The sequence below is a fragment of the Hyperolius riggenbachi genome, chromosome 3 (assembly GCF_040937935.1).
Source record: "Hyperolius riggenbachi isolate aHypRig1 chromosome 3, aHypRig1.pri, whole genome shotgun sequence".
NCBI classification, from domain to species: Eukaryota; Metazoa; Chordata; class Amphibia; order Anura; family Hyperoliidae; genus Hyperolius; species Hyperolius riggenbachi.
This window is the reverse complement of record NC_090648.1, coordinates 139,679,181-139,823,359: the sequence shown is the minus strand read 5'-3', so window position 1 is coordinate 139,823,359 and position 144,179 is coordinate 139,679,181. Positions and strand designations below refer to the sequence as shown.

At 43.9% G+C, this 144,179-nt stretch overlaps 3 protein-coding genes across 4 annotated transcripts; all 3 read right to left on the bottom strand.

Annotated features, from left to right (window-relative positions):
- Positions 1 to 4,491: 4,491 nt before the first annotated feature.
- Positions 4,492 to 6,652, bottom strand: KBTBD13 (kelch repeat and BTB domain containing 13). The gene has a single exon (XM_068272427.1). The coding sequence runs from the start codon at positions 6,595 to 6,597 to the stop codon at positions 5,194 to 5,196; it is 1,404 nt and encodes a 467-aa protein (XP_068128528.1). The 5' UTR covers positions 6,598 to 6,652; the 3' UTR covers positions 4,492 to 5,193.
- A 51,158-nt stretch (positions 6,653 to 57,810) lies between these two features.
- Positions 57,811 to 112,735, bottom strand: UBAP1L (ubiquitin associated protein 1 like). Of its 2 annotated transcripts, XM_068274987.1 has the most exons (6): positions 112,580 to 112,735; positions 101,151 to 101,311; positions 99,708 to 100,421; positions 97,003 to 97,185; positions 89,864 to 89,965; positions 57,811 to 58,219 (listed from the first exon to the last, which is right to left on the bottom strand). In XM_068274987.1, exons 2-6 carry the CDS (start codon positions 101,280 to 101,282, stop codon positions 58,085 to 58,087), a joined length of 1,266 nt encoding a protein of 421 aa, XP_068131088.1. In that variant the 5' UTR covers positions 101,283 to 101,311; positions 112,580 to 112,735; the 3' UTR covers positions 57,811 to 58,084. The 2 variants fall into 2 exon arrangements, with proteins under 2 accessions (XP_068131088.1, XP_068131089.1); XM_068274988.1 differs by lacking the exons at positions 57,811 to 58,219; positions 89,864 to 89,965 and adding an exon at positions 91,139 to 91,429.
- Positions 112,736 to 116,303: 3,568 nt separating this feature from the next.
- Positions 116,304 to 135,582, bottom strand: PDCD7 (programmed cell death 7). The gene is made up of 5 exons (XM_068274986.1): positions 132,921 to 135,582; positions 129,561 to 129,699; positions 123,271 to 123,507; positions 119,500 to 119,587; positions 116,304 to 118,055 (listed from the first exon to the last, which is right to left on the bottom strand). The coding sequence occupies exons 1-5, from the start codon at positions 135,579 to 135,581 to the stop codon at positions 117,929 to 117,931; spliced, it is 3,252 nt and encodes a 1,083-aa protein (XP_068131087.1). The 5' UTR covers position 135,582; the 3' UTR covers positions 116,304 to 117,928.
- Positions 135,583 to 144,179: the final 8,597 nt, after the last annotated feature.

The window sequence follows — 144,179 nt, the reverse complement described above, 5'->3', positions numbered from 1 at the left end:
AGATGCAGCATGCAGGAGATGATGTGGACCTGCCAGTGGGTTGCCATCATTGCGGACAGCCAGCGGGGACACCAAGGACCACCGAGCTGCGGCGAGGGACTGAGGCAGCTGCTCAGGGCTGGAAAAAGCCCCAGGTGAGTACAAAATACATTTTTAAGTTCAACTCGGTGTCGGAAGTCCTTTAAACAAAGCAGAGCTAATGAACTTTCCTGCAGTAGAACCGTATCTCAAGCTGTCTCTGTTTCTTGGCTATTTAAGGTCTTCAGAGAACATGACTGAGTTTGATGAGCTTGACCACATTAAAAGAAGCTCTTTTGCATAGATAACAAATCAAGTTTTTTTTAACTCTTCCTGTAGTGGGAAACAATGTGAAACTCTTTTCTTTGCTACTAATGTTCTATTTATTATCTGTACTACACATACAAATCATTATCTCATAAGTTTTACTTTAAAGGACTGCTGTAGGGGGGTAGGGGGAAAGTTGAACTTACCCAGGCCTTTTAATGGTCCCCCGCAGACATCCTGTGCCCGCGCAGCCACTCACCGATGCTCCGGTCCCCGCCTCCGGTTCACTTTCTGGATTTATGACTTGAAAGTTGGAAACCACTGCACATGTGCAGCCGTGTCCTCGCTCCAACTGACGTCACCAGGAGTGTATTGCGCAGGCCCAGTAAGGCGCAGTGGTTTTATGACTTTAAAGTCGTAAATTCCAGAAGTGAACCGGAGGCGGGGACCCGAGCATCGGCAAGTGGCTGCGCGGGACCATTAGAAACCCCGGGTAAGTTCAACTCCGGGTAAGTTCTACCCCCCTACAGTAGTCCTTTAAGCTCTTTACACTTTCCTAGTGGTTCTGGGTGACCATGAGCAATCTGAATATTCCTTTTCTCCCCAGAGAGGACAATACCAGGGAGCTAACGTCAAACCACTCTTCTAAAGTCTTATAGGAAAAATAAAAGTATTTACGCACTTGAAAGTAACTGTTTAGAATGTCTCCTCACTTAGGAATTTATCAGTATGTTCTCATGTCTCAAGTGACACACTGGTAAACTAAAATCTCATTTAACACATTTGACTTCATTCAGCTGGGTCCTATTCTGTAAGTGGGATAAGCACAATGGTGATTTCCAAAGATTTCCAAAGATGCAGAAAAGACCTTAAACTCATTACTTGTGAAATGTTGGCGCCGGAGGCAACAATCATTACTACAAGTCCTCTACTTAATGGTGATATATCTTGTTAGTCTGACAATACATCACTCTTGATGGGTGCAATTTACTTGCTTGTCCCTCTAAATTTTCCTGCTTCCTGTTAGAGGAAAACATTTAGCTGGTCAGTGACTTGAAGGAAACAATTAAGATATGAGTGAAGGCCTCTGGGATACACCACGGGCATCTTTCACACAACTACGTGTAAGAGAAGGCAGGAATTTAATATAGTTTTTGAACAGTCATTTAACTTTTACAGTGTCTTTTGTACTGTCACTTTCTCCTCATTCTGCATCAATGTTGCTCCTCTGCTCATTGTGATTTAGTCGCCCCGGTGCAAGCATTAGCTTCATTTTTTGACATCCATTTGGGGCCTTAGATACTGCATATAAAATATGCATTCCTCATTTCTCACCCTCAGCAACTCAGAGACCACAGTCCATGGGGCCGAGGTAGCTGGGCAAGTGATCTGGACCCAACTAAGCAACCCTCCATTAGAATCGTCATCTGGACTTGTAAAGGACCCAGCTACTGTCATACCTCCCAACTTTTTGAGATGAGAAAAAGGGACACTTAAGCCATGCCCCTGCCACACTCCTGGTCACGCCCCCACCACGTCCCTAGTCACGCATACCATAAAGATTTCATAAGAAAAATATGTTTTATCGCAAAAGCGCTAGAAAAAGCAATTTTGCCAGCGGTTTCATGGGCGTTGTTTTCTCAGTCAATTTAAATGTGAAGAAGTGTTTCTAAGATTTTTAGGTCCTTTTCCCCTTAAAAAATAAGGCCTAGGACACTTAGAAATCACAAAACGCCCAAAAAAGCGCTTACGAAACGTACCAAAAAACGCCCAACGCACAGAAATCGCCAGAGATCGGAAAAAAAAGTGTCAAAAAACGGCCAACGCGAACGCTAACGCGATTGGAATGCAATGTGACCAAGGCCTTAGAGAAGAGCATTTGTGGGCCTGATCCAAAATCTATCCAATACTTTGCAGCCAGGCAAGTATCTGGATATCTGGCAAATTGCCTAATGAGAAGCTTCATTCAACCACATCTCCAGCCAGAGGTCGGCATTTATCAACTGACAGTTTAGTAGTACGGTTCATAAAATATGTTACCTTTTTTCCATGTGTAATGAAGCTTCTGCAACCAAACATCACGGATTCAAGTTTGGCCACCAGACCTGAATCAGCTGAACTGAAGGACATAAATGGCAATTCCAGGTAATGTGTAGAAAGACGTTTCTATTAAAGATGAAAAATTAACTTTGTTTCTTTTAATTTCAAATTTTACACTGGATATTTAAATGACAGCAGCCACTGAGCATATTTCAAAAACACACTTCGCACTGACAGGGAGGGTTAGGTTCTAGGGTAACTCACTGGTTCGCCTCCTCTGTTCCTCAAAGTAACATATAATATACAGAGGGTTGGCGCTCTCAGTATTGGCTTTCCACTGTGATAGTGGTAAAAGTGCTTCACCACCCCTAAAGGTATCTTATACACCCCGGCCACCCCACAATGGGCTGGTTTAGTATGTGAAGTAATCCACTCAAACATATGTCACACTTCAAAACAATTATGCGATTCACGCAGGGATTACATGTGAATAAAACACTATCTAACATCAATTCATTAACACTCATAGAACAATTTTGTGGTACTCAGTTCATTAAGGTTTCTTGAACCCCCAATCAAAGACAAGTCCAAGGAAGAAATGAGCCAGGCAGTTTATAAATTAGCTCCAGTATACAGTCCCCACATATCTTAATACTCCTCAACTCCTGGCCCAGATGCCAGACTCTATGGACAGAATAAAAGCCTTCACCACACCCCAGTGAGATACACTCACTGTGTGCTAAGACCTGCTGATAGGTCAGATGGAGCCTTGGGACTGTTGCCGGGTCGTCCTCCACCACTCTGGCAATATGTCAGACCTCTTCACCTATATATAGGTATCTCCTTATACTCCAAACCTCAATAAAACAAAGGCCTCGAAATAGTGTGATACCGTTTCTTTAATTAAAAATATAAAATTCCATTGCACTTACAATTTCTGAGATGTCATCAACAGCATAGAGTTTTTTCCTTCAGGGTTCTCCCCCATTTTGTTGGCCGGTTGGCATAGGCGCCCCAATGTGCTAGCAGAGTTCTCACCACCGACCATATTGTTCCCCTCCTTACCCCACCCAAAAGAAGCCACTCCAATGTGTGCTGTGCTGTCAGGCCCCTCCCCTGTCCATAGAAACAGTACACACTGCTCAGGTACACACAAGCAATGTGTTAGTGCAGCACGTATTCCCTGCATTGCTGCAGAATTTAGGATGAGCATTACAGGTGACATTTATTGCAGCTGTGTATGCGCCATAAAGTGGGGTAATCAGTAATGGCCTCCTTACATTCATTAAATAGTCAATTTCCTCCCCCCTAAAATGTTTTTCCCCCTCTCCTATTACCATCTGGAGTAATTGGCCTCCCCCCTCATCTATCTACCGCTGTGGCTCTACTCGTTCCAAGATCACCCCTCCCACACTACTCTGTATTTATAATGCAGGAAGTTAGGAACGCTACAACCACCGTCATCCCAAAGGAGCAGGGACCACAAACCTCAAAACATGCAGCCAAAGAAAGGTGTCCCGCTACACCATGGATGGGTATAAAAAGTTTCTTCAAATTTATAAGCACATCAGAGGATACAGAAAAGGCTGACGCGTATCAGAGCTCTGAAATGCTCCTTAATCATAGCCAATATGAACAAGGTCATCACAAGTTTAAGTAGTCAAGTGCCAGCCCCTAAAGGGCATGGCCTTTCCTCTTAAAGTAACATAGACAATATACATATAAAATGGCAAAGGCCAATATACAAACATATAATAATGAAACATTAAAAAAACCAATGATGATATGGTCAAGCATCAAGATAAATACACAGATTGAGGGCATACATATTAAATAAGATAAAGTGAAGGAGGAGGAGGGGAGGGAAAGAGGGGGGGGGGGGGGGGGATGGAGGAAGAAAAATAAGGACAAAAATGGAGGGGAGGGCTAACAGACTTGTATATGTAAAAAGGTCAAACTCTCACATCATAAGTTAGACTAATATCCTGTCCTGAGCTCAGACCCCAAGCTTCATAAGGTCCTAGAGGAAGGCTGTGCCTTTTCTGCACGACGTGCCCCTACTTTGGGGACCCGTCTCTTATTATATGTTTGTATATTGGCCTTTGCCATTTTATATGTATATTGTCTATGTTACTTTAAGAGCAAAGGCCATGCCCTTTGGGGGCTGGCACTTGACTACTTAAACTTGTGATGACCTTGTTCATATTGGCTATGATTAAGGAGCCTTTCAGAGCTCCGATACGCGTCAGCCTTTTATGTATCCCGAGATGTGCTAATAAATTTGAAGAAACTTTTTATACCCATCCATGGTGTAGCGGGACACCTTTCTTTGTCTGTATTCATAATGCTGCTAATGTAATATAGGCAGAGTTTTCTGGGGGAGGGGGGAGGGGGGGATAGCTCAGATTTGCTTTAAGGATGAAAAAAAAAGGAAACAAAGATGTAAACATAACTGCTGATAGTTCTTTTGACATACTGGCCTTTATGTTTGAGGAAGAAATTACAATTATGAATTTGCATATGTAATTCATTATAAAAGATATCAAATATGTATTAGAGTACAGCCCATACAGTATCTGAAACATGAAAGCAGAGAAATCAGTTCCTTTGCTATCTTGATGTGCAATATGATAATGATACACAGTGTGGGGTTTGTCAGTGCCCTAGAAAATCCCTTATGACTCAACTTTGACTGTCCCCCCTTCCTTAAGGAATGATTGCATTCCTTCACAGTGAGCATACTTACTGTACTGTGCGCATCAGTCAAGAGTGATCATAGTATTACTCACTGTCAGCAACTGCTTTGGAAATGGGCAGATTGCAATGTTGCTTACATGATTTCAAACATCCTACAAAGGGACTCAGTGGCTATAAGAAACTCTGGTGGGGGTTCTTGTATAGATTCCTGGCCATGAGCTTTGTCTTTGTAGGTATTCTAAGGAAAAAGGTGTGCAAAGATCCACCTTTATTGAATCCACTCTTTTCCTTTGTGGGCTTCCAGTTATGAGTATCATCTACATTGTAGAGCAAAGTCATAACTCTGTTCAAGGTGAAGACAGTGTCTCCCCGGATAACAGCTGTGAAAAGGGCTCCTTTGCTGTTCACATATTGGCCAGACAAGGTTGTCCATTGCTGTGTGGTGATATTAAAGTTCTCAATGGTGCAGCGAAGAAAGTCATCAGATGGCCCATTCCTCATAATGTACAAATTGTCTCTGTGGCCCACCATGCAATGGCCATAGCTCTGCATCCGCCTTATTGAAGACACAGCAATCAGCTCATCTTGGCTGGTATCATATTCATAAACAATGGTTGTGTCTTGTGGCTTCCAGAGACATAGGAATACCCTACCCATGGCTTTTGTGGCAGGGGGTCCAGCGACCGGCTGGGGTAACTCTTTACCAAAAGTCCACATGCGGGAAGTAAGAGAATATTTCTCCACAGAAGCCACCGGAACTCTCTCATATTCACCACCAAAAGCATACAGATGTCCCTCATGTCCTACTAGCGTCACTTCGTATCGAAGCTGATGTGGGCTGTCGAATTCACTCCAACTATGGTTCTCTGGATCATAACAAAAACTTTTCTCCACCACTTTTTTGTTTGCCCCCCGAGCACCTCCCACAATAAAAACTTTATTGTCCAGCATTGTAACACCAGCTAAGAAAGTGCTGGCTTCATCTGGGATGCAGCCAAGGCTCAGCCACTCGTTCTTCTCCTCATCTAAAAAGCACATTGTTCTTGAGACATCTTCAAGGAATTCCAGAGTTGGAGTATGAGCACCTACTGCAACAAAGCTGCTTTGCGTGAGAGAGTCTACATACTGAATGAGGTCAGGGGGCAGGCAATGTATATCCTCTTCTAACTGCTTATAAATATCTCGGATGTAGTAGGCCGCAGCATGGAACAAGTCTAACAGCCCGTAGGTGGCAGCAGCTTGATACATCACAATGCAATTGTCCGAGTCAATCAGGCTAACCAAGTGCTTAGTAAGTAGCTCAACCTGAAGGAAAGCTGCACACTCCACAGCTTGTAAGATTTCCTCAAAAGACAAAAGAGGCCTCTCGCCTGCTAGAACCCTCAAGGTGATGAGAAAACCGAGAGAGCCCAAGTTCTGAAGCTGTATTTCATCTTGAGTACTTTCCCTCATGCCAGACTGGAAGAGCGCACGGAAGTATTCACTATTGTTCATCAGTAGGTCTTTGTCTGTCATAAACACTGTCCCTTCCACAGTGACCGAAAGCTTCTCCATTTCCGTTGTCATACGAGGCATCAGCGTGTTTTGTGCCCTTATTTCATTTCTTGCAGGCTGGACACTGTGTTTGATCTGCACACTGTAAGTTGTAGAATGAGTCTAGCTAAAGATAGCAGCATTCATGTGATGACCAGGCTTAGCAACTGCTAGATACATCTGACAAGGCAGCTGCAAGTGACACCCTTCACTACACACTAAGATACTCCTGCATTTAGCCTATTGACAGCAACAATAACAACCACCACTCTGACAGTGTTCTCCTCACATTCACAAAGCATCACATTCGGCACAATTTCTTTCTTAATCAGATTTTTCTTTCCTTCAATGCACCATAAAATGTATTTACAGAACATTGACAGTAACTAATGATACTGTTGGTTTATTTAAATATCCATTATTAAATATTTGTATTAATTAAGAAGTTAGTCTTTTTTTACTATCAGTGTTAGCAGTAGTGCCAGTGTTAGCAGTAGTGTCAGTGTTAGTAGTACTATCAGATCACTTTCACTTCTTTCTTTCACTTTCACTGCTGCGCAGTAGAGATTTTCTCTTACTGCGCCTGCGCAGAATGCTCCTGGCCACGGGAACACATATGAGTATACGCATGGTCAGGGCGCAGTGGACGTTGACTTAGAAGATGGCTTCCACTGCGTGAAGAAAAGTGATCTGCAGCGGGGGAACGGAGGATCGTTATGAAACGGCGTGGGCACAGGTCTGCTGCAGGGGCTGGCAGAAGCCCCAGGTAGGAAATCTTTTTTTTTTTAAAGATACTTCAATTCCGGTTCTAAGTTTTCAAGACTTCTCTAATGACACATATTTTGAAGTAGCTCATACATCAGTATTTCCCGTCCCTCCCTCAGGTTTCCATATACCCACAATGGGCACTGATAGGGATAACAGGATGAGAAAGAGGAAGCGAGAATATTTACTACTAGCTGATGACCCAGCGTTGCCCGGGTATGTATTTGGCAGGTGTTGGCTGCGCTCACTTTTTCTAACCCTAACACAATTACTCAATGACCAAGTTTGTGAGCTTTGCAGTCTTTAGCATCAATAATTTGCATTGAAATGAAACAAATCTGATTGGGTGTTTGTGGATTCACCCCCATTTCTGAATTTGAACCCCAGTCACGCAATGACCAACTGTACCTACCAGGTTTGAGGCTTGTGCCATTAACAGTGCAAGAATGGCAGCAATTAAATATTCCCCTTGAAAATGTTCAATAGGTGAATTTTGATTGGCTCCACACACTTTTCTGAATATTAATCTCAGTCACCTAGTGACCAACTGTGCAAAGTTTGAGAACCCTACCATTATCAGTGTAAGAATGGCCACAGTTTACATTTTCCCAGAGAAATGTGTATTTGTCTCTGTCCACTTTTTGGTTATGGGGATAAAAAGTATCCTATACTGTATGTTGTGAGGATATATGTGATGATGATGATATGTACGGTAATATGCAGAACATAGCAGCTATATTGTATCGCATGGAGGCCATATGTTTCATTTTTCTGTCTGTGTCACATGTGTATGTCTGTTAAAACCCAGTCGGGCTTTGGGGGAAGCTTGGATTGTCTGTATGTCAATGACAACTACATTTGCATCTGAAGGTGAACGATTGTGAATAGGAGCAGGAACTGCTAATTGGCTAGCTAGCCTCTGGCCAGGAAATGGCTTATTATGCCAAGAGCAGTCAAGTCCCCACCTTTGATCTGCTGTGATCTGCTGTGAAATACTGTCTCAGATGTGTCACCTAGGCTGGCTGCAGACCACACCAGCCTGAGCCAGGAATTTACATATGACAGCCTGCTGGAAGTGGTTTTGAAATCTCTGCAAACTTTAAAAGCTGAGACAGGAAAGCTTTGAAGTTGCATATCACAGAAAGGATATGACGCGCGTTATGTAGGAAACTGGAAATTGGATTATTCCTGGATATGGGCATTTGAGTGGCCCCGGGCCACACAACGGACTATATAAGTGGCCTAGGATAGTCACAACTGGTAGCTCTTTGGAGATAGCAAACGCTAGGGCTATCCTGGTCTGACCAGAAGCTGCGTTCTCCCGCAAACAACGTTTAGACCTTCAAGTTAGTAACGTTTTGATTCCCGTTTTATTTAGATGCAAATATCCTTGTGTGTATCATTGTAACTTTTATCTTTGTAACTTTTTACTTTGTTTTGTAATCTTTTGTATATATTATTTTCTGCATTGTTCCATTTTTTTCTGGAATATTAAATCGTTATTTAATAAGTTTGACTTCTGCTGTGCTAAGCCAACGCTCATAGCTTAGAAGAGACTGCAGTGTAACTTGCGTTACAAAGTTCAGTGCCTGATTGTGTCTTGCTACTGTACGATAGTACTAAGTGTGCCTGGCGTTCTCGTAATTGGCCTAAAGCACAAAGCTGACCCGAATACGAAAACGCGGATTGCGTGCAGAATACTCGACAGTAGAGTGGAAGTGTCTAGCGGCAGCTAGTGGTGGCAGTGAGAAGTGTTCTGAGGGGTCACAGCCTTGTTTTAGCTTGAATAAGGCTGCTCCCCGCTTGATCTGGTCAAACCCGCAGTCGGAAACCGTATCTGCAGGCGTGCCGCGGGGCCGGTTCCTGACATATGTTATTCCAGGTAATGTACTATGTGTGTGCCAAATTTCATTCAAATACATTCAGCCATTGTTGTGTGATTGAGTAACAAACATCCACGTTTTCACATTTATAATATTAGTGAGATAACCTTCCTGGGTGAAGTAGGCTATGCCCACTATGCCCAGGATGTTGTGCATATTGTTAGTTCTCTCAGAGGAAAGGCTTTCATTAATTCCTCACATTGACTATCTTAGCTGTCAAGTTTTGATGTTCCAGTTAATTTATTAATATTCTTCATTTCAATGTTTTAAGCTCATTGTATGTACCATCTCTGGTTTTCAGAAGCTTGATTATTGCAACTTCTCAGATGCTTTTTGTTGTAACTTTTGAAAAAAAAATGAAATAAACTTGAAATAAACAATAAAAGTATCATTGAATTCAATAAAAAGGTTGCAGCGCTGATAGGGGAATCTGCAGATAAATAAGGCTGGCTGACTCTTCATCACTGCAGCGCCTCCACCTCCATCCTTTGCTGCTAGTAACAGTCACATTGCTTCTGATTCAGCCACCAAGGTCACAGATAACTCCTGGCCGGGCTCCCTTCAGCGCAATGAAATATAATAGCGTGCAATGCATTCAGGAGGAGGCGACGGACATCAGACCTCTGCAAACATTGCACATTCATATGTTTCCTTAGACGGCGTATCACATCACTTACTGTGTGACTGTACTTCAGAGCTGGGATAGGTCACCATCTGCTTTCCATTCTAAGTCGGGGATGGACTGTGTGCCCATTAGGGGTTAATAAGAGTTAATGTCAGCGGCTCTGTGAATTTCCCAGGCTCTTTTCTCCTCATAAGAACACGCAGGAACAAACAGTGTTTATTGACAACATTTCGCCACTCCTCGTCCTACATACCCAGCTGTAGCAGTCACTGCTCCCCTGCTTCCTTTCTTTATTTAGAGTAAAAATTACAATTTATAACACATGGAGGCCACTTTGTACCTATCCATGGGGGCTGCCACTATGGGTACTCCAGTGCCTAAGCAGCTGAAAGATGTGCCTGTGGTCTGCCAAGAAACAGCTGATCAGAATCTCTGAGGGTCTTTTTACACTTGGTGTGATGCAATTTAATTTGTGTGAGACAAAATGGCAACTGCACCATACCATTATTATTATTTAGAATTCATATAGGGCCAACATGTTTTGCAGCACAGTACAGAGTATATTAGGGGCTCACAATCTAATCCCTATCATAGTCTATGTATGTATCGTGTACTATATGTATCGTAGTCTAGGACCAATTTGGGGTTAAGCCAATTAACTAATCTGTATGTTTTGGGGAAGTGGGAGGAAACTGGAGTGCCTGGAGGAAACCCATGTAAACACGGAGAGAACATACAACCTCTGTGCAGATAGTGCCCTAGCTGGGATGGAACCAGGGACCCAGCGCTGCAACGGGAGAGTGCTAACCACTACGCCAACATACTTCCCCATTACGCACATTTTAGTATATGTGGCAGACTGCGTTAGCAGTGAAATTGGAGGCAAACAGCCTTTAAAAAGTAGCACTCCACTGCTCAATCCCTGTGGGCTATGAGAAATGTTATGATACTACACTAGGCCTAAGGCCCGTTTAAAAAACGGGCGCTAGGCTGTGACCACCACCCCTGCACTGCTACCTCTGTCTCCTCTTGGTCAGCGCACGATGAGCACGCGCACAAACGCCCTCGCATGCCGCAGGCTGTGCGGTGTGCGCACACCACTCGCGCACATGCCTGCCCCCGTCCTTCCCTGCTGCGCATCATTTCCTCAGCTCTCGGCAGTGTCTCTGGGTCCCTCCCTGCACATGCGCACAACAAAAAAACACACACACAGGGACATGGGATGCAGAGACACTTGCCTATTATTAGATAGGATTACAGATACTACATTACAGATACTACATTACAGAGCTTGTTTACTGTTTGAGGACTTTGCTAATTTGATTTTGTGGCTCCTTCCGCCTAACAAATCCCTTCTGCAGCCATGCTTTACGTTGCAGTCAGAAGGTCCATTTATACTGGTAGACAGGAAGCACATAATTTTAAAATCAGTATAAGGGCATGTGCGCCACTAATGCGCCAAAATAACCAGTTGAAAGTTGCCTTTGACGTTTATTGCTTCCGGTGCCACACACAGTAGTACGCAACACTGCAATGCAGCTTTTGAGTCAGCTAAAGCACTTCTGGTGCATTGCATCACAGAAAGGATGTCTTGTTCCATTGACTTTAATGGCCATTGCGATAAGGTGCGTTAGGTGGAAGGGACGCTATGTGATAAGTGGCCTCAAAGTCACAGGAGGCCAAAAGCAGGAGATCTAAGTAAACTGCAGATTGTCAATCAAGTTCAGGTACAATTTGCACGACTCACACCCCGGGATCAGATTAATTTAAGGCCTTTTTAATTTTATATTTTTATAGTTTTTGCATTGTGAGCTCAGAATCAGTTAGTTTTGGAGCATTTAATATGAGTGTCTGCGCTTGGCCACTTGAATAGCCAGCACCAGATCTTTAGCTACAGGTGCTACATTTAAAGAGACACTGAAGTTTCTTTTTCCTTATAAAGTCCTCTTCAGCATTAAATTCTAAGCGGATTCGCCACATTCCCGGGGCAGAACAAGTGATTTATTGCCCAGAAATAGCAAAGTTCTAGGGCTCGTAGATCTTCCTTCCTGGTAGGGGCAGAGCTTTTCTATTCAATTCAATTCACTCAATTCAATTCACTTTATTGACATTGTGTAACACAACGAAATTACTTTTCATGACAACCCCACGGTGCATATAGGGAACATAATGATAGTAACAAGGAAGAGAAGAAACTATACAAGTATGCCAGGTATTACAGAGGTTTCAACAATTTGTACACAGTGTTAATTATTTCAGAGAGGATTCAGAGTTCATCAAGTTTATGGCAGATGGGAAAAAGCTGTCATTCAGTCTGTTTGTGTGTGCGGATTGATCTAAAACGTTTACCTGATGGAAGGAGCTCAAACAAGGCATTTCCAGAGTGAGTGTTGTCCTTGATAATGTTTTTGGCCCTTCTCACACTGCGAGTATTATACAAAAGTTCCAGTGATGGTAACTCAGTGCCAATAATGGCTTCCGCTGTTTTAATAACTCGCTGCAGGGCTTCTCTAGTGGCCTTGGTGCAACGGTTGTACCAGGCTGTCATGCAATTGGTCAGAACACTTTCTATAGTGCATCTGTAGAAATTAACCAGCAGCTTCTGTGGGAGGTTAGCGCTCCTTAGTTTTCTCAGAAAATAGAGACGTTGTTGTGCTTTGCCAGTTAGAGCTAAAGCATTGTTAGCCCAGGACAGGTTCTCTGCAATGGTGACTCCCAAAAATTTTAAGCTGGAAACTCTCTCCACAGCCTCTGCATTGATCATTAGCGGTAGGTGAGTGGTCTTTTTGGTGGTCCTAAAGTTCAGAATAATTTCTTTGGTCTTCTTTGTATTCAATAACAGGTTGTTATTGAATACACCTTGGAATGGACATTAGTAACATAACAGTAACCCCAGTGGTATGGTCAGACCATCACATAATACAGTTTACTATTGAACATCACCCTATCAAGCAGCTCCCTAAAGAAACAATCAAAACCCGTCCCCTGAGTAAATTAACACCGGAGAGGATAACTGCCAACCTGGATTTTACAAATCTGCTCCACAGTCAAATGGACCCAAACTCTCTAGTAACCCAGTACAACAACACGATATATGAAACACTTGACAGTATTGCCCCATGGCGCACCAAATCAGCAACCAAAAAGCAGAAAGCTAATTGGTTTGACAAAACCATCATGGATCTAAAAAAGAAAGGGCGCAGTCTAGAAAGACAGTGGCGTAAATCAGGGACTGGGGAGCACAAATCTAGCCTAGTTCAACACCTCAGACAATACCAACAAGCAATAACCAAGAAAAAATCAGACTTTATCTCGCACAAAATATCTACAGCCAACAACAGAGCTGCTCAACTCTTCCACACAGTGGAATCACTCTGCAATCCTTCCTGCCTAAAAGCCCCAACCACATACTCCAGGGAAAGGTGTGAAGAATTCTCTGCCTTCTTCACAAACAAGGTGTCTACCATCCGTGCCAGCATTACACCAACAACATCAATTGACCACTGGACGTTGCATATGCCTACTACCGTACCACCATGGCAAGTCTTTGACACTCTGAGTGTAGAAGATTTTGGAATTCTCATTCAAAGTCTCCGCCCCACTACCTGCGACCTGGATCCTGGCCCAACTGGATCCTTAATGCAGTGCCCAGCGCTGTTCAGGCCAGCACTTCACAAAATCACTCAGTGCTCCTTGCAAAGTGGACTTTTCCCAGAAGAACTAAAGAAAGCAATCATAAAACCCCTCCTGAAGAAACCATCACTAGATCCTGATTCTGTAACCAACTACAGACCTGTGGCGAACTTACCATTCCTATCAAAAGTTATCGAGAAAGCAGTCGCCAACCAGCTAGAAGCCAGGCTTACAGATAACAACATCTTTGATACTTTTCAGTCAGGATTCAGGAAAAGGCACAGCACTGAAACAGCATTAGTCCGAGTAATGAATGATCTACTTACTGCAAGGGACAAGGGTGATTGCTCAATTCTGATTCTTCTTGACTTGTCAGCAGCATTTGATACTGTGGACCATGAAATACTAATCCAGCGACTGAAGAATTACTGTGGCCTAAGGGGTACTGTTCTTAGCTGGTTTCAGACCTTCCTATCTGGCAGGACACAGCAAGTATGTCTGGGCACACACTACTCTAATCCAGTGCCACTTGCCTATGGAGTTCCACAGGGTTCTGTACTATCACCATTACTCTTTGCAGTCTACATGCTCCCACTGGGCAAAATAATCCAGAACTATGGTTTAGGATACCATTGTTATGCAGATGACACACAACTGTATCTGTCCTTCAAGCCTGGCACCCAAGACCCATCAGCATCCATAAATGCGTGTCTAGTGGATTTACAAAATTGGATGAACACCAGCTGGCTGAGGCTGAACTCTGACAAAACAGAGGTGTTGGTGGTAGGTGGTCCACACATGATGGATAAAGTTCAAAACGCTCACCACCTCAAACTAGCAATTGGGGGAGATACTGTACAGTATAAAGACTCTGTGCGAAACCTTGGGGTGATCCTGGATGGAAATCTAAAACTCAGACAGCAGGTATCAGCTGTCGTCAAGTCTTCCTTCTTCCATCTAAGAAATATAGCGAAAATAAAACACCTAATCCCAGCTGAAGACCTACCTGCCCTGGTTCACGCATTTGTATCCTCCCGCCTAGACTACTGCAACGCCCTGTTAATCGGATCTACAGATAAGGTTCTGCGCCCCTTACAGCTAGTACAGAATGCTGCAGCCAGACTCCTAGCCAATGCCCCCCGCAGCTCACACATCACCCCAGTACTGCAAACTCTTCACTGGTTGCCAGTAAAATGGAGAATCGATTTTAAGATCTGCCTGCTGACATTCAAGGCTCTACACCACATGGGACCCAAATACATAGCGGATCTATTGGAACTTTATGCCCCTCCACGCACCCTCCGCTCTGCCAACAAGATGAAGCTGGTTATTCCCAGGATACACTTAACATTTGGTGCTCGGGCCTTTTCCTATGCAGCCCCTACTCTATGGAACTCACTTCCACAATCAGTACGAGAGGCTCCTTCTCTGGACAGCTTTAAAAAAAGGCTAAAAACTCACCTCTTTTCCCTAGCCTTTGAGACTGCATAATGCAGGGTCACAGCGCTTTGAGTCCCCAGGGAGAAAAGCGCTATATAAATATTATTGTTATTGTTATTGTTGTTAATGTTGCACCATGCAGTCAGGTTCCTAACTTCTTCTCTGCATGCAGCTTCCTCATTGTCTCATATAATCCCAATGACAGTTGTATCATCTGCAAACTTAACAATTATGTTTGATGTATGGATAGGCTGGCAGTCATGGGTGAAAAGTGCATAGAGGAGAGGGCTTAATACACATCCCTGTGGCACGCCAGTTCTCAGGGTAAGGGTGGAGGATGTCTGTTTTCCTAGTCTGACAGTTTGAGGGCGATTAGTAAGGAAGTCCAATAACCAAGTACATATGGAGGGAGCAAGACCTAGTGCATGGAGTTTGTTGGTCAGCTGGCTAGGTACGATGGTGTTAAATGCTGAGCTGTAGTCAACAAAGAGCATCCTAACATAGGAGTTGGGTTTTTCTAGGTGTGAGAGGGCAGCATGGAGAGCTACACAGATGGCGTCCTCAGTAGATCTATTTGTTCGGTAAGCAAACCGGTGTTGATCTAAATTTGCGCTGTAGCTCTGCCTTCTCTCCAGTCAATCTCCACCGATCTCCGCCTCTCCACGCCCATCTCAGTCTTCTTTCACTGAAAGGGGCGGGGAGAGGCAGAGATCGACAAAGATTGACTGGATAGGAGGCAGAGATACTACGCAAAGCTCTGCCTCCCCCGAGCAGCAAATTCTGTGACCTGCAAACTCGTGGTTCTTTGCAGGGCTATTTCTGGGCACATTCTGCCACGGAAATGTGGCGAATCCGCTTAGAATTTAATGCTGAAGAGGACTTTATAAGAAAAAAGGTAAAACAAGAGACTTCAGTGTCTTTTTAAGCACTGTCATTAGGCTATACATCTGCCACAGCTTTTGCTCTCCATAAGTCAGCAGTAGGTACTTTGGCCCATGGCCTATGGCTTTGCACAGGGCAATTTCTAGGTTAAAGTGCACCCCCACCCAGTGCTCCTCATACAGACCAATTTCGCTACTCAATAGTGATTATAAAGTGTTCGCCAAACTATTATCAAATCGTATTAAAGCTATTATATTGGATATAATTCACCCGGATCAATGCGGATTCATGCCTGGGAAATCTACACCCATTAATATTCGCAAAACACTAACTCATTTAGTAATTAATCATGATACAATGGGAGATAGAGCATTGGTGTCATTAGACACTGCCAAAGCTTTTGACACTGTCGAATGGCAACTACTTTGGCAGGTTTTAGGGAAGTTTGGCTTTGGGCAAAAATTCATATCTTGGATCCAACTCTTGTATAAGACCCCACAAGCTAAACTAGTTATTAATGGCCATCAATCAGACTCACTATTTCTTAGCAGGGGGACTAGGCAAGGTTGCCCTATCTCTCCTTACCTGTTCTCTTTGGTAATAGAAGTCCTTGCTCTTAATATACGATCCAATGAGTTAATTAAAGGCCTACATATAGATGGTTTGACTGATACACTAGCGTTGTATGCTGACGATTTAATTCTATATTTACAAGACACAGCACAGTCTCTTCAGCAAGCATTTCACACTATACAGACCTTCTCTATCTATTCAGGGCTATGCATAAATTGGCAAAAATCTGTCATTTTACCTTTAGACACCAATTCTACTATGGGAACTCCTCTACAGACGCAGCTTCAGGTGCTCAAGAGCTTTAAATACTTGGGTATTTATATTGTGACCGACAAATCGGAATTCTACCATTTAAATATCGACCCCTTGTTACAGTTTGTTAAAGAAAAACTCAACGCATGGAGCTTGTATCCCATAAATGTTATTGGGCGAGTGAACCTAATCAAAATCATTATACTACCTAAACTCCTATATGTTTTAGAACATGTCCATATCGTAATCCCTAAAAAATTCTTTACAGAGCTCAATTCGCTAATAACCACTTTTGTTTGGGGGAAAACTAGACACAGGGTTAGACTCCAAGCGCTTCAAGCCCCTAAACAATCTGCTGGGTTGGCACTTCCTAATTTTTATTTGTACTATTTAGCCGGTCAACTTCGATATTTACCTACCTGGGTGCACGATACTCTAGAACGACCCATATCAGAACAATTTCTGGCCAAATCGGTTAAAGGGAACAATCTATTGTCCTTTCTAGAGAGCCCTGGAACTCAACTGCTTGGTAGAGGCACATGTATTCATAGGCTAGCTGCTAAGATATGGGCTGATGCTAAAAGTATATTTGGAATAAATGCTCCACTAGAAATCACCCCCCTGTGGACTAACCACAAATACCCACATCTGGCAGCATTCCATGGGGCCCTTGAATGGCAGAATATAGGCGTCAATGTGTTTGCTCATCTTATTACCCAAGGTGTGTTTAAAACTTTTGACCAACTTAAACAAACCTATAATCTTACTAATAAGCAGTTTTATAAATACTTGCAATTAAGGCTGGCAAACTCAGTTTGGTAACCTTCAAATGACTTTCTCTGATTTTCCATTGATTGGGGTATTATGTACGCAAGGCATGAGTGGCTTAGTCTCCATGTTGTATACCTCCCTCATTACAGTACTGGCTGACAGGGACACAGATCTGCTTAAATCTAAATGGTCATGTCTAGTAGCTGATATGGACGATGAGGAATGGGAGGAAGCTCTCAATTCGCCTTCCCAAGCATCTATCTCAGCTAATGGCAAACGGATCCAATTTTATATAATTAGGCAAGCATATTTATCTCCCCTTCGATTATCAAAAATTAAAAACAACTACCCCCCAATATGTCCCAAGTGCTTGGCTGACTCAGCCGACTTTTGGCACATGCTGTAGGAGTGCCCACAAATACTCTCCTTCTGGACACAGGTTGTCCGGTTGCTAGCTGAAATATTGGAAAAACCAGTTGTACGAGATCCCAAAATTTGCTTATTGGGAATAATCCCTGAACAGCAATACAACAAGTTTGAGCGCACCATACTACGTGAAGCCCTCTTGTATGCAAGAAGATCTATCACTTTAGGGTGGATTACATCACAAATACAGACGGTGTCCAATTGGATCACTCAAGTCAATAATGTATTACCTTACATTAATTTGGTATACCAGCATAGAAACTGTCCCGGTAAATACAATAAAGTATGGAGTAAATGGACCTTGTCACCATTGACAGTAATTTTGTAAAGGTCTTCTATTGTGCTCTAGACTCTCTGTAAACAGCTGTAAGTAATGTATCTGATAGACTCACTGTTTACGTTATGTTTATTATGTCCGGTTGACATATACCCTTTGGTTGTTTGAATAATCTGCTTGATTTGCTGATATCCCTATATGTTATCTCCTGTGCCACTCCCTGTTCTTGTAATGAGGATATTGCTATTCTGATTTGTATGTATGCAGAATCTTTCAATAAAACCATGTTTAAAAAAAAAAAAAAAAAAAAGTGCACCCAGGGCAAGGGTGTAAAAATTATACCCCCCACCCCCGTTGACTCTCGAACCCTAACTCTTTAGGGACAGTCACACAGCCACAGGTCACAAGTAGATCTGCCTACTTACAAGTGACCAGCCGCTCATCCAGGAGGAAGCAGGGACCAGGAAAACACACAGATGAAGAGAGTTCAGAAAGCTGACTCCAGTACCGCTACAGGTGTCATCACGCGTTGGTGACGTGAAGATTACTTGATGTCGGACACAGGCAGCCCAGGAGGAGTCAAGGAAGGTGATCTGTAACAAATGTTGGAGAGGCAGCCGCGGTGAATAGCGCTACCTCCACGGCTGCCGTCAGCTCCCTGTCTAGCGTTGTATCCGTGCCTCGGGCGACTAGCACGCCGAGGACGGGGCTGTCTGTTGCACATAGGGTTGCTTTGTCGCGTGCGCGCGCGCATAGACAGGACCTTTATGCGGGGAGGAGGCGCGGCAGCTGACCGGCCGGTCGGCTGACATCAGAGGAGTCGCTCGCCGCTCCTCATTGGCTGATAGGAGGGGGCGTGCCTGATGGGTCTCCTCTGCTTCAAAAGCCTAGCTGATTCACTCACAACTTGTCTGCTGTTGCGAATACTTCGTGTTAGCTCTCAGACCCTTAGATAGTTCCGGTGTGCCCGGAGGAAACCGGGGATTTCACACAAGATAGGAATTGTTTGATAGCTCTAATCATTATATTACTGTGTATTATTTGTTCATGACTCTGGTTAGTTCTGACTATTCTTCGGCTTAGCGATTCTGTACCTTTACCCATCTGATCTTGCTGCTGACTCTGCTTGTTTATACCTTTCAGTCTCTGCCTTCCGATTTTGTACGGTATATGTCCGTCTGTTTCCAAACCCGATCTGTCTGACCTCTCTACTCTCACCAGAGGGCCCTTGACTTTGGTGAGAGGCACTGTACTATTAGTACCCACCAGCTCCTCTGGTGAGGTATTGTTAAACCTATCAGTACTACTGTTGCACCAAATCACTATACATTGTTGTCACTACAGCTTCTGATATACCAGCATTATAGGTGATTCTGCAGATCACCATATAATCAGGTATACATCTGCAATATAGGTGATGCTGCAGATCACCAATAATCAGAATTCTGTTATTTGCTGACACAAATCGTTACATGATCGAGCTGGTAAACTTCTTTCTTCTTCCACTTGGGCACAGCACGCGTCACCAGCTCCCTAGCAGTTATGTCCTTCTGCCTGCACCCCCCTTCTTCTACTTGCCGGTCTGCCCCCAGGGCAGTCGCCCTGCCCGCACTGCCCAGGAAATGGCGCTGGCTTTCCACATATATAAAGCACAGGCTCTTGTGAAGCTGGTTGTGAGTACTTGGAATCTGAACTTGAGGTGAAGATAATGGAATTATGGAAGATGAGTATCAGTTAAAAATATTCATCAAGCTTATGTGAGGGCTAGATTTAGACGGATTTAGACGGATAGAGGTAAGTTAGTTTTAATGGTTATCGTCAGAAGGTTAGAAAGGAAGGATATTGTTAGGCATCAGAAAGGAATTAATGTCAGGGAGAAGGCTAGGTGTCAGGAAGTAGTTAATGCTGAGGGAAAAGTTAAGGTTGGGTTAGGGGTTAGAAGTGGGTTAATTTTAAAGCGGGATTGTCAGCCACCAAATCAAATTGCATTTACTCATTGCTCTGTGTTTATTATGTAGTCTACAGCCTGACTTTGCATTGCAAGAATTCCAATACAATCATAAATGTTTCTGCTGTAATGAATCTTATCACAGTCAGCCTGACTCCTCTCTGGTACATTGCTGAGTAGAGGGAAGCTTGTTATCTCCCCTCCCATTCCTGCTCCTCACTGATTGTCTGAAGGCAGCTGAGAAGGGAAATACACCACACCCCTCTGCAGAAGCTGCTGAAATACAATCCATGCTGTGATCACATGTGTTTACTGTGAGAGAACGCGGAAAAGCCGCTGCGTGTGCTGACAGTAAGGCGGCTGATTCCGCGTTTAGTGCGGCGGTTTGCACGCAGAAGCATGCGTCTGGTACTGTGAGAGAACGCGGAAAAGCCGCCGCGTGTGCTGATAGCAAGGCGGCTGGTTCCGCGTCCAGCGCGGCGGGTTGCACGCAGCAGCATGCGTCTGGTGTGGCTGGGTCTGTTAGTTCACATTGATTCAGGAATATGTGCGCGCGCGCTGAGAGGCAGAACTTTTATGACGGCCAAGGGGGGATCAGCTAACCAGGCTGGTCAGCTGACCTTAGAGCAAGTGACTATTGGTCCATCACTTAGGGGTGGCGCCTGAGAGCGCTGCTCTATATATAGTTACCGCTGGCCAGTCTCGGGTTGTCTGCCGTTGCGAACACTACGTGGAAGCACTCAGACCTTAGTCAGATCCAACAGTGTGTTTGAACCAGGAGGACTTGGGAATTCACACTGAACCAGATTACTACTGTGTTATTATCGTGTTATACTTCAGACTAGTTCCAGGGTGTAGAGACCACGGACCTCACACCCAAGATTAGGGAACTTGTGTTATCATTCTGTTATACTTCAGACTAGTTCCAGGGTGTAGAGACCACGGACCTCACACCCAAGACTAGGCATTGTTTGATATCTGTTATGACCTATTGCTTTCCTGACTATCCCTCTGCTCTCTGATTCGGTACCACGCACATCTGATTATCTGTTGCCAACCCTGCCTGTCTTGGATACCGAATCAGCCTTCTGTCTTTGTACTTTGTCTGTCCGTGTGTTGCCGACCTGGCTTGCCCGACCTCGAGCTATCTCTCTCCTTTAAGAGATAGTCTCCAGACCAGCTAGTGACATCCGCCTTCAGGTGTCACTCACTCCCTGGCCCTTCCTACCTTCAGCCTGAGACTCCACCCCTTGGAAGTTCTCAGGCTGCTGGAAGTGTCTCGTGCTTCTCAAAAGAGCAGTATTGCCCATACTGCCAAGGACCACCTGCTCATCAGGTGGTTTACTCAAAGTTATTACTGTTGCACCAAACACTCACTATATATACAGGTGTCCAGAGGTTAGTAATATATCTGTATTATTGGTGATTCTGCAGATCATCCATAATCAGGTATATATCTGTATTTTTGGTGATACTGCAGATCACCAATAATCAGATTCTCTCTGTGTGCTGAGACCGATCGTTACATTTACAAAGCAATCTAGATATGATAGTGCAGTTGCTAGGAGAAAAAAAAGAGTAAGGGAGGAAATTACATCAGGATTGGCTTCAGTCAGAAGTAGTAAAGATTGAAAATGTCAAGAACAGTTTTCTCCATATTTACTATATAACAATGACTGAAATCAAAACATGGACAGTACAATGGACAGTGGGGGGGGGGGGGGGGGTGTTAGAGATACTATCTTCACACCACATGTTAGTAGAAGTAGAAGTATTTATCTACTTATATATGTGTTTTTCATTCCTGGATTAGTATGGCTGTCCCTGCTGCTTTAAAGGGAACCATAGCTGTATAGCCAGCCTTTTATATGAGCGACCGGAGCGGTCACTCGGGGAGCCGGCTTCCAAGGTGGCGCCTATAGCAGGTTACCTATACTGAGGGCACCTACATCTGATTTCTTATACTGGGGGCACCTATAGCTGGCTACCTTTACTGAAAGCACCAACACCTGGCTACCTATACTGGTGGCACCTACGCCTGGCTATCTATGGGGGGGGGGGGGGAATGGAGACCTTCAACTGACTTCCTGTACTGGGGGCACCTATGTTTGGCAACCTATATTGAAGGCACCTGCACATGAGATCCTATACTATGGCTACCTACCTATACTGAGTCTGAGGGCATTTATTTTTTTTGGGGGGGGACACTGCGGCTATAACGTGTGGTGCAAAATGTCTTTCTTTGTCATTTTAAATGGTGGGGGGGAGGTGGGGCTAACTGTCCCACTGATTGTTTTTATTAATATTCCTGAAAGGTTCTAGCCTTCATTTTTAAGTATATTCAGGATAATGCACTCTTTCCATCTATTTGTGGTTATTAATAGTATTCTTTCTATTATACATATGTGACGTGTCACGGAGATCTGAGCATTTGACGTGATGTGTCACAACGTCAAAAAAGGAATTGCATATGGGCCTCTGTGTGTGTGTGTGTGTGTGTGTGTGAGTGCGTGTGTGTGAGTGCGTGTGTGTGCACGCATGCGCAAAGAGGATGAAGGGGGGCACAAAAATCAGATTTCGCTCAAGCGCTGTGAAACCTAAGGCCGGCCCTGCTTAACTGAGAGGCATATGGATGTTTTCTTTTAAACAATACCAGCTGCTTGGCAGTCCTGCTGATCTCTTTGACTGCAGTATTGGCTGAATCAGTCAGAGCACCTGATCTGTATGCTTGTTGAGGGGCTGTGGCTAAAAGTAGTAGAGACACCGGATCAGCAGGATAGTCCGGCAACTGGTATTATTTTGAAAGGAAAAATCCATATCCCTCTCGGTTTAGGTTCCCTTTAAGACAGGAGTTTAGAATTAGGCATTAGGAAGGGGAATTATTTGAGGAGGATTGGTAATTGGCAACTGACAGAACGATCAATTTCCGTCCAAAAATCAATCGTTCCCGTCGAGCTGTCCGTGCAGAAGATTTTGCTCGATCGCTGGCGCGTTGGGAGTGTGCGTCAATAGCGGCGTTCGAATGCCCGACGACAGACACTAGCGGCAATACATTACCTGCTCCGCCGGCGCGAGTCCCCTGGTCTCTGCTGTCTTCTTCTCCGCTGGGCTCCGGCTGGCTTCACTTCCTGTCCCAGCAGGAAGTTTAAACAGTAGAGCGCCCTCTACTGTTTAAAGTTCCCCTGGCAGGAAGTTCAGTGAAGCTGGAGCCGAGTGCAGAGAAGAAGACAGTGGAGACCGGGGGACTCGCGCCGGCCGGATCAGGTAATGTATGTGGGGGGCGGCGGCAGCTCCACAGATGGTGAGTCAATTCCATGCTGATATCGATTCACAATCTGTTTGCAGTAAAGGCAGCCATACGATCCCTGTCTGATCAGATTCGATCAGAGAGGGATCTATCTGTTGGTCGATCTGATGGCAAATCGACCAGTGTATGGCCACCTTTACCCTACTTCCAAGGCCTTTCCTACTGCCCTACCCCAGAAGTTTCAGGCAGATAAAGACTGCTGTAATTATTTTATTACACACATTAACAGAGAGCAAATAAAAGCTTTCCTCAGCGGGGTGGGGGGGGGGGGGGGGGTTAGAGATACTATCTTCACACCTTCCCCTGGATAAATAATTGGCAGCTAGAGGGGGAGGGGGGACATGGCAGCTTTTATAGCTATTGAAAAAACAAGTGGTGCTTGGTTCCCTTTAATGTTGAGTCAGTGGTAAAGATCTTCCAGGATGGCTGCCACGTTCCTGTTTTTCCGGTACCTGGTATTATGGGCAGGTATTGGGAGCGGGGGTGATTTTCACTGACAGAGCTGTTACCCTCTTTCCTTTGCCATGACAGCAGGTGCAGACAGCCAGCAAAGAGCTGGGACAATTACTGAACATTCACTGTGGCACTGGAACAGAAAAAGAGGTCAGAGGGAAAATAAGTTGAGCCACAGGCCAACAGTGGACCTACTTGCAGAGTATGACTTTTTCTAGTTTTTTTTTTTTTTATTTTTGTCTATAGATCCACTTTAACACCAAAGCATACAAATAGTATGGAAGCTGAAGGTATCTGAATGTACAAAGTGAATATACAGTCATCTAGCAATATATGTGTTATTTACTGCAGCAAAACACTAAACTCCTGTGTTTATTATAGGAAATTGGTTAACCAAGATCTGAGATGTACAAGCTTGTTATTCCAGAGGAAGTTCCTGATGACCGACAGCAGGAGAGAGGTCATGGGAATTATCATTCAGTTGCCATCATACTGCATGTTTGTTTAGCTTTAACAAGTCTGTAAGTATATTAAAATCATACTGAGATCTGGGTGAGTTGTGGGGCCTAAAAAAGGACAGAGACTGCACCTTCCTGGGCCCCAGCCCTGCAGCATCTAAGCAGTGTTCTACACAGCGATAGAAGAGTGCCAGTCCTGCCTTGTGGTGTGACAAGGAAGGTATTATCGTCTCCTAAAGTGATCTGTTAGACTAGAAACATGAGAGCTGCCCTACCTAAGGCTAGGTTCACACTTGCGGATTTCCTAGCAAAAATTACAGAATTAGTGGCTGGCAAACAAGATATTACCTCATCATGTCCACCTGTTTAAAGGGATACTCCAACTGAAATTGCATTTACACACTAGCTGCCAACAAAAGAACAGGGCCAGAGCAGAGTGCTGTCACATCAAAATGGCACAAGCTTAACATATGAGAGCTGAATGTAGTAAAACAATACAAAAGATAAATGTAAAAATCCCTACAGACAGTATTCCGAAAATATCCAGATCCAGAAAGTATCTAGATCCCGTCTCATTTTAGGCTACTGGGTCAGCTGAATAGTGTACTGTAAGGCTGTTGCCTTTGCTGTGGGATTTGAGCCTTTGACTAGGGTTTGAATCCTGGCTCAAGCCAGTATGTGAGGGCAAGGTTTCCTAATGATCCTGGTTGCCTGTGGAGAACGCCCTAAGTGGCAGCAGCTCTGGCGCTTTGCGTTCACCAGAAACTTGTTTAAACTTGTTAAAAGTCTTAGTTAAGGCTTTTGGTTTTCTCAAATGAGGGTCAGTTAGTGACAAGACAAGACACAGAACATGTATATGGCAGTTTCTTCTGGCAGCCGCAAAATATTATAATTAATATTACCCTAGGCCTGCTTTCATCAACCACCCTTCCTAAATCTAAGGGTGTACACACAAACTGTAACTGTCTCACGTAGGGATCAGAATACAATTCCTAGGGTGATAGTTCTGGCCACAAACTCATACAAATACATCCCTCGGCTACAGCTAAATGACAAGTACTTTACTTTTTATGATTTGTGGGTGGAGCTGCTGCAGCTGCTGGGTTTGCATCATCTTGCTGTACAAAGGGAAGACAAAGACTGAATCTCTCTGGGAAGATTGCGGCTTGACGCACTGACAGTTAGTGAGGCAGGAAATGGTTAGGATATTGACTTTTGAGCAGTTTTTTTTTTTAAAGTAATTTATTTGGTAAAAATTAAATCTTTCACTGGGTCCCTATACATATCTAAGAATACATTTGTGCAAGTAGGGGAAGACTTCTTTGTATTAGATATGCAGGCTAGGTGATTTTTCAACATGCCTTTGGTGTTCAAAGAGAATAAACACTACCAGTAAGGCTCTGTCCCCAGGGTCAGTTTAATACAAAATGTGCACATTTGTATATATTGTACCTTTAATCCATGGGTTTTTTTTCTGGCATATGGTTTGAAGGTAAAGTATATGTTCTATAATAGAAAGCACAGTTTTTCATGAGGATTGGTAAACCGTATGTCAGTTTCAGACATATATACTAGCAATGACGCCGCATGCCACGAATGTGCTGCTTTGATTTCCTGTGTATGTAATCTCTCTCAGTCTCTGTATACATAAATCAGGGATCTAAAGTGTACTTAGATTAGCCGAGCAGCGTAAGGGGGATAAGGGCCAGATTTCTGGGATTTCCTGATACGATTTAACAGGAAGGCCCTGTCATTCAGATCTTCTGTAAGTATGTTCGGTGTGCTTTTATCTTGCTTGTTTAATGTCCAGATACTTCGATTTTTTTATTATTATTATTCTTATTAACCATCCCACCCAAATATGCAGGTATAGGATTGTCAGGTTTCACGTAATGTGGCAGAAAATTCCCAGTAAATGTCAGTCTGTAGCACCATTCCCAACTGTCCCTTTTTATAGAAAACTCGATGTGGGGGAAAAGGTTCAGATCTACCGGTATGTAAATGTGCCTTTTTCAGCCCCTCTACAGTCTATACGTTCATTCTGAGTCCTTCCATTCCCTCTAGGCTAGGGTGCCGCTGTGTATACGAAATTCCATCTAACCTTCCTACTTATTTGAATACTATTTTGACAGTTGAACTGAGCTACTGCTGTTCAAAGGTAAAGAAAACCTTGAGAATTTGTCATGAGTAGATGGATTAGTCTAAAACCTGTCAGATCTGTCAGTTTACAACCTATTGTAAATGACAATGTCATAGGGAAAAAAATAATTTATAGTGCATTTTACTCTGGAAGAAATGTACATTTTAAACATACGGATACACATGCATTTTACGTTTTTACATTTTTTTTAAAATAGTGGTCCTTTAAGCATTTTAAAGAGACTCTGAAGCGAGTCTAAATTCACTTTTAACATGCAGTAATGTGTTAAGAACTATAACCCCTGCTAAACTGCGCTATCCCACAGCAAAACAAGGGGTTTATACCCCCCAAATCCCCTCTCCTAACTCGGGGGAGCACTTCCTGATGAGGCAGAGCTTATGGCTGTAGCTCTGCCTCTTAGCGCGTCAATCCCGGCTGATCGCCGCCTCTCCCTGCCCCTCTCAATATCCCTTCACAGAGAGGGGCGGGGGAGAGGCGGAGATCCACGCGGCGATGGACACGCATGGAGGCAGAGCTGCAGCTCATAGCTCTGCCTCCATGAGCAGCAAAATCCACGACCAAGAAAGTCGTGGATTTTGCAGGGGGGATTTGGGGGGTATAAACCCCTCATGTTGCCACAGGATAGCGGCGGTTTAGCAGGGGTTATAGTTCTTAACATAACTGCATGTTAAAAAAGTGGATTTAGATTCGCTTCAGAGTCTCTTTAAATTATTTATAGACTTGTAGTGGTAGTTGATGATACAGTCTAGATCTGACTATTGTAAGTTTTTTGTGCTAGGAAGCACGCTTGGATTGTATTTGCAGCAGCAGGGGATGGAGAAGGAACCATCCTATCTCTAGCCAAAACAATTAAAACTAGTCAGGAATTTTCCCTCCCTAAAGGTGCATACACACGCACTACCAGATGCAGCGACGGGTCCTCCGAACCCTCCCGCTGGGCGGTCTTTAGCCGACAGTATGCGCGTGTGTAGGCGCTGTCGGCGGATTGATAAGCCTTATAAAGGAAAGGAATTTTTAAAGGAATTATCAGGCAAAAAAAAATAAATTGTTTCACTTACCTGGGGCTTCTACCAGCCCCATGCAGACATCCTGTGCCCTTGTGGACACTCACTGCTGCTCCAGTCCCCCGCCGCCAGCTAGTTTCATTTTTGTCGACCTCGGGGTCGGCAGGAAGAATTGCTTACATTTTTTGGCATTCCCGCTGGTGCAGGAACATTAACGCATACATTTTTTAGCGGTAGTGATGCAACGCTAACAAATTTTCGCGTTGCAACGCTAATGCCAAAATTTGTTAGCATTACACCGCTAACGAAAAAAAAAATGTAAGCATTAATGTTCCTGCACCAGTGAAAATGCTAAAAAAATGTAAGCAATGCGGCCTGCCGACCCCGAGGTCGGCAAAAATGAAACTAGCTGGCGGCGGGGGACTGGAGCAGCAGTGAGTGTCCACAAGGGCACAGGATGGCTGCATGGGGCTGGTAGAAGCCCCAGGTAAGTGAAACAAATTTTTTTTTTGCCTAACAATTCCTTTAAAGAGGAGCTGTTAGGTATAGGGTCTCGGAGAAAATAAACACATATATCAGTAGCTAAAGATTGGCTGTACTTACATTACATATGCATTTCACTGTCCACGTTTGGATTTCACAGAATTTGTATATAGTATATGCAGAGAATGATGCTCCTGACAGCTCATGGCAGGTTCCATGTTTGTGAAGCCAAATGTGTCGTCATGTCCTGCCTGCTTCTGATCACAGAACAGCTCATACTGAATAACACTAGTTTGCAGTGAATATTAATGAGCCATGTGGCTAGGAACAATAGCGGACTCCTGCAGTGTACGCTGCCCCCAGATTTATCTGTGCTGTGGCTGGACTGAGTTTTAGAAGCTGCTGAAACTTGATCCCGTCTTCTTCTTAGCAGCCGAGGGGAGGGCCCCAGAATGCTTTGCAGTATGTTATGCGGCTTGCGTCCAGCTTAGCTCTAAGCTTTGCTGATAAGCATACATCAAAGGTAAGAGAGATCTTTATCTTCAGTAATGTCTTTTTGGCTTCCTTCTAAACTGTTTAACACAGGAGACTAGAGGTTTAAATTAGCTTCTGCAGCCTGACAGTTACTCTTTAAGGGGAGACAACAAAGGCTTGATAGACACATTATGGAGAAACTGTATTACAGTATTACAAAAGCAACCAGAGCTCTGACTGTCTGATGTCTGTTCATAGCTTTCAACCTAAATTATAATTTTTTGAGGATGGTCAAGACTGAAAGAGACAGTGTGGGCTTGGGAAAGAGGATGGCCACAGGATTTTTTGTATAGTGGGAACCTGCACATACACGGGGTGAAGGCGGTAATACTACCTGTGTGGAAGGGAGGGGCCACAAAGCAGCTAATTTGGGGGAGGGGGGGACCTGACAAGTTTTGGACTAGTCCATTCTTCTCAGGCATTCTTTTAAATTCAAAGGAAATTACTTAACACCATTTGCTCAGTCAAACTGCCAAAATATTGTGCATCTAAGTAGGGAGGCTGGCCCATATCATTTGTATAGATCCTTTCCAGGGTTCTTTTCTGTAGAATAGAGGAAGTACTGAGACTCTTCCACGAAGAGATGGACTACTCCAAAACTGTTAAGTATGTAGTGATAGCTACACAGTGGCGTAGCGAAGGAGCTGTGATCCCCGATGCAAGTTTTACAATGGGGCCCCCAAGCACTCTATACATAACAATTGATACAGTGCACCAAAACCTGCCAATGGCAACTACAGTGTCAGAGGTGCAAGAAAGGGATGGGGAACAATGTGTTAATGATTACCACTATTCAAAGTATCTATAGAAGTGATTAATTTGAGCACAGGACCAATATAGAGTTAAAACTGTAGTTGAGGGAGGACCTTTTGGGTCCCCCCTGGCCCAAGGGCCCCGATGCGGTTGCAACCTTTGCAACCCCTATTGCTACGCCCCTGTAGCTACATAGAAAAACAATGTACTGCAATCTGGGAGGAATCTGCGTCTGTATTTACATTTACCAGTTGTGAGGGAGAGTGGCTTGTTAACTGTTACTTCATAAACAGTAAAGACAATAACTGGTGCACATCTTCTTGGCTGCAATCTGTGGAGTATTATAGTGACTTTGTACAGAACAAGTCCTCTGGCCAGATATCAGGAAGACAAGCACAGGACATGTGTGACCCTCTGCTGTCTGCTGCTGGGGACTGTGGGACTTGGCTTCCCCCAGATCCTGGGAAATGTTACTTTAAAGGGTACATATTTCCCACTTCACAGAGGCTTACTTCTCTCCCAGCTATACAGATCCTGCTTACCATGACTAAAGCTATAAATAGTCCTTTCCCATACAGATCTTTGGACGCTATGCAACAAATTACATGAAAACATTGTTCAAAACTGATGTAATCATAATTTTTTTTTAAATACATGTATTAATACATGAATCTATCAGAATTCACCAGCATTCAGACCAAGGTACCTTCCTCCCCCCCCCCCCCCCCCCTATCGAGTCGCCACCCCCTCCCTTGTGTACCCTACCTGATTGTACATCCTGCTCACAGAATCATTTCAACTTGAATTACTTGGACCTCTTCTCCAGTGCATGATCTGGCATTGTACAGTATGTCTTACTGCTTATTCCCTGTATTGTGTTGTCTGTAACCCCTATTATCAATGTCTGTAACCTAATTTATTGTACATCGCTGCATAATATGTTGGCACTATATAAATCCAATAAACAACAACAATAACCAAGTTTACAAAAGTGAATTAAATCAACAACGACAAGGCGACAGGGACGGCTCAATGGGATACAGAGCCTTCCTCTCCATAGGTAAGTATGAGTATATTTTTTTGCTTCAGTTATTGAGGGCAGTTGCGCAAAAGAAGACTAAACTGCATTGCAGAGAGCTCATACATAAAGTAATACAGATGCATACATTTGGCAAAGAGCAGAAACAATATTCATGTCTCCTGGATTCCCCGGTACTTGTTGATTCCCCCAGGAAAAGAAGCTGCATAATATAATCCAAACAGCGCCTAGCAAAGGTCATCTGTGAATCTGTGCACTGCTAGAGGGTGACATTTAATTCCCGTACCATTTTATGCTACACATACTCCTGACTTCCTGAGTCAGTAAGAAATTCACTTCATTAGAATGATGTTGCCGTTGTGCTGTGATGTTGCCAGATTTGTTGGTTTTAACACAAGATCAGAGGAGGAGGGGGCATTTGAGGTGAACACTAAACATAGCAGGACATGGGGATTATTGTGGGTATATCACGGTAAGTCAATGCTAGTGACTGTACAGAGGCTGCTTTCATTGCACTGCTGAAGAGACACATAGAGCAGTACTGGGAATGCAGCCTCTATATTTAGCTGAGAGACTGGCCTGTGCAGAGTGGATGGAGCACAGCACCACTGATATTTCCCCAGCTCTCTTAACCCTCTCATTGACACATGCATGTTTGACCATATCGATGGTGCCAGATGGGCATACACATTTTATTTTAGAGCAGATCTATGCAGAGATGTGATCACATCTTTCTCTCCCCGTTGCAGCCAATTAGCGTTGGACTGTCCACTGCAGTACAAAGCTATGGAGCCTCTTTTGTCTGGTCTGCCAGTGGTCTCCCCATGCTCCAGACACTTTGGTCTGATAAAAAATGGCCTGTACCAGTCAGAGGGGTTGATTTACAAAGGTTATTTATTTTTCACCTTAACTGTAAGGAGTGCTAAAGCTTGAGATAAACAAATAAGGAGAGATAATTAATGAGATAAATAGATAAGGAGAGCTAAACCAAGAGTAATGTCAAATAAGGAGAGCTAAACCATAAGTTATGCCAAATAAGGAGAGCTAAACCATGAGTTAAGTTAGATAAGGAGAGATAAAAAATGAGTTAAGTCATTTAAGGAGAGATAAATTGTGAGTTAATAACTAAGATGAGATAATTTAACAGAAAAGCTTTGTGAATCAGGCCCAGAGGCCCTTATCCAACTCACTTTTTCTTAAAATCTAAATTATTCTGAGTATGTTCTTGCTTGCTGGTGGCTTGAAAGGCATTTTCTTGATAAGGTGTCAAAATATCACCCAGTAGAAATTTTAGAAGAGAAGGTTAATTAAACAAGGGCCAATGTTCGATTAACAAAACTATCTTCTGCTTCTAGTAGATTTTCATTGGATTTAAAGAGACTCTGAAGTCTCATAAAAATCATTTTTTTATATTAAAGCTCTCTTTAACATGATAGCCCTAACTAAAACGCTGCATCCCCGCGGCTGCACTCTAACGTCTAAGAGAACTCATGGAGAATGTGATCAGTTTGGTCAGGTGATAGACATGTAAGTCTCTGATTTGCTAGTCATGATCATGTGCTAAAGCAGGACGTGATCACAGCAAATCAGAGCTTTGCAAATCTATCAGCTGATCAAACAAATCACATGATTCTCCTGGACATGACCATCCCTAGTTGAAAACATCTTATAAAGCATGCTTAGCAACCCCCCCCCCCCCCCCCCGAAACTTTTTACTACTTGAATATTGAGTAGAAACAGCCATTATTTCAAAGATCATGCAGACGAGAACTCAGGAGGAGGTTGGCATGGACAGGTGTGGCATAATCGCAAGGCTCCCTAACATACTTGTACTGCAGCAGGTGCTACAATGCTAGCAACTGTGATGTAGAGAGGAATATTAACTTAGATCTTTTCATCCACTGTAGGCAGCAGGATTCACCAACCCCGGTCTGATGAACACTACAGAAAGTAGGGCATAATAGCCAACGATTTTCGTATGGTCCAGCATCATTACTGTCATTCTCATTTTAAACGTACAAGAAGTTATTTTTTTTCCTTCTCTTCTTTTGCTTCCCCATCACCCACACTGAAGGTGAGCAGACCCCTCACTCACTTTACACGTAGCTCTTTCACACTTAAAGAGACACTGAAGCGAAAAAAAATATATGATATAATGAATTGGTTGTGTACTATGAATAATTACTAGAAGATTAGCAGCAAAGAAAATATTCTCATATTTTTATTTTCAGGTATATAGTGTTTTTTCTAACATTGCATCATTCTCTAATATGTGCAGATTACACAACACTCAGCATTCAAAATGATTCTTTCAGAGCAGTCTGTGAACTAATGACCTCTCCTCTGGCAGAGAAAAAGTAAAAAATTAATTAACAGTTGAGATAATAAAAGTCAGAAAATAGCCCTCTCCACGACTTTGAAAGTCGTAGAGCTTAATGGCTTTTTTGTATAGAGATAACAACTGGAGTTTCTTAAATCTTCTTGTACTGGAAACAATTAGACTGATGTATCTGATCTTAATATTTTATTTCTTAGCTGTACTACACATTCAAATCATAATATCATAATTTTTTTTTCGCTTCAGTGTCTCTTTAAGTGAGAGCAAATGGTCATTCCATTAGTAGCCAGAGATTGTCCTCAAAGGCAGTTAAAACTTCCCTCTGAAATTTGAATATAGACAATAGAAGACTTCCTTTATTAAAGGGACTCCGAGCTCATCTAAAAAATAAAAGTTGTACTCACCCGGAGCTTTTTCCAGCCCATTGCTGGTCGGGAGGTACCACGACGGCGTCCTGGCTCCTCTCCTAGTCCCCGCTCCGGAATGGCTGACCGGCCGCAGCCCGGGCGACACTCGGCCGAGTGTCGTGCTGCTCCTTCCGCGTATGACGCGGCTGACGTCACACGCCAGCCGCCTCGCGTCATCACGGCGACCGGCGTGGTAGTACCACGCATGCGCGCTTTAATCGCGCATGCGCAGTACTTTCACGCCGGTCGCCGTGATGACGCGAGGCGGCCGGCGTGTGACGTCAGCCGCGTCATACGCGGAAGGAGCAGCCCGACACTCAGCCAAGTGTCGCCCGGGCTGCGGCCTGTCAGCCATTCCGGAGCGGGGTGTAGGAGAGGAGCCAGGACGCCGTCGTGGGACCTCCCGACCAGCACTGGGCTGGAAAAAGCCCCGGGTGAGTACAACTTTTATTTTTTAGATGAGCTCGGAGTCCCTTTAATAATCTAAGATGTGTTTATCGCAGACAAAAGGCAAATATATTTTCCGGTTCCTAAAAATCAGCCTAATAGCTGCTCCAATTTATAGCAGTCTGGCAGCTATGGAAACAGAGTTATTCAACGTTCGCGGAGCACACGTTACTTTACTGCTATTTGGTCTCATTTGATCAAACATCAAGTTAAAAATCTGCCCTCAGATTTGCTGTGTGTCAATATGGACAGAAATGGCGCAGGTTATTTGTAAATTGTGTCATTCTATGCTTGTACAAAAACACTGCCTATCATGCTCTGCAGGAGGTAAACACACCTACTTTTCAGGTAAGCCAGCCCCAAAACTCAGATGGTATAAAAGTTTGGGAAGTACTGACCCCTCCCAGTTCTCCAAATTCCACCGACCAAGAGCTTTCTCGATGCATGCGTTCCTAGAAGGACCGGGCGCATGCCATATAAGGACTTGTGATATCAATGCCTGCATTTGAACTGGACTTCATTTGTTTCTATTCCACACAGACTGCATTCAGTTAAGTAAACTTTTCACTGTTACCCCCTTTAAGCTTTGTGTTTATATGTTAGTTAGTGTATATAAATGTGTGTAATGCATTTTTTTTATTAAAATGTTTAAGAAATCGTTTTAGCGGTTATGACCTGTTCCCGACCATACACAATCGTACTTAGTCCTCCGAAAGTGTTACCTGCTCTATAGTATTTTGTATCTACAACCCGTATGCTTGAATCGGGCACAGATAGACAGATCTGGCGCCAATCCCTGCATACTGCTAAGGGTTAAGTTACAGTGTTCTCAGTTTGTTAAAATAGTTACAGTCGTGCGCTGACTCCCACGTGGTGGCAAGCATTTAAATTGTATGCATGTGGTTGTGAAGGATTGCGGAGAAGCTGCCGCGTGTGCTGACAGTGAGGCGGCGGTTTCCACGCACAGAGCAGCGGTTTCCTCACAGCAACATGCGTCTGGGTTATCTGGACCTAGTAGTGCACACAGATGGAGAGCTACGCGCGCGCGCCGCAAGACAGGCTCTTTATGCCAATAGGAGAAGGGTCAGCTGATCGGGACGGTCAGCTGACCCCAGCTCAGCAGATGATTGGTTGATGGGAGCTGGGCGGCGCTGAGGAGCGCTTCACTATATATATCTCTTGCTGTTCAGTTGCTGGTTGTCTGGCGTTGCGAATACCTATGTGTTAGCACTCAGACCTTAGTCAGATCCTTCAGTGTGGTGGAACCAGGTGGACCTGGGAATCCACACTTAGCCAGTTGTCTGTGTATCATCTGTGTTATTCCTTAGACCAGTTCCAGGGTGTAGAGACCACGGACCTCACACCCCAGACTAGGAATACTGTGAATCATCTGTGTTATTCCTTAGACCAGTTCCAGGGTGTAGAGACCACGGACCTCACACCCCAGACTAGGAATACTGTGTATCATCTGTGTTATTCCTTAGACCAGTTCCAGGGTGTAGAGACCACGGACCTCACACCCAGACTAGGGAACTTGTGTTATCATTCTGTTATACATCAGACTAGTTCCAGGGTATAGAGACCACGGACCTCACACCCAGACTAGGGAACTTGTGTTATCATTCTGTTATACATCAGACTTGTTCCAGGGTGTAGAGACCACGGATCTCACACCCAGACTAGGGAACTTGTGTCATCATTCTGTTATACATTAGACTAGTTCCAGGGTGTAGAGACCACGGACCTCACACCCAGACTAGGGAACTTGTGTTATCATTCTGTTATACATCAGACTAGTTGCAGGGTGTAGAGACCACGGACCTCACACCCAGACTAGGCATTGTTTGATATCTGTTATGACTTTGCTTTCCTGACTACTCCTCTGATTTCTGATTCGGTACCTTGCACTTCTGATATTCCGTTGCCAAACCCTGCTTGCCTTGGATACCGAATCAGCCTTCTGTCTTTGTACTTTATCTGTCTGTGTGTTGCCGACCCGGCCTGCCCGACCTGTCTGACTGTTACCCACCTCTTGGGTGCTCAGTCCTCCTGCAGGGGTCCCCTGCTTCTCAGAGGGGGCACTGCTGCAAACCAGTCAAGGTCTGCTCCCTCCTGGAGCCCTTGACTGCAGTAGAGTCTGTTTCTACTTATTGGACCACCTGCTACCCCGGTGGTCCGATCCATACTGTTACACCAAACACTTACACGCTTCAGGTGCCCAGAGGTTAGCGATATATCTGTATTATTGGTGATTCTGCAGATCATCAATAATCAGGTATATATCTGTATTCTTGGTGATACTGCAGATCGCCAATAATCAGATTCTCTCTGCGTGCTGACACCCATCGTTACAGTGGTGAATCCTTTGGAGTCAGGACGCTCCTCTCGGCTAGTCAGTTCATAGATTGGGAATCCACATATGGGCATCTATGCGCAAAGTGACAGCGAGACCGAGTTTCTGAATCTGAGTGAATGACCCAATCAAGGATCGGCCCTTGTGGTTTTTGACCCCTGGGACCATAGATTATTTATAATTGCTTTTCTTTTAGTGGGGCATACCACATATAGCTCAGGAAGGGCACCTCAATGGGGGCAGTGTGTGCTCCAGCTTATGCCAGTCTCCATCTGGGCCTTTGGGAGCACCAGCAAGTATATGGAGTCTAGGGGCACTGGTATATGCCACCCTCTGGATAGGTTATATTGATGACGGGCTCCTGGCCTGGACTGGATGTAGACACAATTTGGACAAATTTCTTTTGAGATTAAATGTCAACAGAAGAAACATAAAACTGAAATACATGCTGGTGTATGTTATATTAGAACACAGTCATTAACATGTGACATGTGTTGTTTCTGGCATGTGCAACTTATACTCCACGTAGATTTGATTTTAAACTTGCCTTTTAGTATCAACAAAGTATCCACATTCCTGCAGAAAAAACCTTAGTGTATTATCTCCCTTCTACCTAACAGACATCAGCCTTTAAACTTCTATTTAATTTTTAGGAATCCAGACTGAATTTGACAAGCTGTTGACAAGCTCTTCTGCATAGATAACAACTGAAGTTTTGTAACTCCTCTTGTACTGAAAAACTGAAAGGGACTTCAGATAATTTCTTAGTAGGGCTAGTACTATATTTGTATACGTTTATCTCCTCATGTCACATATCATTTCAGGTACACTTTAATAAAGTTTTGAATCTTATCTAAAGTAAACTGATGCAGTAGAAAAGATAAGAAAAAATAGTGTGTGATTTCCTCAGGATCTTAGAATCAATCAATATAATGATCAATGTCTTATTTGATTGTATGTCAGTTGTTATGATCGATTCATTGAATCACTTCACAATCAAGAAAGAAAAAAAACAACTTTTCCATGCAATGCTCTATCAGAATGTTGCCTTGATATCAATTTAAAGGTGCCCATTAATGGTACAATTTTTACATCAGATGCAATCTTTTGATGCAATTTTTACTATCGCATTACAATGAAAACCGCGCAGTGTGTGGCAAAAATCGATGTAAAACAATTCTATGGTCTATTGGATGACAAAATATAATTGATCCAAATGTTTGCTATCAAATTATATGAGAGAAAATGCCCTAATCGACCTGTTTATAGGAACAATCTATAATTACTTTGCAGTTACTTGATTGTAAAAACTGCATTGAAAGATCGCATCTGATTAAAAAATTGGATAGTTAATGGGCCCCTTATCCATTGCTAAAAATCGTTCAATAAAGTTAGGTAAGTTGTAAAAAATGAAAGAGACAGGTCTCAATAAAATGAAAAGGGTTTCCCCCAGTTAAGTTTTAACCCCTACCTATCCTAGCCTATTACCGCTTGTTAAACCCTGCAGTACCTATATCTGTTAATACACTTTTATTGGCTGCCGCCTGTAGTGATCAGAAGCGATCGCTAGGGCAACAGTTTGGGGCCTCAATGCTCTTCAGATGCATTGCTCTGCTGCTGCCTAGCGATGTATCTGTACAGCACTAGGTCCCCTGAACTGTCCTAGTGTACGCTTCCAATCGCTACAGACTCACAGGATGGGGAGAATGGTCTGCCACATGCCAAGCTAGTAATAAAATATGACACACGTGGTATCATTTTAACCGAGAAGACCCAAACAATTTATGTTTACATGTTTAATAACTGTGGGACTTGTCTTGTGAAGATTAGGAAGGGTAAAATATGAAAAATATTGTATTTTCTGCATTAACTGTTCCCCACAAAATGACAATAAAGTAAAATAGTTTTGCAAAAAAATATTACTCAGAAAAAGCCTAGATTGTACTGAAAAAAAAACAAAGTATATATCACTAAGATGGTTTAAGTGATTAAAAAGTTATTGCTGTATCAAATAGCGCACAGAGAAAGTGTCAAAATGAGGGTAAATACCTTGGTTAATCAAAGAGGCTTCTTTCATTTGACTGATGTTTGACAGAATACACTATATAACTGATTTTGTCAAACTGATTGCCTAGTAGTCAATCAAATGTATTGCATAATGCAATATTAGCTTTATACTGTATGTAACTGTATCCATTAGAGAATGGATGGAAAGCATTTCACTACAAATACAGAGCACTACTAATTGCCAGTACTAGTCATGTGCCAAAAGGCACAGGAGAGAGAGAGTGAACCATACCAGATAATACTGAGCACTACCAGATAATACTGAACACTGCTACTCAAAAGAACTTGGGGAAAAAAAATCCATTTGAACACATTGTGGTTTCTATTGAACATGACTAACATTTTTGTAACTTGTCCAGTTTTCACTTTTGCTCTAAAAGAAAACCGATTGAGAATTATTGAAAATGCCCACATATGGTCTTGTTTTTCATGGATGGATTCAAAATATGACATTCATCAGAAAATCAAACAATGGCCTGAAATGTGTCTGAGTGTCATACAAAGGCTCCTTAACCAAATGACTTCAAGAAGGGGAAATCCTTTTGTTATCCTCATTGTCTCGCTCTCTGCCATCTATGCTGCATACAGGATTGTTCCATCCTAAGGCCTCTTTAAGACTAGGTGGGGTAGCGTTGTGTTCCATGTGGCCGCAGCAGATCAGAAAAGCAGCGCTGTGCGTTATCTGCATGTTGCGTCACATACAGTGCAACATACAGTCAATGAAAAGCATGCTTCACTGTACTGTTAAAGGGAATCTGAAATGAAAATAAATTCATGATATAATGATTTGTATGTGTAGCACAGCTAAGAAATAGAACATTAGTAGCCCAGATATGAGTCTCATATTGTTTCCAGTGCAGGAAACGTTAAGAAACTTCAGTTGTTATTCAATGCAAAAGAGCTTCTCCGACCTCCCCAACCCAACTTGGGTCGGCTACAGTGCTGTTTTCTGAAGCACTTATCTCAACCTGTCTCTCACTGTTTCTTGTTTGTTTAAGGTTTTTCTGCCAGGAAGTTCAAAGTTGTCATTAGCTCTGCTCTGTTTCATCATTTAAAATACAGAGTGTAATGTGTAAACTGCACTTATTAGAGAATGATGCAATGTTATAGAAAAAAAAGCTATATAACTGAAAATAAAAATATGAGACTCTTTTCTTTGTTACTAATGTTCTATGAATTATCCATACTACACATACCATTCATTATATCATAAGTTGGTTGGTTTTTTTTCTGCTTCAGTGTCACTTTAACGTGGATGTTATGCGGTAAACGCACGGCATGCAGTGTGTTGGGATACCGCACTCTGTCAGGCCCCACCGCCTAGCCGGCCATCCACACTGTCTCATGCACCAAACATGGAAGTCCGGATCCTCCTCATGGCCTGTACAGCTGGTGTTAAGTAACAGTGATTGGAGAAACGCTCACTACCAGGGGTGTAACAATAGACCCTGCAAGGAATGCAGTCACAGGGGGGCAGAAGCTGCAGGGGGCCCCATAGGAGAAAAAGTATCTTTTTCCTGTCCTGAGAGAATGACAACTACGGGCACAGAGAGAAAAAACTTTCTATTCTCTGCACAATTGTTCTAATGACTACATCTGCTCAGCCACTGATAAGGAATCATACAAAGTTTTGTAGACCCTATTTAGTGTTCAGCAGGGTCTTGTGTACAGAGCTGCTCAACCCCCAGCATCTCTGCCCCTCCCCAAATGCACTGTACTGTAGTGATGCTGGAGGAGTCAGCAGACAGTGCAGATCCAGTTCTGCTCCATCAGAGCTGGACAGAGTGAGTGTTCTGCACACCATGTGTGTCTGTATGTGTGACAACATGCACGTTCATGACAGAAGCAAATGTAATTGATAGAGAAAATGCCTACAGTGCTGCACTGCTGGCAGTTTTTATCTGCATGGGGAAAACACATTCAAGTGTGCACTAGTCAATTGAATAACATTGGTTCTCAGTTTACCTGTGCAGAAAACGAGGAGGGGGGGGGGGGGGCAAGGGGGCCCGTCCAAAGTTTTACAAGGGGGGCCCAGTGATGTCTAGTTACACACCTGCTCAATACAGACATCAAAGAGCAGGTTCAGCGTTTGTAAGCGGCCACACCTTACCAGTACGCTGTCCAGTTTGATACAGCAACCTAATATGAGAAGGGATCTGGATACTTTCTGGATACTGTCTGTAGGGAAGAGAATTTTTACTTTTTTACTTTTTTATTGTTTAACTACATGCAGTTGTAATATATTAAACATGTGTCATTTTGATATGACTGCACTCTGGCTCTGTTCTTTTGTTAGCAGCTGGTGTGTAAAGGCAATTTCATTCAGAGTTTCCCTTTAAACAGCAAGACACGATGAGGTAAAATCTTGTTTGACAGCCACTAATCTGTAGTTTTTGCTAGTAAGGGCACATCCAGAAGGCTATAGGTAACGTTACCTTGCGTTTGCATTGCAACATTCTGCTTTACAATGTGGCGTTACGACACACCGCAACACTCCACTGTCAATTCAGCCTCAAGGTGGCCACACACGATACAATAAAATGATCCAATTTTACTTCAATTCGATAAAAACAGATTTCCCGTTTTTTTGCGATTTTTTATGCCAGATATTTTTCTTCAATCTTTCTAAAGATTGTATGGTGTGTGTTAGATTGTCAATTTATTAATATACACACCCTAGCAATTTTGTCGGAGTTTCCAATCATTGTTATCATAATTGGGGAAAAATTGAACATATATGTGTGGGTACATTGGTCAGATTTTTGAAATGTTACAATCTGTCAGAAACATTGATTGCAATTCTTAAAGCGGACACAAACCAAACATTTTTTTAAATTCAAAAAATTTAGTTGCACCACTCTGACACATACAAAGATAATTAAACACTTCTTCAAGCCTATGAGCATTTCAGTGCCTGCTATTCACCCTTCTCTTTTCATGACTAGGGTTATACAGGAGGCAGCCATTAGCAATTCCTCCATTGCCGAACACCATCTACTCCACCAGTTTGCTGGATTCTGTCCCGGCAATTTGAAAGAAAGGGAGGGGTTTCTCCAATAAATGTAAAATATTTTATATTTGTCATCATGCAGCTGAAAAAAGGCTGCTATTTATTATTATAATTTAGAAAATAGATTTCATTTCTGAAATCTTGTATTTTTAATTTGGGTCCACTTTAAATTGAACAGATACTTAAAAAATTGTATGGTGTGTGGCCACCTTCAGACAGACGGCTGAACTGCACCCTTGTCAGGCAGGTCAGCCTCTTTAATAGAACAAAAACGTGCGTTTTTAGGATAAATACAATAAATAACTGCTGTCTGCAGCTGCTACAGAGGCGTGTTTCCCAATAGATACATCGGTCTCCTGTCTGTATCACTGTCGATTTGTAACACTGATGTGTTTTTTGTGTGTAGCGTGTTGACACATGTGCTACCTGTCATACGCTCATCCATTTCTCTCAGAAACACTCTGGCTGTAGCATGTTATCCAGAAAATACAGAGGCCAGCCTGACCACTGCAGACCTGCACTTCCTTTCATCTCGGTCAGAGTCCATACACTGAAGCTGTACAACACTGACCTCATCCTGGCAAGAGGAATGGAGAGACTGGACTGGCCATATAAGGATCCATTATCCAGACGCTGAGAAAAAATAACATTCTTAATATGGACTAATGGGGTGTAATATAACCATGCTAAGTACAGTCTATCATCAGCGTAATCGCCTTCAAATATTCATTCCAGCTCTGTTGACTAGAATAAGTCCCAGTGTACAATCCATCCATCAGTTTCACATTGCTGGAATCAGCCAGGTCGTGTAAATACTGGGCAATTTAGTATCCATTTCCATAGTGGGGACTGGTGTCATTGGGAGTGCCAACATTCCAGCATAAAAATAAGAAATGTGGCTGGTGAGGGATTGTCATCATCTTGCAGCAGGAAGTGAACCTCTGTTCAATTGTAATGTGAAGTGAAGCAAACTTGTGGATTTTCCACATTTGACTTTAGAGTAATTTTTGTGTGTTGTGATGCTCAAGCCTAAGTTGTAAGTTTTATCCATCCCTTCCTACTTCACTAAGCTGCTCTGATCCACTGTCACCATCTCTAGTCATGTGACTGGCTGCAGTAATGTCTGAATCACACACCTGAAACAAGCATGCCGTTAATCCAGTGACACTCACCTGATCTGCATGTTTGTTCAGGGTATATGGCTAGAGGAAGAGGGTCAGCAGGACAGCCAGGCAATGTGCATTGTTTAAAAGGAAATAAACAGCCTTGATATCCCTCTTATACCCATTTAAAGGGAACCTGAAGTGAGAAGTGTATGGAGGCTGCCATATTTATTTCCTTTTAAACAATACCAGTTGCCTGGCAGCCCTGCTGATCTTTCTCACTGCAGTAGTGTCTGAGTCACACCAGAAACAAGCATGCATCTAATCTTGTCAGATTTGACAAAAATGTCAGAAACACCTGATCTGCTGCATGCTTGTTCAGGGTCTATGGCTAAAAGTATTAGAGGCAGAAGATCAGCAGGACAGCCAGGCAACTGGTATTGCTTAAAAGAAAATAAATATGGCAGCCTCCATAACCCTCTCACTTTAGGCTCCCTTTAAAGGGAAGGTCCAAGCAAAATAAAAAAATGAGTTTCACTTACCTGGGGCTTCTACCAGCCCCCTGCAGCCATCCTGTGCCCTCGTAGTCACTCACTGCTACTCCAGTCCCCCGCTGGCAGCTTGCCGACCTCGGAGGTCGGCTGGCCACATTGCGTACACTTTTACGCATTCCCGCCAGTGCAGGAACAATAACACATACATTTTTACGCGTTACTGGTTCAATGCGTACATTTTTACGCATTGAACCCGGAACGCATAAAAATGTATGTGTTAATGTTCCTGCACTAGCGGGAATGCGTAAAAATGTAAGTAATGCGGCCCAATAAAATAAAAATAAAAAAATCATGTACTGGTGCTGTGTATGAACAGATACTGGTGCTGTACTGTATGTGTTACCCAGTATATACCAGTATACAGTCAATTGACTTGTTGCATTGGTCAACTCTCCTTAAGTAGACTGGTCAGCTCTCCTTGTCTACCTGTTTATCAGAGCGGTATGGTAGAATAGATTGCGCTCCCTCAGCAGGGAGATCTGAGAGGCGGTAACAGCCAAGATAGGTCGTATCACCCCGCATCAATGACACCCGGCGTATAAGACGACCCCCAACTTTTCAGAAGATTTTCAAGGGTTAAAAAGTAGTCTTATACGCAGGAATATATACAGTATTAATAATAACCAGGCTGTTTTTTTATTTTATTTTGCTGCCCGAAAGAGTTAATTTTCAGGCATGGAAGTGACAGCTTCTGTCTTTTTTTCATATAATTTAATTTTATAGAAGAAAAGAGGATTCCTCTACATACGACAAAATCCACAATTCCTCTCATATTCTGTGACGAATCGCCACTACTCAGATATCTGATTGTTGGTGATCTGCGGAATCACCAAGAATACAGACACTATACTCAATTATGTGTGATCCGCAGAATCACCAATAATACCAGTATAGCAAGAACAAGAGCAGAGTGTGTGGTGTTTGGTGCAACCGTAACTTTAATGATATTACTAGACCTTACCGGAGGAGTTGGTAAGGAACAAACTGAATACAAACAAGACAGACAGACAGGTAATAACAGACTTTACTGGAGTCTAGAGATACAAATAATATAATTCTCACAGACACCTGTGGAGCAGGTGATTCAGACTTTACTGCAGTCTAGAAGAACTGCTTCACCAGAGGGGCTGGTGTAGCTAACACCTCACCAGTGGCGAGAACCCACCGGCGAGTAGAATGGTCAGGCAGGCAAGATTCGGCAACAGAGAGACAGATATCAGTACAAAATCATGAAACAAGGGAATAATCGGTAGTCAGGCAGAGGTTCAGCAACGGGCAGGCAGATACGCGAAAGTACAGGAACAGAAGGCAGAATCAGAGTCAGGACAATGCTAAGAGTCATACATAAATGATAATACAGTTCCCTAATCTTGGATGCGAGGTCCGTGGTCTCAGCACCCTGGAACTAGTCTGGAGTATAACACAAATGATAATACAGTTCCCTAATCTTGGGTGCGAGGTCCGTGGTCTCAGCACCCTGGAACTAGTCTGGAGTATAACACAAATGATAATACAGTTCCCTAATCTTGGATGCGAGGTCCGTGGTCTCAGCACCCTGGAACTAGTCTGGAGTATAACACAAATGATAATAGAACTTGATCTAAGATATAACAGAACTATGACACTAGGACTGATCTAAGATATAACAGGACTATGACACTAGGACTGATCTAAGATATAACAGGACTATGACTAGTGATGGGCCGAACCTCCGATTTTAGGTTCGCGAACCGGGTTCGCGAACTTCCGCGGAAGGTTCGGTTCGCGGAAAAGTTCGCGAACCGCAATAGACTTCAATGGGGAGGCGAACTTTGAAAAATAGAAAAAATTATGCTGGCCCCAAAAGTGATGGAAAAGATGTTTCAAGGGGTCTAACACCTGGAGGGGGGCATGGCGGAGTGGAATACACGCCAAAAGTCCCGGGGAAAAATCTGCATGTGAAGCAAAGCAGCGTTTTAAGGGCAGAAATCACATTGAATGCTAAATTGCAGGCCTAATGTGCTTTAAAACATCTTGCATGTGTATACATCAATCAGGGAATGTAATTAGAGTACTGGTTCACACTGACACACCAAACTCACTGTGTAACGCACCGCAAATAGCTGTTTGTTGTGTGTTGTGACGGCCGTGCAGGACTACTGCGCAACATGGCGAGATTGCTCTTCCTCACTCAGTGATGTCAGGTAATGTGTGACTGCCTTCTCAACTTTCCATGGCATTGTTAAAAAGCTTACGTTTTGTTTTTAAATTACATTTTCTACTTGTAGCGGTACTTGTTCAGTACCGCTACAATGAGAATCCTATGGAGGCGAGCAAGTCTGGCATTGTGACCCCGGGTAATGTCCGGGGAATGAGGGATGGAATCCGGTGTGGAGCCTGAGCAGCGGCTACCACTACACATCCAAGGAGGGCAGCAGTCAGGCATGCACGCCCGCCCCGAGGTAGTGACCAAAAATAACAATACAGGAGGACTATCGAGAGCTTGCTGTATTTGAAATGAATGTACTTTAAATCCTTTAACGAGAACCAGTTATGGCGGGCAAAGATGACACCACATTCCTTTCACGAGAATCATATGGAGGCGGGCAAGTCTGACATTGTCACCACGGGTAATGGGCGGGGAATGCAGGTTGGATTCTGGCCCGAAGTGGGAGCCTGCTGAGACCCATGCTGTAGCTGCCCTTACCGTGCTTTGCAGACCAGGCATCTGTGATCAGATGGACCCTTGACCCAGCGGAAGACAAACAAAGTCGAAAGCATTTGCCAAGAATGTTTTACGGAGGGCAAGTTTTTTGCCTTTTTTTTCAATTGTTTGAAACTGTAGATGGTTGTATTTTTAAATTGTTTGAAACTGTAGATGGTTGTATTTTTAAATTGTTTGAAAATGTAGATGGTTGTATTTTTAAATTGTTTTAAAATGTAGATGGTTGTATTTTTCAATTGTTTGAAAATGTAGATGGTTGTATTTTTCAATTGTTTAAAACTGTATCCATTCAAGTGCAAGTTATGCACTGACTGCCAGGTATAATGTGCAGTCACAGATGCAGTGAAAGGTATGCAGTGACTGCAAACAGCCGTTTGTGTAGTGATGGGCATGCTGGACTGGTGCGCACCATGACGAGAGTGCAGGTGATGGTGGCTTTTCAGCCCATATGCTCGCCCGGCTGATGTAGCTGAATGACAGAACAGTGACTGTCCAGCTGATCAAATTTGGTCTGACCACAATGAAACAACAACCTTATTATCTTTGGTGTGCCACCCCCACCCGAGACACTCAAATAGCCGGCGGTCATTGCTTCATTGTGATACGCAAGCCCCTTCCCCGCGGCAAGGTAATGATCACGAAGGGGGATGGGCACATGTACATGCCTTTTGTTTTTTTGTTGCAGCCGCCTGCAGTTCAGCCACAAAAATTAGGCAGGCATGTGCACGCCCCAGAAAAATTAGTATAGCGGCCACTGCTAGCAGCGGCCTTAAAAATTCTGGAATCCGCCTGGAGTCCTGGACCCTGGTGGTGGTGGCGGAGAAGGCAGTCAAGCGGCCTGCAGGCAGAGATGCTGTGTGTGGGGACTGACTTAGTCTTCGGTCGTGCAATAGCCCTCAGGGATCCATGCCTCGTTCATTTTGATAAAGGTCAGGTACTGAACACTGTCATGACTTAGGCAACTTCTCTTCTCAGTGACAATGCCTCCAGCTGCACTGAAGGTCCTTTCTGACAGGACGCTTGCGGCAGGGCAATAGAGAAGTTGTATGGCAAATTGGGACAGCTCTGGCCACAGGTCAAGCATGCGCAACCAGTAGAGCAAGGGTTCATCGTCGCTGCTCGCAGTCGCAGTGTGTACATCCACACTTAAGGCCAGGTAGTCGTCTACCTGCCGGTCCAGGCGTTGGTGGAGGGTGGATCCCAAAGGGCTACTGCGAGGCGTTGGACTAAAGAATGTCCGCATGTCCGACATCACCCCGAGATCGCTGGAGCGTCCTGTCCTTGCCTGCGTGGACTGGTGAGGAGGAGGAGGAATACTGCCAGTGGTACCTTTATTGCGTTGTACTGTCACATCACCCTTAAATGCATTGTAAAGCATCATTGACAGCTTGTTCTGCAAGTGCTGCATCCTTTCCGCCTTGTGTTGAGTTGCTAACAGGTCTGCCACTTTGTGCCTGTACCGAGAGTCTAGTAGCGTGGCCACCCAGTACAGGTCATTCGCCTTGAGTTTTTTGATACGGGGGTCTCTCAACAGGCTGGACAACATGAAAGAGGCCATCTGCACAAAGTCGGATCCAGATGTACTCTCCATCTCCTCTTGCTCTTCCACAGTGACGTCACGCAACTCCTCTTCCTCCCCCCAGCCACGAACAATACCACGGGAACGTGGAGCAGCAGAAGCCCCCTGTGACGGCTGCTGCGGTTGTTCTTCTGCCGCTGCCGCCTCTTCCTCCTCCACAGAAACACCTTCCTCATAATCATCCGAGTCTGACTCCTCTCCTTCCCCACACGACTCCTCTTCTTCCTCCTCCTCCCCCCTCTGTGGTGCCGCAGGTGTTGAGGAAACCTGTGGTTTCGGCTGAAAATTGGTCCCACAACTCCTCCTGCCGTAGCTGTTCCTGTTTCCACTCCTCCACAGCTTCATCCACCACTCTACGCACGGCACGCTCCAGGAAGTAAGCGTAGGGGATCAAGTCGCTGATGGTGCCTTCAGCGCGACTCACCAGGTTGGTCACCTCCTCAAACGGCCGCATGGTCCTGCATGTATTTCGCATCAGTGTCCAGCTGTTGGGCCACAACATCCCCATCTTCCCAGATTGTGTCCTTCTACTGTAGTTGTACAGGTACTGGGTGACGGCTTTCTCCTGGTCTAGCAGGCGAGAGAACATGAGCAGGGTGGAATACCAGCGAGTCGGGCTATCGCATATCAAGCGTCTCACTGGCAAGTTGTTTTTCCGCTGAATGTCCGCAAAGCGTGCCATGGCCGTATAAGACCGCCTGAAATGCCCACACAACTTCCTGGTCTGCTTCAGGACGTCCTCTAAGCCTGGGTACTTTGAGAAAATCTTTGCACGACCAGATTCAGCACATGTGCCATGCAGGGTACATGTGTCAGCTTTCCCAAATTCAAAGCGGAAAGGAGATTGCTGCCGTTGTCACACACCACGTTGCCGATCTCCAGCTGGTGCGGGGTCAGCCATTGCTGTTTGTTAAGAGCAGCCAGGAGAGCTGCTTCAGTGTGACTCTCCGCTTTGAGGCAAGACATGTCTAAAATTGCGTGACACCGTCGTACCTGGCATGCAGCGTAGGCTCTGGGGAGATGGGGCTGTGTAGCTGGAGAGGAAGAGGAGATGGCAGCACCGCTAGAGTTCAACTGACACTCAGCTGAGGAGGAGGAGGTTGACAGTGAAGAGGATGTAGCTGGAGGAGAAGGAGAGGAGGTGGCAGGAGGCCTGCCTGCAAGCCGTGGAGGTGTGACAAGTCGGTCCCCTGAACAGCCACGTACTCCCTGCTTGCTGCCATCGGTCACCAGGTTGACCCAATGGGCTGTGTATGTAATGTAGTGGCCCTGCCCGTGCTTGGCAGACCAGGCATCCGTGGTCAGGTGGACCCTTGACCCAACGCTCTTCGCAATAGATGACACCACTTGCCTCTGAACTGTGCGGTACAGTTTGGGTATGGCCTTTCGTGAAAAATAAGTGCGGTCTGGTATCTTCCACTGCGGTGTCCCAATGGCCACAAATTTATGGAAAGCCTCCGACTTCACCAGCTTGTATGGTAATAGCTGGCGAGCTAATAGTTCCGCCACACCAGCTGTCAGACGCCGGGCAAGAGGGTGACTGGCCGAAATTGGCTTCTTCCGCTCAAAGACTTCCTTCATGGACACCTGGCTACTGCTGTGGGCAGAAGAGCAGGAACCGCTCAAGGGCAGAGGCGGTGTGAAGGAGGGTGGCTGTGAAGGTTCAAGGGAGAAAGCGGATGAAGACGATGCACCTGAAGGAGGAAGAGGAGAAGGAGGGTGGCTTGTCTTTTGAGGGGTGCTGCTTTTCCTCAGGTGTTCTTCCCATAGCTGTTTGTGCCTTCTCTCCAGGTGCCTTCGTAAGGCACTTGTCCCTACGTGAGAGTTGGCCTTTCCACGGCTCAATTTTTGCTGGCAGAGACAACAGATGGCTTTGCTCCGATCTGAGACACACACGTTAAAACATTTCCAAACCGTTGAGCCCCCCTGGGGTGATGGCGCTACGGTGGCATCAGCAGCTGACGTTGAAGGGCATGTTGGCTGGCTGGCCATAGCTGGCGATACATGGCGCCAGACACTGCCCCCAGCTGTTTCTGAGGACGAGCTCCCTCTGCTTCTATCATGGAGTCGTCTCCTCCTACTCCTCTCTGGCTCCCCCTCTGAACTGTCCCCCTGGTCATCCCCTCTATTGGGAACATACGTGGCATCCGTATAATCGTCATCATAATCCTCCTGCCCAGCTTCGCTTTCCTCAGACAACTCCACAACTGCACCAACTTCAGGTGGTTCATCATGCCCCTCCTCACACATTACGTCCATACTATCGACACCTAACTCAGACGTATGAGGTGGTGTACCTGCGCCTTCTTCTTGTTGTTGAAGCAGTGGCTGTGAATCAGTGATTTCACCACCGCCACCACCAAATAACTCCTGCGAAGTGTCAAATGCAGCGGATGTGGTGCTTGTACTAGCGCTGGTAGCACTGGCTGCGGGAGATGAGGTCTTCTGTGTTAAATACTCAAGCACGTCCTCACAATTTTGGGTGATGGCACGTGCCTTCTTCTGAGCACTGTACTTTGGTCCAGGTCCGCACGAAATCACAGCAACACCACCTCGCACAGACCTGCCAGTGCCAGGTGGCCTTCCTCTGGGTCTTCCTCTACCTCTTCCTCTAACTGGTTTGTCCATTTTGTCCATCTCGGGGGGAAGCTAGGTATATGCAGTGAGGTGAGTTCACTCAACAGAAAAGGTAGATATGCAGTGGGGTGAGTTCACTCAACCCAAAGGTAGCTATATATGCAGTGAGGTGAGTTCACTCAACCCAAAGGTAGTTATATATGCAGTGAGGTGAGTTCACTGAACACAACAGGTAGTTAGATGCAGTCAGCTGAGTTCACTCAACACAAACGTAGTTATATGCAGTGAGGTGAATTCACTCAACAGAAAAGGTAGATATGCAGTGAGGTGAGTTCACTCAACCCAAAGGTAGTTATATATGCAGTGAGGTGAGTTCACTGAACACAACAGGTAGTTAGATACAGTCAGCTGAGTTCACTCAACACAAACGTAGTTATATGCAGTGAGGTGAGTTCACTCAACAGAAAAGGTAGATATGCAGTGAGGTGAGTTCACTCAATCCAAGGGTAGTTATATATGCAGTGAGGTGGGTTCACTGAACACAACAGGTAGCTATATGCAGTTAGTGAGTTCACTCAACCCAAAGGTAGTTATATATGCAGTGAGGTGAGTTCACTGAACACAAAAGGTAGCTATGTGCAGTGAGGTGAGTTCACTCAACCCAAAGGTAGTTATATATGCAGTGAGGTGAGTTCACTGAACACAACAGGTAGTTAGATGCAGTCAGCTGAGTTCACTCAACACAAACGTAGTTATATGCAGTGAGGTGAGTTCACTCAACAGAAAAGGTAGATATGCAGTGAGGTGAGTTCACTGAACACAACAGGTAGTTAGATGTGGTCAGCTGAGTTCACTCAACACAAAGGTAGTTATATGCAGTGAGGTGAGTTCACTCTACATAAAAGGTAGATATGCCGTGAGGTGAGTTCACTCAACTTAAAAGGTAGTTATATGCAGTGACGCAAGTTCACTCAACACAAAAGGTAGTTATGTGCAGCGAGGTGGGTTCACTCAACACAAACGTAGGTGTATGCAGTGATGAGGTGGGTTAACTAAACACAACAGGTACTAGTAGTAGGTAAATGCAGTACTGGGTAGGTAGTACAATGTGCAGCTCCCTGTCACACACACAGCATTCAGCAGCACACTGAATGTGCTGCTGAATGCTGGTGGGCTGCTGGCAGTGGGACACACACATTATGAATTAGCAATGCTGTCTAAGCAACACAAGTGTCTCACACACACAGGTAGTAGTCACTGAATGTGCTGCTGCTGCTGGCAGTGGGACACACAGTATGAATTAGCAATGCTGTCTAAAAAACACAAGTGTCAGTTTCAAACACAAAAAAAAATATTGATCACACGAGCAGGATGAGCTCTGAAAAGAGCTGTTCTGGGGCGCTATTATAGCAATAAGATTCAGCTAGGAGCAAGCTAAGAGGGCAAGAGCCTGACTAATCTGTCCCTAGGAGAACAAGTCTGCAGCAGCTGTCCCTATTCTGTCTCTAGCAGGCACACGAGTGAGGCTAATTGCCGCCGGAGCCTGCCTTATATAAGGGGGGGTGGGGTTCCAGGGCTTAGTATAGCCAGATTGGCTACAATGCGCCTGCTGACTGTGATGCAGAGTGTCAAAGTTGACCCTCATAGAGCAAATCGAACTTCCGGGAAAGTTCGTCTTCGCCGGTGAAGGCGAACCACCCGATGTTCGCCTGGAACCGTTCGGCGACGAACCGTTCGGCCCATCTCTAACTATGACACTAGGACTGATCTAAGATACAACAGGACTATGACACAGAATCACAAGATAGGTCTAAGCGCTGGCACACAAGCGTTCATGACAACAGACAAAGACAGAGTAACAACTCCAGTTTTAAATACTGACAGCAGATTCAAGCAGCCCCACCCGAGGGGCTGAACCAACCTGCAAAGAAGATTGACAGGTGGAAGTCAGCTGACCACAAAGTCAGCTGATCTGTCTCCTCTGCCCATAAAGGTCCTTTAGCTCCATGTAAAGGTCCTTTTGCTCCATGCGCAGGCGTGTGGACCCAAGCTGCTGCAACAGAGATCCCTGTCCCAGCTGAATCGGGAAGCGACACCCGGGATGGCTTGGCCAGAGAGGTGGCATCAGGTGTGAAAGCAGCTGCGCTGCTTTCCACCACAGAGGTAACGTTTTAGATCGTTACATATTCTCATTACTTCTTCTCCTCTTCCCTCCATATTTTACCATACAAAGAAAAAATACAAAATTAAAAAACATAAACCACTCCCCTCTCCCCCTCCAAATCTGTACATCCAAATCCTCATCAGGCTAACAGGAAACAAAAAATACACCACAAGAAAAACTTCCCATTCTACAAACCACACCATACATCAAAATCCCACCTCAAGAGACTCCTCACGTACATCTCCACCATATACCCATATTCTGCTGAATCTGGATACTCCAAGCATTTTTCCCACTTATCTTTAAAAAACCCCAACTTATCCTGCTGAAGCGCAATCTGATTCTCAATATCGTTCATCACATTAACTTTACCTATCCATTCTCTAATGGTAGGAGGAACTTGACATCTGCACTTAATTGGAATCAAACCTTTAGCAGTTATCAACAGTGAGAGACTGATCGATCTTTTATAACTACCAATGGACTTCAACGTATCATGCAACAACACTTTGGAAGGATCCCAATCAATGCGCTCCTTACTTAATCTATCAATACATTCTAATACATTCTCCCAAAACTTTGAAATAATAGGACATTCCCACACCAGATGTATTAATGTGCCCTTCGCTTCACACCCTCTCCAGCATCTATTGCTTACACCAGGATATACAGTATAGAATCCAGTCTATCTGGCGTTCTATACCATCTAGACAGCAATTTAAAATTAACTTCCTTAATTTTAGAGCTTACAGAAGTAGCATGGGCCAAAACACATATTTTCCTTTTTTGAATGTCATTTACAGATACGTCAAGATCCTCCTCCCACTTACTTAGATATACCTGAAAATTCTCATTCCCATCCAAAAATGATATTAGATGCATGGGAGGAGCCTCCATCACAAAAAGTTTCTCAAATTCTGTTAAACTCATATTGCCACAAAAAATTATCTTTTTTTCCGCCACAAAATGCTCCAATTGTCTATGTCTCCAGAAGTCAAATGGAAACTGACCAAATTCTTCCTGAAATCTAGCCAACGATTTCAAGTCTCCATCAACCAAAAACCTTCTGTCTTGTTGGTACCTTGCCAGGAATATAGTAAACCTCACTGATAAGCAAATTACAGCCATCAAAGTTGTCCTGGCAGAATACAACTGAGACCAGGGGAAAGATTAAAAAAGGATCAATAGTTCATGTATTTTAACTTTTGGACAATTAATAGACTGCCATTTAGCAGAGACAATAAAACATTTAATATATTCTGTAAATGTTTAAATATAAAATAAACCTATAGGATATCTAAAAAAGGTAATTTTTAGGAATAGGAGGATAAATACTATAGTTTATTTCATCAGTTTCTTTTCACCTCGGGCTCATTTTAAGGAGAGAAGAAGACCTCTGATTGAATGTTTGAGATTGCCTTCATTTGTTGGAGATTGTCTTTATTGCACACCTTAATAATTTATTTATTGTATTTATAAAGCGGCAACATATTACGCAGCGCTGGACATTAGTTAAGGTTACAGACAATATTTAGGGGTAACACACAGCAATATGACAATACTGCACACTTGCCAAACCTTCTTCATTGAATTATCTCAAAAGAAAATATCAAGGTCCACTCACAGTGAATTCTATTTTAATAGTAATAACATTAATTTTCAATATCAAAAAACAGAGTCACTTACAATACAAACAATTCTATGAAAACATTAGCTTAGAAAACTCACCAAAATAGAAAAGATTTGAAGTAAAAATACACAAAATAAGAATTTAACCAACAGAAAAGCATCTAAGCTATACAAAACTAGCTGTCTCTAGAGGCTTGTTAGAGCTCATTCCCAGTATATTCGTTGCTGTGTGCATTTCACCAGTGTGTACAGTGTGCACTATGCAAATACAACAGGAAGTGCATAGACTGTGTTGTCTGATGTTCCCACTGATGAGTTGCACAGCAGTTAATTATCAGAACACGCTGCTGCATGCATTTTTGTCTGTCCCATTCAGTGTCAGTTAATTGGGTCTGTGCTGCAGAAGAGGGCAAAGCAGGTGCATGTTACACACCGCCACCTGCATTGCATACTAAGTAGGAGCCCTTTCCCAGGTGCTATTACAGGACTCTCTGCTCCCTGTATTGTCATTCAGTTTGTTTCTGGCACACCTGTAAATCATGGTACTCCAATGTGACATAACCTTACTGGACCCCTAAATTGGAGTAAAGTACTGAATGAATGAATGAAGCTCATAGTGTGCTTGATTATGCCCCATCTACACCATACGATTCTTTGTCCGATTCGATTCATTGATTCGATTCAATCCAACATGTCCAATTCATGATTCGATTCAATTTCCGATTCAAAACAATGGCAAATTGAATCGAATTGAATCATGAATCGGACATGTCTGATTGAATCAAATCGAATCAATGAATCAAATCGGACAAAGAATTGTATGGTGTAGATGGGGCTTTAGTCTCCTGACACTACTCATTGGCGTCAATTCACCAGAGAGGATTTACTAAGAGAAAAAAGGTAGGTAGTTTATCTCCTGAGGTATTTTACCACTCTGGAGTCAATTCACCAGTGTGAGAGGACAGAGAGAAAAGTGTTCGATAGCAGGGGATAATGGAGAGATATGCATGAGGAAAGTGTGAGAAAGCAGAGAGTTAGGTAATCGGTATTAATGATTTACATGGGATACTTTTCCTCTCTGTAAGCTTGAAAGTGAAGCATTGTGGGTAGGAGGCGGAGTTTTACCACTACCTGACCAGAGTATTCCCGCCTTTTACTGCCGGATCATATCATAAATCATATCACGAGTGAGTCTGAACTTCTTCACCACCTCTGTCTCAGTAAAATTATCAAGAACTGTTCTCTCACGAAAAATACGAGGGGCGATTAAACAGACCCTCCTCCTGCGCCTTCATCTCCTCATAATAGAAGCAAGCTCTAAGGCCTAGTGCACACCAGAGCGGTGTGGCTGCGTTTTGCGATCCGCTTGCGGCTGCGGATACGCTTGGGTAATGTATTTCAATGGGCTGGTGCACCCCAGAGCGGGAGGCGTTTTGCAGAAACGCATTCTCCCGGGCTGCTGCAGATTTTGGATTGCGGAGACGTTTCTGCCTCAATAGTTAAGTATAGGAAAAACGCAAACCGCTCTGAAAAACGGCACTTCAGAGCAGTTTGCCAGGCGGTTTTTGTTACAGTAGCTGTTCAGTAACAGCTTTACTGTAACAATACATGAAATCTACTACACCAAAAACGCTTCACAAAACCACAAAATGCTAGCTGAAACGCTACAGAAAAATAAGAAAAAGCGTTTCAAAATCTGCTAGCATTTTGCAGATCTGCTAGCAGTTTTTGGTGTGCACCAGGCCTAACAGAGTAAGCTCAAAAGGCTCCATCTTCCACAGCAGCAGCTGCTGTGTGAAAACCACGATATCTCCAGGTTCATTCAGGGGATAAAGAGATGAAAAAATAACGAATGGCCACACCCCCTTTCTTCCCTGGTGAATTGTGATTTGGAGAAAAACTAACTACTATCACTTATTTATCTCATACTTATCTCACATTTATCTCTTGCATTTCTCTCTGTCGATATTTTCCCCTATACTTCTGGAGAATTGCTATTTGGAGATATCACAGGAGGTAAATTACCTCCCAAGAGATAAATAGGTTGGTAACCTCTGGTGAATTGACGCCATTGGCGTCAATTCCCCAGAGAGGATTTACTAAGAGAAAAAAGGTAGGTAGTTTATCTCATGAGGTATTTTTACACTCTGAAGTCAATTCACCAGTGTGAGAGGACAGAGAGAAAAGTGTTCGATAGCAGGGGATAATGGAGAGATATGCATGAGGAAAGTGTGAGAAAGCAGAGAGTTAGGTAATCGGTATTAATGATTTACATGGGATACTTTTCCTCTCTGTAAGCTTGAAAGTGAAGCATTGTGGGTAGGAGGCAGAGTTTTACCACTACCTGACCAGAGTATTCCCGCCTTTTACTGCCGGATCATATCATAAATCATATCACTAGTGAGTCTGAACTTCTTCACCACCTCTGTCTCAGTAAAATCATCAAGAACTGTTCTCTCACGAAAAATACAAGGGGCGATTAAACAGACCCTCCTCCTGCGCCTTCGTCTCCTCATAATAGAAGCAAGCTCTAAGGCCTAGTGCACACCAGAGCGGTTCGGCTGCATTTTGCGATCCGCTTGCGGCTGCGGATACGCTTGGGTAATGTATTTCAATGGGCTGGTGCACACCAGAGCGGGAGGCGTTTTGCAGAAACGCATACTCCCGGCTGCTGCAGATTTTGGATTGCGGAGGAGTTTCTGCCTCAATGTTAAGTATAGGAAAAACGCAAACCTCTCTGAAAAACGGCACTTCAGAGCGGTTTGCCAGGCGGTTTTTGTTACAGTAGCTGTTCAGTAACAGCTTTACTGTAACAATACATGAAATCTACTACACCAAAAACGCTTCACAAAACCGCAAAATGCTAGCTGAAACACTACAGAAAAATAAGAAAAAGCGTTTCAAAATCTGCTAGCATTTTGCGGATCTGCTAGCGGTTTTTGGTGTGCACCAGGCCAAACAGAGTAAGCTCAAAAGGCTCCATCTTCCACAGCAGCAGCTGCTGTGTGAAAACCACGATATCTCCAGGTTCATTCAGGGGATAAAGAGATGAAAAAATAACGAATGGCCACACCCCCTTTCTTCCCTGGTGAATTGTGATTTGGAGAAAAACTAACTACTAACTATCACTTATTTATCTCATACTTATCTCACATTTATCTCTTGCATTTCTCTCTGTCGATATTTTCCCCTATACTTCTGGAGAATTGCTATTTGGAGATATCACAGGAGGTAAATTACCTCCCAAGAGATAAATAGGTTGGTAACCTCTGGTGAATTGACGCCATTGTCTTTGTGGTCCCTCCCATTGTTTCTTCCCTGCTTCCTGGAAGTTGCTCCCAGCAGTGCTGCACAATTCTGAACTGCGTATGCCATGTGTGAGTTTCGAACCGCTCATGTGCAGTCCTAGATCCCCTGGTGCTGCTCGTGGGAACTTCTGGAAGGACTGGGGAGTGGGAGGAAGCCCAAAGACAAGGAGCAGCATCAGGAGAATAAGACGGTAATCAAGACTACCATGGGCTCCATTCAATTTTTTTTACTCTGATAAAGATAAGACACAGAATACAGTATATTGCACTTTTCTCCTGGCGGACTCAAAGTGCTAAAGCTGCAACCACTAGGGTGTGCTAAGTAGGCAGTGGCAGTTATAGAGTCTTGCCCAAGGTCTCCTCACTGAAAAGGCTTACTGAGCAGGAAGAGCTCAGAGTCAAACCCCAGTCGCCTGTGTCAGAGGCAGAGTCCTTAAAGAGAACCCGATGCGGCATTTTCAAATCTTAATAGGACACAGAGGCATGTCCTGTGCACAATGACATGCCTCTGTGTCTTTGTGCAGCTTTTTTTGTTTTGTTTTAATACTCTAATTCCCTATAAACTAAACAAGCCTCGCCCACAGCTTGTTAGAGTGCCTTGGCACTGTAGCAAGGGCTTATGGGAGCTCAGTCTGGGCAGGAGGAGGAGGTTACTAGCCAGAGATTTCAGAGGCAGAGGGGAGGAGCAGAGGGGAGTGGGAGATACAGATCAGCTTGCCTGTGTGTAATGTGATAAACAGAACATGGCTGCCCTCATTGTATCACAGGAATAAATAATCATAAGCATTTGAAGCTGTTTGCAGCTAGATTTGCTGTGTAAACTATCTAAACTTTAGACAAGATATATAGACAAGTTACTTGTTATAGTTAGTTTTTCATCTCGGATCCGCTTTAATGAAACAATCTTCACCCTATTTCTAAAAGGCTGGAGCCTTTTTGAGCTAAATAAATACCAACATTGGTACCAGAGGTGTAATGAGGGGAGCAGCGCCTGCAGGGGGGCCCAGATCTGTGGGGGGCCCTAACTACTAACCTTCCCTTCTGCCAATACAGGGATCTGTACTTCAGATCGGGTGTTTTTGTGGCTACACTTGTTATGGGGGTGAAGATCATGATGGCCACACTTCTTTTATGACACTTGTGAGATTGGCCCCGAGGCCCTGAAGGGTATCAAGGGAAGGAAAGGGGGGTGAACATTTGGGGGGCCCTATCAAAATGTTTCGGGGGCTCAGCATGAATGGTAGTTACGCCACTGATTACTACAATGTATAACAATACACTCTACCCATTCCCCAAGTTCCTGCTCTGCTATGTAGGGTCACATAGAAGTATAATCACTAAACTACAGTATGTCAAGAATTATTTAATACAATTATAAATAGGTTGCCATGTTATATTTACATTAAAGGTACGAAATTACATTTTACATCTTTAACCAATTTTTACAAATGGGCCCTTTAGTGCCACATTAAACTACAAGTTCATTGTTTGTTCAGCCAGACGGGACCCTTTTAAAGTCTGGTCAATAATACTGCTTCAGTTCTTGATGAACTATAGTTAAATAACTGCTCCGCTTTGATGATTGGTATGGTGGACTGACGGGGATGCATCATGTTCTGCTTTCACTGAGCTCTCATCATGAGTTCCTCCAATGATCGATCTCTGTGATTGTCATAGACTAGGAGAACCTCCTTGATGTCCTCCTGCCGAAACCCCATGTCGTTGAACTGAAGTAGGAGGCGAAGGTATTCAGCAGCCTGTACAAAACACAAATCAAGCAGAGACTTTCGTTAGACCGCTAACATCCACGTTAAAGGTGCATTATCAGCCATTGCACTGTCCTGCTGATGCATATTTGTTTGTTAAAAGCGCAGGAGGATCGCGATCTGGCCAATGCGATGGCCTGCCATACATGCAGAAACACACACGCACTCTCCTTATTCACTTTAAAGCAGCTGTGCTGCAAGAGTACGATAGCGCACACTTTTGGTCTTCCACTGCCATTTACCATGTATAACTCTCCTCAGCTTCATTAGTTTGGGTCCATACTTTGTATAAACCAGATGCTAGTCTTAAAGGGACCCCGAATACAAAAATAAATGGAATCTGGACTTACCTGTGGCTTCCTCCAGCCCCCCGTAGTCCGCGAGGTCCCCCGACATCCGGCTCCATTAACCCGGCAGCTTTGGACAAAGCGGCGCATGCATGGCCCGTCTGCACACCTGGTGCGTCATCACGCTGGTCGCGGTTAGTCGAAGTCAGCGAGACCATGGAGGGGACCCAGAGGGGTCTTGTGGGCTACAGGGGGCTGGAGGAAGCCCCATGTAAGTCCAAATTCTGTTTATTTTTTTATTCAGGTCCCTTTAATTCAGTGGTTTACATCACTGTTCATCTGGGCGCATTTCGTGTCAGAAATAATTATTGGAGCTCTTCATCCCAATCAGTACAGACACTGTGAGTGGTTAGCAAGTGAGAAGAAATCCAAACGCTCTACCTAGCCCTAACAGTGGTTAGCAAGGTCAGAGAAGCTTGGTGGAGGTCCTGATAGGCTTCAGGTCAACCCCCATAAATTCCTTAAACCCTAAATTATTGTTTAGTCTTTATATGACGCCGACATCTTCCACAGTGCTGTACAGAATATATAGTTCTGTCATATAACTGTCCCTCAGAGGAGTTCACAGTCTAACCCTTACCATAGTCATATGTCTATATCGTGTAGTGTATGTATCATAGTCTAGGGCCAATTTTAGGGGGAAACCATTTAACGTATCTGTATGTTTTTTGGGGATGTGGGAAGACACCAGAGTGCCCTGAAGGACCCAGCGCTGCAAGGCGAGAGTGCTATGCATTACGCCACCATGCCACCCACAGCTAGAATAAAACGCTAGACTTACATTCACACATAGGGAGTGTTAGATCTTCCAGTGTCACAGAGCACTGGAAGATCACATTGGATGAAGACCTTGTACTGCTCAACCTGCTTATTATTGCTATCATAGAATAAGAAAGGTCAGAGCATTTCACTCATCTACAGACTGAAACGTTTCAAAGGAGCAGGTAGACATAGCAAACAGCATGCAGTGATGGAACCCCGCTGTCCATTTTCCTAGATATTTCCATCTTAAGGCATTAAATGCTCAAATTGAAGCCGTGCCCCATATTTGAATATAACCCAAGTTTCCCCCACCATTCCTACCCCTGCACTATTTAAGGCACTGCGCTAAAATCACAGTCTGGAAGGATTTCACTTCAAAGAGATTATCCGCTTTATTGTGTAACTTATTAAATCAAGATGAGAACTGGCTTGTTAACTCTTTACCGCACTGGTAATTACTGTGTAGCTGTACAAGATCTGAGGTTCTCTGCCGGAGATAAGTAACACCAGCACATTTCTAATAACTTCATCAGAGTACGGGAGTATTTCTGTGCAGGACTCTACAGAATGGAGTATCTGGGAATGAACATGTACTCTCTGTAGAGGAGATCACACATCACTTTAGGGCTCTTTCATATTGGCAGTTGAAGGTGGTGAATACAACACCTGTTAGCTGGTAGTGCCACCATGTGTTAAGTGCTGACATGCGTGGGCGTACAAGCGCTGCCATTTAAATGCTGGGCCAGCATTGCCCTCTCACACAAACCTAAGCACTTTACCCACAACTACCTATGCTGCATCCCACAAGGACACGCCCTCATCAAATCCAGCCTCCATGTTATAGCTATGCCCACAGGACTGAATGGGAGACCATGCTAAGAGCATGGGCGGTGCCAGGGGGTGCTGAATCACCCCCTAAAATTGTCCAGGCACCCGTAAAGCACCCACCAGCGTGAAGTGACTTTCGGCATCTAATAGACGCCGCGTCAGTTCACCGGCAGCAGCAGCCCGCAGCTCATAGTGCCGCTCCAGCAGCGACAGAACAGGGCTACGGTAAAATGGGGTCAGCAGCCCTGCTCTGGAGACTTCGAATCTGCACTGCAGGGCTTCGGGTGCCATTTTCCCATAGCCCTGCTCTCAGTGCGGGAGTTTCAGTTCAGGAAGTTGGGGACCTTGCTGGCTGACTGTAGGGGGATTGTGGGAGCTGCGTGCCGGATGGAGGCCGGGACAGGAGGTCTTCTGCAGGTGATTAGATGTTTTTTTTTTATTATTATTTATTTATTAGCAGATGTATTTTCTGGGCAAATCTGCCACAATTGAGCAAATCTGCCACATGATTGAAGGTATTTTCTGGGCAAATCTGCCATATGATTGAGCAAATCTGCCACATGATTGAACGTATTTTCTGGGCAAATCTGCCACATGATTGAGCAAATCTGCCACATGATTGAACGTATTTTCTGGGCAAATCTGCCACATGATTGAGCTAATCTGCCACATGATTGAACGTATTTTCTGGGCAAATCTGCCACATGATTGAGCTAATCTGCCACATGATTGAACATATTTTCTGGGCAAACCTGCCACATGATTGAATGTATTTTCTGGGCAAATCTGCTCACATTACGTGTATTTTCTTGAGAAAACATGCACAATGATGTGAATTTTCTGGGGAAAGGGTCACCAAAACTTGGGCCCACTGTCTTTGCGTTGCACTTTTAAATTACAGTTAGCTCCGCCCTCATCAGGTTATAGCCACACCCATTTTTTGCTGCGCCGCGGGTCATCAGCTACCCAAGAAGTTGGTCCAGCACCTGCATAGCACCCCCCAAAAAAATCCTGGGGCCGCCACTGGCTAAGAGCCTTACATAGCCACACCCCCTTTAGTCAAATTAAGGTAAATGGACGATTGTGACACATGCCCTGCTGCCCACCCAGATGTGCCACCATTGTGCTACACCTGGGGTGTAAATGGCAATCACCAAATAACATAATCACTGGATCCTTACCACTGATATAGTGAATACCATGGTTTTGGTGAATGTACAGGGAAAAGGCCTGAGGCAATGGGCATCTGTTTTAATAAATATGAATCTCAGTGTGATGCAATCGCATAACTGCAGTTGCACTATTTACTAACTCCCAGTATACCAATATGCTTTAGGGGTAAGGATTGCCAGCATTTGCCACATAACAGCAGAAAATGTATAACAATATCATGCCAGGTGTGCTGGATCGCCTATATTCTCCATTTTTCTGCAGGCTTAGTAAATCAGAATAACTGTACCTCACTGGCAGAAAGGCAAAGGCAATAAAAATCTGCACGGGCCGTTCCCCAGGGATGACATGACCAAGCTGTATCTGCTTGTTAACGAGCCTATTAAAAGCCCAACAATAACAAGATGTCAAACCATAAACTGTAACGTTTTGTCAGTGTGACACCTTGTAAACGTGTTTCCACTCACAGCTCACGCCAAAGGAGAATGCCACAAAGTGTCCTCGCACTGGAAATCATACAGCAATAACATCTGTAATGGATGCCAAGCCATTCTTGTTTATCTTTCAAAAGTTATCAACAGCAAAACCTCTGGACAATGATGCCTGGTACACACCATGCAATTTCCCATCAGATAGATGGGTCAAAAGATCATTTCTGACAGATCCGATCGGATTTCCATTTTCTGATCACTTCTATGCAAATCAATCAGAAAAACGATCGGAAATCAGATCGGACCTGTTGGAAATGATCTGTTGGACCCATCTATCTGATGGGAAATTGCATGGTGTGTACCAGGCATTAGGACTGTCTTTAGTCAGATCTGACTAATACCTGTGAATTAGTCAGTGACTTATTTAGCCCTTATGCTAGGTACACACACTGAGATTTTCTGGCAGATTTACTGTCAGATCGATTTTTTTCGACATGTCCGATCTGATTTCCGAGCGATTTTCGAGCATTTTCCAATCAATTTCCCATTGGAGTGAATGGAAAACAGTTGGAAATCTATCGGGAATCGATCAGATATCAGATCGGACATGTTAGACACAATCGATCTGACAGCAAATCTGCCAGAAAATCTCATAGTGTGTAACTAGCATAAAAGCTTTTTAATACAAAACGACTTCCCCCTGTAGCGGACGTCTATGGTAGAAAAGGATTAAGAGGAAATGGGGGCCTAGGCAAGATAGCAGTTTTTGCCCACCGCTGATGGTCACCTGGCTTTTAAGAAAGATTTAGAGGGGATAGCATCCACCAGGCCCGTAGACTCTCTCCAGGTCCTAGGCAACTGCCTAGGTTTGCCTTGTGGATGATCCGGCTCTGGTCAATAGGCATTTTTGTGTCCCCATATTCCTTTGCCACAGATGGCTAAAAGGTGTTTAGTACAAACTTTTGGTTCAATTCCAACTTTTTACTTTACTTGAAATATGCAAATAATTCTAAGTTGATGCAGAAATATGCAAATGTTATTGCAAATCTATGCAGCTTGAATATGGACCTGTGAAATGCTTTTACTGCAAGAATTGAGAAGTCCATTTTACAAATAGATTTTCATAATAATTAGTATAATTCTGTATCATAATCATTAGCATAATTCTTAATCATCTCAAATTTATTTGCACCTTAATTGCAATCCCACTGACTAATGTAGACTTTGGTACATGTAGATTTGGGCAAGACAATTTAATAAACTTAATACAAAACATAGCTGGCCTGGCACTGGCATGTAGCTTTTGTACAAAATAGCTGGCACTCTAAAGGTGCGTACACACATGCGACTATAGTCGTTTGAAACGATCGTTCCCCGATCATTTCAAACAACGATCGTTTGAAAAAAAGCAGCCAACGACCATGAAGTCTAACGACGGACGAGCTAGATTGTTCAAAACGAATGATCTAGCTTGGCGGATTTTTCCCAACGACGATCGTTTGCAAAAGTAGTACATCGTTGGAAACGATCATTCGTACTAGGCTTGACATGCACATTTCACTATTTCTCCATGGAACTTTTCATTTTTATGCGCAAGTGCAATCGTTGCTTTATTTGTTGTAACGTTCGTTTTAACGATCAGATCGTTACACATCTTTTACAACTAACTTTACTTAGGTCGTTCTTTCTTCAATTAAAAGTTTGTTCGTCGTTCATAATGAACGATCGTTGTCGCATGTGTGTACGTAGCATAAGGGTTAGATAAAAAGCTAGATGGACAAGTTCACTTTGAGAAGCCATAGACTCTGCTTGGTAGAACTTGCTTATGTGTGATCCATCTAGATCAGGGGTGTCAACCTCAAATACAAAGTGGGCCGAAATTGTGCACTGGGACCAAGTCACGGGCCAACCTCAATGTCTACTGGCCGCTTTCCTCCCTTATAAAGTTCCCAGGGGTCTAATGGCCCCCCTTCAGCTCCTATACAGTTCCCTGGTGTCTAGTGGTCTTCCCTCCCTTACACAGTTCCCAGGTGTCTAGAGGCCCCCACCCTCCCCTATTCAGTTCCCTAGAGGTCAATGCTTCCCTCCTACCTCCCCATATGGCTTCCCTGGTGTTCTAGAGCTTCACCTCCAATATAGCTTCCCTGTTGGTCTAGAGTGGGCCACGCATAATGCAAAGTGGGGAAATCACTTGAGGGCCAAATTTAATGACTCTGACAGCCAGATTTGGCTTGCGGGCCGGAGTTTGAATGTATGATTTAGATGCACATGTAATATGTTATGAAAGTTATATATAACAGGTGCACAAGTAACATAGGGCATTGGCAATATTAAGCACATTACATAAAATCTGCTTGTCATATGGGGCTCACGTGTAAAATGGGTGACATGTCACCAGGGCCGGATTTCTGGGAAGGACACCAAGGCCCGGCCTTGGGCGGCAGCTAGTCAAGGGGCTGCTGGACCTGAAATTGGGATTGCTGTATATGGAAGAAGAGGCTGCAAATGGGAGCAAAGCATAGAAGAGGGCAGCTGCTACACAAGAAAATTGTATATAACTGAAGGGGGCTTCAGTACATGAATGTTAGTCATTACAGCAGATTAGGAGGAGCACCACTCAAAGCATAAAGGTGGTGTGCCACGTTCTCTGTGTCCCCAGAGACTTCCAATGCACTCTCTTCCAAAGGACCGACACCACACTTGAAACGTAATAATGCTCTTTTATTGCATCAAACGTGACAGCAAGACAGACGCTGTTTCGGGCAAAGCCCTTCTTCCAATTGCACAAGCGTGGATGGATGCAATAAAAGAGCCTTATTACATTTCAAGTGTGGTGCCGGTCCTTTGGAAGAGAATGAATGTTAGTCATGGAAGAGGGGGCTGCACAGGGTCCTGTACAAGAAAGTTGGTCTAGGGTCAGAAAAAGTATAAATCTAGCCTTGCAAGTCACAGAGGTACACACATATTATGGCACACATGTAACAGCGAGCACATGATAGCTGCACATTATATGATGCATGCATAAGTGGGGAGTCACATATACTTGCATAGCTCCCAACTGTCCCTCTTTTGGAGGAACAGTCCCTCTTTGGGAGCCCTGTCCCTCTGTCCTTATTTCCTAACCATTTGTCCCTCTTTCAGGACTTTGTCCCTCTTTCTATGTAAACATATATATGTATCTAATAAAAAACATGTTATTCCCATTCTTTAAAGTGATATATTACTCATTTAAAAATGTTAATATGAAGGAAAATAAACCAGGATAGAAAGGACCAGTGTGGTTTGAATTATAAAACAACATTTTTCTCATGAAATCTTTATGGTATGCGTGACTAGGGGTGTGGCGGGGGCATGATCAGGGGTGTGACGGGTGTGGCTTAAAGGTCCCTCTTTCATCTCAAAAAGTTGGGAGGTATGTACTTGGTGCACAAATAACATGTGCCATATCATGGTTGATTGTTATATGGAGATTATGTAAGTGGGCAGGACAGTGAGAGGTTACAGGAAATGGCTGGACTTTTTAAATAGGTGGTCACATGTAATATCTAGACAAGGCATAGTTCTCAACTGTCCCTTTTTCAGAGGGACAATCCCTCTTTATGAACCAAAGCCCTTTGCCCCTCTTTCTTCGTCATTTGTCCCTATATCGGGACTGATGTGGAGGTTTATGTAAATATATGTATTTTTTCCACTGGAAAAAAATATGTTTAGTTACTCTGAACTGTATTCTCATCCTTTACATTTATATATTTCTTATTGTCATACGGCAACACAAAGCAAAATGAACGCGGATGGAAAGGATCAGTGTGGTTTAAATTATTAAGCTATGTCTTTTGCTTATGAATTCTTTGTAGTATGCATGATTAGGGGCGTGGCAGAGGCGTGATTAGAGGACTGGCAGAGGTGTGTCTTAAATCTCTTTCTTATCTCAAAACATTTTGAAGAATATACAAGCAGAGCAAAAAAAAAAAAACGCTCCGTCTGCTGCAGAAAGACTGTACTTGGGAACAGCAGACACAGGCAAGCCCAGTGTCTGGTCCATAGAGCTTTAGAAATATGTCCACAATCTTCTTTATTGATCCAAACATCAGAAAAAAAAAGTCAAACATGTTTAGAGCTCACATGCCCTTACTCATAGCCTCATAAGTTTACACTCACAGCCCACTAATGCCTTGGAATCTAGAAAAAATTACACAAATTTCACCACTGTAATAGACAGCAATAAAGAGCTTACTGGAGATTTACTCCTTCCCCAATCTATCTAAAAGGCAAAAGAAAAAATTATTTTAGGGAGAATTCCATTCTAAATGCCAAAATAATAGCATTAATTTTAAGTAAGTATTTCATTTTTCATGGATTTAATTACTATAGTATTGTATTTCTTTATTAAATTAATATGATTTCAAACTGGGAACACTTCCACTGAAAAACATTTCCAGGAACACGGCTCCAAAACTTGGATGGGCCTCTGGCAGCCCAGAGCACTTGGCAGATATACGGCAGCATATTGCCGCCTTGCAGCTTACTCCGATCTCATGAAGGCACACAGAGCCGTCACTACTTCCTGCCATATACCAGGAATATCTCCAGCTTGTACTGAAAGTAATGACTCTTTACCATTATCTCTGAAATGATGAACCCAGTTGTGGTGCTTTCACATGTCGGATCTCATTTCTGTATCTCCAGGTGTGAACCCATGGATATGATGCAGAACTAGTCAATCTGCAAGGCCTATTTATCAAGAAGTGGCAATCTGCTAACACACTATCACTTTTATAGTTTGACTGTTTTAAAATGAAATGGCCCCTTTAAGATCACCATATTCATTACCATTCTAGTCAGTGCTTTATTCGCCTACCATCAAGGCCCATACACACGTCGGATTTTAGCGAACGACCCGTCGTTTGAACGTTCCGTCGTTCGGACGTTTCCGTGTCAAATCCGACGTGTGTACAGACTATCGTTCGGGTGATAAGACTGGTTACCAGCGATCCGCCCGGCGGATCGTTGGTAACCAGTCTTATCACCCGAACGATAGTCTGTACACACGTCGGATTTGACGCGGAAACGTCCGAACGACGGAACGTTCAAACGACGGGTCGTTCGCTAAAATCCGACGTGTGTATGGGCCTTAATCATCATAAATGATCATCCTCAGCTCCATTTACTTAAATGGAGTCTTTAATCTTCTTTGGTGACAGTCTTCCTGGCAAAAAAACAAATGAACAAACCATTGAAAAAGGATGAGCAAGTAGTTTCATGAGAAGCGACACTGTACCCGTTTATGTTTGAGAAGGGGGCCACGAAGGTGAAAGTCGACTTACCCGGCTGTGTGCCTCTTGCAATGGTGCTCCAGCCTCCCGATACTGCTTCAAAGCCAGAACGTCCATTGTGACACAGGAAGCATCGGGAGGGTGGAGCGCAGCATGGAGCGCCGCAAGGAGGCAAATCCATGTAAGTAAATGCTCACTGTCATGGTCCCCTTCACCATTTTATTGATTTGTATGGTTGCTTCAAATTGCCTCTCTTTACATTGGCAATCTACCCCAAATAAGCATGCTGAGCTCTCATCTGATCCACATGGGGGAAGGAGACATTTATGACAAACCTCAATGTGCAAGGCCATTGACAGCAGTTGCTGTGGAAAACCAAAGCAGCATCCTTTGGTCAAGAATTTGACTGCTCTTTTTTCTGCTTCAGACCCAGAAATACAGCAAGGGTCACCCTCTCTGGCAAAATAAAAGGGTACTTACGTATTATACCATCTGAAGAGTTTGGCAGTTTCTTGTTTAAGTTCTGTTTGCCCCACTACCAAGATTTAACCCTTTTTGAAAACCTGAAAGTCCTGGCTTTCCATAACACCTGGTCCCTTGTCAGTGTAATGCTCCGTTGCCAAGTTAAAGGGTTTTGAAGGAGGGGTGTCCCCTGCATCTTGAGAGGTGAAGAGTGCGTATAGATGGTCTGCTCCTTCATCTTAATAGAGTCTCCAGCCCCGGCCAGTAAGGCCTCGTTCAGACTATACATGCTGCCGTGCGCATTTTGGCAGCGCGTATAGTGTGCGACACGCAAGAACGGTAGAAGGGCATAGACAGCCCTTCTACCGTTCCCATCATATGCGCTGCGTGGCAGCGCGATTGCGCCATCGCGTGCTGCACACATTTTTGGTAATCGCAGCGCAGATCCCATTCATTGTAATGAATGGGATCTGCAGCGGAGCGCATAGTAGCTCAGATGTCGTGCGATCGGACGCGTTGCGTTCCGATCGCACATCCATCTGCGCTAAATGATGTGAACGAGGCCTAACCCGCACAGAGAGATCAGGAGGGTGTATAGCTTGTCTGCTCCTTCATCTTCTGTAATGAGACCCCTGTGACAGAAGACGACCTCATGGGGGTGCTGCTGATTACCAATGTCAGGTTTGTCGGGTACTTCTGCAATCACGCTTTGTGCAGCCCCTCCTAAAAAAAACCTTTAACTTGGCAACGGAGCATTAAACTGACACGGGACCTGGTGTAATGAAAAGTCAGGACTTTCAGCTTTTTCAAAAAGGGTTACATCTTGGTAGTGGGGCAAACAAAACTTAAACAAGGAACTGCCAAACTCTTCAGATGGTTTAATACGTAAGTACCAATAAAAGTATCACATTTAGGTTCATAATTTCAAAGTAAATAGCACACTGGTATTATTTTCTGTATAGCCTTCATTCTCTAGAGTCTAGACAAACAAAATGGCCTCCTCTGGTATGTGTCAGTAACAGGTACACTTTATACCCAAGGCTTGCCACAGCCTCCTTGTTCCACAGTGGATTCTGAATAGGAGTTTGTTCCATGCTGGCTCCAGTCCCTGAGCCTTAACTGTAATGATTTTCCTGATTGATGTTCTCCTTATAATACATTAAGTCCACTTCTAATAACAGTACTAACTGCAAAATATTTAAATAATGACTCATCACGCCTGGCACTTAACTTGTTCTCTCACAGCCCATTAAATCATAATTCTTTCATCATTTTATTTAGGAAAGAAACAAATACAATGGTTGCCTAGGAAAATTCTTCTCGTCACCTTTTCGCAGCCAATCTGCTTCCAGCTTATAATAAGAAACACCACAATTCCTTGTACTAACCCCATTCCTAAAAGAATAATGGCTATTTAAAGCCCAGCTCGAAGAACTACTCTAAAAATACAATCTGATAGCTTTGACTGTGTCGCCTTTACTTCTGCAGCTAGAGTTCTGTTATAAGAAATTTGGTGCAAACAAGGTTGCCAAGCACCCAAGTGAGGACAGATGTCTGCTCTGCTGATACAGTCCTGTAGCCCCCAGGACCCAATGTACAAAGCGAGGAATCAGCAGCACCAAAATCTTCCTTGATGCCCAGGGCTGGTTCTCTCATGAAGCAAGATGAAACATTTGCATCAGGCGTAGAGATTACAGGGGCAGCATGTTTGTACTGTGTTTACACTAACAGCATGCAGTCAGAGTAGGAGGAGAAGAGAGAGGAGAACGAGCAAGTTGAAGAGGTCATCATTAAGGGAAAAGCAGCTTGTTGTGCTGTGTAAGGAGTCTGGCAGTGAGTGAGGAGGGGGGAGGCAGGAGAGCAGCAGTGTTTCATTTGACTTGCACAGCAGAAGGGATAAGGTGGCACTGCTATCCTGACTGAGGAGGAGCGGAGGATGGCTGACTGACTGAGGGTGAGCAGTTTGTCACAGACTCGCAGCTAGCCAGCCAGTGTGTTATTGTGTTGAGCTGCAGCATGTCATGCCTCAAGTTGTTGCATATGCTCCCTTGCAGACACAGAAACATTAAATAAAGCAATTGGCAATTGTCAGGTGTTGTGCGATCATTCCAAATCAGGGAGGGGCGCATCCTTACAAGTTTGCCTCAGGCAGTAGTATCTGACCGCTGCTTTGGAAAGCTTTGGCCTAACTGGCCCTATAATTACAGCAGTTTCAGCATTGTATGACTCCCCATCAACAGTGATCCGCATCCCTGGCGCATCATCCGCTCCTGTTCAGCTCAAACGTGGAACCCGTCAGGGTTGCCCTCTCTCCCCATTGCTATTCGCTCTTGCTTTAGAGCCTCTGGCGGTGGCGATTAGACGACATCCTGACATCCATGGTTATGGAATCGACAACATCAAATTAACTCTGTATGCTGACGATGCTCTCCTGTTCTTGACTAGACTTATAACAACCATGCCCAATTTATTCCAAATATTGGATAAATTCGCAACATTTTCTGGCCTTAAGGTAAATCCCGCTAAATCTACAGCCCTCCCGATTAATCTCTATCCACATACAATTAAATGGTTAAACTCTACTTACGGGTTCAAATGGAGTAAAACTAAATTTAAATACTTGGGAGTCTTTCTTACACCCAGCTATGGGGATTTATATGGAACTAACTTCTCATACACAGTCAATAATATTACTCAACTCCTGAAAACATGGTCCTCATTTAAGGTTTCATGGCTAGGCAGATGTGTAGCATGCAAAATGATTATTCTCCCCAAATTGTTATATTTGTTTCGCATGCTCCCAATAACTATTACTAAAAAATCATTATCTAGCATACAGTCACAAATTAACAAGTTTATTTGGGACGGCAAACCAGCCAGAATTCGAGCACAAGTCCTGTACAGACCCCCTTTACAGGGTGGTATCGGCTTACCCAGCCTATGGCATTATTACTTAGCCTCTAAGCTCAGTCAAATCTTAGATTGGGGAATAAAATCTAACCCTCCCACCTGGTACCAATTTGAATCTACCACAATTTTCCCATTTTACCTATCTACTTTGGTCACGGTTGTAACTAAAAGAGATACATCAACTCTTGCTGGCAGGAACAGGATTGTTTCGTCACTGACTAAGCTATGGATCTCGATTGCCTCATCATATAAGCTTATGACCTTTCCCTCCTCCAGGATCTCCATCTTTGGAAATCCTCGCTTTATTCCGGCTTTTAGGAACCCACAGTTGTTTTCCTGGTGGAGAGATAAAGGCCGTTCAACTGCCAATAAATTTTGGATTAGAGATGTTCCAGTTACCTTTAATATGCTCAGATTTAGTCAAGATGCCCCCCCAGAGGAGGTTTTTCGCTTTTGTCAGATAAAACATTACTTCTCCTCCATCTTTTCTTCACCCCCAGAGTTTGAACCCTCACTGTTTGAGTCACTCTATTTTGGATCTTCACGACAAAAAGGATTAATCTCATCTTTATATGCCCAGCTGATAGGTTGTGACAGTGAGAATAAACTGACATATATGAGAGCTTGGGAGCGCGACTTAGGTACTCAATTTGAGCCAACAGATTGGTCTTATATCCGGACCGCTGTCTCTGGTGTAGTCAAATCTAATATGGTCAAAGACACGGCACTCAAGATCTTATTCCGCTGGTATTACACCCCGGCAAAAATTCATAAAATATATCCCTCGGTCCCATCGACTTGTTTTAGAGGATGTGGATTGGAAGGAACGATACTGCATGTCTTTTGGGACTGCCCCAGAGCACAGCGGTTCTGGAACGCATGGAAAACCATGATCCGAGAAGTGTTTGGCTTTCCGGTCTCGTTATCCGCCTCCCAGGCCCTGTTGTATACTTTTAATGATGATGTGCCAGGCAGATTTAGACCTTTATATAGATACATGCTACTAGCCGCTCAGTGGTCAATAGCCTTCAAATGGAAAACCACAGAACTAGAGTTATCACTGGTTACCCAACGCCTGGACCTAATGATGATAATGGATCGGGTTTATTTTTATAGTATTGAAAATATGGCAAGATTTGATCTCATTTGGGAATCCTGGAAAACATATAGGAGTGCTTAATTTCCCTCGGACATATGTGTTTATTCATTATAGTATGATGTTCAGGTTTGGATTTATTCAGGACTCCTGTAACCAAATACCTTATGCAGGAATGTATCTTGATAGTTCATTCTTTCTTTTTATCCTGTTTCTTATTTTTTTATGTATGTGGTTTTTTCTTTTTTTTTAAGTTTTATGTATGTGTTAGAGGGAGCAATATAATCTTACACCAAAACAGGTAGGATGGACTGACCCCTGGGATCTCAGAAGGAGGTTCCGAGTACCCCATTTCCCAGGCCGGACGGCCCAACTATCTACACTATGTCCTCTAGATGCTCCCCCATATTCTCTTGATGTTTAGTTGGTATGCTTATACCTTATGTTTTATCTGTTCTGCTTTCAAAAGCTTTGTATATTTGTTGATATGCTCAATAAAGCTTTTTAATACAAAAAAAAAAAAAGTTTGCCTCAGGCAGCAAAAAGTCTAGGACCACCCCTGTTGATGCCTAATACTGTTTTTTTTTTGTGGCCATATTGTGACCAAGCCATGACAGCATATCCATGTATGGGGGGAAGGAAGGATTGTGACAGAGAGTTGTCCTGCCTACAGCAATAAGATGGCTATGGAATGTTCCTGCCAATCACATGACTATAAGCCAGTGCCTGATGCAATGCATGGTCGGGGAGAATAGATGTTAGCAGTGGTTTAGTAATAGAGGGTGCAGAGATTGCGACCGCATCGGGGCCCTTGGACCAGAGGGGTCCTCTGTCAACCACAGTATTAGTTCTTTAATAGCCCTGTGCTGGTAGTCATCACTTCTATAGATGCTTTGAATTGTAGCGATTGTTAAGCTGTTCCGAATCCCCTTCTTGCACCTCTACCACTGTGGTTGTCCTTGGCAGGTTTTGGTGTGCTGTATCAATTGTTATGTGTAGAGTGCTTGGAGGGCCATAGCTCCTTAGCTACACCACTGGATGTGAGCATGGCTACAATCACAAATATAGCCATTGGGAAGACACAGGCTGCATTTGGACCTGTGAGTTCTCTGAACACTCATTGTAGAAAAGCTGGTAAAGCTGCAAAGAGTGTGGCTTTACCCTCAGTGGGTCTGACACACAGCTATGAAATTACCCCGCCCACTAGCTCCTATGGCCGGATACAATCATAGCACATAAACTTTAACAGTCTGCTCACAAAGGCAACAGGTTTAAAGTAACCATTTCACCTCGAAGAGTAGTAAACAGACAAAGTTACCTCTTCATTGCGTGGTTTGGAGCGCCCACTGCCTCTTAGCTGCAATAAGTCCCATTGTCCAGTGCTATTCCATTACTGTTTGTATTTCACCTCGAAGGGTTTTTAAAAATAATGAAAATGTATTTCATTTTTCTATGGGAAGGTGTATAATGGGGTATTTGGATGCGGTTTTACTTTTTGGCCACAAGATTGAGATACAGAGTTAGTGTGTTCTAAAAATAGAAACAGAACCAAGTGTTTGTATTTGTTTATATTTGTGTAAATACAGGGACTAGATCAGTGGTCCTCAAACTAAGGCCCGTGGGCTTTTGCACTGGCCCCCCAAACACAAAATCTATAACTTATAGAAGCGGCGCACTGTATCTTTAAATATCGTCTGCCTGCATATAGGACAGCAGTGCTGGCATCACCCATCCACATACCGTAGAAGCCAGTGAGCAGTCATTTACTGGCTTCCAATCCAATTCTGAATCAGGTGACACTGCTGTCCAAATGGACGCAGGTTGTCACCTGGGTATGCTTCACTGTCTGGTGCACAAATACGCTTTTCAGCGCCACATGACTGAATGGCTGCTGCAGGGAGTTCTCCTCCAGGCATGATTGCGGGGAATCAATACCTAGATTTAATGCAATGTTTTTCACCATCATTTTATGAATGTTCCGGCCCCCTAGCAGTCTGAAGTACGTTGACCCTGCCCTTGACTGAAGAAGTTTGGGGACCTCTGGACTAGATACTCGTGCTGGGGGAGGTGAAAAGGGAGGTGAAAAGGTTTTTAAACTTATAGAGTCTATGGGGCCTATTTATAATTTGGCCTATGGGGCCTATTTATAAAATGTACTATTCAGGCAAAGAGCATATTCAAAGTAGTTCACATAATGTATTTGATTACTTACTATTTATATAAGTTTGTACTGTTCTTGGATTTATATATTGAGAATAATGCTAAATAGATTTTAAAAGAATCGGAATTAATTTATGAAGTTCAAATAAATCTATATATATATATATATATAAAATCGTATGCATGTGTGTATGTATGTGTGTATGTATGTGTGTATGTATGTATGTATGTATGTGTGTATGTATGTATGTGCCGCGATCACTCGAAAACGCCTTGACCGATTCGAACGAAACTTGGTATACAGATCCCTTACTACCTGGGATGATAGTCCACACACTTGGCACAGTTGGTCACTTGGTGACCGAGGTTACAAATCCAGGAAAAGTGGGCGGAGCATAAAACAACCAATCAAATTTCAGCTATTCATTTTTAATGGGAAAATGTAAACTGCAGCCATTCTTACACTGTTAATCGTAGGGTTCTCAAACGTGGCAAACTTGGTCACTGGGTGAATGAGATTAATGAAAGTGGGTGGAGCCTACAACTGCCAATCAAAATTCACCTATTGATTTTCAAGGAGAATATTTAAACTGCTGCCATTCGTACACTGTTAATGGCAGAGGCTTCAAACTTGCTACAGTCAGTTATTGGGTGACTGGGGTCCAAATTCACTAAAGGGGTGGAGCCACAAACAGCCGATCAGATTTCCTTGCTGGATAAACTGCTTCTATTCACGCATTTTTGATGCCAGGAACCTGAAAGCTCACAAACTTGGTCATTGAGTAACTGTGTGTCCAGGTTACAAAAAAGTGGGCGGAGCTAAAAAAAAATTCACTCGTTAAATATAAACTGCAACCATTCTTACACTGTTAATGGCAGGGTTCTCAAACTTTGCAGGGTTGGTCACTGGGTGACTGGGATTAATATTCAGGAAAATGGGTGGAGCTTACAACAGCCAATCAAAATTCAGGTGTTGATTTTCAAGAAGAATATCTACATTGCTGCCATTCTTAACAATAACAATAATATTTATATAGCGCTTTTCTCCCTGGGGACTCAAAGCGCTGTGACCCTGCATTATGCAGTCTCAAAGGCTAGGGAAAAGAGGTGAGTTTTTAGCCTTTTTTAAAGCTGTCCAGAGAGGGAGCCTCTCAAACTGATTGTGGAAGCGAGTTCCATAGAGTAGGGGCTGCATAGGAAAAGGCTCGAGCACCAAATGTTAAGTGTATCCTGGGAATAACCAGCTTCATCTTGTTGGCAGAGCGGAGGGTGCGTGGAGGGGCATAAAGTTCCAATAGATCCGCTATGTATTTGGGTCCCATGTGGTGTAGAGCCTTGAATGTCAGCAGGCAGATCTTAAAATTGATTCTCCATTTTCTGGCAACCAGTGAAGAGTTTGCAGTACTGGGGTGATGTGTGAGCTGCGGGGGGCATTGGCTAGGAGTCTGGCTGCAGCATTCTGTACTAGCTGTAAGGGGCGCAGAACCTTTTCTGTAGATCCGATCGACAGGGCGTTGCAGTAGTCTAGGCGGGAGGATACAAATGCATGAACCAGGACAGGTAGGTCTTCAGCTTGGATAAGGTGTTTGATTTTTGCTATATTTCTTAGATGGAAGAAGGAAGACTTGACGACAGCTGATATCTGCTGTTTGAGTTTTAGATTTCCATCCAGGATCACCCCAAGGTTTTGCACAGAGTCTTTATACTGTACAGTATCTCCCCCAATTGCTAGTTTGAGGTGGTGAGCGTTTTGAACTTTATCCATCATGTGTGGACCACCTACCACCAACACCTCTGTTTTGTCTGAGTTCAGCCTCAGCCAGCTGGTGTTCATTCAATTTTGTAAATCCACTAGACACACATTTATGGATGCTGATAGGTCTTGGGTGCCAGGCTTGAAGAACAGATACAGTTGTGTGTCATCTGCATAACAATGGTATCCTAGGCCATAGTTCTGGATTATTTTGCCCAGTGGGAGCATGTAGACTGCAAAGAGTAATGGTGATAGTACAGAACCCTGTGGAACTCCATAGGGAAGTGGCACTGGTTTAGAGTAGTGTGTACCCAGACATACTTGCTGTGTCCTGCCAGAAAGGAAGGTCTGAAACCAGCTAAGAACAGAACCCCTTAGGCCACAGTAATTCTTCAGTTGCTGGATTAGTATTTCATGATCCACAGTATCAAATGCTGCAGATAAGTCAAGAAGAATCAGAATTGAGCAATCACCCTTGTCCCTTGCAGTAAGTAGATCATTAATTACTCGGACTAATGCCGTTTCAGTGCTGTGCCTTTTCCTGAATCCTGACTGAAAAGTATCAAAGATGTTGTTATCTGTAAGCCTGGCTTCCAGCTGGTTGGCGACTGCTTTCTCGATAACTTTTGATAGGAATGGTAAGTTCGCCACAGGTCTGTAGTTGGTTACAGAATCAGGATTCTTACACTGTTAATGACAGAGGCCTCAAACCTGATACAGTCAGTCATTGACTGGGGTCCAAATCCACTAAAGGGGGTAGAGCCACAAACAGTCAATCCGATTTGTTGGATTGTTTACAGCCATTCTGTTATTGGCAGGGTTCTCAGACTTGACACAGTTGGACAATGGATGACTGGGGTTCAACTTCAGAAAGGGGGCGGAGCCACATTCAATCAGATTTGTTTAATTTCAATGGAAATATACAAATTATTAATACCAAGGACCCCAAAGCTCATAAACTTGGTAACTAAGTGATTGTATGTCAAGGTTAGAAAAAGCGGGCAGTGCCAACAACTACATTTTTTACATGGGAAAATATAAACTGCGACCATTTTTACACTGTTAATGGCAGGGTTCCCAAACTTGACACAGTGGGCCACTGGGTGACTGGTGTTAATATTTAGAAAGTGGATGGAGCCTACAACAGCCAATCAAAATTCACCTATTGATTATTCAAGGGGAACATTTACATTACAGGTTACAAAAAGGGGGCAGAGCCAAAAACAAATTTTACTGGGAAAATATAAACTGCAGGCCTTCTTACACAGTTATTGGCACGGTTCTCAAACTTTGCCCAGATGGTCACTGGGTGCCTGGGATTAATATTCAGGGAAGTGGGTGGAGCCTATAATAGCCAATCAAAACTCACCTGTTGATTTTCAAGGGAAATATTTGAATTGCTGCCATTTTTACAATGTTAATAGCAGATACCTCAAACCTGCTACAGTTGGTCATTGGGTGACTGGGGTTCAAATGCTAGAGAGGGGTGGAGTCACAAACCACCAATCTGATTTGTTTACTTTCTACTTGAATATACAAATTATTGATGCCAAAGCTCACAAACTTGGTCATTGAGTGTTTGTGTGTTATGGTGCCCATACATGGTACAGTTTTTTTTTTTTTCGATTACATAATTTTTTTTGTTTATTCTGTTAGATTGAGTATAAAGATTTTTCCAACATGTCTGATTGGATTTCTATTTAAAAAACGGGATAATCGATTCTTTTTTCTTGATCAAAAAAAGATTCTTTTAAACTTTCATTCGATTCAATCGTTTTGGTCGAATAAACAGGAAAATTGAACATTTTATTGTACCGTGTATGAGCACCTTTAGGGTTAGAAAAAGTGGACGTAGCCGACACCAGCCAAATACATACCCGGGCAACGCCGGGCCATTAGCTAGTTGATATATGAAGTACTTGGTTAGTGCATGCGTTGTCTACGAGGAATGTATGTTAGGGGGAAGTGCCCTCTAGTGGCTGTATTTGGCAACACAGCTCTGTGTTGAATAATGAAACAGCTTTTCTGTTTAACACATTTAGTTTGATATTTCCTTTGAAAGTCTGCACAATTATTTCTCCGGATCCATCAAAAATGAAAAGATGATTAAACCTGAGAAAATAAATTATTGGGCACAATTGATAAAACCTTATCTCTTTCTTTTATTTTTTATTAAATGGAATGAGTATTTATAGTATTTGTCTTCTAATTCACAAAAAAACTGTACTGAAATGATCGCAATACATTAATGTTTGATTTATATTTATCAGTAAAGATTACTGTTACTTTGCTGCTGTTTCACTGACTTTCAAAAAAGGTAACATTACAAAATGTACATTAAAAAAATCAAATGGCTAATTATCCATTCCTGGTTTAACATGACTTCTTTGAGTTGTTGCCTCTGGAACTGGTTTAAAAAGTGTACCCAAGGCGACATGATGAGACAGATATGTGTATGTACAGTGCCAAGCATACATATAACTAGGCTGTGTTCCTTTTCTTCTTCTTCTGCCTGAAAGAGTTAAACGTTCAGGTATGCAAGTGACAGTTTCTCCCCAATAGGGACCTAGTCGGACTATAACGCAATGCTCACTGATAAGGAATTTCCGCCATAAAACTCTTTCCCGGCAGAGAACAGCTTCTGAGTGCAGGGAATAGATAAAAAAGGTCAATAGTTCATATAATTTGGCTCTGGGAAATGGAGACTCTGTGAAAGACAATACAACATTAAACCTTTGAAGGTCCTTGTTTATGCCAAGCCTATGCAGAGGCTATTTTTAGTGTTTAATACAGTAAAGTGTGTTTTTCTAGTTTTCAGTGGGTGGATACAATAAAGTATGTTGTTTTTAGTTTATGTCTTGGCTATTCATTATCTATTCATCTGTTACATCATGAAAAGCATTCTGCTCCATTTAGAATCCCTTTATCCATACAACTTACTTTTGTATTCAGATATTTGGGGATGAAAGCTATGTGCACCCCGTCAGTTTCATTAAAATATGCTGTGAATCTAGACTGATAGCACCCTGGCCCTTTTATGACTAATGTACAATTTCACTTGAACTGAATATGCTGCATTTTTCTCACATCAAGCAGTGAATAATAGGCCGTTCTGGACACTGATGCACATATACACAGCTCTGGTTTGCAGCTGGGAGATTGCAGCACACAAGCACTAGACAGACAGCTACTCAGCACAGTGGTTCCTGTCATACTTTTGCCTGCACCAGAGTACACTCTCAGGCGCTGGACGGAGGTTTTCTCACAGTCTCTGCCTGAACTCTGATTTGGCGTCATGCAAACAGGAAATGAACAATTTTCCCAGACTTGTCAGGACACAGATCAGTCACAGCTAGGCCAGTGCAGCCTAGTAACACCAACACGGTGACAAATATCTGCAGCAAAGAGTCTTACTATGTAGAATATAAAATATGTTATTTCTACATGACTCGTACTTTCATTTACACATTACATATCCATGCCTTCATGATCTGTCCATGGCAGCCTTTTTGACCTGGAGGAACCCTGCAAATAATTTTTGGATCTCAAGGAGACCCTGAATTTATTTCACAGGAGGCAGGGACTTGCAGTGTACCTCATTATACTGTCTCCTTATTCTGGTGCTTTTTATTGATGTTTTATTGATATTTTGACCCCCAATTTAGTACTTTTTTACAGTATCCCCTATTTTAATGTGCTCTATCATACTTCCCCCAGCATGGGGGGAAATGCCAGGGAACACTGGTTGAGAAAGGCTGGTCCATGGGATGGAGGACACATGGGAAGCTCTAGACAGATAACCCTCCTTCTCTGGAGGAATGGAATTGTAAAAGAAAAACCAGAGGTACCTAACTATTCCAGTATTAGAGATTACTTGTCTTTGTGGTTCTTTAGGGTGAGGACATTCATTCACCCTGAGGGCTGATACACCGCCATGTCTGCAGGAGGTGTAATGACAGTGAGACTGATGGAGCAGAGTGGTCTGAACTCACAGATAGGCACCTAGTATAACAAGTTAGAACTCTTTACTGAATAAAAACATGCAGAGATATATCATACACAACCATCAGGTAATGCAGCTAAAGTCACAATACCATAGAGAGCTTCACGCCATTCTACAGACACTGATATCTTGTGGTTGCTTTGCTATACTGCAGTTTAACCATTTCAGCTGCCCGGACGTGATGATCACGTCCAGGCGGCTGTTCTATTGTGGTGCCGCGCGTCGGCGCGCTCCCGCGCATGATCGCAGGCGGCGCCCCCATGCCGTTCCCCGGTAGCCCTGGGATCAGTGAACGGGAACATGGTTCCCGTTCACTGATCTAAGAACCCAGACAGTGGCGTAGCTATGGAGCTGTGGGCCCCGATGCAAGTTTTACAATGGGGCCCCCCAAGCACTCTATACATAACAATTGATACGACGCACTAAAACCTGCCAATGGCAACTACAGTGTCAGAGGTGCAAGAAGGGGATGGGGAACAGTTTGTTAATGATTACCACTAATCAAAGTATCTATTAGAAGTGATTATTATGAGCACAGGATTATTAGAGAGCTAATACTGTAATTGAGGGAGGGCCCTTCGGGGGCCCCTCTGGCCCAAGGGCCCCGATGCGGCCGCTACCTCTGCACCCCCTATTGCTACGCCCCTGAACCCAGCAGAAACACCGATGGTCTCTTATCAGAGGCCGCAGTCTTTCTGCAAAAAAAATGTTTCCCAGCCTCCTTGTGCTTCCGGAAAGCGAGAAGCACAAGGAAAAAAAACTCAAGGTGGCCATCTTGTGGCCAAATAGTAAAACTACATCTACATACATTTTTCAAGGTAATTTACACACAGTATAACATTAAAAATTAACTGTTTATTTCCCAACACCAAAAAATTACCCAAATAAAATGTTTAATGTAAAAAAAAATTACAATTAAAAAAAACAAACAAAAAACATAAATAGTTACCAAAGGGTCTGAACTTTTTAAATATGCATGTGAAGGGGGTATACTACGAACATTTTTTAAATTATAAGCTTGTAAATAGTGATGGACGCAAAACTGAAAAAATGCACCTTTATTTCCAAATAAAATATTGGTGCCATACATTGTGATAGGGACAAAATTTAAATGGTGTAATAACCGAGACAAACGGGCAAATAAAATACATAGGTTTTAATTATGGTAGCATGTATTATTTTAAAGCTATAGTGGCCAAAAACTGAGAAATAATGATTTTTTTCAATTTTTTTCTTAATATGCCTGTTAAAATGCATTTAGAAAAAAATAATTCTAATGCTGGATACACACGGTGCGTTCGTGCACTCGATTTTCCCGTCGATTCCCGTCGATTCGTTTATTTCCAACATGTCCGATTTGGATTTCGATGGATCGTTAGGTCGATTCGCATGCAAAGTATGCCGAATTGACCTAACGATCCATCGAAATCCAAATCGGACATGTTGGAAATAAACGAATCGACGGGAATCGACGGGAAAATCGAGTGCACGAACGCACCGTGTGTATCCAGCATTAGCAAACTGTACCTCCCAAAGAAAGCCTAATTAGTGGCAGAAAAAAACAAGATACAGATCAACAAATTGTGATAAGTAGTGATAAAGTTATTAGCGAATGAATGGGAGGTGAAAATTGCTCTGATGCATAATGTGAAAAATCCCCGCAGGCTGAAATGGTTAAAGTAATTATGTTGATACTGCCAACAGAGATTGTCTGCCACTGTTTTCTACATGACGCTTACATTGTATTCATGTGGTGCTCGTACAAAGGCAATCCTTTAGTTGCTTATGGCCATGAATAGTACACCAGCCCATAACAGTGAATAATTGAGGGTCATTTCACACTTAGGGCCATATCCTATTCAAGGTGATAAGTAGCTTGCAGATGCGAGCTACTTATCACCTTGCCATCGCGCGAGGATTACCGGCAAATCCTATTGCCCATATCCTTCACGCGATGGCCGATCGTTAGGGAGCATTACTCAGGCGAAAGCCTGAGCGATGCTCCCTTTTACCGAGCGATGGGGAGTGAGGTTTACGCTGTGGTGCTGTCCATCAGCACCACGGCCTCACTCCCCACACATGCGCACTCACCCGCCTAACATCCGCCGCCATCTTCAGCCGCAGCATCTGGGGGTCTCCTTTAATAAGGAGACCCCCAGAGCTCCCCGTCGGGTCGCCGCACAGTTTAGAAGCCCCCGCGCAGCTCTGCACCGGCACCCCTGTTGGCATACGTACCCTTGCAGATCACCCGCCGCCTCTCGCCGCAAAATCCGTTGCGTAATTACAGTGTATCTAACACTGTAATTACTGTCCGCATAGAAGGAGCCCGGGCAAAGCATCTTTGAATCTGCAGCCTGGGCTCCCCATTGGTCCGCTGTCTGAGCCATTTTATTACCGATCTGCGGCGGTATGTATGCCAACAGGGGTGCCGGTGCAGAGCTGCGCGGGGGCTTCTAAACTGTGCGGCGACCCGACGGGGAGCTCTGGGGGTCTTCTTATTAAAGGAGACCCCCAGATGCTGCGGCGACGACGTGCGTTAGCTAGTTTAGACCTGCTTTTTGCAGGTCTAAGCTAACTCTCATGTCTGCCGGGAAGCATCGCTTCCCGGAGACATGATAAGGGTAATTGGATTCAGTGTTAAGAACTCGCTGGGCTATTATATCGCCCAAGCGAGTTCTTTTCCGCCTGGGGGGGTCTAAAGTTTAATTAGATTAGGCGATGCCCCCATCGCCTAAGTTAAGAACTCGCCAGTGCTTAGCGCTGGTGAGTTCAGCAATAGAATATGGCCCTTAGTCTGTTGCTTTCCATTGCAATGGGCAATATAATTGCAACACAATGATATTGCTATGGTACATACATTTACATTGAATGCGGTGGGGCGGGTCCTGTTATGGTAACGCACTGCATGCTGTGTGTTTACCAGACAATGTGCATGTTTACAGTGGCAGTGAACGATACTTTCATAATGCTGTATGCTTAACTGTATGTTAGCACTAAGTGGTTTGCCACTGTCTGTAGTAGTTATAGTTCTTAATTTACATGTTAAGTTAGGCAGCAGTGACAGACTACTGTTTCCGACTACCTTGCCCTTTATTAAACTGCTTAAATAAAGGCAGTTTGATAAAGGGCAAGGAAGCACAAAACAGCGGTCTGTTACGGCTGCCGAACGTTACTTGTGAATAAAGAGCTATAACTACTACAGGTGGAGGCGAGTCGACACATTTACTTCTTTGGACTTGTGTACTCCAGGAGACACTGGTGTAGGGGTCTTTAGCATGCCACTACCTTATCATCAGCGCTTCCTTTCACCTTCTTCTTTGCCTAAAGGGCTAATGCAGTGACTGGAGGAGGGCACCCACAAGTCCAGGGCCCCAGTTACAATACCTCTGTATTCACTATTGCTACACCACTACACATTTACAAGCACCGCGAGATTAGTGTTGGGCGAACAGTGTTCGCCACTGTTCGGGTTCTGCAGAACATCACCCTGTTCGGGTGATGTTCGAGTTCGGCCGAACACCTGATGGTGTTCGGCCTTTTAAGTTCGGGTTCGCCCCGAACTACTGAATGGCCTGCCGAACAGGGCCCGAACATGCCGCAATACGGCCCCCCTATGGGCATAAGGGGGGAGCATGCCCCGATCGCGGGGGGGGGGTCGGAAATTCCCCCCACCCCCTCCGCTAGCGCTCCCCCCTCTGCCCGCTTCCCCATAAAAAAAGTTTAAGGCAAGTTAAATAGTACTTGGTGGCTGGCCTGGCACTGGCAGTGGAGTGAGGAGGAGGAGGAGTCTGAGTAGCAGAGTGACGCGTTGAGGCCGGGCAGCGGGCGGTTCAGCAGTAGTACCCTTGTGGTACTTCCGCCCTTTCTCTGACCTCACGTCCTCTACGTGATGACGCATACGAGGGTACGCGTGACGTGCACTTTATTGCAGATATTTAAAAAGGCACACACATATAGAATCAAAGCATGTCAGGGGTTAACCTGTCATACAAATTGTGTATTATTAAATTCAATAGTATGTGCTGCAACTGTCAAGGACAGTAGGAGAGAGTCCCTATTGAATAGCAAATTTCTCAGATTATAGATCAGGTCACATCTAACTATGAAGGGCTGGTCACACACAGCTGACTAGAGGGAACCACAATTGAGGTGACAGATTGTGTAGGACCCAATCTGAGGTAGATAAATAGACTATCCGGAAAAACTTGCCTATAAAGGCTAAGGCAACCGGTGTTTTTAACCCTTGGCAACGCCAGTGTCATGCTCTCGTGAGGAGACCCAATTGGTGTTAGTCAGATTATGGTCATAACCACTCACAGAGGGCAAAAAAATGGCGCAACCCATATAGTCAATATGTGTGGCTACCTGTGTCACAACCATAAGAATTCAGTCCCTGTATTCAGTCTAATAGGTGGCGAAGTTATTGGGAACACCCTTAACCAGTGCACTGCGAGGAAACCAGAATATTACATGTAGATATGGTTATAACCACTCACAGAGTATAGAAAGGTGTGACCAATATGATCAAAAAATTGCTATTCATAGAATATAGGGAGACCGGGGACCGATAGCAACAGCCCTAGACCACTGGTTATACATAAAGCCAGAACCGCATAAGTAATTGTACAGGAAATATTCCAGTTGGAGCCATAAAGAGTTCATAGATCTGCAACAGCAAAAGGCAATTTTCAAAAAATAGCATTGAACATATGTCCATAAAGCCAAGGCCTGTCACAGTAGGGTTAATAGGACAACGCTGCTCCTATTATAATGCCGGCAACCCGTTGCGTCATTGCATACAGAGCAAAGTTCTTAAGACGGTATAATTTCCATAAACAGTTTGCAGACTATTGAAATTGTAGCAGAATGATGCTGTCCGGAACAGAACACGTGTAAAGATCCCATTCAATGCAATATGTAGGGAAATCTGTGATAAACATCCATCACATTCCACATGGATACACCAGTATGCGGGACTGCCAACCAGATATGCGTAGATCTGCAACCATTGATGTCAAACATTGGTGGCTATGTGGCGCATTTATAGTAACTCAGCCAAACTGTTTTTCAGAGAACTGCTGATGAAATCACAGTCACAACAAGCCACCTAGAGTGTGGAGCAGTATAGTCAATGCCACATATGGGCAGCTGGAGGCACTCATATGGTAGTCATTATCCCATGCATACTGGCAAGTACACTTATCTGATCCGGTGATGATGCTTGATATCGCAAACTGCATAAAGTAGAAGCGGCTCGTAAAGGCTCCAAGCTGACGCCCAAACAGGGCTCTCACATGCGGTAATGGCTGCGGCCTGTGTCGGTCAAAACCACGGCTCCCACTAACGTATTGCGTAGCGTGACGTCTACGCGTTTCGCCCCGCCCACCGGAGCTTCATCAGGACGTGCTACATCATCACGTAAGCTATCCCGGCCTCCCTGAATTTATATCGGGCCGTCAAATTGGCTCTATTCCAAAAAGTAGTTGTTACCCGACCTCCACCACTAGATGGTGTCTTTTTGGAATAGAGCCAATTTGACGGCCCGATATAAATTCAGGGAGGCCGGGATAGCTTACGTGATGATGTAGCACGTCCTGATGAAGCTCCGGTGGGCGGGGCGAAACGCGTAGACGTCACGCTACGCAATACGTTAGTGGGAGCCGTGGTTTTGACCGACACAGGCCGCAGCCATTACCGCATGTGAGAGCCCTGTTTGGGCGTCAGCTTGGAGCCTTTACGAGCCGCTTCTACTTTATGCAGTTTGCGATATCAAGCATCATCACCGGATCAGATAAGTGTACTTGCCAGTATGCATGGGATAATGACTACCATATGAGTGCCTCCAGCTGCCCATATGTGGCATTGACTATACTGCTCCACACTCTAGGTGGCTTGTTGTGACTGATTTCATCAGCAGTTCTCTGAAAAACAGTTTGGCTGAGTTACTATAAATGCGCCACATAGCCACCAATGTTTGACATCAATGGTTGCAGATCTACGCATATCTGGTTGGCAGTCCCGCATACTGGTGTATCCATGTGGAATGTGATGGATGTTTATCACAGATTTCCCTACATATTGCATTGAATGGGATCTTTACACGTGTTCTGTTCCGGACAGCATCATTCTGCTACAATTTCAATAGTCTGCAAACTGTTTATGGAAATTATACCGTCTTAAGAACTTTGCTCTGTATGCAATGACGCAACGGGTTGCCGGCATTATAATAGGAGCAGCGTTGTCCTATTAACCCTACTGTGACAGGCCTTGGCTTTATGGACATATGTTCAATGCTATTTTTTGAAAATTGCCTTTTGCTGTTGCAGATCTATGAACTCTTTATGGCTCCAACTGGAATATTTCCTGTACAATTACTTATGCGGTTCTGGCTTTATGTATAACCAGTGGTCTAGGGCTGTTGCTATCGGTCCCCGGTCTCCCTATATTCTATGAATAGCAATTTTTTGATCATATTGGTCACACCTTTCTATACTCTGTGAGTGGTTATAACCATATCTACATGTAATATTCTGGTTTCCTCGCAGTGCACTGGTTAAGGGTGTTCCCAATAACTTCGCCACCTATTAGACTGAATACAGGGACTGAATTCTTATGGTTGTGACACAGGTAGCCACACATATTGACCATATTGGTTGCGCCATTTTTTTGCCCTCTGTGAGTGGTTATGACTAACACAAATTGGGTCTCCTCACGGGAGCATGACACTGGCGTTGCCAAGGGTTAAAAACACCGGTTGCCTTAGCCTTTATAGGCAAGTTTTTCCGGATGGTCTATTTATCTACCTCAGATTGGGTCCTACACAATCTGTCACCTCAATTGTGGTTCCCTCTAGTCAGCTGTGTGTGACCAGCCCTTCATAGTTAGATGTGACCTGATCTATAATCTGAGAAATTTGCTATTCAATAGGGACTCTCTCCTACTGTCCTTGACAGTTGCAGCACATAGTATTGAATTTAATAATACACACTTTGTATGACAGGTTAACCCCTGACATGCTTTGATTCTATATGTGTGTGCCTTTTTAAATATCTACAATAAAGTGCAGTTTTTGAGCAGCATATACTGGTTTTTGTTCTCTGTTTTGGTTTTGCATATACTGTTTACCAGTGCTGGTACCTGCACATAAGGCTACACCTCACATTATTTAACTCCTGTTTTTCTACCAAGTACCATTTAACTTGCCTTAAACTTTTTTTATGGGGAAGCGGGCAGAGGGGGGAGCGCTAGCGGAGGGGGTGGGGGGAATTTCTGACCCCCCCCGCGATCGGGGCATGCTCCCCCCTTATGCCTGCGACCCCATAGGGCCCCAAAAATGGGCATGTTCGGGGGTCCCATTGACTTCCATTGAGTTCGGCGTTCGGGCCGAACATGCCGAACATCTGGCCCATGTTCGGCCTGTTCGGCCCGAACCCGAACATCCAGGTGTTCGCCCAACACTACGCGAGATGGCTGACGAGTGCATGAGGAGAAACGTATGACTAATGCTGACTTCACTTACTGCAACTCAGCCTGATTAGAATGGGATAAAAACAGACTAAATAATGACCACGGTGATGTCATTGCTTAACGTAAAGAATTAAAACTATAAACAAAGTTTTACAATCAGCTGATAAAGAAACTTGAAATATATTGAGTTGGAGAGAAGACTATTCCCCTATAAGGATTTTTAGTACACATATAAAAGCATAACTGAACACAGAGCAGCAATAAAACAATGACGTGTTGGGAAGGATATTAGCATACAAGTGTGCAAAGCAAGAGGACAGCCTGCCGCCACGAGGAACCTCACAGACACACTGCACATAATTAGCAGATGTCAGGAGTTATCAAGAAGAACATGAGTAGAGGCAGGCACCATCCGTTTACACAGGAAGCTGTGTTTATTGTGTCATCCAGCAAGCACAATTGCAAAACAGACGTGGCATTTTACATAACATAGGACACTTGGTCACGCAGTGGTCAAAGCCCTGCGTGACCCCAGGGGCACAGTCAGGGTACAAGCAAGGCAGATCCCCTGCTTGAGGCCTTACTTTAGAGGGGGCCTCGCTGTCCCTGGTGGGGCTGCTCTGTGCTCCTCGGTCCCTTCTGCTATCCAGCACCCGTAACTTACAGTGTCCAAGGTGACTTGAAACAGCCGTCATAGGTCAGATTTGTGCCCACCACCAAGGCCAGTTCTCTCATGAAGCAAGGTGAAACATTTGCATCAGGCGCAGGGATTACAGGGGCAGCATGTTTGTACTGTGTGTTTACACTAACAGCATGCAGTCAGAGTAGAATGATAAGTGAGAGGAGAATGAGGTGAACAGATCATCATTGGGGAAAAGCAGCTTGTTGTGCTGTGTGAGGAGTCTGACAGTGAGTGAGGAGGGGGGAGGCCAGAGAGCAGCAGTGTTTCATTTGACTTGCACAGCAGAAGGGAGGAGGTGGGACTGCTGTCCTGGCTGAGGAGGAATGGAGTGGCTGAGGGTGAGCAGTTTGTTTATCACAGACTCACAGCCAGCCAGTGTGCTATTGTGTCGAGCTGCAGCATGTCACATGAGCACTTTAAATGAAGCTGTTGAGTAAATTGTTGGGTGCTGCGCGATCATTCCAATTCGGGGAGGGGGGGGGGGTATCCTCACAAGTTTGCCTCAGGCAGCAAAAAGTCTAGAACAGGCCCTGCCCACCACCCTCCTCTCCCAAGTTAGCAGGTTATGGTGATTACCAGAGCAGGGACAAGGTCCTCCAGCACCCAAGGCTGAGACACCAAAGTGCGCCCCTCCCTCTCTCCCACCCCAGCCATCACACACTGATTGCTATTAGACGAAGAGACGCCACAGGACCCACAACCTCCCCAACACCTTAATATCTTGTTATCTGGCTTGCAGTCACTGCTATGTATCCCCTTTTCTTATTTCTTTCTGCTTCATACACAATTAGGAATGACAACTGAATGAATTGTAGAAAGTGAAGTCCGCACGATGTCGATGAAATCACTATGGCTTTATTCAATAGTTACACATACAAGCTAAGAACCAGCACCACATGCTGACATGTTTCGGGCGTTACTTGCTATGATTAAGGGCGTGTAACGCCCGAAACATGTCAGCATGTGGTGCTGGTTCTTAGCTTGTATGTGTAACTATTGAATAAAGCCATAGTGATTTCATCGACATCGTGCGGACTTCACTTTCTACATCCTTGGATCTGAGGTCTTGGCAGCCTGTTTTCTGCACTGTCGATAGACGGAGGTATTGAGCGGAGTTCCACATTTCTATTGAATGAATTGTGCGCCCCCTCCTACACTGCGCCCTGAGGTTGGAGCCTCTCCAGCCTATGCCTCGGCCCGGCCCTGGTGATTACACAGCTGACTTGACACACGTCTGTATTGAAATTGTGTTCACTGGATGACACAACACAGCTTTCCATGTAAATGGATGGTACCCACCTCTCATTCTCCTTATGAACGCATCTGCATTGCTTCCTTTGCCTACACAGCTGGAGCACACGGTTTGAGTAAGGCAGCACCGATGGATGATCCTGCACTTATTGAGATCACTTTTCTCATTACTGGATGCATTGAGTGTTGCACTTGTTTTCTATTTTCCTTGACTGAAGAACATCACAATAGAGAGAATGTGACATCAAGAGTTTCTCTCTTTTTAGATGTCAGTTAAATGATGTTACATTTACAAGGCAAACTGATCTGAAAACAGACAAGACAAATAACATTTATATTGCATTTTTCTCCTGGCGGACTCAACACTGCAGCCACTAGGGGGTGCTCAGTAGGGAGCGGCAGTGTTAGGGAGTCTTACCCAAGGACTCCTTACTGAATAGGTGCTGAAGCAGAGCCCTTTACCAGTACACTCTCCAGCCACTCAGGACTGTTTTGTCACCAATCTCTGTTAATTAAAAAAAAAAATGCTGGAATGTGTGGTTTGGGCAAACTTAAAGAGGCCCTACTAAAAGGTAAAATTAATAAATACCGTAAGCAGATACCTCTTTGTTCTGCATTACACATTACCAACAGTGACATATCCTCATGGATTAGGTAATTTGAGCGAATAGATCAGCAGGCGCCTAATAAAAGCCAATGCAAATTATGGTAATAGGGGGCCCAGATGGTTAGTTGGGCGCTAGATGCAGACAGTGGCCCATCGGCTATTACATAGGGAAAATTTATTGCAGCAGATCATCTATTTGTAGACGATTGGCTACAAATAGATCCAGTTCTAGATGTTTTGCTGCCCGAGGCAAACTTCTGAGGATGCTTAGCTTGAGTGATTTCCTGTCAGGGTTTCCAGCCTGTCTGAAAACCAGATGAGGTGTCTTCCTAAACCCCATCGCCACTATAATTAGAACTAACAAATGAACAATGAAATGAACATGGCTCTTGCCTTTAACAGATGAAACACATTCAGCAATTTTTGAATCTACCTTTATCTCAGAATTTTGGAAAATCTCCATGGCCTCTTCAACCAGCGCCTCCTCATACCCCATTTTACATAGACGGTCTGTGGCGCCAAGATATCCCAAGACCTGTGGTAAGCAAGAGAGAACCTGACATGAGCAGGTGCTGAGAGATTGTTCAGCTTCAACACACGTCAGCTATGTTTAGCAACTAATGTTGAGTAAACAGGTGGAACACACATGCAGTAGCTTTATATTTCTAACAGTTAAATACTGCTATATAGAGTACAGAACTATCAGACTAGGACTTGTGGAATTAATTATTACTGTCCTGGCATGCAGCACTAGGCTCCTAGAGTCAATTTAATACATAGAGTTAGTATAGTCATTGGGGCAGTGTAAAAAATAAAAATAAATAAAGTGAGATGAAAATGCCAAACTGCGGCGTAACAATGGTCCCCACGACCCCTGCAGTTGCTGAAGGTAGGGCGCTTAAGGCTTGATTATCCCCAAGGCTGACAACACAGGCCTTGTGAAACTGTCCGGTGATAAGGTACACATCTGTACTGCAGAGTCCACACTCCAGCCACACAATCTCCCACACGATCAGCCTCCTCAGTGTCCCCGTCTCCATGGCTCCAGTGGTGACTCTCGTCACAAGACCTGCTGGTTACATGATGAGAGATGTCATTGGATCAACAGAAGCTTGGGTGCTAAGGAGGATGAAGGAAGACAGTGTGGCTGGAGCGGAGACAGGTGAGTTACCTCTATGCAGACTCTACTCAAGACTCTGCATGGGGGGGGGGGGGCAACTCTGGCTACATATTTTTCAAGGGAAGTTCTGGCTGCCTAATACTAGGAGGCCCCTCTGGCTACTTTCTCCTCTTACACAATTCCTTCCCAAATCAGAAGAGAATTACAGCAGTTTTTTACCTGCTCCAGTGCTGGGTTGGTCCACTCAGCTGTTCGCAGCCACTCTGTACTGAATACTTCTGCTCTATACAGCTCCAGATGCATGTCACATGACATACATTGGGAGCTGTAGGGAATGGAGGTGTGCTGAATAGAGTGGCTGCAGTGAACAGCAGAGTGGACTGAACCGATGCCGGGACAAGTAAAACTCTGCTGTCCTATTTTGCTAATTAAAAGGGGGAAGTGTGTGGTTGTGTGTTGTGTAACCGGACCATGGGTGGGAAAGGGAGTTATGCTGGTAACACATGTAATAGGAGGAGGGGTGGTTAAGCAGCCCACACTGGCTTTGCTGGGAGAGTTATGTTGGCCACACATGTTATGGAGGGGGTGGTTAGGTGGCAGCAGTTATTTGTCACGGGGGTTAGGTGGCTGCATGCATTTGCGGGTGGAAGAGTATTGGCCACACTTGTTTGGAGGCAGGGTAGGTAAGACCTGGGGGGAAGGAGTAGCCCATGACATTTTTGCAAGTGTCCACACCCATGGTTTGTAGTTCTGCCTCTGCTGCTAGATGAAACAATGATCAATCAGCTGCTCTGCACAACTACTCCACTTTTGCTAAGTATTTCTTTGTACTTCTCCTTATCAGTTCTGTTGTGCTTTCCTTAGTTTCCACCAGTCTGTCTATTGAACAAAAAACAAAAAAATACTGGTGGTTAAGCTGGCTTGAGACCAATGTCCTCTGAGCTTTGTGGTTTTAATAGGCATAAAGATTACAAGATTGTATGGGTAACAGGATAATGGTGGCATCAGTTTTGCGTCAATGCAATAATAGGATTACCCGAACACACATCTGTTTGTGTATTAATTCTGTGGTAAACAAATGTATTATTAGGCATGAATTATGAACTTGTAATTGAGCAAGGTGAAAATTGGCAGCATGGTGGTGTAGCTGAATTACCGCCTGGCAGCACTGGGGTACCCAGTTCAAATCTAGGCCAGGACACTATCTGCATGGAGTGTAATAAGTAGTTTTAATATTTTAATCTCTGAGCAATCTAAATATGTGATGATTTAAGCTCTCTTCATAACTAGGGCCCTGTTGTGATGAGAACAATAATTATCTATATTGGATGTGACGCGATTGAGATATCAAAGCTATAGATCAATTATATATGTGATATTGATAAGACTGATTGAAAGAAATCTTCTATTATCTAGCATAGGAGTGCTAGGAGTTAGTGGTGAGCTTAACATAAGGTTTTGTTTACGATGTCTGTAAAGTGAACTTCCCCCACACTTGGTATGTATAGGACTACCATCCCCCCCCAGTCAGAAGCTGGTAAGACAGCTGTATCCCATTATGTCTCAAGCCATAGTGTTACAATGAGACTGCTAGTTCTGGTTCCAACCAGATTGGAACGTGCTTTCTTTGTGATAAATGAACAGTTAACTAAAGTAGCTAGAGTCAGTAGTCGACCAATAGAGACTACAGCATTATTTAATTAGACCAATCCAGAGATAGGATCGCAATGCATTATGGGATCCTTCTGTTTTAGTTATGTCAGGAGTTTTAGGCGGGAGTGATTTTTTCTGCCATTTTCACTTCACAGACACACACATACTTTCATACATACAGACATACAATCAATTTGTTCATTTTTTGTAATCATTTGTAACGTAACTAAGATTTGTACCTTTATTGATTTATTCAATAATGTTAAATAAACAACCACATCCTTTTAAATGATTTACTCTGGTCTTTGAAAGACTTTGTTCTGAAAGTACAAATCCCATTTTTAACATTGGTGAGCCATCCAGTCGTAAATGATTCATGAAAATTAACTCAGCCATAGATCGCAAGCTCGTTTCAAAACGGGGGAACGAGAAAGGAAGCTGGGTATTTCTGAAACTATTTTTGCGATTGAGCCTGAAGCAAGGGATGAGACCAGACGAAAGGCGGATGATGGTCCTCCATAAGATGTCACATACCAGAAGTCTGTCTGCAGAAGACGTATGTGAAGAAAATTAGAGATGCTGGTGATTTCCTTCCTTTCTGTAAATTGATGAAAATTGAGATGTATCTCTAAAGATTGATTGACGTAAAAGGTCACATGCAGAAATGGCGAAGATTACAAGGCTTTCACATGCTAACGAGCCTATTGAGAGGAGATTCCATGCTTCCATTGATAAAGGAATGAACAGAAGTGCTTGAAGACATGAAGAGTTTTTTTTTCTTTTCCCTCCCCACTTTTCATGAACTGAACTGAGAATCTAATCTCTTTACACACATATAATTTTTAATTTGACACACATGAAAAAGACATTTTTGGTGTTTTGAGTTTAATTGTTTGTTTTATTTGTTACAGAACAGAATTAGATTTTATGTGATATTTTCATAAGGTAATGAAAAAGTTTAGGGAAAAATATTGATAAGATAAGGAAAGGTTTTTTAAGGAAAGTTTTTTTTATCCAATAGCTTATAGATCCATTCATTTAAAAAAAAATAATAATAATAATAATAGGGTAAATTTTTGATTAATGTTTGGAAGTTGATATTTTTGATAGAAAGGGGTTTCCATAATATATCTGGTATGCAAAGTTATTTTGAGAGTTTGATCAAAATATTAGAAAAGGAATTTTAGATGGTGCAAAGATCATTGATATAATTAATGGGTTGTATTAAGAAACTTTGAAATCTGATTTAAAGATAATAAGGCTTGTCAGAAAGCAAAAGGTTTGTCAGAAAGAAAAGGGCTAGTTAGATAGCATAATAAACTGTTAATGTAAATCAGATGATGGGAAGGTATTATTATACACATTGCATCAGTATTATGTCCTTAAATGACACATTTTTATGATTTAATATTTTTAATTTTTATTAATAATGGAAACCATATCTGATTAGGAGATGTTTGAAACTTCAAACTATATATTTTATAGATATTTCCAAACAGTAATACAAAGTTTTAAAGGAGGTATGACATAATTGAAGAATACAGGTATACATTAATTCATATTGATTTGGGATGGATAAGTGATATGAATTCCACCAAGATGAATGAATAATATTTTGATGATATTAGTAGTTGTAAGGCAATACATCTGATTATTATGTAACATTATTAGGTAATCCAGTTAATTATATACATTATTATGATTGTTTTTATAAACAGGGTTTTATGATCATTTTAAAATGGAAGAAAAAGTAATGAAATTCAAAGTTTAGATTTGTCATCATGCTTGCATGTTTAGTTTAAGGGTATTAGTTTAATTTTAAGAAGAATCTACCGTTTTTGTCAAAGGTAAAATTCCCTATACAACAGGATGTGAAAGGGTTAACATACACTGTTTCAATTACACATGAAAGTACAAAAGTAGTTGCTGTTTAAGTTAAGTCCAGCAAGGCAGAGATTAAGAGTTTTTTTTCTTTTAGAGTTCATTCACAAGGGATGAATGAAGAGCATATACATGCAATTAGTTTAAATAAAAGTTATTAATTTGTCTAAAAATTTAGGGGTAGCAAAATTTGAAGGTAATTATTAATGAAAGGTGACAGAATATGATTGTTAAATTTTTGATAATTATTAAAATATACAAAGGGTATTTATAGAAGTGAAAGTAATTTTAATATATGATTTTACTTCTATAAAGGGGGAAATGTAATAAGTAGTTTTAATATTTTAATCTCTGAGCAATCTAAATATGTGATGATTTAAGCTCTCTTCATAACTAGGGCCCTGTTGTGATGAGAACAATAATTATCTATATTGGATGTGACGCGATTGAGATATCAAAGCTATAGATCAATTATATATGTGATATTGATAAGACTGATTGAAAGAAATCTTCTATTATCTAGCATAGGAGTGCTAGGAGTTAGTGGTGAGCTTAACATAAGGTTTTGTTTACGATGTCTGTAAAGTGAACTTCCCCCACACTTGGTATGTATAGGACTACCATCCCCCCCCCAGTCAGAAGCTGGTAAGACAGCTGTATCCCATTATGTCTCAAGCCATAGTGTTACAATGAGACTGCTAGTTCTGGTTCCAACCAGATTGGAACGTGCTTTCTTTGTGATAAATGAACAGTTAACTAAAGTAGCTAGATTCAGTAGTCGACCAATAGAGACTACAGCATTATTTAATTAGACCAATCCAGAGATAGGATCGCAATGCATTATGGGATCCTTCTGTTTTAGTTATGTCAGGAGTTTTAGGCGGGAGTGATTTTTTCTGCCATTTTCACTTCACAGACACACACATACTTTCATACATACAGACATACAATCAATTTGTTCATTTTTTGTAATCATTTGTAACGTAACTAAGATTTGTACCTTTATTGATTTATTCAATAATGTTAAATAAACAACCACATCCTTTTAAATGATTTACTCTGGTCTTTGAAAGACTTTGTTCTGAAAGTACAAATCCCATTTTTAACATGGAGTCTGTATGTTCTCCCCATGTTTGCGTGGGTTTCTTCCAAGTACTCTGGTGTTCTCTCACATCTAAAAACCATCCAGATTGGTTAATTGGTCCTACCACCCTTCCCAAACATGCATGTTGCTATGGTACCAAAGCAATGTGCGCATTATCCGGTAACGTGCATGGCACTGATTACTGATTAGATGGTGTTCCCCTGCCGTTAAGACCGGTAAAATTGTTGTGCACGGATTGCACACTGAAAAATTACCGGATAAGCCCACTATGTGCAGATGGGGCTTTGTTGCTCTTTGCTCCTAATATCTCCATGTATGAGCCACATCATTCATACAATATATTGGAATCAAAGGTGAGAAGAAAGAACAAAGGAGACGGCACACTGAAGGCTTCTCAAATGAACTGTATTAACAGCGCACAGAGCTGACAGAGGCACACGACATGTTTCGGCATCTCCCTTCCTCAGGTGAGGAACGTGAGGAAGGGCGATGCCGAAACATGTGGTGTGCCTCTGTCAGCTCTGTATGCTGTTAATACAGTTCATCTGAGAAGCCTTCAGTGTGCCGTCTCCTTTGTGTTCTTTATACTGTGTTGTGCAGGAGTGGTGTACCTGCAGGAACTGGCACCGGCTTCCAGGTCTAGAATCACAGACCTGTACCTAACCTATACTGTTGAGGAGAGTGTGGTTCTTGTTGATTAATTACTGGTGAGACTCAATGTAAAAAGCAGTGAAGCCTTAGCAGACAGCTGCAGTAAGGGTCCATGTTCTCCAGCCCACTGTGCTGCTTCCATTCTAATGCAAGTCAATATCCTGCAAATTGGGCCAGTTTGGCAGAAGATGGCTCTCACTACAGCAGCTTGCTGAGCTATGAAGAGGGACTTTCACTGCTGAACAGAGTGCATTCAATTCTATTTCATGCCATAAAGCACATGGGGCCATATGCAATTCACTTTTTCATCCTAGTTTTCTCCTAGGAGATAATTTAATATTTTCAATCTAAAATAACTTCCCAGCATTTTCATCTAAAAAAGTACCAAAAAGTAGGTGAAAAATTGATATCAAAATTATTTTGAGTATTTGCTTAAAGAAAACCTGTAACGAAAAAAAACCTCCCCTGGGGGGTACTCACCTCGGGTGGGGGAAGCCTCCGGATCCTAGTGAGGCTTCCCCCAACCTCCTCGCTTCCACGGTGGCGGCGATAAAGCTCCCCGAACAGCGGAAATGTAAATATTTACCTTCCCGGCTCCAGCGCAGGCGCAGTATCAGCTCTCCGATTGGAGATAAGCAGAAATAGCCGATCGGTGTCGGGCCGCTCTACTGTACAGGCGCAAGTCGCCTGCGCAGTAGAGCGGACCCGACAGAGATCGGCTATTTATGCCTATCTCCGTGCGGAGAGCCGCAACAGCACCCCCGCTGGAGCCAGAAAAGGTAAATAAATCAGTGCTTGTCAGGCTTGTCGAGGGACGAATCCGGGACACTTCGGGGGAGCCAGCGCTGGACTGCCTGCAGCTACAGGAGTGGGGGAAGCCTCATTGGGACCCTGAGGCTTCCCCTTCCCGAGGTGAGTACCCCCCAGGGGAACTTTTTTTTTCTTACAGGTTTTCTTTAAAAGGCATTTAATTAACAAGTTTAAATATATCACCTAGGAGAAGACTCGGGAGAAAAAGGGAATTGCATATGGGCCATGATCTAGCAAATAAGACCTGCTTTACCATGTATAGTTTGTAGGGGGCAAACACTGGCAGCAATCTTGCTATTAGGGTTTAGTTTTACTGCTCTAAAATTATATTATAGCAAATCTGAGCCTTCACCTGGTCTAGGCTTTGTCCTCCCATTTTCTGTAAAGCAATCATAGCTCTGCGCAGAGGATATCCCATGGATGTTACCGCCTCAATGACATCACGTTCCTCCTGACTAAGAGCCTGAAGGACATCCCCTGAGCAGTCTGAGTGGCATTGCCGTGTAGGGGGAAGGCAGGCATAGGGGTTCAGAGACTGTGGGGATAAAAGCAAGAGGTCCTGTTAATGTCAGACACAACATTTAATTTGCCAATATTTAGAAAAAATACATTTACACACAGAGGCTACCTATATCATGCTCCAACACAATCTACCATTAGACTGTTGGCTGGTAGTGCCAAGTTGCCAGTGGTGTAGCTAAGGAACTGTGGGCCCCGATGCAAGTTTTACAATGGGGCCTCCCAAGCACTCTATACATAACAATTGATACGGAGCACCAAAACTTGCCAATGGCAACTACAGTGTCAGAGGTGCAAGAAGGGGATGGGGAACAGTGTGTTAATGATTACCACTATACAAACTATCTATAGAAGTGATTATTATGAGCACAGGACCAATAGAGAGCTAATACTGTAGTCGAAGGAGGGCCCTTTGGGGCCCCTCTGGCCCAAGGGCCCCAATGCGGTCGCTACCTCTGCGCCCCCTATTGCTACGCCCCTGCAAGTTGCCATATATTACACAAAAATATATATATAATAAATGATATAAAAGGCACATACAGAGGCACACAACATGTTTCGGCGTCACCCTTCCTCAGGTGAGGAACCTGAGTAAGGGTGATGCCGAAACATGTCGTGTGCCTCTGTCAGCTCTGCATGCTGTTAATACAGACTGTTGGCTGGTAGTGGCAAGTTGCCAAATATTACAGAAATATAAATATATATATATATATATATATATATATATATATATATATATATATATATATATACAGTATATATATATATATATATATATATATATAAAACGAATACAACTCTACCAGTAGTATAGAATAGTAGGATATATAGATTTGTGTGTTTAAGTATCATATTTATATATAAACTAGTGGACGCTAGGCCTCAGCCTCCCCCCCCCCCCCCCAGTCGCAAGACCACGGTCCCCCGCATCCGCATGGCAGCGCTCACGAATGCACGCACATCCCCCTGCGCCATCCTCCTCTGCGCTCAGAAGTCCGTCCTTGTACCACACATGCAAACCAGGCACAATGCATAGACACAGGGACACAGAGGACGCAGTGACAGGCTCTTTATTATATAGGATGTATATAGATTCTCCCACTTATTCAAATAACAGTCCCAAGAGGCATTAGTGATGCAGTGGTGTCAAAGTGGTTGCTGTCCCATTTCCTTTTGTAAACACCACACATCCCTACACAGCTACTGGTTGTGAATACTCACCCTGACTTCCCCTACACACCTTCCCCCATAGTACTTCATCCCTACACAGCAAGCAGGTGCCAGCACTCTGCCCTTCACGTATTTGTGTAAACAGGTTCTGCTTCCGCTGCCATAACTATTCCCACCCATCATTTCCCCTCTACCAGCATCCCACATTGCCATCTACCTGTCATGTAAACTTACCAAATGACCATCTGTTTTAATTCCTGACCATGAATTCAACAAGATTGGAAGTTTCCTGACTGAAATTATTTCAGCTACATTTCTGTATTGCTAGTTCCAGCTTATAAGTAACAGGCAAAGAAAACATAAAACAATAGCAATAGTCTGGCAGCTATATATTACGATAGGCTAAATTCAATAAACTCCTTAGGCTGGTGGGATTTGCATGATAGGAGAACTTTTGTACTCCACTATTTGTGGACTACCTTCTAACAAACTGGCCCCGCTCCAGTCGGTACTGAACTCAGCTGCTTGTCTCATTCATCTTTCTTTTCGATCTTCCTCTGCCGACCCTCTATGTCAAGCTCTTCACTGGCTGCAAATTAACCAGAGGATTCAGTTCAAACTCCTAACCCTAACCTACAAAGCTCTCCACAATCTCTCTCCCCGCTACATATCCTCACTAATTTCCAGATACAAACCCAATCGCAATCTCAGATCTGCACACAATCTTCTGTTGTCCTCCTCTAGAATCGCCTCCTCACATTCACGCTTACAAGATTTTGCACACGCTTCACCCCTTCTCTGGAATCCCCTCCCACAACACATCCGTCACTCACCAACCTTTGTTACTTTTAAACACTCTCTAAAAACTCATTTGTTCTGACAAGCATATGCGCTACCTTAAGCCACTTCCCTTTGTCCTAAGACCAAATTGCACTCCTACTAGGTATCCTAAAACACACTGCCTTTATATATTTTATCGTATACTACCCCTCCTCTTGTTTCCCCCCATTCCCTTTAGATTGTAAGCTCGCAAGGGCAGGGTTCTCTCCCCCTTTTGTGTCTTGGAAATCATTATACATTTTATTCATCATGTTATTTTTATCACTGTCATTACCACTTCTGTATTTTGTATTCTGTATGCTGTGTCATTTTTTGTATTTTGTCACTAATTATGTATCTTGTATATTAGTGTACACCATTGTCTGTATTATGTACCCCATGTTTGTTTCTTACTTTGTACAGCGCCACGGAATATGTTGACACTTTATAAATTATTAATAATAATAATAATAATAGTGTTTTATTTCTGCCGAGTGCACTATTTATTTAATTGCTTCCTGAAATTAGAGATTAATGTGTGAATCTTACTGTATTGGTTGGCTTGTAGCAGCGTATAGGTGGAATGGAGCCAGCACTGTATGGTCTCTTTGGACAGCAACATGTTGACGGTGGAGGAGGTGTCGGGCTCAAGATGTGTCCACAGCAGTTGCTCCGATAGTGCTGCTGACTTTGATGTTCCTTATGTGGATGTACCAGGGCTGCAATTCTCTTGTTTGCTACCTCCAATTCACTTCTTGAGCTGTGTGAAGTAGTTATGGACTTCCTCTTTTTCATTTGAGATGGAGGAGACTCATCACGAGAGCAGCAGCATCTGGATGGAGGACTGGGTACAAAGGGGGAAGTACGGGGCCTGTGAGACCATTGTGGCTGAGGACTCTTACACGAACGTGCCCGAGCTTCTCTCCTGCGAGCCTCCATCTCACTTTCTTCTGATGAAGAGTACTCGTCATCCTCAGAGTAACCATCTTCCTCAAAGATTCTCTCATTCCTATCCAAGCTTTCAGCTATTCCCCGGCTACTTCGAGGATGACATGGATTGACATCTGGGACACTCATACTTCTAGACTTACGCACAGGAACACAAGGTCTCTGGGGACTGCTACGTCTTTTTGGCAAAAACCCTTTCCCATCATGCATCATCCAGTATGGAGGAGCTGTAGGTCCAATGTCAGATGTGGACGTATTTCTACCAGACATTCCTCTCACCCATTTTAGGACCTTCCTCTCTATAGAGAAATCATGCTGCAGAGAAAGTAAAAAATATCTCTTTGTAATCTTTATTTATCTTACAATAATAAATTCTTTACGCATCTTCAAATGAATCTGGCCTTTGTGACCAATGAACGTTATACAAGCAATGTATGCCTTCTGTGTAGAACGCGAGTTACGTAAACTAGATGACAAGCATTACGTAATTGGTGTAACGTTAGCCTCACTACTGATCTCATTTTAGTAGATCACCTCCACTGAGTCAAACTGTGAAAAACAAGGAAACAATCATATGTTTTTAGGCTGATGGGTTGGGATACCTTTGGATCACTTGATAATGTGTAAATGACATGGCACCATATGGTAAAAACATTCTTTATGCACTATATGGGTCAGCTCACTGTAGGTCTGTTGTAACCATAGCGTTACATCTGTGGAGGTCTGTTGTAGTGTCCACAGTACCCAGAAGGGGTTGTGTGCCATTCTATTGGATGAATGGCTATACATCCACTTTCACATAAAAACTGTCATATGCAGCAGCCATGGTGAAGATGGACATGCGTGAATGTGGTTATCAAAAAGCTTCAGCTTCAGCCCATTCTGCATGTCCTTGGTCTGTCCAGGGCAGTTTTTAGGTCATAGAGCTTCCCGGTGTATAAACTGCGCCCCTCCCATAGACTTGGGCACACTAATGTGATGCAGTAGCCAGAGGTGCCCTGTAATACTAGGTAACCTCCAATAGAGCTATTATTTATGACTTACCACAGTATGCATTAATATGTCACTGCAGTCTGGAACACTGATATTCGAGGCGTTGGAGTCTTCCTCTCCATGTAGAGAAACAGGTGCAAGTCCATCATGGATTTTAAAAGGGACGTCATCCAGGTAGTTCATTTCTTTTGGGTCTCCAACAGTTTAACCCTCTAAACAAATGGAAATAGAGGAGCACTTTATGTATATGGAATAATTTTTGCAAGAAAGCTCAGATGAACCCCCAATGCCGGCTGCTGGATATACAACCTGTGCATAATGCTAACCCTGACTTTTCAAATTTCACTGAAGCCCAACCCAAAACCTTAAGCCTTTGACCAGGACTAGTCACGAACATCAACCTATGTGTTTTTCATTATTTGTAGCTAAACATTATCACCTAACTCTAACCATTAACCTTATCCTATCTCAACCCTAACACTATCCTTCTTTGTTCCTCCCATTAGCCTACATAACAACAGGACTCTGCTACACTCACTGGAGCTGAAAACAGTATACGCGGTATAACCATGAGGACAGGCACATGACAGAGAGATACTTTAACTATCAAGTCTTCAGGGATTCTAAGCTCTGATGCCGGATATACACAATGCAATATCCCAGCCGACCGACAGGTAATCGGACAGGAAGTTGTATCATGTGTACATGTACACACTTGTCAATATGACATACCCTATAGGTACTAAACAGGTGTTATATACCTGCTAATTATAAGATGAAAATGTTATACATTCAATTAGCAACATAATATAGATGTTACTTGTGCAATAAAATCCCACAATGGGGCAGAGAGGTGGCGTCCTGTGGGGGTCCTGGCTGATCCCCCTCCACTCTATTTATATTTGATAAGTGGGGTGTAGCTATCCCACAGATACACCACTCTATTTACTGCTCAGGGTGGTCGTGACCTGAGTGTAGTCGCCTATTGTGATATTATAAATCACCTCAGCTAACCCCTCACTAGTACTGGTCTTCGACACACCCCAATAGAGGGGGGCTATTTACATAGTGTTAAAAGTGCATGGTGCTGTACATATTAGACCCTAATGAGATCACATTTCACCCTAAAGGCTTCTTCAGAAGGTGCTATACATATAATACAATAGTGCTATACATCATCCACATCCACCAAGTTAAAATCACAAATTGCCCCCCATAGATCAAAGCCCAAGTCAGAGCTGTCTGCGCCGTGTTCGGCGACCAAATTTATATTAAGAAGGCAGGAAGAGGCGGGGTCAGGCCCAAAGGTCACGCCCACCCTCACACCACTACTGGGATCATGTATAAATCCCTCAATATTTGATGTGGACACAAGATAATATCATCGCCATGTGCGCTTACCAACCACCACTCTGCTCACCAAAGGATGGATCACACTGAGTGCCCCATCATCGTATCCGCACGGTGGACGCTATCTGCGTTCCACTCGTGCCGGACAGGGGGTGGAGTCTGCGTTCCAAGGACTCTCCTACGTCACATCCGCAGCCGGTGCTTACACTTGTGAGAGCGGGCGTGTGCGTCATAACGGCGCCGCCCTTTCACAGCCCGATCTATGCGAATGATGCGGATAGCAGTGTGATACGTAGTGCCGCCCATCCGTACTCCATAGGGTACTTCCCCTGAAGGTGGGGGCGACCAATCACTGGTGTCCCATTCCAATAAGCCCGTTACCATGGCTGCGCATATAAACATTACACACTACTACATCGTAGCTGTGTCAGAAGGTACAACACACTCTAAAAATACGCATCAGCGTAAGATAGCATATAGCTAACTGCAGAATGATGGTGATAACACACATACATGTCCTCATGCGTAGAGTGATGAATGCAGATCATAAATATAAAAAATCTAAGAAATATATATAAAAAAGAGAAATATATATAGAGAGAGTACACATCATAATTGGGGCACAATAGTTACCAGCATTATGGTCATATGGGACACATAGACACCCACTGCATAGTCACAATTACCATGGTATATCCAGCCGAGCCCAGCAGTAAAATATACGGGGAGAGGGGATGGGTATTTATTTATTACCATCTTAATAGTCTATGGGGCGAATATAGGTAAGTATCGAAATGTGCCAATGCCGCAATTAAATCCATCCGAACCCATTGCCCACCAACCAGTCCCCATAGCGACCCACTGGTCGCCAATAAATCCAAATATATATTCGGGGCTACAAAAAGCAGGCCAAGTTATCCATCCCAGTTCTTTACGTAAAAGCATTCCAATCGGACAGTTCCTCCGAGCTAGGAGGAACTGCTCGACTCCCGAATCATTTGACAGGGAATGTACACTCCTTAGGAAGCGCTTTAGACAGAGAGGCTTCCCAGAACATGTCATTGAACAAGCATACCAACGTGCATATAAAACTCCCCGTGAAGTGACCTTGAGAGATAATGATGAGAACAAGAGATTGGAATGCAGGAACAGGGATACTCCCAGAGAGACACTGAAAGTGCCCCGACTTATTGGAACCTTCACGGACCACTCACATAGGGTCTATGAGATTATACGCCATTATTGGCCCATCCTGCAAAAGGATAGGGACCTAAGGATAGGGACCTATCTAAACATCTTCCTGACTCCCCAGCCATAACTTATAGACGGTCACCCAATTTACGAGATATATTAGTGCATAGCACTTATGCTCCACGGACTACCCCGAGAGAAACCTGGCTCCCACCCAAACCGAAGGGGTCCTTTAGGTGCGGCCATTGTAAGGCCTGTAGATATATGCCGACTTTGAAAGTGTTCACAGCCCCTATCAGTGGTAGAACCTTCTCCATACAATCTTTTATCAATTGTGAGAGTAAGGGAGTAATTTATGGGGCAAAATGTCCGTGCAATTTGTGGTACGTGGGCAAGACCACTAGACAACTTAAAGATCGTGTTTTGGAACATGTTGGAGATATCAAGCACAGACGTGAGACATCGATTGCCAGACATATGAATGAATTTCATCTTTCCAAACGTTTTGACATACAATTTTGGGGCATACAGCAATGGAAAAGGGACTTCAGAGGGGGCAACTTCGATCAGAAACTCACGCAGATAGAATCTCAGTGGATATATCGTTTGGACACAATTTCACCGAATGGTCTGAACGAAGATTTTAACTTGGCCTGCTTTTTGTAGCCCCGAATATATATTTGGATTTATTGGCGACCAGTGGGTCGCTATGGGGACTGGTTGGTGGGCAATGGGTTCGGATGGATTTAATTGCGGCATTGGCACATTTCGATACTTACCTATATTCGCCCCATAGACTATTAAGATGGTAATAAATAAATACCCATCCCCTCTCCCCGTATATTTTACTGCTGGGCTCGGCTGGATATACCATGGTAATTGTGACTATGCAGTGGGTGTCTGTGTGTCCCATATGACCATAATGCTGGTAACTATTGTGCCCCAATTATGATGTGTACTCTCTCTATATATATTTCTCTTTTTTATATATATTTCTTAGATTTTTTATATTTATGATCTGCATTCATCACTCTACGCATGAGGACATGTATGTGTGTTATCACCATCATTCTGCAGTTAGCTATATGCTATCTTACGCTGATGCGTATTTTTAGAGTGTGTTGTACCTTCTGACACAGCTACGATGTAGTAGTGTGTAATGTTTATATGCGCAGCCATGGTAACGGGCGTATTGGAATGGGACACCAGTGATTGGTCGCCCCCACCTTCAGGGGAAGTACCCTATGGAGTACGGATGGGCGGCACTACGTATCACACTGCTATCCGCATCATTCGCATAGATCGGGCTGTGAAAGGGCGGCGCCGTTATGACGCACACGCCCGCTCTCACAAGTGTAAGCACCGGCTGCGGATGTGACGTAGGAGAGTCCTTGGAACGCAGACTCCACCCCCTGTCCGGCACGAGTGGAACGCAGATAGCGTCCACCGTGCGGATACGATGATGGGGCACTCGGTGTGATCCATCCTTTGGTGAGCAGAGTGGTGGTTGGTAAGCGCACATGGCGATGACATTATCTTGTGTCCACATGAAATATTGAGGGATTTATACATGATCCCAGTAGTGGTGTGAGGGTGGGCGTGACCTTTGGGCCTGACCCCGCCTCTTCCTGCCTTCTTAATATAAATTTGGTCGCCGAACACGGCGCAGACAGCTCTGACTTGGGCTTTGATCTATGGGGGGCAATTTGTGATTTTAACTTGGTGGATGTGGATGATGTATAGCACTATTGTATTATATGTATAGCACCTTCTGAAGAAGCCTTTAGGGTGAAATGTGATCTCATTAGGGTCTAATATGTACAGCACCATGCACTTTTAACACTATGTAAATAGCCCCCCTCTATTGGGGTGTGTCGAAGACCAGTACTAGTGAGGGGTTAGCTGAGGTGATTTATAATATCACAATAGGCGACTACACTCAGGTCACGACCACCCTGAGCAGTAAATAGAGTGGTGTATCTGTGGGATAGCTACACCCCACTTATCAAATATAAATAGAGTGGAGGGGGATCAGCCAGGACCCCCACAGGACACCACCTCTCTGCCCCATTGTGGGATTTTATTGCACAAGTAACATCTATATTATGTTGCTAATTGAATGTATAACATTTTCATCTTATAATTAGCAGGTATATAACACCTGTTTAGTACCTATAGGGTATGTCATATTGACAAGTGTGTTTGTGATTCTTTTCCCTGGTATCCCCTTTTCGGTTTGTGTTTGATCATGTGTACATGTCCAAAGTGCACCCGATCGATAAAGTGATCGATTTTCCAATTATAAGTCAGCAAAATTGATCAATTTATCGATCGTGAGCTGATTGGACATGTCGGAAATAATCGCCTGATTCCCGTGAATCGGGTGGGAAATTGCATCGTGTGTATTACTCGTGTGTATGAGGCATTAAGCTCAGCTCTAAAGTCTTCCTCCATCAAATAGTACACTAGTAAAGCTTTTCCTAGTCAATCCTGACTGATCATAATCAAGTAACCTTGAATATTTGTATAAGCCTAATGGTAGCAGGTTGACTTTAAGGCCCCTTTTACAATTGCAGGTGAAACCTACATTACGTATTGTATTACCCTATTTTACTTCAAGGGGCCACAAAAGCAATGGAAGTCTATGTAGACTTTCACATTTATTGCTGTCTGGTGTGATGCACCGGAAGTATCTGATCCAATTGGAGGGCTGCAGCACGCTGCAAGCACTGTGCTAACGGAGATTGGGGTAATGCAAGTCTGCGGGCAACTCCCATAGTGTAAACGACAGAGCACAGTGCATCCTGGCATGTGCGGACGGATGGAAATCCCAGTGACGTGCTTCCTGCCCAGCAGGGAGTACATCACTGAATGGGGGGCAGGGCTATGCATACGACCCTGTTGGCAATCTCTGCCACTGGGCCATATGATTGACCTTTTCTGCGTTGCGATTCGGCAGAAGCATTGCACCGCCAAATTTAAGTGTAAAACTCACCTAAAAAAAAGGCTTCATTCATTTATCAAAAATGATGTTACATCACATGCTGGTCACAACATTGAAAACTAGAATGAATACTGAAGGCTCTGCATTATTATGCAGACCATATTCATCTACACTTCATCTTTCAACACACAAAGGGGCATACTTAGAAATTTGCAAATAGGCTGTTTGCCAATAAAGTCAAAATAATGACACTTCTCAGAGTGTTCAGCATTTTTCTGCCAGTGGCCACAGAGGGCAACAGACCTATTTTCCAGCTTATGAGAATCCATGTAATATTCCGTGTTCATGCAGTAAACATTACAGGAAATAGTGGAGAACAGCCATCTTTTGTTTCAAACAATCTTTCAGTCACTTTACACTTTTAAAATACAGGTATACAAGCGAGGAGTAGCGATACACAGCCTTGAAAGTCGGGGGAGGGGGGGGGGAGGTGTCTCTGATCTCAACCATTCAAATAACAGTGACAGCAAGGTTGTCAGTGGAGATTTATAGTCAGCACTACTAATAGAAGTGAATATGGGTTCTGATCAACACTTTCTGAGATATATAAAACTGTAGCTGTCCACTAGATTCTCCAGAGAACAAAATCTGTTCCATTGTTAATAAATGTAACGTTATAAAAGTGTACATATGGATTAAAGCCTGTATCCTCTACGTGATTTTTGTGGCGATTTTTTCCAACGACCGATGATTTTTTTTAGAGCGACAAGCAAGGCCGGTTTAAGCCACATGGGGGCCCCAGGGCAAAGGAAACACTACCCCCTCCCCAAGCAAATTCCCCCCCACCCCCATCCTGGGTGGTCTCCCTCCAACTGCTCCCCGGAGCCACTGTGCGTTTTGTAGCTGCATTGTAATAACGCACCTGTTCCAATGTCTGCTCCATCTGTGCTCTATCATCAGCCCCACTGCCTGCCTCATCTGCATGAGATATGTCATGCGTAAATAAGCACTGGGTCATGGAGGAGAGGCAGGCAGCGGGGATGAAGACAAGGCGAACAGATGGAGCAGCTACTGGAACAGGTAGATTATTACAATCCAGCTACACATTGTGCAGGAGCCAAGGGGGACTCGGGAGCACCCCCACTGCATGTACTTGTCTGTGATAACCGTTGATTAAAGGTAACTGGAGCGTGAGTAGTGCCTTCTCTTTTCTCCTACACATGACATCAGTTCTATTTTTTTCAAATGCGCGATCTTGTGGTTACAAATCCGGTATAGACTGCCACCCACCAGCTGCATCTAGTCCCAGCACATTTGGATCTCTTTTAGAATCAATGCAAACATGGAAGGAAAATAGCAAGTTTGTATTTTCCTTATTAGCTCTACCCCCCACTTATTAGATCCCCCCAGCCACTGTGCATGACAGAAATCTTATATTCCTTGTGGTGTTGTGGGGTGCTGAGATGGATATTCTCACTAATACCGTATATTCCGCCATATAAGACGACCCACCAAACTTTTCCAGTTAAAATATAGTGTGGGATATACTTGCCGTATAAGACTACCTCTCTTCCAACGCACACCAAATGAAAATTTAAAAACATCATATACTGGGGCAATGTATGAACAGATACTGGTGCTGTACTGCATGTGGTTCCCAGTATATAGGGAGTGCAGAATTATTAGGCAAGTGGTATTTTTGAGGAATACTTTTATTATTGAACAACAACCATGTTCTCAATGAACCCAAAAAAACTCATTAATATCAAAGCTGAATATTTTTGAAAGTAGTTTTTAATTTGTGTTTAGTTTTAGCTATTTTAGGGGGATATCTGTGTGTGCAGGTGACTATTACTGTGCATAATTATTAGGCAACTTAACAAAAAACAAATATATACCCATTTCAATTATTTATTTGTACCAGTGAAACCAATATAACATCTCAACATTCACAAATATACATTTCTGACATTCAAAAACAAAACAAAAAGAAATCAGTGACCAATATAGCCACCTTTCTTTGCAAGGACACTCAAAAGCCTGCCATCCATGGATTCTGTCAGTGTTTTGATCTGTTCACCATCAACATTGCGTGCAGCAGCAACCACAGCCTCCCAGACACTGTTCAGAGAGGTGTACTGTTTTCCCTCCTTGTAAATCTCACATTTTATGATGGACCACAGGTTCTCAATGGGGTTCAGATCAGGTGAACAAGGAGGCCATGTCATTAGTTTTTCTTCTTTTATACCCTTTCTTGCCAGCCACGCTGTGGAGTACTTGGACGCATGTGATGGAGCATTGTCCTGCATGAAAATCATGTCTTTCTTGAAGGATGCAGACTTCTTCCTGTACCACTGCTTGACGAAGGTGTCTTCCAGAAACTGGCAGTAGGACTGGGAGTTGAGCTTGACTCCATTCTCAACCTGAAAAGGCCCCACAAGATCATCTTTGATGATACCAGCTTAAACCAGTACTCCACCTCCACCTTGCTGGCATCTGAGTTGGACTGGAGCTCTCTGCCCTTTACCAATCCAGCCACTGGCTCATCCATCTGGCCCATCAAGACTCACTCTCATTTCATCAATCCATAAAACCTTAGAAAAATTAGTCTTGAGATATTTCTTGGCCCAGTCTCGACGTTTCAGCTTGTGTGTCTTGTTCAGTGGTGGTCGTCTTTCAGCCTTTCTTACCTTGGCCATGTCTCTGAGTATTGCACACCTTGTGCTTTTGGGCACTCCAGTGATGTTGCAGCTCTGAAATATGGCCAAACTGGTGGCAAGTGGCATCTTGGCAGCTGCACGCTAGACTTTTCTCAGTTTATGGGCAGTTATTTTGCGCCTTGGTTTTTCCACACGCTTCTTGCGACCCTGTTGAGTATTTTGAATGAAACGCTTGATTGTTCGATGATCACGCTTCAGAAGCTTTGCAATTTTAAGAGTGCTGCATCCCTTTGCAAGATATCTCACTATTTTTGACTTTTCTGAGCCTGTCAAGTCCTTCTTTTGACCCATTTTGTCAAAGGAAAGGACGTTGCTTAATAATTATGCACACCTGATATAGGGTGTTGATGTCATTAGACCACACCCCTTCTCATTACAGAGATGCACATCACCTAATATGCTTAATTGGTAGTAGGCTTTCGAGCCTATACAGCTTGGAGTAAGACAACATGCATAAAGAGGATGATGTGGTCAAAATACTCATTTGCCTAATAATTCTGCACTCCCTGTATAACAGTATACAGGGGATTGATTGGTTGAATTAGTCAACTCTCCCTAAGTGGATTGATCAGCTCTCCCTGTCTCCCTGATTATCAGAGCGGTATGGAAGAATAGATTGCGCTGTGCCCATAAAACACGCCTCTTTGACCCTTCTGGCCCACCCTTGTATCCTATTTACCTCCTTCTCTGCCTCTCAGATCTCGCACATGTGCACCTGCACCGGTTCACTATAGTCCTCAGCAGCGAGATCTGAGAGACGGTAACAGGATAGGGGGTATCACCCAGCATCAATGACACCCGGCGTATAAGACGACCCCTGGCTTTTCAGATGATTTTCAAATGTTAAAAAGTGGTAAAAGTAGTACACGCCAGAATATACTGTACTTGAGCGGACTGTATCATGTTTATGAATACCATTATCTGCTTATTGGTGGACATACAAAAGTAGGTAATGTATAGTAAAAGTGTAAATTCCTGTATTTATGTATTTTCTTACACTGTCGCTGCTTTATATATAAAAGGTTTGAAAACAATTCCATGGAAAGGTAAAAGTTGTGATTACACTGCCACAAATGTACATTCACATTAAGGTATTAATAAACAAGGGATCAAGTCTGTCCTTCAAAGTGTTAGCAGCAAAAAAGGAACACAGCATAGTTATTAGTGTGCTTGGCACTGTACATATATGTCTATCTCATTATGTCACCTCGCATATCCTTTAAGCGGACCACAAGAAACAGTGATTTGTCCGGACAACTGAGCCCAACGGAAGTGATATGGAGGCTGAAGTGCAGAAGAGCCACACTGGCTATAAAAATGGACCTTTCTAGCCACTTCCTGTCAACTATGGTGCTGAGGCTGGTCTGTACGTGATACGGCAAGACTGCTCATCAGTAAGAAACAGCCAATCTCTGCCATGTTCTCTTTCACCCCAACCTGTTTGCTAACAGAGTGGGAGGGCAGCCGAGTCCCAGTGACAGAGCCAGTCCAATGCAAGTGTTGGAAGCTACAGAGTGGCATGAGAAGGGCCGTGCTGTCCAGTTTTCAGCTAGTGCAGTATCTTTCCTACCTCCTGCTTTATAACGGAATGGAAACTAATGCAAAACGAATGTAGAGAGGAACGAAACCGGATACCAACGGATCCCTTTGTATCTGTTTCAGGCAGGAAACACACTAGGCAGAAACGCTAGCGTTGCAGAAAACGCAGTAACAACGCACATAATGCATGTCAATGGGCCACATGAAAACGCATATACTTGTGTTCTGTAATGTGCGTTTTTAAAACCGCTGGTTTTGTTGCATACTTTTCAAAAACGCACACAATGAAAGTCAATGGTGATGGAGAGGTATTGCGTTTTAGAGAGTTTTGCATGCATTTTTTTTGTAAAGTTTGATGATGTTTTTCCGCTTCCTGTTGACTTCCTAGTGATTTGCATAAAACGCATTTAACCACTTTATCCACTACTGCAGTATATCTACGTCCTCTGTGACTTCATCTAAGCCACGAGTCAGTAGATAGAAGTCTTGTAGCAAAAGCAGTGCTGTGCAGGATTGGGGTTTCTCCTGTGCACATTTCTGGCAGCACTAATTGGTGAATGGGAATATATGTTTCCTGAGCTAATGAGATTGATTTTACCATTAAAATACTTTTATTTTCTCAGTTCATAGTGAAAAATACACTTTGTAGCATTATTTCAGAATCAAATATCTTCACCATAAATTGTGACAGGAACATAATCTAAGTTTTGTGATAAGTGGTAAGAATAGCCAAACAAAATTTGTGTTTTTTTATCTACAGTAGCACTTTTTATTTTTAAACTGGAATTGGTAAAACTGAGAAATAATCTGTTTTTTTTCTATTTTTTCCTTGTCCATTAAAATTCATAGAAAAAATTGCTCAGGGGTAAAATGGCATACAATGAAAGCCAAGTTTGTCTAGAAAAAAAATATGAATATTTAATTTCTGCGTCACAAGTAGGGAAAAAGTTATTTCTGATTAAATAAGGACATAACTAAACTGTCAAAACTGCTCTGGTCCATAAGTAGGAAAAAAGGTCTGGATGCAAAGTGGTTAAAAAAGCATGCAAAACGCATATGCAATTTATATATGCGAACCACAAATGCATTAAAAATGCACACAAAACGCAAGAAAAACGAATCTGCGGAGAAAACCCCCAACAACGCAAACACACAGAAAACGCACTAAAAATGCACAACCGCATATGCAGCCAACTGCTGTGTTACCCCCACTGCCTCGTGTGTTCCCAGCCTCAGTTCCGTTTTTAAGGATCTGTTTTCTGTTAAGAGCCAATGGGATCAGGGACTTTATGCATACTATAATAATCACAAGTTAACAGAACAGTGATGGCAAATATAAATAGCCCCCTACTTATAAACACTAAAGTTACAAACATCTCATACCTACAAAGTTGTTCTCATGTGCAAAATATCCTGTACTGTTTTCATGACTTTTCTTTTACAGTACTGAATAAATTGAGGCATAAACACATAAAGGCTCACTGAAAACAAACAAGCAAACAAACATTTTTACATTGTAATTCCAAATCCAGTTATCTGAAACTAAATCTTATATCCACATATATAACTATGTATACCAAATAACCTTCCCGATTGAAACCTGTTTGTAAGTAACCACCTGTATATTTGCAAGATTGAAATGCTATCATGTTTAAACAATAGGTGGAATAGTCAGACCTTCCCAGGCATACAGGAATAGAAAGCACACATGTAAAGTGAATGCATGTTACACATACCTCTTGTTAGGCCTATGTTGGGTGCTGCAGCCAGCGCTCTACAAGTCAATAAGTGGAAATGATGTGTACAGCAGATGCAGCTACCTGTGTCTCTGCTAATATAAGCAGCCTAAAAGCTTAAAGAGACCACGTGTAACACGCACAATAACAGCAGATTGCACGGCACGGGTTATATAACTTACTTCCTGCCATTTAATCCTATTAAAACGTGCCGGAAGGTGTGGCAGTGAAATGTGACCATGGAGATCAGTGCTAGTGAAATAGTACACAGATATTTTCTTACTATTCATGGCATGAATGTGCTTACTAGTGCTATTTCCACCTCTGCAGCGACAGTGGGAAACAAGTTATTGGACCATCACTGAGCGATGCTTTTCCTCCGGGAGTTAGGCCACAAGGTTATTTCCTAAGATGCTGGTATTTATAGATGCTCCATTTATTAATTCTACCTGCTGGAAGATGTATTCCACATACAGTACGTCAGGCATCTAATGTCTGTGGCTACAGCGGGAATAGAAATATACTGGTGCTTATAATAGGAATCTCACGGTGAAGCAGGTTGTTACTGTGCATAGCCCGCTCTTTTGGGCACTGGGGTTTGGCTGTTGCATAGATTTGAACTGGCAGCCCATCGTTGCAAGGCGAGAGTGCGATCCACTATATCTTTGTGTCACCCAAGTTTATTCTATAGATAACATATGGATTCTTCAGCAGCATTAAAATGAAAATGCTGGTGAGGAAACTCACTTCAGGTTTGATACTTACCCAAGTAGAGAGGGACAGCTTTGACTAGCATAGAGCCTTCCTGCTTCTCCGTCTAGCCTGTCGTTCCAGTACCATCAACCAGGGTAGCCATGCAAGTCGCCTGGTTGAAAAGTTCTTCATAAGTACTCTGGCAATCTTCGGGACAATTCATGACCCCAAGTAGTTCCAAGGACGATCGCATATGTACTGCACATGTGCAAGTACAGATACCTTCCTCAATGGAACTATTTGAGGATGCGAGTAGTTCCAAAAATTTCCTGAGCACTTACCAAGAGGTATTTGGTGGAATAGCTACACTCGGGGGCGGAACTGAAATAAGGGACTGGGCAGAGGAAGGGTAAAAGCTATGCTATCCAGAGCCTTCCCTCTACTTAACGTAAGTGTCAACCCCCCCAAAAAATGTTTGCTTTAATGCGGTCTTAACCACTTCCGCACCAGAGCAATTTTCACCTTTCAGCGCTCCTTCCATTCATTCGTCTATAACTTTATCATTACTTATCACAATTAAATGAACTATATCTTGTTTTTTTCCGCCACCAATTAGGCTTTCGTTAGGTGGGACATTATGCCAAGAATTATTTTATTCTAAATATGTTTTAATGGGAAAATAGGAAAAATGTGGGAAAAAAATTATTTTTCAGGTTTCGGCCATTATAGTTTTTAAATACTGCATGCTACTGTAATTAAAACCCATGAAATGTATTTGCCCATTTGTCCCGGTTATAAAACCGTTTAAATTATGTCCCTATCACAATGTTTGGCGCCAATATTTTATTTGGAAATAAAAGGTGCATTTTTTTCAGTTTTGCGTCCATCCCTAATTACAAGCCCATAGTTTATAAAGTAACAGTGTTGTACCCTCCTGACAAATATTTAAAAAGTTCAGTCCCTAAGGTAACTATTTTTTTTTAATTGTAAATTTTTTAATTTTTTTTTTTAATTACAAAAAAAAAAAAATGGGGAGTGTGGGAGGTAATGAGTTAATTTTTTGTGTACAAGTAATGTATTTGTATGTGAAAAATGCTTTAGGGTGTAGTTTTACTATTTGGCCACAAGATGGCAACGGTAACTTTTTGTTTACTGCGACCTCCAAGCGTCCTTCCGGACGCTTGGAGGAAGTACTAGGAGGCTGGGAAAGTTTTTTTTTTTTTTCCACAATGATCGCGCTGCTTATCGGAGAAGTAGCGGATCATTGCGGGGCTTAGATCAACCAACGGGAATAGATTTTCCCGTTCATTGATCTCCGGGCGAGCGGCCGGCGGCATGTTTACGAGCGGGAGTGCGCGCTAGAGCGAGCGGGAGCGCGGAAAGTACGGATTTCTCCGTCCCTGGGGGTGAAAGGATGGAAAAAGGGACGGAGAAATTCGTACGGGCGGGGGTAAAGTGGTTAAACTCCAATATAACATTCCATAAAAATGTGTTTTCCTACTTTTGATTACTAATACAGCTATCATATTTGCTTTTGTGCATAAGTAATATTGTCTGTTTTCAAATTACAACTTTCCAAAGTGTAGTTGATCTTGCTCTGAAACCTGCCATTGCATTTTATTCAAACTGCTTTTTATTATATATTAACATCTTCTAATTAGCTGTTCTGAGCGGTTTGTGTGCTTGAAGCACAGAGAGCTTCACAGAGAGCTCCTTTTCACTTGTTACACTGTTTTCACACACATGTATCAACATTGGAATGCAAATACTGTTATCTCCCGTTTGGATGCGGATTTGAAGCTGAATAGCAGGAGAAAGTGCTTTGTTTAACCATTTAAGTGATGTTCTGTGAAAAAGAAATTCTGGGATAGTAGCTTTCAAGCTGTAAGGAATCTTTTAGAGCAAAGTAGAAATGCTGGCTTTCAGACCACTTCAATATAACTTGCAGATAGCTACAAACTGAATAGAACGGACAGATAAATATATAAACTTTCAGAGTAATATGGTCTAAATGAAAATACTGTTTTAACATCTCAAGCAAGTGAAGCTGGACAAGAGATTGTTTGCGGGTTTTTTTTTTGTCATTTTTCTATAATATTGTAATGCATTATTATTGCCTATCTTAAATAAAAAAGGTATGGAATCACCTGTTCTGATTATATAACGCACTGAATCAGCCTCTCTGCGCTACCATAGAAAAATTGTGTTTTGCATAGAGCAAAGGTTGTTAGCAATTTGAAAGTGTGACTGGCTTACGGGTTTGTGACTGACCTGTCTCCCAGTATAACACACAGAGGACACAGCAATGTGGAAGAGACAAGGGATATTTTGACATGGTGATTGGTTGGGAAGGGGGTAAGGATATGCAGAATAAGGACAAAGCCCCATCTGGAGCCAAAGCATCATGCAGTGTCCAACTGGACGGTGGAGGGGACCTTCAAGGACACTCTTGACAAGGAGTATTGAGGCAGTACTAGTAAGGATTGGTTCACACGGACGCTTGGCAGCGTTTACCACCAAGCTTTTGGGACTCATCGGCTAAACAATCTCATTCAAGTGAATGGGAGAGTTTAGCATCGCGCGGACACTGGCGTTCCGTTCTCGACTTACCGTGTCGTTTCAGGTGGCCCTAGAAGCCACATGCGGCGGCCAGGGTCACCTAGCCGCCGCGTCTTCATTTCCCCTTGCGGGGGATGAGAAACGCCGATCGCGACGGGAAGCTGACGATCGCCGTACCGCCGCCCCACGAACAAGACGTCACAAGACGACGCAGCTTCAGGCCACCGGAAGCCGACTGCCATCTGTATGAACCAGCCCTAAGTGCAGCATTAGGTTAGTTGGGGAAACAGGTTTGTTATGAAAAGTTTATTCTTGGTAAACAGTAAACTAAAAACTTTCCTGGTCACACGTTTTGGGGTGTAGGAAGCTACAGAATCAATACATTTTTCTGTTTTTGCAAAGAGGATTATCAAAATAAAAACAAACACACAAATAACTTGATTTTTTGTAAAACAAAAAAAACTTTAGTCAAAATAAATATTGTTGACAACATACACAATTATGTGTGCAGTAAGTCTAATAAATAATCAGACTCTTTTAGCACAGACACAAAGAGAACAATATGCTGCAAATACAATATGCACTGGATTCTTATCCTCTACTTAGGAGTCTACTTATAAAAGAGCAGTAAATGCTGCTTTATAAAGTCACCTCTGTACACTGCACATGTAGTGAGTTTTTTTTTTTGGTAGTTATAAAGTAGTAAAAAAAAATAATAATAATAAGCCCAGATCTTGAGTAACATGCAGCAAATTAAAAAACCCATTCTGGGGTGTAGGGGGAAAAAGTGACTAACATTTGTCAAACAAGGGGTGATTAAAGTGTAACCGAGCCAAAGCTCGGCTACACAAAACCAGATATTTGCCTAAAGAGAGGCAAGTCTCAGGATCCTAATAAGGCTTTCCTCTTTATTCTGCTGTCCCTCGTCGCTGAGCGTGGCCCCCCGGAAGATTAGCGACAATGCATTGATCAGGGCTTTCTTTGTTGTACATGGCCGAGCAATAGCCAACTGAGCTGGCCTGCGCATGCATAGTAAGCAAGAGCCGCGGGCTCTCTGTGTTACATCGCATGAGTAGGCGGGGTTGCGAGGCTACAGCACGGCCATTAATGCGGAAGTGGAGTTGCGCGGCCCCGATTCAGAGGGGGCTGCAATGGGGGGCTGCGGACAAGAGAGGGATGCCTCAATAGGATCCTGAGGCTTCCCTCTCTGTAGGGTAAGAACTTCTTTTGAACCTGAGCTTTAGCTAAGGTTCACTTTAAGTTCCCGTAGATAGAAATCAGGTGACACTGTCTCCCACAGATACTGTCACCTCCAGGGTGAGGTAGTCACTGCTAAGCAATGAAGACAGGGGTGGGGGGACGAGCGACTTACTGCTTCATAAATAGCTAGAGCAGCTGTCAAATGAGGACCACATCAATAAAGCCATTTAAAGGGAACCTGAAGTGAGGGGCATATGGTGGCTGCCAAAATAATTTCCTTTTAAACAATACTAGTTGGATGGCAGCCCTGCTGATCCCTCTGACTGCAGGAGTGTCTCAAATACACAGAAAAAGCCAAACCCAAGCAGCTCTATGCTAATGTGGAGGCGCGCAAGGTATCCTGCGCTCATACAGTGTGACGCACTCATGTATAGGAACGCGGCTGCGAACTTTAAAGGGTCCCAGCGCTGGATTGGTCGCCTGCAGAAGGACGTGGGAAGCCCCTGGATGACCCAGAGGCTTCCCTCTACAGAGGCAAGTATGACGGTTTCTCCTTTTAAATTAAATTTAAATAAATTGAAGAGGTTGGACGGTACTGCCACTAGTTTCAATTTCTCCTTAAAGCACATCAGTGTGCACACAGCCCTTGTCCAAGAGGTTCAGGGGGTCCATTGCTGGATCGGTGGAGGTGAGGCCTCTGAATTGTTTAGTGGCTTCCCTCTACCGAGGTAAACATCTAAATGGGGCACTTTATTTCTCCCTACAGGTACACTTTAAATAGCAGTAATTGAATAGTGGAAACAAATATGGTACTGAAAGGTGCTGTCCGCAGTTTTATAAGTAGACTCAATGTCTGGCTGTGCATACAAAAACAAAAACCTATCCCTGAGCATTCAGTCATTCTGCTTGTTTCAAGGCTGTGGCCCACGCTTCACTAGATGGCAGCACAGGGAGTACCCATCCCTGAGGAATACTACTGGCATCTGGACGGTCGGGTGGTGTCAAGAACCGGTCCCATTCATGCCTGGAAGAAGATAAGCCGAGGTTATTAATTAGCCAGCATATGGTTTGTTTTTAGCAAAAGTAAACAATGTAGAAAGAAAATGGGAAAGAGGTAAAGAAATATAGATGAAAACGTAAAACTGCACAATTAATAACAAAGAACAGAACACCTAATCTGCCAGCTGTTCAGTGCTGATGAATGCCTAATAACCTGACATAAAAGAGGATGGAGGATGCCACTGGATGCTAACCTGTACCTGAAAATGTGGTTGTCTAGTTGTAATGCTGGTTCTCTGGCTATACTGTGAACCACTACACTGGAACAAGTACCCAGACCAGAAAGAAAGTCAGGTCAAGCACAGTTGTACCATAAAGTCATTAGGGAAGAAGTCAAAGGATCAGCATTATAGCTAGTGCATTCTTTAGAAAGCCTGTAATGACAATCCAAAATGGCCACTAACCATGAGAAATGCCCGATTTTCATAGCAGCCTGGCCAAAACAGGTGAATTTGGCAAGGTCTGAGTGTCAGTGCCGGCAACACTGCAATTATAGGCGATGGTAAATATTTATTAGCAGAGAGGCAGTGGATTGGCCCCTGGCACTGAACCCAGTAAGACATTAGCTGCCGAAAAGGAGGGTCAGAGTTAGAGTGTGGGAGAGGGGAGCTGTTTGTAACTATGGTACAATAAAAGCAGCTATGATCGCTTAAACTCCAGCTAGAAACTCAATCGTCCTTTTTTCCTGGAGGGATAGGGGTTGTCATCATTTGGGGTTATACACCGTTTCAGAGAGAGAGAGAGAGGAAGCCACGGTAGTGCTAGTGACATACTGTTCATATAGATTTTACTGTAATCTCCTCAGACTACCAATTCTAAAATAACAAAAGAAACTACTACAATTATCAGGATCGTTTTAAGATGATAAGCTATGTAATGATTTGAAGAAAATCTAAAAGGAAAAAAGGGCCCCTGGGGGGTACTTACCTCGGGAGGGTACAGCCTCTGGATCCCAACGAGGCTTCCCCCGTCCTGCGCAGGCGCACTAGCCTCTCTTCATTCGGGTTAAGGCGGAAATAGCTGAACCCGACCGATCCGCTCTACTGCGCAGGCGCAAGTCCTTTTTTCACCAGTGCAGTAGATCGGATATGATCGGGTTCGACTATTTTCGCCTTAACCCGAACTAAGTTCCACTACTGCGACTGCACTGCATCTAGGCAAGGTAAATATATCAAGCCTTGTCAAGCTTGTTGGGGGAGGATTGTGGGAGAATTCGGTGGAGCCAGTGCTAGATTCCCTGAAGCTACAGGGGAGGGGGGAAGCCTCATTGTGACCCTGAGGCTTCCGCCTACTGAGGTAAGTATCCCGCAGAAGGGTTTTTTTATGTTACAGAGTCTCATTAAGCAAAGGAAAGAAAAAAACATTACCAGTATGCATTCCAATAAGCTCAAGCATAATAGGAGACTCACCGGATCTGGACGAGAGATACAACAGAGTGCTCGGCTTGGAGGTAATACTGGCGGAAAGGCTGCAGAGGATGATGACTGGGAAGGAGTTCTAAGGTGAAGACACATAAGAGATAAGATCATCATTAAAGTGGTATGAAACTCAGCATCTCTTCTTTGCTCTAAAAGATTATTTACAGCATAAAATCTACTACCACGAAAAAAAAAAAGTTGTAGCAGAACAGCATTCAAACAGTTAAACACAGCTCTTTCTCCTTCAATGGAAAGCTTGCTGCTGAACTTGAAGGAGGTGATGACATATTTTGTTTACATTCCTTTGTCTGCTACAATTACCATATGTTCCTAGCTGTGCTGTACTGTAGAAGAAGAGAGCTGAGAAGTGATCACTAGGCAGATTTTAACCACTTGCCGACTGCGCACTCATAACGCGCGTCGCCAAAGTTGGCAGCTGCAGGACCAGCGACGCAGATCTGCGTCACCGGCTGCAGGCTAACTAATCAGGAAACAGCCGCTCGCGCAAGCGGCTGCTTCCTGTCAATTCACGGCGGGGGGCTCCGTGAATAGCCTGCGGGCCGCCGATCGGGGCTCGCAGGCTAAATGTAAACACAAGCGGAAATAATCCGCTTTGTTTACATTTGTACAACGCTGCTAACAGTAGCAGCGTTGTACCAGATCTGCGATCCCCAGCCAATCAGCGGCCGGGGATCGCTGTCACATGACAGGCAGGAGCCTGTTAGAGGCTGCACAGAACAGATCCGTTCCTGTGCAGCCTCCGATCTCCGGGGAAGGGAGGGGGGAGAGGGGGAATCCTGCGGTGGAGGGGGCTTTGAGGTGCCCTCCCCCCCCCGCCAGCGCCAGCCACACGCAAGCAGGAGCGATCAGACCCCCCCGGCACATCCTACCCCTAGTGGGGAAAAAAGGGGGGCGATCTGGTCGCTCTGCCTGGCGTTTGATCTGTGCTGGGGGCTGTAGAGCCCACCCAGCACAGATCAGCAAAATCAGCGCTGGTCCTTAAGGGGGGGGGGGGGTAAAGGCTGGGTCATCAAGTGGTTAATATATAAACTCACAGAACCGTGCGCATCCATAATAATCCTGTGACATGCCTCATGCAGGTGGAGTAATTATATGGTAGAGGAGGAAAGCCCTTAAAAAATAGCACCTCCCACAGCACAATTTGAAAAAGTATAACAAAAATCTTTATTCAACATTAGGTATAATAATAATCACAATACTGATGATTGAATAAAGAATAAAACCTTTTAAAAAAACAAGCAAATATTCCAACACGATCCCTGCTGCATATGGAACAATCACTCTAAATGCAATATATTGTATATGTAATGTAATGCATCCTCTCTCCTTGATAAAGCGAGGTGACTCTCGCGGAACTAGTGGGATCTTGTCCTCTGAGGGGATTCCTTGTTCCCTGCTGTGCTGCTGAGATTGACTTCACCATTTCTGGGCTAAGTATCTCCTATTTTTTGCACTACTCCACTTTATGCTCTTTTTCCTATGGGCTGCTCCTTTGCCTCAAGTTTCTGCCAGGCATCCTCTTATCACTATTAATACTGTATATCTGGATAGCAACTGTGCACTTTATTTTATAAATTTATATATGTGATATTTATTCATGTGTTTATTTTTTAGGTTTCATTGCACAGGTGTTGTTTATTGGTCCTGCATCACACTAGGTAGTATACTGAACCCGGGTTCTCCCCCTGTTGGGCTCAATATTGAGCCTACTGTGGGGTTTTATATCTGACAGCAGCATTGTGTCATTATACAATATATTGCATTTAGAGTGATTGTTCCATATGCAGCAGGGATCGTGTTGGAATATTTGCTTGTTTTTTAAATGGTTTTATTCTTTATTCAATCATCAGTATTGTGATTATTATTATACCTAATGTTGAATAAAGATTTTTGTTATACTTTTTCAAATTGTCCTAGGTTAGGTGCTATTTTTAAGGGCTTTCTTACTCTACCATATAATTGCTCGTTTTGAGCCCTAGCACACAGTTATTTGGTTGAGGTGTTGCAGACACTTTCCAGAAACTATCATGCAGGTGGAGTAGCGGCTTTCCGATAGACCAAACCCAATCAGATCCACTCTACTGCGCAGGCAACTTGCACCTGCGCAGTAGATTGGACCCGATCGGGCTCGGCCATTTCTGCTGGTGCTCAAACAGAAAGCTGCTACTACACCTGCACCAGGCACATCACTGGATTGTTATGGGTCTGGAGCCAGATTACCACTGCACATGCATGTACATATATCAGTCTCTTTCTCCAGAGAGCTCCAGATTGTACTACTCACACCATTAAAAACTGGGCTGTGCTGGTATGGGTGCAAGACAGCTAAATCCTAAAGTAAGAACACAATGGCTGCTAAGACACATACACAAACAGGAGTCCTAGGTGTTGTGAGCATGTGCTTTGAATGCAGAGGATTACTGATTGTTTATCCTTTAGTGAAGTCCCAGCTGATGCATAGCTACCCTTGTCTGTAAAATGCAGTAAAAGGAAAGACATTGCATCACAGACTAAAAAAATATAAACGCTTCTACCCTTATAATTTGGGGAAGGAAGCAATGCGTGGTTTATAAATTGCCTTAGGAGAGGTAATCCCAAAACTTCAATATTTGCTCTTTGCATGAAAGTTACCACTACTCTTGTATTTTATAAAATGTCTGCAATGTTTTTTATGAGACAATATGATAATTCTATTAACAGTACAGCAGTTAAGGAACTGATATTTTAACCACTCTGATCGCCTAACGCAGGATGGCGGCTGCAGAGCGGCTCCCCCAGGACCACCTAATGCAGGATTGCGTTATCTCGCTATGCGTGAGATTGGACGGGAGCTCACGCTTGCTCGAGCATGAGCGCACGTTAGCTGGCACAGAGGGATACGAAGATCAGCCAGTGAACGCGGCTGCAGGCTTTTTTTTTTTTCAAATAAAGGAAGAAAGTAATGTAAACAGCACTGCGACACAGCCTTGTCACTTAACTCTCCCTTGGATGGACTCACAATCTAATCTGCCATTGTTGTATGCTACGTTGGCATAGTGAAGTGTATTGATCGCAGTCTAAGGACAACAGGGGGGGGAAAGGCGAATTAAAGGAAATAGGTTTTTTTAAGGATCATTTTTCATTAATTAAAAAAAACAAAAACGAATAATCGCAGCAGCAATCAGCGACCACCAAAAGAAAGCTGTATTTGTGACAAGAAAAGGAAGTAAGATTCATTTGGGTGGAAAGTTGTATGGCCGTGCAATTAACCGTTAAAGCTGTGCAGCGCTGAACTGTAAAAAAAATAAAAATAAATAAATAAAAATCGCCTGGTCACAAGGGAGGGGGTGTTGGTGTGATGGCAGGGGTGATAAACCTGTGGTCCTCAACTGGATAAAGCAGAATGTACACACAAAATGGTGGCATTTAAAGCAAACCTAAAGTAATCCCAAAGACAAATACAAAGCAGGTCATTAAAAATGAAAATAGTAGTCTAGCCTTGCAAGAATCACAAGAATCTTAGTTTGGACAATATCTGCATGAAATGAAATGGCCCCCTCTCCATGACATGAAAATACCAATTGGCTAGCCTGAAAGGTCAAAATGGAAGGGCTTCCTCCTGACAAGCTAATCAATAGTAGTGAATTAATTATTACTCTACTGCATATAACTCTTGAAGAAAATGCTGTCTAAGTTTTGAGGTATATTTTTCTCAGGGTTACATCAGGATCACTTTTAGACTGTAAGAAAATACTGTTTTACCATCATCTCCAAACAGTATGGAGTCAAGCTCTCGTTGTTTTTGCATAACTTTCTCCTTCATTTTTCTCATTCTCTTGTCTTTGTCTCGCTGCCTCTCCTCCTCTTGCTCTCCCTCCAGGATGACCCGCAGGGTTTTCTCTTCTGCGTCATACAGCGCAGTGCGTTTGTGGACCATGGTGCGAAGCCTGTTGATGTGATTTTTAAATGTTTCATCTGCAGACGTTGGAGGACTGACACCTGTAGATGAGAAGAACGATCAGCATTAGCTCAGAACAACTGTTCATAACTTATTAATGACCCATATCTGAAATAGAAATGCATGTGGGGGCACAAATCTCAGAGAATGCGGTGATCTACCCAGGGCTGTGGAGTCGGTATAAAAATCTTCCGACTCCTCAGTTTATGAAACCACTGACTCTGACTCCAGGTACCCAAAATTGCTCCGACTGACTCCTCGACTCAGACTCCTTAGTCTAATTTTTAGAAAAGCTATTGATTTGGTTTAAAAATCATCCGACTCCTCACTTTATTGAAGCCACTGACTCAGACTCCTAGTACCCTAAATTGCTCTGACTCCTTGACTCCAGAGCCCTGGATCTACCAACAGCTGAGCACCAATCACAGCCAAGGGCAGACAGTTCTCTGGATTTAGAAGGTGTAGTAGAGTCCCAGGTATCCGGAACCCAACTAACCAGCAGTCTCAACCAACCAGCACAAATCGCCGTTAGTACTGACAGTGATAAAGGAAAACTTCTTAGGCTGTTTGTGGGCTCTGCTATGCTTAAAAGATACATCTGGGAATACTTAAAAAAAAAATAAAAAAATCTTACTTACCTGGGCCCTCCTCCAGCCCCCTGAAGCCTGTGGGTCCGTCGCCACAAGCCGGTCTACCCCCTTCATAGCAGATTGTGTAGAATGCTCCCGGCCCGCATGCAGAGGCCGCCGACCTGGCAGCTGTTAAGGAGGAGACTCCAGGAGACCAGTTTGAAGCGGAGCGGGTCCCATAGGCTTCCAGTAGCTGGAGGAAGATCCAGGTAAGCACAGCCGATTTTCTAAATATTCCCAGATGTATCCTTTAAAGACTTGGTTCCATGGCTACCCAAGGTTAATATATTTTTTAAATTACTGCATTTTAACATTTAATACAGAGTTCATGGTATGTATGAGGTGGAGAACAGAACTGTATTAGCTGAGCCTATTTTTAACACTGAGTCAACCTTAAAGGAATACTATCGATTCACATATTTTTTTCAATTGACACAGGAATTGTTTGGGAAGTGCTGCTAAGTACTGATGTATACATTTTAGTAGCAACTTCTTTGTTTACTGTTAGCAAAATACTTTTAAACTTTACTGACGCCAAAACTGATGGCTGACTGAGCCATGAGGAGAGGGGAAATTCCCCTCACACTTGATCAGTTAACTTCATGTGTAACTCTGAGTGTGACACAGAGAAAGCTGCAGCATCTGGGTCCTGTGTTTCTGACTGAAGTGTCTGAAGAGAGCAGAGAAAATGTAACTAATTGTCACAGCTTTTCATACTGTTTTTGCTTTCAGAGTTTGATATTTGCTTTCTGTAGTCTGATATGCAACTCTGGCTGTGCATTGAAGCAGACACCCCTTCTGCAATTGATTTGTCCCAATATAGCTAAATCCTACCCTCAATAAATTACAGTTTTTGCCTATGATGTTTAACATGAAAATTAGGAAAATGTTTACACAGCTACTTAGACATTATTTGTACATTGTCATTTTAGAACACTTGGGTATCGATAGTATTCCTTTAATGGACCTGAACCCCTGGGCCTTTTCCCTTTATGTATTATTCATGACTCATAACAATAGATTAGTCTGCTAGTGGTATACCATCAGATAACCATTTGGGTGGCTCCACCTATACTACAACACAAAATTCTATACACAAAATGGAAAAATGTTTGGGATATAACTTGACCTTATAATCAGTATGTTGTTGTGTATACAATTTGCTGTATGTGTTGCTTTTATTTTTCTGGTTTATATCCCAATAAAAAAATTCTTGGAAAAAACAAAAACAGTCTCAAGCAACCACAAAACACTTATCCGACATTGGCCGATCTCCATCTGTGCCAGATAACCAAGACTTCTATAATTCTCAAATCTGCTTCACATGGTGTGAAAGAAGTATGAAATGCAACCCTGCAATTAGTGTAGGGATAAGCAGATGCACATTATTTTACTCACATTATTTTACTGCCTTACTTAAGTTTTTGAGACCAAGATGAGACTGATAATCTCTTATAGCACACTGAATAGGTCAACTCTGAAGTTTTCTCTAAATTACCAAAATGAACCAGTTATACGCAAGGGCATGTAAGAATTTGCATAATGACTGTGCAAATGTTAAAACAGAGCTTGTTTAGTAAAGTGAAATATATACCATAGTAACATTTTCCTATTATTTACTTTTCCTGTAACTCAAGAGCTAGAAGTCCCCCTGACCTATGTACACATTTATCTTGTTATATCGCTTCAGGGTCCCTTCAGATAAAAGCCTCAGTTACATGAAAGCACTGCAACCTTCAGATCACAAATGCATCTCTTCTGTAACTCTTCATTCCCATCACATGGACACACTATGAATAGTCAGTGCAGCTGGTGTTTTATCAGCAATGTTTGGTGTGATGCAACACAAACCACAAAAAAAAAAAAAAGACTTGCCCCAGAGCTCAAACCACTGACAGTCATAGCACCAGGGAGTCAACCAGCATACGCACCACGAAACCAGGAGGCAGTTGATTGCATTCAGTAAGAAGTAGCATAAAGGGAAAAGTGGTTCTGAAATTGTCAGTGGACAGGTATGTTTATTATCATAAATTGGGGAAACAGATAAAAAGGGGAAACAGAAGGGGGCTTATGATGCACCTCAGTTACAGAACAGCTGTAGCTACTGATGGGATCGTCTTGCTAGACCAGGCATGGGCAAACTTGGCCCTCCAGCTGGTAAGGAACTACAAGTCCCACAATCCATTTCAGGAGTCTTACAGCCACAGTCATGACTCATAAAGGCAAATGCATTGTGGGACTTGTAGTTCCTTAACAACTGGAGGGCCAAGTTTGCCCATGCCTGTGCTAGACAGAAAGATCAGACTGTTGCAGTGCAGAAGACTGCTGCTCTCTTGTATAAAAACAAGGTCAAATAATTCAAGTATACAGAATCACTTGTTTTGGCAGTATCTGGATTTACAAATCATGTACAGTTACACTTTAAAGAGGATCTGTAACGTCAAAACGTCCCCTGGGGGGTACTCACCTCGGGTGGGGGAAGTCTCCGGATTCTAATAAGGCTTCCCACGCCGTCCTCCGTCCCTCAGGGGTCTTGTTGCAGCCCTCCGTGAAAGAGGACGTCAATATTTACCTTCCCGGCTCCTGCGCAGGCGCTCTGACGGCCCTGAAGTAGGCGGAAATACCCGATCGCCGTCGGGTCTGCTCTACTGCACAGGCGCATGTTTCCGGCGCCTGCGCAGTAGAGCGGACCAGACTGAGATCGGGTATTTCCGTGTAGTTCGGAGCCGAGAGCAGCCACAGCGCCCCCGCTGGAGCCTGCAAAGGTAAATATTGAACTTACAGTCGGGTCTGTCGCCGGCTGTTCGGAGGGCTGCAGCGAGACCCCCGTGGGACAGAGGACGGCGTGGGAAGCCTCATTAGGATCCGGAGGCTTCCCCCACCCGAGGTGAGTACCCCCCAGGGGAGGTTTTTGAGGTTACAGAGTCTCTTTAAGGTAAAGAGGTAAACCTGACAACAGATCCAGCTTTTGGCTGGAATACTTGCTGACTGCTGCAACTCTAAGGAGAGTTACACAATCCGCTGAGGTGTCAGAGAAAACAGGATGCATGCAAATTGATTGCAGCTCAGAACTTTGTAATTCAACATGGTCAGAAATTGCGTTGAATAGTTACTTTATTTTCAAGCTGCATACAAATTACATTACATCTGCATGCAAACTGGAATTAGCATCTCCTTGGCCAGATCTATTCTCCTGACTGCTGCTGGCCCCCAGTTGGCTGGTTCGCATCACATGATGTTAGAAATATCATGTGACACACCTAGCCAGTGAGAGAGTAGGGAATTTCCTGCCCACTCTGATTGCCACTTATAGGTGAGCAAAAGCCAGCCCCCTGAGTGAGAGGGAATACAGCACTAGTGGGGTGCCTCTAGGATTCAATACAATGATGGTATAATTAGTTTGGTTTTAAAAATGCAAGCTATTTGCATTTAACTTCATTGTATAAATAAACCCCAACATTTTCAGAGGATTTTCTGTATCTGTTACCTCATACCCCAACAGCTTAAAAAAAAGCCAGCTAGCTCCTCTGTATGGCTACTGGTTTGAATTCTACATTCATCATCTGCAAAATAATGTTTCTTTACACCGCTTTATCCTCAGTAGAACTGATGCGGTCCTCTTGGGCCGCTGGCACTAACAGCGGCTCCAGGCAGTGCACACCGTTCAGGACTACATGATGGCTATGGCAGTGCACAGCACAGCACTGCCCCAACTCAGTGTCAGTGAATGGGTAACAGCAATCTCTCATATGAAAATGCTGCTAAGCACAATATTCTCTGGAGCTGCATCACTGTGTGAAGGGGATTGCCAGGCAGCCGTGGTCAGTGGGTGATGCAGGGCAGTGGGAATGGGTCTTAAATGTGCTTTCACTCCTAAACTGGTACACCATTTACATATGAAATGATGGGGGTAAAGCTTACATGTATAATCATAATAATGCTAACATTTGTATAACCCTTTTCTGAACACGCTTGAGAGTTGCTGCCACTAGGGTTCGCTCAGCAGACCCTGCAGTGTCAGGGAGTGTTGACCAGGGACTCCTTATTGAATATATACTGACTACAGACAGGATTTGAACCCTGGTCTCCTGTGTCATAAGTGGATGCCCTTAAAGAGAACCTGTAACAAAAAAAAAAAAAAAGTCCCCTGGGGGGGGGGGGGGGGGGGGGGGGGGGGGGTACTCACCTCAGGAGGGGGAAGCCTCAGGGTCCCAATGAGGCTTCCCCCTCCGCTGTAGCTGCAGGCAGTCCAGCGCTGGCTCCCCCGAAGAGTCCCAGAATCCTCCCTCGACAAGCCTGACGAGCGCCGATTTATTTACCTCTCTTGGCTCTAGCGGGGGCGCTGTTGCGGCTCTCGGTCTCCGTATGGAGATAGGCGAAAATAGTCAATCTCCGTCGGGTCCGCTCTACGGCGCAGGAGACTTGCGCCTGCGCAGTAGTGTGGCACGACGGAGATCGGCTATTTTCGCCTATCTCTGTGCGGAGAGCCGAGACTGCGCCTGCGCTGGAGCCTAAAATATTTACATCGCCGCAGTTCCGGGAGGATTTTTGCTGCCGCCGTGGGACCGAGGAGGATAGGGGAAGCCTCAATAGGATCTGGAGGCTTCCCTCACACGAGGTGAGTAACCCCAGGGGAGGTTTTTTCATTACAAGAAATAGACCTGCAAAGTTCCACAACTTTTCGCAGGAGCTCTACCTCCTATCCAGTCAATCTTCACCGATCTCTGCCTCTCACCGCGCCTCTCAATGAAAGAAGACAGAGGGGCGGGGAGAGGTGGAGATCGGCGGATATTGACTGAAAGGAGGCAGAGCTACTGCACACAGCTCTGCCTGTATCAGGAAGAAAGATCTGTGAGCCCAGGAACTTTCCTGGGCTATTTCATTGCTATAAATCACTCGTTCTGCCATGGGAATGCGGCAAATCCGCTTAGAATTTAATGCTGAAGAGGACTAAAGAAGTAAATAAGGTATAAAAATAAATAAATAAATAAAAGAGACTTCACTGTCTAAAGCGGACCTGAACTCAGTACTTCCTCTCTGCTCTAAACGATAGGCAACAGCATAATAGCCTTTGAAGAAAAACATTTGTTACAGCTGATACAAATCCTGCAATACATCTGCAGTTTGTTTTCTTCCTGCTTTCATGGAAGCAGACGTATTGTTAACATCCTGTGTTTACCTATTAACTCTCTGCCATGGCAGTCAGGTGACTCAGCCGAGGGATCAAATTATAACTTGTGCTTAGTCACAGATGAGGGGGAATTAGACAGGCTAAACTTTCTAAATACATACAGGGTGCATTTCTCTATGCTTTCCTTCTGTCCTGTGCAAGAGTTCAGGTCCACTTTAACCAGTACACTACCCAGCTATGCTATAGAGCCTCCAGCATACCTGTAACAATGAAACTCCCAAAACCGATAAAACTGGCCTTAGTTCCATATCAACAGCTGAATTTGTGTTCTCACCCTTTCTGGCAGCTGCCTCTTTTCTCAGTTTCCGCAGCTTCTCCAAAGATTTCAGCACTTCCAACATTTTTTTGGCATCACTTTGTTTTTTCCTCACTTCTCCAAGAACGCTGTCAGCAACAGTTTTAAGTTCTCTCTCCTTAGAAGAAAATGAAAGGTACAAATAAGTTTAAGAGACTGTCTAAAATATTCATTTATAAACAGCATGAATCCAAATTCTTAAGAGGAACCTGAGGTGATAGATATATGGAGGCTGCCATATATTTAAACAATACCAGTTGCCTGGCAGTACTGCTGATTTCTTTTTGATTTTTTTTTTATATTCGCATACAAACGGAAATTCACATATGTATGCATCTGGTTTTTATATACTAATCTGTATGCGCAAATCGTAATATTTTACTTTTTTAGTTTCTATTGACATAGCACGAAAACTAATGCGGCATCCAGAAAATTGTGGCACTGCTGTCCACGTTTTCTGGATGCAAATGTTGCGTTGAATGGAAACAGGCTCATTGAAATGCACAGCTATGCACATTTGTGTGCCGCAAATCTACATGAATTTGCATCTGGTGGAAACAGGGCCTTAAAGTGAACCTGAGGTGACAGTTATATGAAGGCTGCCATAATTATTTCCTTTTAAGCAATACCAGATCCCAGGCTGTCCTGCTGATCCTCTGCCTCAAACTTTTAGCCATAAACCTTGAACAAGCATATGCAGATCAGAAGTTTCTGACAAGATTAGCTGCATGCTTGTTTCTGGTATACTTCAGACACTACTACAGACAATAGATCAGCAAGGCTGCCAGCCAGTATTGTTTAACCACACATTTTTTTATTTTCCCCCCTGCTCGCTCCCTCCCCCCAGCCAATCAGGGTGATCAGCTGTCATCAGCCTATGACAGCCGATCACTCCCCAGCCTCAGGAGGGGACAGCCGTGTCACACGGCTGTCCCCAGTACAGCGCTGCTGCCGATCGCATCGCTGTACATGTAAATAGTCGCCGATCACGCAGTCTAACAGTCTCGAGACTGAAGGCGGGGCGGAGCTCCACCCCCGAGCAGGAGATGCGCACGCAGCTTGCGCATGATCTCCTGCAAAGTGCAGCCCCAGGACTTGACGCCAATTGGCGTTAGGCGGTCCTGGGGCTGCCGCCGCAGTCACGCCCATTGGCGTGAAGCGGTCTTAAAGTAGTTAAAAGGAAACAAATATGGCAGCCTCCATATCACTCTCACCTTGGGTTAACTTTAAAAGCAGAGGATCCACACTTCAGCCAGGCAACATGCATTGTTTAAAAGGAAAGAAATTTGTCAGCCTCCAAATGTCTCTCACCTCAGATTCCCTTTAATTTCTTCTTATATCGAGACATATCAGTATCTACTTTTCCTTGCTTTTTTCATGTACTGAAATTCATGTCAAAGTCACATGGCTGAGCTTGTTACATTCATAATACAGTCACATTTCAAAGATGCTTGTATGATATATATGCAATATATAAGATATACGTGCAAAGCAGACCTGAAATCATGAGAACATCCTTTAGGGTTGGTAGGCAATAGAATAATTTGCAGCTGTAACCATGGGTACATTACTGTACACAACCTGTGCACTGCAAATGGGAGAAGCTATAAGGATGTAGGATTATTATCAGAGTGGCAGCAGTCACTGGAGCACTGCCTGGACTTCACAGACAAAAATGCATATAGCGGCCAGGTTCACCTGGAATGTCGGGAAAAAATGGGATAGGAACGCCACGTTTGCGCAAACACCAGTAAACGATACATGCCGCCCAATACAAATGCTCCCATTCACTTAAAGAGACTCTGTATCAAAAAGGGCACCTGGGGGGTATTTACCTCGGGAGGGGGAAGCCTCTAGAACCGATTGAGGCTTCCACCGTCCTCCGCCTCCAAAGCTACAGCCGACAATTTGTCAAGCTGTAGCGCAGCAGCGTCTGCAATATTTACCTTCCCCAGCGCAGTAGCGGCTCTCGACTCAGGATCAGGCGGAAATAGCTGATCCCAGTCGGGTCCGCTCTACTGAGTGGATCTGACTGGAATTGGCTATTTCCAGCTAATCCTGAGCCGAGAGCCACTGCTGCATCTGCGCTGGAGCAGAAATGGTAAATAGTACATGGCCGCTGTTCGGAGTGGCCCAGCGAGACTGAGGAATACAGGGGAAGCCTCAATCGTATCCAGAGGTTACCCCCTCCCGAGGTAAGTACCCCCAGGGCTGTGGATTCGGAGTTGAGAAGTACCTGGAGTGGGAGTTGGAGTCGGTGGTTTCATAAATTGAGGAGTCAGAGTAGGATGATTTGGTACTTATCCGTTAGCCGGGCGCATCCGGCAGGTGGCGCTAATTACTATTCCCCCTCCATGCCGACATGGATAGTAGGGAAAGATATAACTCTGGTGGAGTTTTGTCGCCACCTAGAGGATGCGCCCGGCTAACGGATAAGTACCGATGATTTTTGTACTGACTCCACTGCCCTGAGTAAACCCCCCCCCCCCCCCTTCCCCCAGGGCCCTTTTCTTTTAGAGCTGGTCCACACTAGGTCCGGAAACGTATCCGTGGCTGCGTTTTTCAAACCTGATGAAAAACGGAGTCCCGGATACTAATGTTTAAAATAGCAGCCAGCCTCACCTAAGTAAAAAACGGATCCGTCTGCGTTTGCGGGGACCCGTTTTCAAAACCTGAACGGAAGGTCCGGATCTGCTGCATTTTCACGCAACGGATCAGGACCACGGATACACGCAGGGGTAGTGAAAGCAATGAGAAAACGCATCTCCAGCTCCACAGGCAAAAAACGGATGTGAAACCGGATAGCCTGAGCTTTCTGATTGGCCCAAAAAAATCCTCCCACTCCTTCCTAATGATAGAGACGTTTTCTGTCAGGGAAAAACTGAACGGAAACTGATGCACTTTCATCAGTTTGCAGTACGGTGGGTACTTCCCCTAATCTTCCCCGGATCCGGACTGCAGTGTCCGTCCTGCAACTGTGTCTAGTGTGGACCCAGCCTTATACAGGTTTTATATAAATTGGAGCTTTTAACGACGAATCCCAGAGGCTGGCAGTAATCGCCCGCAAAGCGTCTGTGTGACCCGGTTCTTAACATCCCTACTTACAATCTCATTGGCTCACATTGATCACAGGGTCAGGAGCCAATAAAATCATCTCCTGACTGGCTCACCGAGCTCTGCTGTCATAGCGATGCCAGAGCAACACAATGGGCCATAGCCGGTGCAGTGTGACGTCGGTAGGTTTTTTTTTTGTACCAGAAGTCTCTGATTCACAAGGGTCCAGAGACTGCTGCTACCGAAGTGGTTAATACACAAACAAGGATCTAAACCATTACCTACCTTTTTTCTCTCTTCAACTTCATGGATGCACCGCATCCTCCAACTATCAATCTTGGCCTCTTTTTCTGCAGCACGTTCTGCTGCCTCCTTTTCCTCCTCTTCCTTGTCAAGCCTTCTCTGCTGCATGCGAAGCCTTTTCTTACGAACTCTATCCAGTTTCTGTTTAACAGATTGAATGTACCTGGGCTTTTCCAGTTCCTTCATCTTTCTCTGCAGAACTACCCTTATATCCTTCGCTTTTTCATAGTCCCTAGTCCATGACTCCCCATCTTCCTTATTTTCCAAAGTCTGACACAAGGACCTAAGCTGTGACACAAGACTCAAAGCATCGTATATGAGACCACGGGCCTCAGTTATGGAGACTGACTGAACAGAGTCAGTCCTGGGGGTAAACTTCTTTCTTTTGAATGCCAAGAAGTTAGACAACCACTGCTGGAACATGCCCATATCTGTTGGATCTTCTTTAACCATCAGCATCTCACTGGGTCTATTTTGATGAAAACTGCTTTCTCGTCTCTCATTAAAATGTTGGTGCACAGCCTGCAAATCCCTTGGGCCATCCATAATCTCTTGTTTAGAAATATGTGTATCATGTATTTGGGTGGTAGTTTTACTGACAAATGGGTTATTTTGCACACATTCCATTTCAGAAGATGCAAAGGGTTGTGGTCTAAGCCCAGGTCTCATCTCCTGATGTAGATGGTCACCCTGCCCATGAACATTAGAAACTGCTGCATTTTCAAACCTTTCTTCGGTGTGAAGCTTAAATTGCTCTGGATTCAAAAAGCCTTCTGGATGTTGAATTTGTGTTGGAAGATGTGAGACCTCCCGTTTGTTTTCTCTTTGAGGACCATTAAAGACAACATCCACTTGAGAAGGGGGAGGATGAAAAGCAGGAATTGCAGCAGACATCTGAGGGGAAGGCACAATACAATGATTGGTATGGGGTCCATGAAAAGGAGGGGGGAAATTGAAATGACCAGGAACAGGATTGTTAGGGAACTGGGGGTTTTGAACAGGTACTGGCTGCAACTGTGGAGGTCTAGGCTGAGCAATGCCAGGGGCTGATGGTCTGAAGTGGAACAGATCATTTGGTGGAAGTTTATTCATAGATGCTGCAGGATTAAATATTTCAGGCTGAGGACTTTGCAAAGAAATTCCTTGTTTATAATCTCTAGACAGGGGAGTGTTTTGTACACCCCAATTTCCATGCTGGGAACTTTCAGTTTTATCTGTGTCTTGATGAGGACCTTTATGATGTGTCATATTTGGGGGTGGTCCTTCAAGAAGAATTCCTCCAAAATGTGCATTTCCGGATTGCTTGCACTCAGACTGCTGAGTGTTTTGCGGAAATATCCTTTGCTCTGTCCTACCCAAATGGGAACCAGCATGGACAGGACCATTGGAATGCTTTCCTCCATGATGTGAAACATCCACCCTTGGAAATATGGCTGGCTGAACACCTCCTTGCTGGGGGATCACTGCCTGGGATGCTTCATGATGGTACTTTTCAGGCTCCATGCCACCAGGTTGCAAAAGTCTTTGACCAAGACCCCCAAAAGGCAGATGGCTACCCTGCCCATGCTCCTGCTGAGACGGTCTCTCTCCAGGACCTCCAAACATCACACTGCTGCCCTGCCCATGAGCCTGCTGTGGCAATCTTTGTTCAGGACCTCCAAACATCACATTGCGGCTCTGCCCATGATCCTGAGGCAAATGCTGAGGCATTTTTTGACCTGGAGGACCTGCAAACACTTGATTGCTGCTCTGCCCATAATCCTGCTCAGTCAGTCTTTGCCCAGGAGGACCTCCAGATATCAGATGGCTGCTCTGCCTATAATCCTGCTGAGGCAGTCTTTGCCCAGGAGGACCTCCAGATATCAGATTGCTGCTCTTCCCATGATCCTGTTGAGGCACTTTCTGCCAAGGAGGGCCTCCAAACGTTGAAATGCTACCCTGCCCATGTTCTTGCTGACCTCCGAACATTAGGTTGCCTCCCTGCCCATGTTCTTGCTGAGACAATCTTTGCCCAGAAGGACCTCCCGTCATTGGGTTGCCGCCCTGACCATGCTGAGGAAGTCTTTGATTGGGACCACCAAACATCACATTGTTGCCCTGTCTGTAATCCTGTTGAGGCGGTCCTTGTCCAGGAGAACTTCCAAATATTGGGTTGCTGCTCTGCCCATGATCCTGCTGAAGCAATCTTTGCCCTGCAGAACCTCCAAACATCGGACTGGTGCTTTGCCCATGGTCCTGCTGAGGGAGTCGTGGCCCAGGAGGACCTCCAAACATTAGCTTGCCACCCTGCCCATGCTCTTTCTGACCTCTACTTATAGCATTGTCTCGATGCCCAAATTCGTGCTGAGACAGTCTTTCCACGTTATTGCCGCCCTGCCTACGATCCTGTTGAGACAGTCTTTGCCTCGAATCCCCAAACATCGGGTTACCACCCTGCCCATGCTCGGGCCTCTGGTGCTGCTGATCTTGGATGTCCCGGGGCTGCGGCGCTTGCGGCCGGTTGCGTGGACACTCCGAGTGCGGTCCTGCCCGGGGAACCGCATGGCTCCGGGGCTGCTGGAACGGATCCGGCTGAGGTGAATGCTCGCTGTTATAATGAGGCCTTTCCCACGGGCCGCGTTCGCGCTGCGGTCTCCTCTCCATGACAACAAGGAAGTGAAAAGAAAGCCAGCGAAACTAGCGTCACGTGGTAACTGTGTGCAAAGAGTATTTTCTTTAACCAGCGACATCTTGTGGCTGGCGGATAAACAGCCGTTGCCTTATAAGACATTTCTGTTTATTTTATCTGTTCACTTTTAACCACAAACTAGACTAGCTAAATCTCAACATCATGTATTTTTGAATGTTTACTACTTCAGTGATTTCTTTCTTAATTACTTGTTTAAAACTTTGGAGGATGTTCCCTATAATCACAGCACATTTTCTTACATGAAAGAGAAGTGTACTGGTTAAAGGACATCTGAGGTGAAAATAAACTGATTAGAAAAACAATTGTATCTATCCTCCTTCACCTAAAAATTACTTTTTTTTTTCTATATCCCACAATTTTATTTTACCCGCACCAGGACAAAACGGTCCTCTGGTCCCCTGCTGCGGTTCACTTACGGGTTTTGCGACTTTAATGTCGCAGGCCACTGTGCCTGTGTGGCCCTGGCCACCCGCACCCTCGCTCATGCCCCCGGCGCGTTCTGCACAGGCGCAGGATGCTCCCGATGTGGTTTGGATGACAAACATTTTTCTGGAACAAATCCCCACAAAGCAGCGTTTCACTGTATATTCACTCAGTTTACCTTTCTACTTCATAGATTTGGTAAGATTGTTCAATCAAGATTGTATCATTAGGCCTTGTTTCCATCTATGCGCTTCTGTTCGCTTCCGTCCGCTTTTCATCAACATGTATCAATCTGTAACATTGATGTGCTGATAAAAAGCGGACAGAAGCGCACAGATGGGAACGAGGCCTAAGTGGGCACCTTAACAGGGCCGTTTCTTGGGCAGTTCAGGCAGGGCAACTGCCCAGGCCACAGACCAGCAAGTAGAAGGGGAGCGCAGGCAGAAGGACAATAACCGCTAGGGAGCTGTTGACGCGCGATGCAGACAAATGGAAGAAGAAAGAAGATTACCAGCACAATCGCTTTCCTTGACTCCTCCTGGGCTGCCTGCGTCCGACATCAAGTCATTAGAGATGTCGCGAACGGTTCCAGGCGAACTTTGGTGGTTCGCGTTCGCCTGGACCATGCGAACTTTTGCGGAAGTTCGATTCGCCCCATAATACACTATGAGGGTCAACTTTGACCCTCTGCATCACAGTCAGCAGGCACATTGTAGCCATTCAGGCTACACTAAGCCCTGGAGCCCCACCCCCCCTTATATAAGGCAGGCTCACTGGCCATGACACTCACTTGTGTGCCTGCTGCAAATAGACAGACTAGGGAGAGCTGCTGCAGTTCTTTTTTTCTCCTAGGGAAAGATTAGTTAGGCTCTTGGCTTGCTCCTGGCTGATTGTTATTGCTAAAATAGCACCCCTCAACAGCTCTTTTGAGAGCTCTAATGTTTTCCTGATGTGTTTTTTTGTGTGTGTGTGTTGCTCACTGACATTATACAGCCCTATCTGTTGCAGCTGGACCTTGGAAATTGTTATTACTGTGCCAGCCAGGCCCTGCCTACCTATCTATACTGGGACACCTACCTAACTACTGGGGCACCTACTTACCTATACGGGGACACCTACCTACCTACCTATACTAGGGGACCTACCTATGCCTACCTACCTATACTGGGACTCCTACCTATGCCTAGCTAACTACTGGGACACCTACCTATGCTTACCTACCTATACTGGGTCTCCTACCTATGCCTAGCTAACTACTGAGGCACCTACCTACCTATACTGGTTCTCCTACCTATGCCTAGCTCACTACTGAGGCACCTACCTATGCCTACCTACCTATACTGGGACTCCTACCTATGCCTACCTACCTATACTGGGTCTCCTACCTATGCCTAGATAACTACTGGGACACCTACCTATGCCTACCTACCTATACTGGGTCTCCTACCTATGCCTAGATAACTACTGAGGCACCTACCTATGCCTACCTACCTATACTGGGTCTCCTACCTATGCCTAGCTAACTACTGGGACACCTACCTATGCTTACCTACCTATACTGGGTCTCCTACCTATGCCTAGCTAACTACTAAGGCACCTACCTACCTATACTGGGTCTCCTACCTATGCCTAGCTAACTATTGAGGCACCTACCTATGCCTACCTACCTATACTGGGTCTCCTACCTATGCCTAGCTAACTACTGGGACACCTACCTATACTGGGTCTCCTACCTATGCCTAGCTAACTACTGAGGCACCTACCTACCTACCTATACTGGGACTCCTACCTATGCCTACCTACATACAAGAAGATAATAAGGTCGTTGCTTCATTCTGGACAGACCAAATTTGATCTGCTTGACAGTCACTGTTCTATCATTGAGCTACCACAGCCCGGCAACCATATGGGCTGAAAAACTGCCACGGCCTGCACTCTGGCCATGTTGCGCACCAGTCCAGCACGGCCGTCACTACACAAACAGCTGTTTGCGGTGCGTTACACAGCGAGTTTGGTGTGTCAGTGTGAAGCAGTACTCCAATTACACTCCCTGACTGATGCATACACATGCAAGATGTTAGGCCTGCAATTTAGCATTCAATGTGATTTCTGCCCTTAAACCGCTGCTTTGCGTCAAATCCAGATTTTTTCCCCGGGACTTTGGGCATGTATCCCACTCCGCCATCCCCCCCTCCAGGTGTTAGACCCCTTGAAACATCTTTTCCATCACTTTTGTGGCCAGCATAATTTTTTCTATTTTGCAAAGTTCGCCTCCCCATTGAAGTCTATTGCGGTTCGCGAACTTTTACAGGAACCGAAAATCGGAGGTTCGCGACATCTCTACAAGTCATCACCTAATGTCCTGTAGCGGTACTGTCAGTGCGCAGCTCCTGTGGAGGAATCGGCTTTCTGGGCTCTCTTCGCCTGTGTTTTCCTGGTCCCTGCTTCCTCCTGGATGAGCGGCTGGTCACTAGTAACTAGGCAGATCTACTTGTGACCTGTGGCTGTGCAACTGTCCCTAAAGAGTAAGGGTTCACGAGTGGTCGATGGGGGGGGGGGGATAAAGGGGCACAATTTTTCACACCCTCGCCCGGGGTGCAATTTAGCCTAGAAACTGCCCTGCGCCTTAACACTACCCATCCTTTCTTTAGATAATTCGGGCTTCAGCTATTAAAACTGAGATGTCTAAGTTGGGCCTGTTTACCTCTACATGTTTCCAGCTTGAAGGCTTGCCTTGTAATACAAACTAGCTTTACATGAGCATTACATATACCTATGGAGATGTGTATATCAGACATGAAAAAGGGACAAATGAGTAAAAAAGAAGGACAAAGGTATTTGGTTCTAAAACAGGCATTATAATTCCCAAAAGGGACCATTTGAATGGTTGTCAGCATATTAAGGCACATTACCACAGCCCTACTGGACAATACTAAATCACTCACTTTTTGTAGATCGTAAATAGTGATTGGTAGATCTCAGTGGCAAGTTGGAAGTGATAGATCCTCTAGTGGCAAGCAGGTAGTTATATTCAGAATCTTGTGGTAGGTAGATTGTGATTTGGTGGTGAACATTAAGGTGGCCATACATCAGGCAACTTGGCGGCCGATCGGCCATCCAATACGATTTTTACAATGAAATTGGATTAAAATCGGTCCCGCCAAGTGTATGCCTGACCGACAAAGCGACCAATGTCAGGATGAAAATTGGTCGCATTGTAGATAACCTGGAATCTTGCAGCATGCGCTAAGTTGGTTGGTCGGGTGCACGGCGTGAACAGCGCCCGATTTCCTGACGATCAACCAAACCATCCGCTGCAAAACCACCATGCCTGTGTAAATGTATACATTACCTCTCTGTGGCCTCTGCTTGTTCCCTGCTGCTCCGCGCGCATTATCCTCTTCCGCATACATGCATGCCCCGCGTGGTTTCTTGGTAAGGGCATGTGTATGACGTCACACACACGCCCTTACTAGGAGACCACATGGGGCACACATGTATGCGGAAAAGGAATGCTGGAAGCCTGCGGGGGACAAGCGGAGGTCACAGCGAGAAAATGTATACATTAACACTGCCTCGGGAGACACTGACATTGGGGGGGCACAGCGGCGAGGGCCGATTCCGGATCGATTTCAGCATGAAATTGATTGGGAATCGGCCTGTGGTGTATGGGCAGCTGACAGATCTCTCTTATCAGATTCGATGAGAGAGATTTGTCTCTTGGTCAAATCTGCCCATACATCGCTAGATGTATGGCTACCTTTAGACTCTATATGACAGACAGTGATGATCAGTAGATTCTAGTAGCAGGCATGTACAGCAAGACCCCACTGTCTGATGCTAAATACATGTTCTTGCCAGTTGCTTTAACTGGCACTAAATTCCGCTTGCCTGAGTTGCAGATAACGGGTAGTTGGGGATTTTGCTGTAGTTATATTCAGAATCTCAAGTTGGGTAGATAGGGATTAGTAACAATATTTAGACTCTAATGACGAGACCTCACATCAGGGTGACCGGAGAGAGGCAGAGCAAAGGGCACGCTATCCGCAGGACGTGGACATTTCAATGTGGAAGTGACCTCATTGGTCTACTTCCTGAAGTGTTTGGGTCTGGGCGGGTAAGCGTGCACCCTGCTCTGCCTCTTTCCAGTCGCCCTGATCCGAGGTCTGTGAGTAGCGCAGGCAGCACCCAACAAAGTCCCCAGCCCTGCACAGCACCCAGCAAAGCCCCTGATTTTTCTTGTTTTACAGGGGAAGGTTGCTTATTGTGTGCCATAGGTGCCAGATACACCTCTGGGCCTGGTGGAAGCTAGCCCCCACCAAATATTACTTAAAAGAAGCGGGGGGGGGGGAAGCAGGTGACCATCAGAAGATTGGGGGGGGGGGAGAAATAATTGCTATCTTGCTTAGGGCCCCAGCCATTTCATCTTAATTCATTTCTGGATTCTAGTGAGTGGTAGGCTGGTTCTGTTAGTTTAGTGGCAGCAGATTCTAAAGTGTCAAGCTGCAGTAAGCACTTAGGGCTGGTGCACACCAGAGGGGTTCTGGAGCGTTTTTAACCACTTCTGGATTCTCGGAGCGTACATACACGCCCCTGAATCCTGAAGTGTATACCATGGAAACGGCCGCTCGTATGAGCGGCCGTTCCATGTCAGTTCACGGAGGGTGTCTCCGTGAACACCCTGCGAGCCGATCGGCGGCTCGCAGGGTAAATGTAAACACACGGGGAAGATCTTCCCCGGTGTTTACATGTATACGGCGCTGGAGATCGGCGATCCCCGGCCTCTGATTGGCCGGGGATCACCGGCAGCTGATAGGCTAAAGCCTATCCCATCAGGCGCAGGACGGAAATCCGTCCTGCGCCGCTCACAGGGGGAGGGAGAGGGAGGGAAGGGGAAGGAGGCCAGGAAGCGCTGCGGAGGGGGGCTTTGAAGAGCCCCCCCCGCAAGCGCAAGCAGCAACCCCCCCCCCAGCAGGACATCCCCCTAGTGGGGAAAAAAAGGGGGGGGGGGAAGTCTGATCGCCCTGGCTGCTAGCTGATCTGTGCTGTGGGCTGGAGAGCCCACGCAGCACAGATCAGCACAACATTTCATGGTGTGGAAGTGGTTAAAAACGCTAGCAGTTTGAAAACTGCTTGGGTAATGTATTTCAATGGGCTTGTGCACACCAGAGCGGTTCATTTCTTCCACAAATGCAAACTCGGGGGCTGCAGCATTTTTTTAGATTTCTGAGGCATTTCTGCCTCAATATTAAAGTATAGGAAAGTGGAAGCCCACTCTAAAACGCTAGATCAGAGCGGTTTTCCAGGCGTTTTTATTACAGCAGCTGTTCAGTAACAGCTTTACTGTAACAATATTTGTAATTTGCTACACAACGCTAGGCATGTTTAGAAAACATCTCCAAACATGTCTAGAATCGCTCTGAAATCTGCTTCAAAACATCTAGCGTTTTGCAGATCTGCTAGAGGTTTTTGGTGTGCACTGGGCCTTTCACAGGTGAGGTAATTAGCATCTCAGAGCTGGTTAACTACCTCCGATTTCCACAAAACATGCACTGGCCTCAATTGACTAAGATTTTTCAAACACTTTATCAAACTTTTGATAATTTACCTCATGCGTAAAATCTAAATTTGAATTCACTAAAGTGTTAAATATTTATTAAATATTTTATTGATAATGTTCAATAAATATATAGCATAATATAACACCTTAGTGAATTCAAAATTAGTTTTTACCCATGAGGTAAATTATCAAACGTTTGATAAAGTGTTTGATAAAGCTTAGTGAATTGAGGCCATTGTTGGTGGTACTTTGTTGGGAAATGATTATCTGAGGTGAATATAGGTGTTTAAAAAAAAAAGCTGTTGCATCTCCTTCAGTGCTCTATCATATGTTCTTTCCCCACTGGCTTTGTCAATTTGTAATCGCTGTAGCAGAATGCCTCCCAAATTTGTCTTCCACTTTCCTTTGATTAACATAATCTGATAGGTGAGCAGCTTTTCTGCACATGTTTACTGTAACAGAAAATGTTATATAAAAGTTTACTATACCAGGCATGGCTCCCATAGACTTCTAATGGAGATTGACTGGGCCTGGAGAGGTAGTTTACTATACCCAAATGCCATGTTAATGAGATTATACTGTATTTAGTATGCCACAGAGGAAAAGCAGGATAATTAACAGCATCAGGAGGAGCTTTGGCTCTCAGACCAAAGATCGATATTGTAAATATAAAAAAAATTCTTCAGCCCCAGAGTTTGCGTTTGTGGAAAAAACGAGCCGCTCTGGTGTGCGCCAGCCCATTCACTTTCATTAGCCAAGCAGATTTCCCCCGCAATAGTTTTAAAAACGCTCCAAAACTGCTCTGGTGTGCACCAGCCCAACATCTGGTTTTCTGCAAGGGAATCCTTGCACTAAACTACTACAATCAATTTCGGGTAATAAAGAGCATTCATGTGTACACTGTGTTAGGCTGCAGAACTTTGGAATTAAAGCAGACCCGAAGAGAAAAACTTTACTTTCGTACCAAAGGTAAGATGGAAACCCGGATTTTTCTTTTGTTTGTTACTATTCTAATTCCTTCATTTTTAAGACTGCATTCTAAACCACATCCCTGACAGTCTGAAAAAAAACAAACAAAAAAAATCACGGGCATCAAAAGTGGCCTGTCGCCAGCACACGTGAGCGTGCGGGCGACAGCTCCTCGCCAGGTCCCTCTGCGTACACACGCGGAAGAGGGACCAGCGGCTCGACGGAAGCTGTCGCCGACGTTCCTCCTCCCCCCGCCGGAAGCTCTGCATACCTCAATGGAGGTTGCTGTCGCTAGTCCGCGTACTAGCGACAGCTGCGGCAGAGTTGCGGCAGCGACTGTCGCCAGGCGATTGAACATTTCAATCGCCTGGCGACAGTTTGGGGGGCACGCCTGTTCAACAGCCCATACTCACGGGCGAACTGATGCCGCAACACGCGCGCGCCGCGTGTTGCGGCGACATTTGTAGCCCGTGAGAATGGGCCATAAGCTCCTGACCAGGTAATTTAGCCGATGTCAAATAAATCACTTTAAACAATTAACCTCTGCACGGCTAGAGACAAGCTCTACAACAATGAGGACTTGCAAAGGGAGCTGAGAAAACGTGTGCCCAAAGCAGGGCTTTAAAAGTGATCCATTAAAACGCCTCATGGGTCACATTGGAACAATATGGATTGCTGAAATAATGAGAAATTCAGTTTTGCACAGTGGCAGTTTATTGTACATGCCAGCAATGGTGATGCTTAATCCAAGCTGACCTCCATTATAACAAACCTCGCGTGTTGGGTTTGCACGCATGTGGCTGGAGTCACAACTACTAATGCGCACAACTAACCTTCAGCAGCCGACAGCGAGGTGAGCATGACAAACCCTAAACAACTTAAAGTGGAAATTTAGTAGAGATGTTTTTCCTTTAAAAAGAGACACTGAAGCAAAAAAAAATAAAAAAAATTATATAATGATTTGTATGTGTAGTACAACTAAGAAATAAAGCATTAGGAGCAGAGACACAAGGCTAATATTGTTTCCAGTCATCTATGATAAAGAGCTATTGAGAGCTCCATGACATTCAAAGTCGCAGAGAGCTCGGTCTTCTGAAGTTCTCAACTGTAAAGGTGCGTACACACATGCGACTATAGTCGTTTGAAACGATCGTTCCCCGATCCTCTCAAACGACGATCGTTTGAAAAAAAGCAGCCAACGACCATTAAGTCTGACGGACGAGCTAGATCGTTCAAAACGAATGATCTAGCTTGGTGGATTTTTCCCAAAAACGATCGTTTGCAAATGTAGTACATAGTTGGAAACGATTGTTTGTACTAGGCTTGACATGCGCATTTCACTATTTCTCCATGAAACTTCATTTTTATGCGCAGGCGCAATAGTTACTTTTACGTGATGTAACGTTCCTTCTAACGATCAGATCGTTACACACCTTTTAAAACTAACTTTACTTAGGTCGTTCTTTCATCAATTAAAACTTCGTTCGTCGTTGACAACGAACGATCGTTGTCGCATGTGTGTACGTAGCTTCAGTCACAGAATTTTCTTTCTCTGCAGAGGACAGGTCAATAGTTCACTGAGCTGATCTGTAAAATCATT

Excerpts from the sequence above, each read along its gene's own strand:
- KBTBD13 (XM_068272427.1), bottom strand. The coding sequence starts at position 6,597 with ATGCCTCGTATGACAACGGAAATGGAGAAGCTTTCGGTCACTGTGGAA.
- PDCD7 (XM_068274986.1), bottom strand. The coding sequence starts at position 135,581 with ATGGAGAGGAGACCGCAGCGCGAACGCGGCCCGTGGGAAAGGCCTCAT. Across the intron at positions 123,508-129,560 it reads AGAGGCAGCTGCCAGAAAGG|GTGTCAGTCCTCCAACGTCT; the intron begins GTGAGAACACAA and ends TCTCATCTACAG. Across the intron at positions 119,588-123,270 it reads CATACTGTTTGGAGATGATG|AACTCCTTCCCAGTCATCAT; the intron begins GTAAAACAGTAT and ends TCTTCACCTTAG.
- UBAP1L (XM_068274987.1), bottom strand. The coding sequence starts at position 101,282 with ATGAACTACCTGGATGACGTCCCTTTTAAAATCCATGATGGACTTGCA. Across the intron at positions 100,422-101,150 it reads ACATATTAATGCATACTGTG|CATGATTTCTCTATAGAGAG; the intron begins GTAAGTCATAAA and ends CTTTCTCTGCAG. Across the intron at positions 58,220-89,863 it reads TCCAAAATTCTGAGATAAAG|GCTGCTGAATACCTTCGCCT; the intron begins GTAGATTCAAAA and ends TGTTTTGTACAG.